The following is a 144,179-nucleotide window of genomic DNA, read 5'->3' on the forward strand; positions in this document are numbered from 1 at the left end:
TGCAAATATTTTCTCCCATTCTGAGGGTTGTCCTTTCATCTAGTTTATAGTTTCCTTTGTTCTGCAAAAACTTTTAAGTTTCATTAGGTCCCATTTGTTTATTTTTGTGTTTATTTCCATTACTCTAAGGGGTGGGTCAAAAAAGATCCTTCTGTGGTTTATGTCAAAGAGTGTTCTTCCTATGTTTTCTTCTATGAGTTTTATAGTTTCTGGTCTTACATTAAGGTCTTTAATCCATTTTGTGTTTATTTTTGTGTATGGTGTTAGGAAGTGTTCTAATTTCATTCTTTTATATGTAGCTAACCATTTTGCAAATACTGATAATCTACTTTAAAATTAGAAAGAAAATATTAAAAGAACCTTAAATATGTGCCATTACCTTCAGGTCTTTGTCCATCTAGTCAGGCATGTGGGCATCCACAATGGAACACCTTACAGCAGTCCTAGTGATCAGAGTAACTTTTGGAAACTTTGATTTCCAGAAAAGCTGTGCACTTTTGTTAGGTTTAGGCTAATGCACTTTAGGCAGTAACTCATATAATTAAATCAAAATTGTACTTTAAATGTACTTTGTGAATATACTTAGTGAATTTAAAGATACTTCGGGAAAGTGTCAACCATTTTTCCAAATATAATCTGATTTTATAAAAATAACTTAGCAGCAAGATCATTTTGAAATATATGTTTTATCTTAAATCTAGTTTGTGCACATCATATACCAGTGTGAACAAAAATATCAGGAAAATATAGTCGGCACAAAATTTTCTCAGGATTTGAAGTCCTGACATTTTAAGGACAACTTGCCCAAATTGTTCAAATTAACAAGCTACCTTATTTTTTCAAATTAAGGCTAGAATTTTTATTCTCAATTATTTACAAATAAAGTCATGGAGGACTCAGTAATTTTTCTATGGATAGTCAAGGAAAGTCACAGTATAATAAGAGTTTAATGTATTTGTCTTTGGTTTTATTTGGGATTCGTATGATAAACACATTTTAGTTCTCTTTTAATTATGTGGATGTCCATAAATGCATACAATAAACCACAAAAAATTCAAAATTCAAAACAAACAAATGTGTACTCCCCTTTCAAGTATCAACCATTGACATATTTTAATGAATTATTACAATATTTATTGAAACGTGACTTTCAATTTCTTATATGAGGCTTGTGTCATTATCCATTTTCCAATAAATACATAGCTACTTAGATGTTGTCTTAGGTGTTTAAAATTAGTCCAATAAACTTTTAGGTAAAAATCGGGAGTCCCTATTCAGATTATCAGGTCAGTCTCAAATTGGTGAGCTCTCTTTAACCCTGCATTTCAAGATAAACGTCCTTTCCTGGGAGAGTCCATTCCTACCATGACTTCACTGTGGTCATTTGGGCAAATATATGCTAGACTCATTGTGGCTTCCTTTCTTTTGTGTCTGCCTTTTCCACTGAACTGTTAGCTCCATTTACTCAGAGACCATATGCCTTTTGCTTACTATCTTATTTGAAGTGATTAGCATAGTGCTGGGCACTTAGTGGTGGATTAGTAAATTTGTTTGTTTGTTAATATTAAAGCATGTTGAACAAGCATTCATTATAGTCTACCAGGTACTGTTCCAGATACTAACTAATACAAAGTTTAAAGGAACTATGTTTCTTTTTATTGTATAAAGGGAGAGAGATTAGGTAAGTATATAAATATGGAAACTGAGGCAAAGAAAGCTTACAGTTTGAAAAGTGTTAAATAATTAAAGTTGTTTCTCTACTGAAAATTGGCAGAGGTGGTGAAGAAAGATGGCAAAATAATAGGGCAAAATAAACATAAGGCAGGTTGTGAAGATTATGTTTAAAGCTAATTGTATTATCTTCAGAAGTTGTATCTGAAATAAGAAAATGATCACTGTAGATGCCCTTCGCAGGAATACCAGGGCACACCTGCCCTGGTGTTTGAAATGTGAATCTTCTGCATTGGGTTGCTTTTCTTTCTCATGTATGTAGTTAATGGCCTCTAAATAACTCAATGAATTATAAGAACCTAAAACATAAACATGCTAGAACACGTTGAAATATTAATATAGTTAATTGGATTTATAGTATCATTCTCTATGATAAAGAACTAATAGGAAGACTTTTCCTGCATTTCTATTCTTCAGTTACACTGGGAAAGATCTTTCAAAATTATCTAAATGATAGTATTTATCCATTAGCAGTTTTAGGAAAAGGAAAAGAAAGATAACACTCAGGAATTTATGACATACATGATTTAATTATGTTAGTAAATGGATATATTTTGTGAATTTAAATTTATAATTAAGAACAAATGGGGCTTCCTTTTCCCCATAAATTAAATTCTTCTAGTAACTAGGCGTTTAAGGCATAACAGATTTTTTAGGCTCAGAGGCTAGAAGTCAATGTATCATTACAATATATTTGTTCTTAATATTACTTATTTAAATATTTGACCTCTATTTGTACAGGTACTTCTCTTTCAGATATTATTAATATATTTAGCTGCTAATGGTTGTTTACTAGATTGTTTTAGACTGCTTGACAAAATCAACTGGTTGAAAACTATTTCTCAACTTGAATAAAGTTCAGATACCAAAGAAAATTTTATTTTTACATGGCAATTTTCAAATAAAGTTTGACTTTATGCTGTATTCCTACCTCATCAGGAACATATTAAAAAGACATAGTGAATCTCTCATGGTACATAATATGAGTCAAATCCACAACTTGAATTGAAAGTTTCTTTTCATATTTAAAGTAATGTGACCTTACTTATGAAATGCCAGGAGACACACCTTATAATGGAAAGGTTAACTAGCTTTTACCATTCTCAGAGCTTACCAGTTTCTCACCAGAGTGGGTTTGTGGGTAAGACTCAAGATGTGAAGTTTCATATTGTCTTCGCAACACCATTTATTGTAACCAGTGCAGGTGAAAGAGTCAAAGCCCTAAGCTTCCTGTTACTTAGGAGGTTTTTGTTATTTGTTGTTTTGTTATTGTTGTTTTGCTTTTAAGCCATGAGGATGGTCCAATAGCATTATAACTGCCTAGGAGCACTGAATCTGTATATATGTGTGGTGTGTATATGCATTCATGCATGTGTGTGGTTGTGTAAAAGAGTTGAGATTGGTGGATAAAGCTTAATGATTCTCCAGGTACAAGGAGGAAGACCTTGTGGGACTTGAGACAAATTTTTGCTAAACCACCTCAATCGACATAAATATGGTAACTTTCCTACCATGTAGCTACCACATTCCCCAATTATAAAAATGGGTAAAAAAATGTTTGATTGGGACTCTTTAGCTTGGAAAACACTTGAAGTCAGAAATTAAGTCATACACTATAAAATTCTAAATGTCCAGTAGACCGTATCTTATATACTGAATAGTAGACACATACTGTACACAGTTTTAATAGACAAATTTGAAGATATATCTATGAATTAAATTTTGAAAATAATTTCAATGTATGAATGACTTTTTTATGGTTTCTTACACAATTAAATATATTGCTTATAAATATGAAGACTGAAATATCATTTATGATCAATTTAATCTCATCACTTACAGTAATACTAAGTGTGATTAGGAAATGAGAAGGGCAGCAGAAGGGGTGGGGAAGGTGGACAGGATTGAGAGAAATTTCACAGGTACCACTGACAGTGTTACTGACTTATTAAAATGGGAGTCATAAGAGAAAAAGATTGATGACTTTATAAAATGTGTGACGCCCCTAAGTTTCTTAAGACATTAATTTTATATTCAATTTGGATTGATCCTTTCTTGACATAAATTTAATTGCCCTATGAAATGCACCACTTAATAAATAGTAAACCATCTTATTCACTGTATTCTCAAATCAACTTGTCTTAAAGACACTAAAATCAGGTAATTTATATTATAAAACTTACAATCCATAAAATTCTGATATGCATATATTATCAATCCATTAATTTAAGTATAGCATTAAATGGAAATTCACATTGTAATTAATAAAAATAGTGGAACCAGAATTTCCAGATAGGGTAAGCAGACAGCTATAGACAGTTAAATGCATAATAAATCAACCTCATTTAACCTTGAATATCTACAAAGATGGATAAGTAGAATAGTTATATGAAGAGAGGCATACTTTTAAAAAGCCATTATATAGGTGAAAGTTTAAATTTCTTTTCATAAAATATACAGTAAAGGATTTAATATTTGGATGGAAGGCAGTTTTTTCATTACTATTTTTTTATTAGTACATTGATGGCTCAGAGCAAAAAGTAATCTCTAGGAAATTCTGTGTGTGATTTATGAAATGTTATTTTTGCAAGGGCAGGTAAATTACAGCTAATACAACTTCTAGTATTTAAAAGTGATCTGAAATTTACATTTAGAGTGTTTTGTTTCTTGGCAAATGTTTCAGTTACTGGATATTTTTTTTTCCAACTACAATATATGTCTTTAAAGATTAAATTGCAATTTCTTAGTTTTGGAATGAAAGGAGTTTGGAAAAGCTGAATTAAAAAGTTTAGAGGAAAGACCTCTAGTGTCTTTCCATTTTACAATATTTTTGTGGTTTTCTTTTTGAAACAAAATGAATTTAACTTCATCTGCATTTCAGTTTTTTTTGTATTCGGACAGGAGGGTAATCTGCCCTGTTCAGGATGTTTTCTGGCCCTGTCTTTCATCAAGAGGGGGTGAGTTTCAGATTCAAGTTAAAGTATCTATCAGGTACCCAGACAACCTCTGACCAACCAATTTGAAACAGCTTCCAGAGTCTGATTGATAATAGAGATGGAACTCCATCTACTTAACCTGGACTTTCAGTCTGTGATAAAAGTTTATCTTCAAAGTAAGGTAATAGAATACAGTTAATACTTCATTAGCTTGATTCATCAGCTTTCACCATTGAGACATACGCTATGTGGTTCTCCATTTGTACTCTTTCTGGAGCCCTGCAAATGTCGAATTGACCCTGCTTTGGAGGCATTTCTCTGTAATAGTTTATATACACAACACAAAAGTCAAAAAATACTTTCTCTGTGATGATATATAGTCACATACTAATCCATTTATTATATATATAACCACTAATAACCTGATGTTTTTCACATCATCCTAGTTTTATTATACTAGGCTTTCCAGTCAATTCGGCCACGTTTATCCGCTTATTTACATGGCCTCAATGAAAGTAATCATTGTGTATCACCATAACTCTACCAAATTCATTCCCTTCCCAACATTCTCCTTTGCTATCAGTTTACTATAATGTTTGCAATCCCCTGCAATATTTCTCATGGTTTATTTTCTAGCACTACCTATTTGACCACTCAGTTGTGCATCTTCTTCAAATCTCAATTGGATTTAGCTTTTTTATTCTTTATCATGCCACTCAGGTGAGAAATCATTTGCCTTAGTCTAATTTCTGCAGTTTCTTGGTTGATTCAGTCTAATTTCTGCAGTTTCTTGGTTGATTCTGCTGACATCACATCTCTCCTCCACCAGTGTATCTGTCCTGGTTTTACGCCACAGCTATTTAAAAATAAAAGTTCTCACTTTTTCCCCTGAGATCTTGCTGCAGTAAGGGTTCTGACTTTCTCACTAAACTACATCCCCTCTACCCTCCAACCAAGTCATCAGTATTATCACCTCCTTCTCCATTTTTCAGGAAACGTATATGAAAGATAACAAACACTTTTCAACTTTACGCTTTAACTTGTGACTGCTTATTATGTAGTCTTTAAACAACCCAACTCTATGGCTGTATTCTATATTATCTAAGAAGCTCTGGATTATAATTCTGTTGCTTCACCATTTAATAGTTGTGCCACTTTGAGCCAGTTATTCAAATTCACTATGTCTCAAGGCATGATTTTACTTTTCTTCAAATCTATAGGTTTTTGTTGTTATTCTGATTGAATACAGATTTCTTGGGATAGTACAGTGTTATTGAGAAAAGGAGATAGGGGCTGACACTGAGAAAAAGAAAACTGAGCTCCAATTTACACTGTATTTATACCAATTCACACTACAGTAGCCTTTTCATTCATAACTTTAGAAATTGGCAAAAATAAAGCCCACATATGTATATTAATTCAGGAAGGTCTGTGATGTATGTAAGCACACTAGTTAGGGCATTAATTCCTATTTAAAGTTAAAGGAATTCTTACCAGATTCAGATTTTTTGTTCAAATTTTTTGCGATTGATATAAGGTAGAATATTTATACCCTTCTCTCTCCAATTTTAATAACATTACTTCTATATCATCACTCATAAGGGTTTTTTAATCCATGTGCTTCCAAAATGGATACTTTCCAAAATGAAAAATGTTAAACTTAGATGAACACAATGTACACTTTTATTCATTCAGTAAATATGTATGTAATGCTTACCATGAAAAGTTGAAAGTGTCAGGATACAACCGTGAAAAAGAAAGTCAAAATCCTCTTATAATTTAACTTATATTGTAGTAGAAAACAGCGGGCAAATGATATTCAATAAATGTAATGTATGTTAATACATACTAAGTGCTATGACGAATATAAGTCAGAATAAGTACATAAAGAGTGATGGATCAGGATGTAGATCTATTTACACAAAGATTTGGGAAACCTTCTTGAATAAGTTCAAAAGTGAGCCGAGACGTGATTTAAGTGAGGAAATGAGTCATATCCAAAATTAAGGGACAATATTTGGTAGACGGAATACCCAGTGCAAAGCCACCGATGTGGGAGCACACTTGCCCTGTTCAGAGCTCATCAGTCATCATGGCTGGAGAACAGTAAGAAAGGGAGGAAAGATGCAGGAGTAGTCAAAGATAGAGAAGAATACCAATAACAGATCAGGTAAGGCCTCTAAGGTCTGGTAATGAACTTGGATTCTATTGCAAAGATCCATCTAAAATTGAAAGTCATTGGAGGGCATTGAACAAAGGAGTAATGTTATATGACTTGCACTTGAAAAGGATTGCTGTCATTTCTGAATGAAGAATACAATACAAGAAAACAAATGTGAAAACAGGAGGACTTGGTAGGAGGATAGTATATAACAGAATTGAAGGTATTATGTATAAAATAGACAACTGAGGAGAACATACTATAGCACGGGGAACTCTACTTAATGCACTGTGGTGTCCTAAGTGGGTGGGAAATTCAAAAGGGAGGGAAGATATGTATATGTATGGCTGATTCATTTTGCTGTGCAGTTGAAGCTAACACAACATTGTAAAGCAACTATACTCAAATAAACATTAATTTTATAAAAAATAAGGTATTATGAGCCTAGATCATGTTGCCGAGTGTGGTAAAATATTGGATGTGTTTTGAAGATAAAGTCACAATGGCTTGAGAGAATGAGTGTGGGAATAAAATAAAATATCAAGGATAGCTCCACAACTTAATGTAATTTGAGATGGGAAACATGGAAGGCAGAAAGATGATTTGAGGGAGAAAATCAAGGGTTAGATTCTGGAAATTCTAAGATGTAAAGTATTTTTCATACTTTAGCTTCTTTATTAGTGTTTTAAAATTTTCTGAATAGATGTCTTTTTTTAAAATTAATTCCAATATACTTAAAATGTTGATACTTTTAAAAATTGAATAACTTTAATATGTTTTCTAAATGGTTATTTTGGCATAATTTCTTCTATTTTATAGGAAGATCTTATATTCAGTAACCCTGCCAAACTCTCTTTAAAAAATATAAATAAATAAATTTTATGTAATTTTTAAAGGTTACTTTCCACTTACCATTAGTACAAAATACTTGTTGTATTCCCCGTGTTGTACAATACATCCTTGAGCTTATCTTATACCCAATAGTTTGTATGCAATATATTGTGCCTTCCCCCCTCCCCACTGGTAATCACTAGTTTGTTCTCTGTAGTAACATGTAATTTTTTATAGTAATCCAAGTGAATATGTCTAGTAGACAGTTAGATATTCATGTGTGAATTTGGTGAAACTGTTCAGGTTAGAAACTAAAAATTGAAAATTAAAAGAACATGGATGACTTTGAAAGTCACAGCATTGCATTAAATCACCTAGGAGGAAAATACAAATGGAGAAGAGAAAGGACCTGAAGACTAAGCCCTGGGGCATTTTAAAATTCAGAACTTAGTAAAAATGAGATTTGACAAATACTTTGCCCTTGACCAGACTTTAGTAAGGCTCCTGTACTGTCTTTCCTCTGTCCAGCCCAGTCTTAGCAAGAATCCTGCTAAGTCAATGTAGTGGGAACACACCCATTCTTGATATCCGATCACTCTTGGTAACTAATCAAGTGTTTTATCCCCCCACCTTTCATGTATAAATCCTTGACCTGCCTTCAGCAAGAGTCCTCTTGAAACAGTTTTGCAATAATCTCTCTAACCTTGATGTCTCCTCTTATTAATTTTCCATGCACTGATGCCTTCACTCTGCTCTTTGGCTACAAATCCCCAGCTGTCTTTGCTGTATTCTCAGTTAAGCACCGTCTCTTTCCCATATTGCAATAACTCTAGTCGTCTGTAAAATCTTCCTACCATTTAAAAAGGTGTCAGAATGATTTTTTCTTTAACAGATTCAGCAAGACAACCCAAGACGGAACAATTCGCAAAGCTGAAGAAAAACTCAGTGAGAGTGAGACTCTGGAGAGTGATGTTCTAGAAACTAAATAAAGACAGCATTTCAGAAAATAAGTTGTGATTGATTTGTGCCCTATGATGCTATTAGAGGAAGGTGTAATGACTGAGACCTAATGGGATGTGAAGTCATTGGTGACCTTAAACAGAGCCTGACCTGAAGGAATGGGGAAAAAGTATTTTTTGGAATTTGTTCCAGAGAAAATGAGGAAAGATGAACTGGGGACAGAAGATATAGATTTGTTTTTCCATAGGAGTTGTATCAAATATTGGAGTGGACATAGCCTTGTACGTGAAGAGGAATGAATCTGGGATCAAGGAAGTCTTTTGCTCATTTTAAGATAGTCTACAGCATTACAGAATAATTTTACATATCTGATAGTGACTCAGTGGGAAGTAAATCAAATAACGATGAAAGAAATATGGAAGACTGTGGTAAGGGTCGAATGTTTGAGAGAGAGGAGAGAGGTTATAAGACTCCATGCACAAGGGACAGGTAGAGAGAAGAGCATGACAAGTTCTTCCATTTTAATGAAAAGCAAGACAGAGAAAGAAACATACATATATGCACGTAGGGAGTCTGTAGATGCGGTAATGGGAGAACCTATGCAAGTTTTCTTGGGAATGCTTTCTATTTTCTAAAAAAATAAAGAGAAAGGTCATCAGCTGAGAAGAGTACATGAGAATTCTGACAAGAGTAAAGGTGTAGAATTATCCCCTTTGTGAGAAAGAGAGGGAATTAATTAGGGAAATCTAGTTGGATTCCAGGTGACACTAATGGTCCACTTCAGGGAGATGCTTGTGAATTTAAAGTAAGAACAGTTACCATGATTGTGTCTTTTTCTCTAATCGAATTTAGTGTTTCAGACATAGATGCAGGGGTGTTGGATAAAACAAGAATTAGGGTCTTGACAGTAAAGTACGATGGGGGAACAAGGAAGCCTAGGGCTCAGAAACACCCTGTACTTAACAACTTACATATGGCGATACCTTCATATCTATCAATTAGTCTGAGTACCATTATCTATATTTAAAATGGAGAAGAATAATTGTATCAATTATTCATAAAATGGAAACATGAAGGGAGGTAAGAGTAAACATTTTAAAGTATTAATACTAGAAGTGCAACCAGATTAAGAAATTGATCATTTCCTTTAACCTTCATAATCTATGGTTCATTTAAGACAATTATGTAAAATAAAAACTTCAGAGTCTAATATTGGATTCTCAAGGTGTTTGCTTATATACTAAGAATCCTTTTCCAACTTGAGATGCACAGTCACAGCATGCCAGGCATGGATGCCCAAAAGCAGAAGACTGTGCTCTCTGGTGCTCATTAATTATTCATCATGACAAAAGATCCCTGCCAAAATGCTGCACCTCGTCTTTGATCTTTTCATCTCTGCCAGGGTTAACCCGGCACTTTTCATTCTCTTGTCTTAAGGGTTCCTGTTTTTTCCTCAAAAAAATTATAATAATAAGACATGCAGACTCACTTTATGTCAAATGAAAAAGGAGAATTGCTGCAGGGCTTTGAGACATTACCCCGACTCTGAAGTTTTGGTAGAAACAAATTAGAAATTTCTCTATGAGGCTACACACTAAGGACTTGTTGTACTTCCTTCCAAGAAAGAGTCTGGACACGTTCACCTTGATCACAAATTCAGCTTCTCATGTATAGGATTCTGTTCCAGAGGCTGAGGGAAGAAAGTTTAGAAAGAAAATGAACTGAGAATGTATACTTACTAATAATTAACAAATTTAAATAGAGATGGATAAACTGGAAAATAAATATTTTCCATTGAATCTGTTATAATTTGAATTGTGTCCCTTCCTCCAAGTTCCTATGTTGGGATCCTAACCATCCCACACCACCCTTCTACCTCAGAATGTAACCTTACTTGGAGATAGGGCCTTAAAAGAGGTAATCAATTTAAAATGAGGACATTGGGATAGGCCCCAAGCCAATATGGGTTGCATACTAATAAGAGGATATTTAAATACAGACATGCATGGAGGGATGATTTAAAGTGGTTTAGGGAGAAGACAACTATCTATAGGTAGAGAGAGAGAGGACCTGTTATAGACCTTTACATCACAGCTCTCAGAAGGAACAAACCCTGCTGACACCTTGACTTTGGACTTCTAGCCTCCAGAACTCTGAGACAACAAATTTCTGTTGTTTAAGCCTCCCAGTTTGTAGTATTTTGGTTATGGTAGTCTAGGAAACTAACAGAGGAACCATTTAATTTTCAGTTGAAAAGTACTCATTTGCTTTCCAACTCCATGCTGGGTATAATTTGAGGTGTAAAGTTGCATGGCATTTAGGAGTTGTGGGTTTACCTACCTGTTGATGCTGACAATTGTCCCAGCCCCTCACTCTCATAAGATTTTGATTCCGCTGGTCTGAGTTAGGGTCCAAGAATGAGAACATATTTTAAGTACTCTAGGTAACCCTAAATGTCAAGCAAATTAGCAAAACTGTAATTTACTAGCAGTTGTATCAGTAATGTAAACAGTTACAAAATTTTCAGATGTGTGAAAGACAATACGTTAAACATTGTAAATATTTCACTATTTTGGAGAGGATGTGAAAGTGTGTATATCTGTATCTATATCTAAAAGCATATCGTGTTTTTTTTTGTGTGTGTGTGCATATATATGTATATTTCCATGTACCTATTCCTATAAGTAATTATATGAGATAGATTTTAATGCTATGTTTTATTGTAAATTTTACATTAAATGAAGAAGAAAAGGTTTATAAAGTTTATTTAAAACTGTATATATAGTACTTAAGACTTCATAGGTATCTTAAGCAGGGAGCTTTTTCATGTCTCATTTTTCCCACTCAGGATTCCTAAGCAATTATGAGTATCTCTAAAATGGCACAGAATCAGCAGAGTTGAGGGAATAGAGTTGCTATTTACCCACTTTGGGGTTTGGGGGTAGCCACATTGACACCAAATCCTCCTCTCTTATTGTCTTACCAGTTCAGAGGCCGTGATTTTCTCCTGTCTGCCCTCCTTCCTACACACACACACACACACACACTCATGCACACTACACAAATGCACAGAATCTCACATATCCTCACACATTCCCATTCATGCAAAGCCCTACATCCTCACACACACACAAATCCACACAGAATCACACTCTCATTTTCTCTCATACTCACTGATACACAACCACAGAACTCTCACACACTCTCACTCACACTCAATCACAAAGATTCACTCATATCTGTATATACACACACGAATACACACCCTCAGTTACTCACCTTCTCTCACGCGCCCTGCCCACACACCCACACAGACTGCCACACACTCTTAGTCATACTTTGTCAAACATGCTCTCACACCTTGTCAAACATGTACTCACACTTACACAGACCCACACAGGGACACACACTCTCACTCACTTTTTTGCTCTCTTAGACTTACATCCTTTGGTCTTTATGTCCCAGTGGGGTGACCACATCCCCATGTGCTCATTGTGTTACTAAATTTCCAATAACTTAAAAAAAACCCCAAAACACTCATATCATTCAATAAGGAAAATAATAAAAACTTTGTGTTTCAGTGGACTGTGGTCTGCAGGGTCTTCTAAAGCACAGGGCTTAGGGAGGGGAGTCTATAGATGGGAATGCTCCTAGGCCCTACAGCAAAAGAAAGTGGGGCAGATTTGAGAAAAAAATAAGATGACCAGTTACCTAGTCGACTTAGTCAAGATAAGAATAAATACTGTGATCTAAGTAATGGCGAGAAGGTAGATCATGTGAAGTGCTGTGAACCATGATAAGGAGTCTGAATTTTTATGATAATAGCAATTAGAAGATGATGGTGGGTTTGAGTAACAGAATGAATTAATCTGATTGGCATCATGAAAATAAATTCTAGTGGACATATGAGGATGCAGAGAGAGTCAATGGACTATTGCATTTTGGGTAAAAGTCACTGTGGTTTGGACTGTGGTGGCAGTAACACTCATGGTGAGCTGTGCATGCATTTGCAGTCTATGTAGAAGATAGATACCCTGGGTCTTGCTAATGGATTGGATCTAAAAAGTTCAGGGCAATTTGACATGACACGCCAGGTGCATGATCACATTATTTACTGAGATGTGATAATGGTGTTTGAAATAATTACAGGAGAAATAAATCAGGAGTTTTGGAATGTCTATGAGACATTTAAATTGTAAACATAGAGTAGCTAGTTGGATATTTGATCCAGAGTTCAAGCCAGGGCTGGAAATATGAATTGGGAGACAAACATATGTTTGATGCTTTAGAAGTGTTGGTTTTCCAGTGGATACTAATAATATATAAACTTACAGCAAGCAATTAGACTAGATATATGATTGTAGGCCAGCTAAAAATCAGTACTGAATTAGAGATGCAAGTGATTCTGGAAACTTACAAGGAATTTTTTTTTCAAATCAACTTCTTTGCTGCCTACTAAATTTTTGGAAGGAAATTGATTTTGCTCACTGTTTGCATGTTAGTAAGATATTCAGAATGTGAAAGTCACTCACCTAAAGTTTTTAAATATCAGAAAAATAGGGGAACTTCGAGAAAGAGAAACTATAGACATGGAAAAACAGATAAACAATGGCAGAACAATAGGGAATTCTAACATTTACTAGGAGAAGAATTGGGTCCCATAACAGGAAAAATAAGTCTTTCAAAAGAGTTGAAATAGAACAAACTTTACTAAGTTAAAGAGAGAGAAGTTTAAATAAAGAAGTATTTTTCCATAATGATAACCTGCTATAAGAGGTGAGAAAAGAGCCAGTGAAAGATAAGAAGGCAATGAAAAATACATTAAAATAATTCATAAAAATTTTTGACTTTTAATGTAATATAATTTCATAACATAATCATTTCTATGGACTGAATGTTTGTGTTTTCCTGAAATTCCTATGTGGAATTCCTCACTACTGATGTGATAATATTTGGAGGTGGTGGAGTCCTTCAGATGGGATTAGTGCCCTTATAAGAAGAGGAAGAGACATGAGAGTTCACTCTCTCCAAGGAAAGGCCCTGTGAGGACCCAGCAATAGGGCAGCTGTCTCCTACCAGCCTGCAGAACTGTGAGGAATCAAGGCCTGTTGTTTAAGCCTCCCAGTTAATGGTATTTTGTTATAACAGCACAATCTGACTAAGACCACCATGGAGTAAAGTTATAGACTAAAATGGAGGAATTAGGAGCAATTAGTGAATGAATTTTATTTTTTCCCTAACGAGGATGTATTCTGAGTTAGGTTTTTAAAAAAAATATTTGCCATTTTATTATTGCTGTAAAATAATACCTACTTAGACATTATTAAAAATAAAAAGGGTAAATAACATTAAATATATCTAGTAAATTAATGTATTTATATATTAATAAATAGTTTGATTAAATGATTTATAATTCAGCAACCTTACTTTTAAGAACTTTATGCAAATATTCTCAAAACTGTAATTATAGTTTATATGGGGATGTTTTAGTTTTCCTATATGTCCCCCTAACATTATATATATATATATATATATATATATATATATATATATATATATATATATATTTATTTATATATATATATTTATATTTATATTTATTTTTATTTTTTTATGCTTGTATTTTGTTTGTTTGTTTGTTTTGTGGTATGCAGGCCTCTCACTGTTGTGGCCTCTCCCGTTGTACAGCACAGGTTCCGGACACGCAGGCTCAGTGTCCATGGCTCACGGGCCCAGCCACTCCACGGCATGTGGGCTCTTCCCAGACCGGGGCACAATCCCATGTCCCCTGCATCGGCAGGCGGACTCTCAAACACTGCACCACCAGGGAAACCCCTATGCTTGTATTTTGATTCATTCAGATCCTCTTTCATCTGTTCATTATTCAGCAAATATTTTGAACAATTACACACCATGCATTTGGCTAGTACTAGATGTTATTATGTATTTTTTGTAAACATTAATTTTTATATCTAGGCAAAACTCCACTGGGTGAAAATAGTTTTGTTTAAGTAACCCCATATTGTAATTTATATATAGTACTATTATATATTTGAACTAACAGAACATTGTACATTTAGTATAATTTTCATTGAGTAAGATCTTAAAAAAGAATTAAGATATCAATCTTGACTATTTAGGGTCTGTATGAATACTGCCAATATCCTATTCAAAAGCACTGTGCATTTACACACACACACACATGTGCAGTTATGAGAATGATCCCTTACAGCTCATTGCTGCCAGCATTGGTTAATATATTTTGCTAATTATATCTGTGAAAAAGGTATTATTCATTATTTTGTCTCTTATTTTCTTTACTTATCTCTTGTTTGACAATTTTTCTTGATTTATTCCTAATTGTGTGTTTGTAAATTATATGTGTGTAGTCTGCCTGTTCATTCACTAGAATCATAGTTGTTTTCTTCTTATATTGTTTCTTCAATTAATGATATATTATTCCCTTGGCATCTTTACTGAAACACATTTTCCATAATAGATTTTGGCCAGGACTTTTTAAACATCCTTACAAATTGCCCAGTTAATGAAATTAACAGTATTTATATGGAGTGAGTTGGGCTCTTTTCTGCTTTGGTGGACACTCTCCTGGTGGTTTTCCATGTGTTTTCTTGTATGTCGTGAGTTAATCTTCAGGGTGTATTTTCTTCTCTGGGAGTTTTGCAGGTGTCCTGGGTTTATAAATATTCCTATGGGCAGATTTTGTTTTTATTCTACTAGGAGCCAATGTTTTGTATTGGCTTTAGTTCAGTTTTCATGTTAATATCTACTGAGACTCAGGTTTTCACGAGGGTGGATAGCACATGATTTTTCTTTCAATGGCTATTTTCCCACCTATGGCCTGTGTAGGAATCCTGCCTCCATGCCATGTCCCAAGGCCAGAGGTATTTTTCTAGTTCCAATTTAGGAGATTGAAAGTCCCATCTCAACTCATATGTATGCAAGAAGCATACTTCCCACTTCCTCCTCTCATGTTTCTGGCTTTGATTCCTTCTTTGTTTTTGGCAACTAGTTTCTCATCTTTACTTTTCTCTCAACTATATATTTTTAATGATTTGGATATATTATTAGTCAGACTTATTTATGGGGGAATTTCTTGTAATATCCTTAACAAATTATTTCCATCATGCATAGCTTTTGAGGGTTATTCTTGTCATTTCTGTTAGACCTCTAATATTCATAAACTATCTTTCTTTCAGTGTTTGATATATATATATATATATATATATATATATATATATATATATATATATATATATATATATATGTATCTTAATATATTTCAGGGTTTTTTTTAATGACACTTTAGTTTATATGGAATGGATGAATGTATAGTATGAGGTAATATGTACAATGTGGTAAGGTTTTGAGTTGATTTTTTCCAGTTGTTAAAAACTTTCAGCAGTATTTATTGAATACCCTTCCCTCACTCTTTCCTGTGCTATTGGTATGTTTGTATTATGTTTAGTACATTTCTATAAAAATAGAGAAGTATAATGATAAAACCTATAAAGACCACAATGATCATCTCCCAGTTAACTACAATTGAAATAAGTAAATGAATAAATAATATGCAAATAGAGGCAAATAAATAAAGTGAAATATGAAGTCTTCCATCACTCTCTACCCAGTGCCTCCCCAAAGGTTTACATTTGTTATTTGTTTTGAATTAAATCTATTTTCATAACGGTAATCATTCATAGTACACACACTGTTCTATAACTTACTGTGTTCACTAATAAGTCTTAGAATATTTTTTAGCCCTTAGAGATCTACCTTTTCCTTTCTTGAATGCACAGAGCTTTTTGCTTGTTTGTTTGTTCATTTGTTTTTTTTTTTGTTTTTTTTTTTTCTTTTTGCGGTACACGAGACTCTCACTGTTGTTGTCTCTCCCACTGTGGAGCACAGGCTCCAGATGCGCAGACTCAGCAGCCATGGCTCACGGGCCCAGGTGCTCTGCGACATGTGGGATCTTCCCGGACCGGGGCACAAACCCGTGTCCCCTGCATCGGCAGGCAGACTCTCAACAACTGCACCACCAGGGAAGCCCCTGTTCATTTGTTTTAATCTATGGATGACTCACAGCCTAACTGGTTGGCCTCACTTGCATACATTTCTGCTTTTCCTACCAATAGCAATTTGATTATCCTCTACTCACTTCTTTTGACCATTGGGTCAAAAATAAAGCATATTTAAGTATTGCTAGATATTGCCAAATGGTCTCTAGAAAAGTTGTGTCCATCAATTTAAATTCTCACCAAAAGATTATGAACATTTTCATTTCTTATGCCATTGATATTACTGGATATTATGATACTTCTTAACTCTCTCTCCCATAAGTGGAAAATTAAAGTTCTGTCTTTGTTTTGATTTGCATTATCACATTATGAGTAATTTTTGAGCTGTTCTTTAAAAATTTGAACTAATGAGACTCAAAATTAAGTTAAATAATATTATACCACAATTTTTGTTTTTATTCATACTTGGCCTTTCAGAGGAAACAGAAAAATTCTCTAGGTTTCCCAGTGTCTTTCTTAGAAGTTTGATATTTTAAACTTGATATTCACAATTGCCTTTAGTTTCTGCTTTTGCTTATTCCTTGCACTTGCTTTATATGATTCTCTATTTATTTGGGAAGTCATCCATTTATTAATTCATAATTATTCCTTTGTCTCAGTATATATATTATTTTATTCTATTAAAGTCATTATTTTATATTATTTTACTTATTATTTTTCTAATGTGCTCCACAGGAATATGCTTTTTCCTTTCACATGCTGCAATTTTACAGCAAAATAATTTTCTTTGTTTCTATTATTATCACAGCCACATTATTTCATTCACTCTTTCAAAATATATGAACCAACCTACTTAAAAGCATTAGTCTTTATGCTTCTTGGCTCACATCAAATAATTGAGTTATTTGGATGATATATTATTGAGCTTTTAATTTACTTGATTAAGTATTAGTTTGAAATATAGTAATTCTTCATTAATTATGTAAGATTATGTAAGGTACATAACTTCAATCTTAATTTTGGAATTAAACTATGAATAAAATGTTATATGGTTAATAATTATATTCATTTTAAACTATTATATAAACTTCATTATACATATCAGACAAACCAAACAAACACAAGATGGGTAAATAAGAAAATTTGTTTCATGACCTGGTATGATGAAGTGTCTTTTTAAGATTAAAAATTAAAACATGAAATGTAGATCATGTTTTACATTTCATGTAGAAATGTAGATCATTAATATTTTAATAAGAAAGGAATATATGTTGTACTGTGAAAATTCTTAGGCACCTGAAACAGTTGGACATTAATTCTGTTGCTGAAGGTACAGTTTATCCTCATACCATGATTATAGAATAAATCCAACAGTTGGACACTAATTCTGTTGCTGAAGGTACAGTTTATCTTCATACCATGATTATAGCATAAATCCAACATATTTATAGTGCTATTACATTGATATACTTATTCAAGGTGCATGAAAAGGAGCAGGTTTTAACAGATTTTTTTAAAATGATGCGTTCTGTCATTTAGATGTTTTTAAAGTTGAAATGAACAGGAAACATGATTAACTATAATTGAAATAGCTTAAAAGGAACAATAGAATGGAAACCCTTTTGAGCCTCACATTAAATATAAAGTAATTTTGAGTGTTATAGAAATATAATTGTAAACTAAAATGAATCATTAAAATATCTAAAAGGATGCATTATTTATTACATTTGAAAAGGATAGGATCAACTTTGGGATGTAACCTTTTTCAAAATTCAGACCTATTAATTGTGTAACAGTAATTATATAATTAAATCTGAAATTGTTTGACTGACAGCTAAAATCTATAATATATCCAAAGGGTATTTATTTCTCTTCTAAAGACAGAATGGGTCATACTTAGTAGGGTGTTGTTATAGATTGAATTGTGTCAGAAAAAAAAGGGAACATTGAAGTCCTATCTAGAGTACCTATGAATGTGGCCTTATTGGGGGTAAGGTTTTTGCACATGTAATCAAGTTGATTAGGTCATTAGGGTGGGTCTTAATGCAACAGGACTGGTGTCTTTATAAGACAAGATAGAGACATACAAGGAAAAGATAGCCATGTGACAATAGAGGCAGAAATTGGAGTGACACATTTGCAAGCCAAGTAACTCCAAGAGTTGCTAGCAAACCACCAAAAGCTAATAAGACACAGGGAAGGATTCTCCCTTAATGATTTCAAAAAGAGCATGGCCCTGTTGACACCTTAATTTCAGAACAGTGAGACAATAAATTTCTCTTGTTTCCAGGCAACCAGATTGTGGCATTGTGTCATGACATCCCTAGGAAACTAATACAGGCATGGAGCATTTGGAATATATCCCCTGGCAATTATAGGGCCACTATTTTGGCAAAGAAAAATAACTTGATTTTGGATGAATTCCACTCATGCTCAAAGTTTCAGAATCTAGGCCAGTATCTAAAGTCTTTGATAGTTTTCATGTCAGGGAAAGGACTCAGAAATTTTAGGAGATAAATTTACCTTGGTTTTCTTTTACGTTAGAAAAAATCACTTCCATGGCATTAAAAAAAATCCATAAATAATTCAGTTCAGATTAAGCAGTTTGAACTCCCAAGCTAACTCAAAACTGTTTTGCACCCTCTGGATCTACTTGCTATGATTACCATATGTGTCTCTTCACCTCGAAGCTCCAACAAAAGTCAACCATACAGAGATTCTGTACTTCTAGGTGACATTTATCTTAAATTGGAGAAAATATGTCAGGATTTTGCATAAATTATGTCACAATTGAAACTTGTATAAGCTAATTCATTTATATCATAAATATAATTCATATGAGATTTAACCTTTATAGGTTTCAAAGTCTTCTATAGAAATGCTCTTTCCATTGAAAGACTTTTAGAGCTAGAAGGAGCAGGTCATAGTTGTACCAATATATCAATAATTTTATCAGGTAACTGTTAATGTCAAGCTCTGTGCTCTTTAATTTAATAACACGTATTACAAAATACAATATGAATCCCACTCTTGAACATCCCAAATTTAGTAGCTAATTTAAAGCTAACAAATATATGTGAAGTATACTAAGAGTATCAGTATACAAAGAGGTTCACAGGACCTGGAAAAACCTCACTTGAAGTCTTAGATCTGTAAGCCATGGTGTGCAGGTGTGTAGGTTCATACTGGCTCATGAGAGCTGATCATTAAATTCTCTAGAATTTTGCAGAGTGTATGTTAAACACACCCATTATTAAAAATTAATTACATATTTATACCTATAATACATATTAATTATATAAAACTAGTAATAAATATTAAAAACTCACTTGTTTCTAATTATTTTACTATATTTAGCTCTATATTATGTATGTTTTTGATGTTGTTTTTTATCTATTTCATTTTTATGGCAGAAATACTATATAATGGGGTGCTATTATATGTCTCTCGCCAATTCTGATCAACCCTGCTGGGAGTTACAGAACAGAAATTGGCAACCATTGCTGATCAAAAATATTTTTTTCTTTTCCCAGAGAGCCATTGTTAAACATAAACCAGCATACTATTTTTTAAAGTGTGCTGAACTTCTCAGTTTCCATGGACATTGTTTATTACTTCCTCCTATTAAAATCTCTTTCTTCACTAAGCTTTTTTTTCCAATTAATTATACTCTGATCACAAATGATCTTCATTAAAGAATGCATATTCTTGTGATTAAAGACCAAATATTTTAAAAGAATGATATATCTAATAAAAATTGACATGAAAGTGTTTTATTTAAAATTGAAATAAAAAGCAAATAGACATTTAGAAGACATTTGTCTCATTTTAGAAAACATAGGCTTTAAGGATTTAAAAGTAGCAAACTCATTGCCAGAATTAAAATTACATCACATCCCAGCTTTCCTGTCTCTCTGGGGGCTCCTTTTTACACACTACCAAAAACTCGAAATATCAGTCTCAGTCTTGGCACTTCTCTCTCATTCCACTCAGTGTAGGTAATTTCAACCATTCTCATGTTTTTTGGGTTTTTTTGCAGTACGCGAGCCTCTCACTGTTGTGGCCTCTCCCATTGCGGAGCACAGGCTCCAGACGCGCAGGCTCAGCCGCCATGGCTCACAGGCCCAGCCGCTCTGCGGCAGGTAGGATCTTCCCAGACCAGGGCACGAACCTGTGTCCCCTGCATTGGCAGGCGGACTCTCAACCACTGTGCCACCAGGGAAGCCCCATTCCCATGGTTTTAAATGTTAACTTGTGTTGATCACTTCCCAATTGCTGTCTCTATCTCAAACTTCTGCTCTGAAATCCATAAACTCATGTATATGGATTTCTGTAATTGAATTTTTCTCATGAATCCTTTACAGCATCAGTTCTCAAACTTTGCTTTTGTTAAAATCACCTAGAGTGTTTGTTAAAATTCAAATACTGGGTCTCAACCCTCAGAATTTCTGATGACTAAAATAAAGGCGAATTGAAATTTCCTTTCTGCACCACCCCCATGGACTGCATGTTTTAATGAGACAGTAGGAGAATTCAAGGAATACATTATGTATAAACAAATGCATTTTGTTTACAGTGAATATGCATTTAAGGATTTTTTAAAAGTAGCATTTTCCATTTTCAACTTTTGCTTCATATTTTACTTCTGTAATGATATCTCATATTCAAAATGTGAAATGTCTTCCATATTTTGTGTTACATAATAATTTGAAATATCAAATGTTTATGGATTGATGAAAACTGCAATAGCAGTACCAAATACTGTAACTTCTTTCAAAATGGTCAAATATAAGTCCACAGTGGTAAGCAGGTCTTCTAAGAATGGTAAATCGGAATTTGTTAGTCAGGGCAGGATTGAATTTTATTTGAAATAAGATGGAAACCATTGGCAGATTTGAAGCAGAGAAATTACAACATGTAATTTATGTTTTAAAGAATTATTTGATCAGCCAAATAATATGGGGCAAGAATGGAGGCAGAATAAGTTAAGAAATTACTGCAGTAGTTCAAGTGCAGGATTATGTAATACTAAGAAAGTAGGGAAAAATGGACAGAGTGAGAATAAGACTTTAAATTAGAGTTGGAAAAATATGCTAAAAGAAATCGATATGAAGGATAAGGAAAGATGAATAAATGTAATCTCTTTATTTCTGGCTTGAGCAACTGGATAAAGTAGAGTGTTCTTTATCAAGAGAGGACTTTGGACAGACTTTAGAAAGAACTCAAATCCATGTTTCTCTTTTGACCACGGTAATTTTTAACTTTTATGTGCTTATTCATGGGGAGATATTAAATATAAATCTAATACCTGATGTGTGTTAATAACATGCTGCATATTTTGTGGTCACTAACTTGGGAGGTCAATTAGCTTAGAAGAGGTAAAAAATTATGCAGGGTATGCTTGTAAAGTTATTATTCATTGACTTCAATGAGCTTGGAAAGAGGTTATTATAATTTTTAAGAGATGTCATATAAATGGTAATTGTGAAATACCTCCAACCATTTTCTGTAATTAAAGAGGAAGTTGCTAAGGATGTTTGGTTCATTCTAATTTTAAGGAGTTAGCATTATAATTTTATTGTTTGGAAATCAGTGAGTATTGAGGGCATGTAAAAAAAAAATAGGTACATGAAGTCACCAAGAGAAAAAAAATTAAAAAGAGTGATTGTCAATAGAATAATACTGCAATACTGTCCATATCAATGAAACGAAAGGAGTGTGATAGGGTCCTCCTGTAGCATTGATTCCTCTCCAGTACGACCCTGCAAATATTTTTACTTTGCAGAAGTAATTTATATTCCATATTGCCTATTGATCATTAAAAGAAGTAGGTCCATATAACTGATATAAAAAAGTTCTCTTTCTGTTTAACCATATTAGTATTTTCTTTCATTAAGAGGATAAAATAGTGTAGAGTGCAAAGTTAATTATAATCAGTTTCCAAATCATCTCATTTGAATATAACAAATCACTGCATTTTCAAAGTTATTTTATAATTATGTTTCTTTTATTTCATTTAAAAGTAGAGCTGTTCAGACACACTGTAAGATTTTAAGAATTTATAAACCCCTACGAAAGATATTATTTTTTTGTCTTTTTAACATTTTTTTATTAGTTTCTGCTTTATAACAAAGTGAATCAGTCATACATATACATCTGTTCCCACATCCCTTCCCTCATGCATCTCCCTCCCTCCCACCCTACCCATCCCACCCCTCCAGGCGGTCACAAAGCACCAAGCTGATCTCCCTGTGTTCTGCGGCTGCTTCCCACTATCTATCTAACTTACATTTGGTAGTGTATATATGTCCATGCCTCTCTTTCGCTTTGTCACAGCTTAAACTTCCCCCTCCCCATATCCTCAAGTCCATTCTCAAGTAGGTCTGTGTCTTTATTCCCGTTTTACCCCTAGGTTCTTCATGACATTTTTTTTTAATTCCATATATATGTGTTAGCATATGGTATTTGTCTTACTCTTTCTGACTTACTTCACTCTGTATGACAGACTCTAGGTCTATCCACTTCATTACAAATAGCTCAGTTTCGTTTCTTTTTATGGCTGAGTAATATTCCATTGTATATATGTGCACATCTTCTTTATCCATTCATCCAATGATGGACACTTAGGTTGTTTCCAGCTCCGGGCTATTGTGAATAGAGCTGCAATGAACATTTTGGTACATGTCTCTTTTTGAATTATGGTTTTCTCAGGGTATATGCCTAGTAGTGGGATTGCTGGGTCATATGGTAGTTCTATTTTTAGGTTTTTAAGGAACCTCCATACTGTTCTCCATAGTGGCTGTACCAATTCACATTCCCACCAACAGTGCAAGAGTGTTCTCTTTTCTCCACACCCTCTCCAGCATTTATTGTTTCTAGATTTCTTGATGATGACCATTCTGACTGGTGTGAGATGATATCTCATTGTAGTTTTGATTTGCATGTCTCTAATGATTAATGATGTTGAGCATTCTTTCATGTGTTTGTTGGCAGTCTGTATATCTTCTTTGGAGAAATGCCTATTTAAGTCTTCTGCTCATTTTTGGATTGGGTTGTTTGTTTTTTTGCTATTGAGCTGCATGAGCTGCTCATAAATTTTGGAGATTAATCCTTTGTCAGTTGCTTCATTTGCAAATATTTTCTCCCATTCTGAGGGTTGTCTTTTGGTCTTGTTTATGGTTTCCTTTGCTGTGCAAAAGCTTTGAAGTTTCATTAGGTCCCATTTGTTTATCTTTGTTTTTAGTTCCATTTCTCTAGGAGGTGGGTCCAAAAGGATCTTGCTGTGATTTATGTCATAGAGTGTTCTGCCTATGTTTTCCTCTAAGAGTTTGATAGTGTCTGGCCTTACATTTAGGTCTTTAATCCATTTTGAGCTTATTTTTGTGTATGGTGTTAGGGAATGAGCTAATCTCATACTTTTACATGTCCCTGTCCAGTTTTCCCAGCACCACTTATTGAAGAGGCTGTCCTTTCTCCACTGTACATTCCGGCCTCCTTTATCAAAGATAAGTTGACCATATGTGTGTGGGTTTATCTCTGGGCTTTCTATCCAGTTCCATTGATCTATGTTTCTGTTTTTGTGCCAGTACCACACTGTCTTGATTACTGTAGCTTTGTAGTGTAGTCTGAAGTCACGGAGCCTGATTCCTCCAGCTCCATTTTTCGTTCTCAAGATTGCTTTGGCTATTCGGGGTCTTTTGTTTTTCCAATCAAATTTTGAAACTTTTTGTTCTAGTTCTGTGAAAAATGCCAGTGGTAGTTTGATAGGGATTGCATTGAATCTGTAGATTGCTTTGGGTAGTAGAGTCATTTTCACAATATTGATTCTTCCAATCCAGGCGCATGGTATATCTCTCCATCTATTTGTATCATCTTTAATTTCTTTCATCAGTGTCTTATAATTTTCTGCATACAGGTCTTTTGTCCCCTTAGGTAGGTTTATTCCTAGATATTTTATTCTTTTTGTTGCAATGGTAAATGGGAGTGTTTTCTTGATATCATTTTCAGATTTTTCATCATTAGTGTACAGGAATGCCAGAGATTTCTGTGCATTAATTTTGTATCCTACTACTTTACCCAATTCATTGATTAGCTCTAGTAGTTTTCTGGTAGCATCTTTAGGATTCTCTAGGTATAGTATCATGTCATCTGCAAACAGTGACAACTTTACTTCTTCTTTTCCAATTGGGATTCCTTTTATTTCCTTTTCTTCTCTGATTGCTGCGGCTAAAACTTCCAAAACTAGCTTGAATAAGAGTGGTGAGAGTGGGCAGCCTTGTCTTGTTCCTGATCTTAGTGGAAATGGTTTCAGTTTTCACCATTGAGGACAATGTTGGCTGTGGGTTTTACATATATGGCCTTTATTATGTTGAGGAAAGTTCCCTCTATGCCTACTTTCTGCAGGGATTTTATCATAAATGGGTGTTGAATTTTGTCGAAAGCTTTCTCTGCATCTATTGAGATGATCATATGGTTTTTCTCCTTCAATTTGTTAATATGGTGTATCACATTGATTGATTTGCATATATTGACGATTCCTTGCATTCCTGGAATAAACCCCACTTGATCATGGTGTATGATCCTTTTAATGTGCTGTTGGATTCTGTTTGCTAGTATTTTGTTGAGGATTTTTGCATCTAGGTTCATCAGTGATATTGGCCTGTAGTTTTCTTTCTTTGTGACATCCTTGTCTGGTTTTGGTATCAAGGTGATGGTGGCCTCGTAGAATGAGTTTGGGAGTGTTCCTTCCTCTGAAACTGTTTGGAAGAGTTTGAGAAGAATGGGTGTTAGCTCTTCTCTAAATGTTTGAGAGAATTCGCCTATGAAGCCATCTGGTCCTGGGCTTTTGTTTGTTGGAAGATTTTTAATCACAGTTTCAATTTCAGTTCTTGTGACTGGTCTATTCATATTTTCTATTTCTTCCTGATTCAGTCTTGGCAGGTTGTGCATTTCTCAGAATTTGTCCATTTCTTCCAGGTTGTCCATTTTATTGGCATAGAGTTGCTTGTAGTAATCTCTCATGATCTTTTGTATTTCTGCAGTGTCAGTTGTTACTTCTCCTTTTTCATTTCTAATTCTATTGATTTGAGCCTTCTCCCTTTTTTTCTTGATGAGTCTGGCTAATGGTTTGTTAATTTTGTTTATCTTCTGAAAGAACCAGTTTTTAGTTTTATTGATCTTTGCTATTGTTTCCTTCATTTCTTTTTCATTTATTTCTGATCTGTTCTTTATGATTTCTTTCCATCTGCTAGCTTTGGGGGTTTTTTGTTCTTCATTCTCTAATTGCTTTAGGTGCAGGGTCAGGTTGTTTACTCGAGATGTTTCCTATTTCTTAAGGTGGGATTGTATTGCTATAAACTTCCCCCTTAGAACTGCTTTTCCTGCGTCCCATAGGTTTTGGGTCGTCGTGTCTCCATTGTCATTTGTTTCTAGGTATTTTTAAATTTCCTCTTTGATTTCTTTAGTGGTCACTTCGTTATTGAGTAGTGTATTGTTTAGCCTCCATGTGTTTGTATTTTTTACAGATCTTTTCCTGTAATTGATGTCTAGTCTCATAGCATTGTGGTCAGAAAAGATACTTGATACAATTTCAATTTTCTTAAATTTACCAAGGCTTGATTTGTGACCCAAGATATGATCTATCCTGGAGAATGTTCCATGAGCACTTGAGAAAAATGTGTATTCTGTTGGTTTTGGATGGAATGTCCTAAAAATATCAATTAAGTCCATCTTGTTTAATGTATCATTTAAAGCTTGTGTTTCCTTATTTATTTTCATTTTGGATGATCTGTCCATTGGTGAAAGTGGGGTGTTAAAGTCCCCTACTATGATTGTGTTACTGTCGATTTCCCCTTTTATGGCTGTTAGTATTTGCCTTATGTATTGAGGTGCTCCTATGTTGGGTGCATAAATATTTACAATTGTTATATCTTCTTCTTGGATCGATCCCTTTATCGTTATGTAGTGTCCTTCTTTGTCTCTTCTAATAGTCTTTATTTTAAAGTCTATTTTGTCTGATATAAGAATTGCTACTCCAGCTTTCTTTTGATTTCCATTTGCATGGAATATCTTTTTCCATCCCCTTACTTTCAATCTGTATGTGTCTCTAGGTCTGATGTGGGTCTCTTGTAGACAGCATTTATATGGGTCTTGTTTTTGTATCCATTCAGCCACTCTGTGTCTTTTGGTGGGAGCATTTAGTCCATTTACATTTAAGGTAATTATTGATATGTATGTTCCTATTCCCATTTCCTTAATTGCTTTGGGTTCGTTATTGTAGTTATATTACTTCTGTTGTGTTTCTTGCCTAGAGAAGTTCCTTTAGCATTTGTTGTAAAGCTGGTTTGGTGGTGCTGAACTCTCTCAGCTTTTGCTTGTCTGTAAAGGTTTTAATTTCTCCATCAAATCTGAATGAGATCCTTGCTGGGTAGAGTAATCTTGGTTGCAGTTTTCTCTCTTTCATCAATTTAATTATGTCCTGCCACTCCCTTCTGGCTTGCAGAGTTTCTGCTGAGAGATCAGCTGTTATCCTGATGGGGATTCCCTTGTGTGTTATTTGTTGTTTTTGCCTTGCTGCTTTTAATATGATTTCTTTGTGTTTAATTTTTGACAGTTTGATTAATATGTGTCTTGGCATATTTCTCCTTGGATTTATTCTGTATGGGACTCTCTGTGCCTCCTGGACTTGATTAACTATTTCCTTTCCTATATTAGGGAAGTTTTCAACTATAATCTCTTCAAATATTTTCTCAGTCCCTTTCTTTTTCTCTTCTTCTTCTGGAACCCCTATAATTCGAATGTTGGTGCGTTTAATGTTGTCCCAGAGGTCTCTGAGACTGTCCTCTGTTCTTTTCATTCTTTTTTCTTTATTTTGCTCTGCACGAGTTATTTCCACTATTTTATGTTCCACCTCACTTATCCGTTCTTCTGCCTCAGTTATTCTGCTATTGATCCCATCTAGAGTATTTCTCATTTCATTAATTGTGTTTTTCATCGATGCTTGATTCATCTTTAGTTCTTCTAGGTCTATGTTAACTGTTTCTTGCATTTTGTCTATTCTATTTCCAAGATTTTGGATCTTGGAAATAGAATCTTGGATCATCTTTACTATCATTATTCTGAATTCTTTTTCAGATAGACTGCCGAGTACCTCTTCATTTGTTAGGTCTGGTGGGTTTTTATCTTGCTCCTTCTCCTGCTGTGTATTTCTCTGCCTTCTCATTTTGCTTATCTTACTGTGTTTGGGGTCTCCTTTTTGCAGGCTGCAGATTCGTAGTTCCCGTTGTTTTTGGTGTCTGTCCCCAGTGGCTAAGGTTGTTTCAGTAGGTTGTGTAGGCTTCCTGGTGGGGGGGACTAGTGCCTGTGTTCTGGTGGTTGAGGCTCGATCTTGTCTTTCTGGTGGACAGGTCCACGTCTGATGGTGTGTTTTGGGGTGACTGTGGCCTTATTATATTTTTAGGCAGCCTCTCTGCTAATGGGTGGGGTTGTGTTCCTGCCTTGCTAGTTGCTTGGTATAGGGTGACCAGCAGTATAGCTTGCTGTTCGTTGACTGAAGCTGGGTGCTGGTGTTGAGATGGAGATCTCTGGGAGATTTTTGCCATTTGATATTATGTGGAGCTGGGAGGTCTCTTGTGGACCCGTGTCCTAAAGTTGGCTCTCCCACTTCAGAGGCACAGCACTGACTCCTGGCTGCAGCACCAAGAGCCTTTCATCTACCCGGCTCAGAATAAAAGGGAGAAAATGTAGAAAGAAAGAATTAGTTGAAGAAAGAAAGAGAGAGAGAAAGAAAGGAAGAAGGAAAGAAAGGAAGGAAGGAAGGAAGAAAGAAAGAAAGGGAGGGAGGGAGGAAGGATGGAAAGAAAGAAAGAAAGAAAGAAAGAAAGAAAGAAAGAAAGAAAGGAGGGAGGGAGGAAGGAAAGAAAAAGGAAGAGTGAATGGAAAAAGGGAGGGAGTGATGAGGGAGGGAGGGCAGAAGGAAAGAAAAAGAAAGTGAAAGGAAGAAGGGTGGGAGGGAGGGAGGGAGGTAAGAAAGATAGGAGGGAGGGAGGGAAGAAGGAAAGAAAAAGAAAGAGTGAAAGGAAGAAGGGATGAAGGGAGGGAAGAAGGAAAGAAAGAGAGAAAGAAGGAAAGGAGGGGTGGAGGCAAGGAGGGAGGAAGGGAAGGTAGGAAAAAAAGAAAGAGCAGGTAAAGTAAAATAGAATAAAGTATGAAATATAGTAGCGTTATTAAAATTAAAATGTAATTATTGAAAAAAAACGGACAGATAGAAGCCTGGGACATATGGTGGAAGCAAAGCTATACAGAGAGAATCTTACACAGGAGAATACACATACACATTCTCAAAAAGAGAGCAGGGGGAAAAATAAAAAATCTTGCTCTCCAAGTCCACCTCCTCAATTTGGGATAATTTGTTGTAAAAAGAGGAAAAGGGCGAGAAGTCTGAAATGTTGCTCTCTAAGTCCACCTCCTTAATTTGGGTTAATTCGTTGTAAAAAGAGGAAAACGGGGGAAAGTCTTAAATCTTGTCCTCAAAGTCCACTTCATCAATTTGGGATGATTCGCTGTCCATTCATGCACTCCACAGACGCAGGGCACATCAAGTGGACCGTGGAGCTTTAATCCCCTGCCTCCGAGGCTGCACAGAGAGATTTCCCTGTCTCTGCTCTCACAACTCCCGGGTCTCAGCGTTGGACCGGCCCTGCCTCTGCGCGTAGGTCGCCGGAGGGCGTCCGTTCTTCGCTCAGACAGGACGGGTTTAAAGGAGCCGCTGATTCGGGGGCTCTGGCTCACTCAGGCCGAGGGGAGGGAGGGGCGCGCAGTGTGGGGCGGGCCTGCGGCGGCAGAGGCCAGCGTGACGTTGCACCAGCCCGTGGCGCTCCGTGCGCTTTCCCGGGAAAGCCGTCCCCGGGTCCCGGGACCCCGGCAGTGGCGGGGTTCACAGGCACCCCGGAAGGCGGGGTGGACAGTGACCCGTGCTCGCACACAGGCCCCGCGGCGGCGGCGGCAGCAGCAGCCCCAGCGTCCCACGCCCGTCTCCGGGGTCCGCGCCTTTAGCCGTGGCTCGTGCCCGTCTCCGGCGCTTCCCCAAGCAGCCCTCTTAATGCTCTCTCCTCGCGCACCAGGAAACAAAAGGGAAGAAAAAGTCTCTTGCCTCTTTGGCAGCTCCAGACCCTTTCCCCGGACTCCCTCCGGGCTAGCCGTGGTGCACTAACCCCTTCAGGCTCTCTTCCTGCCACCAGCCCCAGTCCTCTCCCTGCGCTCCGACTGAAACCCGATACCCGAGCCTCAGCTCCCAGCCCCGCCCGCCCCGGCGGCCGAGCAGACAAGCCTCTCGGGCTGGTGTGTGCCTGAGGGCACCGATCCTCTGTGCCGGAATCTCTCCTCTTTGCCCTCCACACCCCTGTTGCTGTGATCTCCTCTGCTACTCCGAAGCTTTCCCCCTCCGCCACCTGCAGTCTAAAAATATTCTTTTTGAAAAATACTTCTTATCCAAGTGAAATTGATAGACACTCCCACTCTTACAGTTCAGCACATCTGAAACGTTCAAAGGAAAGACTTTGAACCCTTCCAAGATCTATATACATTTTTTGTCAAGGGAGTTAATGAGGTGAGAAATGAAAGGAGAAGTGTTGTGATGTGCTTCCTACAAAGATACATTCACACTGCATGCAAAACAAGGAGTTTCAGATTTCCTTAACCTGAAAGAGGTGCATAATTCTGCTCAAGGATTATTGAACACTGTTGTTTATTCTGTCAATGCTATTTGCTTCTTATCAAGCATCATACTGGATTTTATAAGACAGGTAGTGACAGGGAAATTTTCATCCCGTAACAACTGAACCAAAAATTAATAAAACAATGTAGTCAAAGAATTATATAAATGATCAACTGGGAAACTTTCTTCTTTCCCTCTTTTTTGTTCTTTTTAAATTTTGCTTTTTGTTTTTTTCTTTTCTTATATGAAGACATTTGAAGTGACTTAGAAATTTTGTGACTCTAACACAATTGTACTTAGTACTCAGCTGACATTTATTGAAAAAGTTGTCATTGTAAGACATTTATATATACATCATTATTTCAGTTGCTACTGCCCAGGAGCAAAAGAGATCCCAAATTCTCACATCATATTATTCATACAGAAAAAATATCTTGAAAAATATGTAGGACGCATATACTTTTCATCTAAGATCAGTGTGTTTTCTTTTACCTTTATAAACAATATTAAAATATCAATTTTGTAAACTTCTCCTGTAAATGCTTTTATTATATAATTTTAAACTTAGTTCTGCCTTATTCTACCATATCTGGAACCATAGAGTTAAAAGGAGATTTAAAGTTATTGTAATTATTCAGGGTTTTAGGCAAACAAATGACTAATCCCCTTGTTATTGCTCTGAATTATTTAAATTACTTAAGTGTATCACCATAATTTACCAGATAACAACATTTCGATCTGTGTCTCTATATAAACTCATGTCTGTTGAATGCTCTTTTAAGAAACTGAATCTTATTATAGTTATCTGGCTTAGAATGTGCCTGTTTTATTTATTTATTCTGGGAGGAGATGGGGAAGGGATGAAAGAAATTGGACTCATTCATTGGCATAATTTTTATGCATTGGGTAATGTTAAAATTTGAAGATATATTAAGGAAACACACAGGATAAATATAATGATTTAATTTTTCATTTAGTTTAAATGTTTATTACTTATTTTTTTCATTTAATAATGTTTAAATCTATATCCTTTAATATCATTATTTTAAATAAAATAGTATTATTTTAGAAAAGTTTAGCCAGTGCTAACCTTCTTCCCTAGACATGTTGCTGTTTTTGCTTTTGTTTGTATTGTTTTATTGGTTTAGTTTTTTTCAAAAGTTAGCAAATATGAGAAACATTGAGAGGCTGGCCAAAGTTTTCATTTGCTAGCCAGGCATAAATATTTATCTTCAAAGATCGTATAACGATTAGTGAAACCAAATTAGAAAAATAATTTCATAAAAGAGCCACTGCATTGACTTCCCTGGTGGTGCAGTGGTTGAGAGTCTGCCTGCCAATGCAGGGGACACAGGTTCGTGCCCCGGTCTGGCAAGATCCCACATGCCGTGGAGCGGCTGGGCCCGTGAGCCATGACCGCTGCGCCTGCGTGTCCAGAGCCTGTGCTCCGCAACAGGAGAGGCCACAACAGTGAGAGGCCCACGTACCGCCAAAAATAAATAAATAAATAAAGGAGCAACTGCATATCTCCAGTTGCTAACTCCTAAATTTAGAATTGATCCCTACACATGTGGTTTCAACCAAGTATTTATTTTTAATACAGAAATAAAGAGTTTCCTTCCTGTGTCAATATCTACACTGAATGAATACATCAGAGGTTTTTGTATTAATCCAAGATTTGTAAACGACATGACACTAGCCATGCATTAGGCTTGTGAATGTTTATTTGCAATTTAGTAAGCTTCGGTGTTATGGACTGAGTAAAAGTTTACTCTTCATGATTATTCTTTATATTGCTCTGTAAATATTGTCTTTGTCAATACTTATGTCTCTATTGACAGAAGTAATCATCATACTATACTGTACTATACTAGACTATGCTATGCTATAATAACTTGCCCCCAAAATAATTACAGAAAATTATGTAATCAAGTATATTTAGGGCAAATTGAACACAGAAGAGTACTCTCTGGATAGCAAACAAATGCCAACACAGAAGAAACTTAGGCTAACCTCTGGAATTAGGATCCATATACAAGAATATATCATTCTTCCTCATACAAAACATTAAGGTGTTTCATAATATAAAGGAATAAACATTCCTATGTGTAAATGAGTACATGTTGGAAAGTATATTTAGTGTACTAATACAAAGAAGGAATCTCCTGTATGTAAGTTTGTGATGAGCATTATTGATAGAGAACACATTTATCATTAGGGAGAAAAGAATATCATCTCAGTGACAGCTGTAAGAAGTGGATATTGACTATTTCAATTTATTGATTACTTATATCTCAATCTGGGTAGACCTAAAAAGTTACATTATTAAATCCTCATATTTTATGATTAAAACTCCAAAATATTTCAAATTTTAAATATGTGTATATAATGGATATATTGTAGATGGTCATGATTTGAGTACCAACAATTTTGAAAACATACAATTTAAGGGAATGAATCAATTCTTTGGACGATTATTACTCTTGTCTTGCTTACTGACATTCCATGTGCAACATCTGGTTCTTTTTGGGTTTCTTCTAGATTATACAATCTGATGTATCAGGGAAGAGCTTGAACATATCAAAAGGAAACTGTTCCATCTCTTCATTTTTCATTTACTTATAAATATTCAATCCAAGCTATATACAAATAACCTAATGCAAAGCAGTGGAACAAGTGTTAAAGTGGAGACTTTACAGTCTCAATTTTGGCTAAAGATAATGTGAATCAAATATCCACATATTATTAAATAAGACCACCCAGACAGTGCTAGCAAATGTGTTGGTAAGATACTGGGTTTGAAACTTGATACCTTACCCATTAGAAGTTATAAAAGTCTCCGAGTTGAAGTTGTCAGAGAGTTGGAGATTCAGAAAGAAAATTTTTGTAAGTGCTTCAGTTCATTTCAGGTCCACAAATCTTGAGAGAGCAACTTGCATGTTTGGGTAACTGATTTGTGTCTCTTGAACTTCAAGGACACAACAGATGTGTTGGATTCAAATTTAAGTAATTCAAAGGCTGAGAGTTTAGGGCTGGTAATTGTTCTATAAACAGAGTACATAGAAATTGCTTGAGTGGGGCTGTCTGCTTGTCCAGCATCTATCAGAACAAGGAATGAGTGAATGTTTTCCAAGTCAACCTTGAGAGATGGACACCCTTGGTTATTAGAGGATGGCTATGAGAGATCAGTGGAAAGAAGGTAGAAGTGTACCCTGAGATGCTAAGAGGCTTTAAAAGGATTTGTAGATTTCTCTATGGAAAGACATATGTGTCTGTACAGAGGAATGTGCAGGTAAGATATCCAGGTGATTTTAGAGCAAAGGAAGACACTGAAGAATTGACACAGTGCCACCTGAGAGAAAAAGCAAGTTTCAAAGACCATTCATGCCTACAGAGTACCAGTTCATTTTTTTTAAATTTATGTTTGAGCATAGTTGATTTTTAATGTTGTGTTAGATTCAGGTGTACAGCAAAGTGAATCAGTTATACATATACATATATCTATTCTTTTTTTTAGATTCTTTTCCCATAAAGGCCATTACAGAATATTTAGTAGAGTTCCCTGTGCTATGCAGTAGGTTCTTATTAGTTATCTATTTTATATATAGTTGTGTGCATATGTCAGTTCCAATCTCCCAATTTGTCCCTCCTCCCCTTATCCCCTGGTAACCATAAGCTTGTTTTCTACAACTGTGACTCTACTTCTGTTTTGTAAATAAGTTCATATGTACCCCTTTTTATAGATTCCACATATAAGTGCTATCATATATTTGTCTTCGTGTGCCTGACTTACTTCACTCAGTATGACAATGTCTAGGTCCATCCATGTTGCTGCAAATTACATTATTTTGTTCTTTTTATGACTTAGTAATATTCCATTGTATCAAAATATATGTACCACATCTTCTTTATCCATTCATCTATCATTGGACATTTAGGTTCCTTCCATTTCCCAGCTATTGTAAATAGTGCTGCCGTGAACACTGGGGTGTGTGTATCTTTTTGAATTATGGTTTTCTTTGGGTACATGCCCAGGAGTGGGATTTCTGGGTGATATGGTAGCCACTATGGAGAACGGTATGGAGGTTACTTAAAAAACTAGACACAGGGTACCAATTCTGAATCCCTGGGACAGTGCCAAAGCAGACTTTTCCTGCCCTTCACTTACTATTTCTTTTCCAACTTTCATCCTCTTTCCATCTTTGCAGGTGTTTAGGGAATTTGGATAAAAAAAGGAAAACGTTTCAGTTAAAATTGTCTCTTATGATTTGTGTTTTGTTTTGTTTACACAGGACTGGTTATATTGATTACAAAAATAGATTGAATTAAACTAAAATTTCTGTTGACTAAAGTAAGCAGAAGTTTAATTATGTAACAGTGACTAGAGGAATTCTTGTGACATGCCTTAGATTTCATCAAAGGAGAAGGAAGGAAAGAATCTCACATAACAGGCTCACTTGGGCAATGTCAGTGGAGGATGAGAGGAATGAAAACTGTATTCTGATCATATCTTCTCTGTTTACCTTGATCATCCTGTTTATTAAGCCCCAGGATTCAATCTCACTTTTACTCTTATTCATTTACTTGGGAATGTTAGTGTTTTGTAAGGTTCATATCTATTCTTTTTCCCAAACATTCTCGAGAGGATTCTGAGACAGTACTTTGTGTTTCCCATTAACTTATTGTACTCTATGCTACATCTACAGAAATTTCATGAAGTATTTGCAGCAGGCGTATGAAATTGTTTCCCTGTTTCTAAAGCGAATATATATTTTTTTACATTAAAAAAAATATTTTGTTAATTCAGTTGTCTTCTTAGAGTGACTGAAGTGTCTTTGACATACATTTTCATTAAAAATAGCATTTTATTATTTAGAATAATATAATTTCTAAATATTAATTTTGAAAAATAATCAGTCAAATCTTCTTGAGAATACAGTCTACAATGCATATAATTAGTAAAATACTTTAAAATGTAACATTATTTTCTTTTAAAAATAATTTGTATTTGTTATTTTACAAAAGAAAAAAAACTTCTGTGATATATTGGAACTAGAACGACATTAGCAACATGAGTTACCTTTTAAAAAAGAAGAAAATACGGCTTTCATTTCTTATATTCTTATGGAAATGTCAGTATAGTATTTACTCTTCAGATAAAATATTTTATTTCTGCTTATAAAGGATGATGCCCAACAGTACAGGACCTATTTCTAAATTGTCTCTTTCTTTTCTTAAAATTCTTTTCATATGGAAGGAAATAGCTGATAATATTAATAATAGTGTATTTAACTTATAGTTACTTAAATCATTATCTGAAATATTCCTCAAATGGAATTTGTTTTCAGTAATGTACTCTGCTTAAAAGTCTCAAAGTAAACTGGTGAGTTAAGCAACTAAAGTAAACAGGTCTTTGGAGAATTATAGTTTATTCCCACTTTACCCAGGTCAGTTTCTCAACTTGAAGATGAAAAGCTCTTCTCAAACAAGGTAAACATATTTTCTAAAATTTTACTGGAAAAAATTGTTAAAAACTGTATTACAGCATCAGAAATTTTGATGGATCTTTAGGAATAAAGCAGGATGGCATGTTGCCTTTTTTCATATCATTCAGTCCATTTAAGGAGAATATAGTTTTCATGGAGATGATAAATATTTAGCATGAACAATGTTAGCTTAATTATACAACTACAAACTAGAGCAAAATTGTCCCTGAAATACTTTTGTTTCTTTGAGAATTAATGTTTTTGCACATGGAAGCAGCAAAGGAAATATAAAATATATGACAATATTCTAAAATGTGTATTCACAGCAAGTAACTACCCAGAAATCATATTTGTGTTTCAGTAAAATTCCAAAATAAAGTAAATTTAAGATAAAGTTGCAGATTCATATTATTTTTATTGCATAGTGTTCATTTTAGGAGTTGTGTGATTTTAATTGTTTATTTTAATTAAAAATCCCTATTGTCAATCATCATTTTAATCTCATAGCTCTTAATTTGCCTTGAGAGCTGGTAACAATTCAAACCCATCATTGTTCTTCTAAATTTTCTTGAAATTATTCAAACCTTATAACTTCTTTCTACATGTGTCAGAGTCCTGATTTGCATTTAACACACAGACTCATATACGTATAGATGCATATATTACATGTGTATGTATATGTGTATACATACACACATATCTGTATGTATGTGTTTATATGTGTGTGTATTGTAAAAAAAAGATAGTTTGTTATTTCAGAAAACGAATACCCTTTAGAACCAGAAACAGACTTGGAATATAATCCTTTTAAACCCCTCAGTTTATAGTTAATGTCAAATTAACTTGCATTAATTAGTCAGGTTGCATTTTTTTCTAGTAAACATTGATTGATGCATACAACCTAAGTGGGATGAATATAATTTTGCTTATTCCAATGTATTTGTAACATCGATTGTGATAATATGATAATATATTTTAAATTAAATGCAAGTATGGAATCAAAATTACTTTATATTTTCTGGTCTGTGTTATGGAAATTGAATGGATTAATAAAGCTCCAAGGCTGCTTTAAAAATCTTATGTTCACAATATGCCAGTATTTGACCACTGTCATCTGAGACTTCTTAAAAGCATCAACTCTTATGATTGGTATGCTACTTTTTATTTGCTTGATAGTTTTAGAATTGAACAAGTCACTCTATGCTCATTTTACATATGACATCCTAGTATTGCTTAGACTCAAACAATTTGTTATTAATTACCAAAGCTGTTTTGAACGTCTCTACAAGATGATTCATCAGTGTGTGGCCTAGTGAAATTTTAGTGTCGGTGTGTTAGTATGAATAGAAGGTCTATGAGTAGGAAACAAATTACAAGAAAATCATTTGAAATTGAGTGATACTTTTCAGCTAGATTTCTATTTCAAAGTAGAAGGTTGTTCCTTTAGGCATGCGTAGATGTTCACTAACATTGAACTTTTCCACCAAATCTACTTTTGAGTGTGTGAGCATTGCTTCAGGAGTGAAGGAATCCAGATGAGGAATGTTCTGCTCAAATGAACATGAGTTAAAGTTGCCTATGCAATGCCTGTGTTATTACTAGACATTGAAGAGAAAGCATTCGAGATTCTGTCTCATCTACATGATGTTTATAAATAAATTGATTGGGGATTTTTTTTAATATATATAACTAACTTAAAAATGATTAGACTGGTGATTCAATTATGTCGTATATACCCAAGTTTGGAACGAGGAGCACTCTTTAAACCTTGAGGGCTTCCCTGGTGGCGCAGTGGTTGCGAGTCCGCCTGCCGATGCAGGGGATGTGGGTTCGTGCCCCGGTCTGGGAAGATCCCACATGCCGCGGAGCGGCTGGGCCCGTGAGCCATGGCCGCTGAGCCTGCGCATCCGGAGCCTGTGCTCCGCAACGGGAGAGGCCACAGCAGTGAGAAGCCCGCGTACCGCAAAAAAAAAAAAAAACCTTGAAACATTCTCACCCATTCCAATTAGTCAAAGATAATCTGTGATAAGGTTCCAGGCTCTGTGTCCATTGTCAAGACTCCTGAATTAATCATCCTCACAACTTCCTCTCTTAGCCGATGGCCACAAATGGAGTGTAGTTTTATACTGAGTCACGTCAGCATTAGCACAGCAATATTAACAAAATAAAAACAAGAAGATTACAGAAAGTATCTAGTATCACAATAAGACATAAATACAGGCCACTGAGACCTCAGTCAGATTGGTGCCTCATGGTACTAATATTGCCTATTAACATGCAAAAGCATAAAAGGAAAAGACAGCAAAAAGTGAAGGATGTCAAAGTGGAAAAACATATGAAAGGAAGGGTCAGCAAGACCAGTGCTAAAAGGTAGTAATATTATAGGTTACTGTTGTCTCTTTCTTTCATGTACCTGTGTTGTTTTCTCTACTCAGTCTTTTATAATTTAATGAATGAAGATAAAATAATCATGAAGAACATACTATGAGAAGAATTAAGTGACATTTTAAATATAGTCATTCAGTCTGTCACTTAGAATCATTAAAAAAATAGCTATTCTTGTTATTTTTAGACCTTCTGGGAGAAAAGAGCTCTTACATTTCTTTTTTCTACAGCCATAAACTAAGCATTTAAACTTTCACCACTAACCCACAACTATAAATAAAAATATTTCTATATTCAATATCACAGTCGTCCTCAAACTCATGCTGACTAAAAATTCAGACCCTAGTTTTTACAGCAGTTCCATTCTCAAGAAAATGTACACATTGAGATGTTGGTACTACTTAATCATTGAAAGCAATAATTCATCATTCCTTTTTTTTGGTGGTGGTTGAGTTGCTTTTTTTTAACTATGTAATTACTTTGCTATAAGAATGTTTAATAAGGAGATATTTTAAAACCAAAATTATACTTGAAATCATGGAAAACACAACATAATTACTTGGGTTTGATATCATACTTAGAAAACCAGAAGAAAATTGTCCTAATCCTCTAGAAAGACATTCACAGGAAAAATGTAAAGATGACAGTTAAGTTACTGACTTTTGAAGGTATATCTGGACTGTAATTCTTTTTCAACAAGCTTGGATTTGAATACTGACTATAATTAACCGTGTTCACTTTGAACAAATTATCCAAAATTAAAATGATCAATTTTCACAATGATAATTATTATAGGAATTGGTTTTTTTCATAATTAAGTTTCCTGAGAACATAAAATGTTTAAGCTTTTAGCATTGTTTTTATTATGGGACCATGAGTGAAAACACAGCTATAATAAACCACCCTTTATCATAGTAGCTGTGATTTCATTCATTATGGGAGACAAATTGATTTTCTTAGACCTTTAAATTAGGTGATAGGCATCATCGCTTAAACTAATCTGCTGATAATATTCTGGAGGTATCAAATGGTGAATTGAAATATGTTTAAAGAACAAATATTTAAAACTATTTCTTTTTATTCTTTTTATTAAAGCAGTGATAGACATCCATGTTTTCATATTGATATCTGGATTTTCTGTAGTTTATACTCCTTTCAATTCTTATTTCTTCATCATTCTGGGTTACATTAGAATAAAAATAATGAGTTACATTGGAATAAAAATAATGAAACATAAATAATATATTTAAGATTTTACCAACAGTTGTGTGTCTGCTTATAATAAATGGAGGAAAGTAAACAATGTGTTAACTCAATGAATGTTCAGTTGGAATGATTATAAAAGGACAATACATTACAAATTAAAGCAATTCAACAGTTTTAGATTAATGTAGTCAAAATTCACAATTAAATCATTAGAATAATGTAAAAGAATTTTAAGCACTTTTGTAGATTTTCAATCACCTGACATCCCATATATCACCACACACCTCTTATTCTAGCACTTGTATATCTGGTATACAAAAAATGCTATCAATGAAAGATTATACAAATTACTTCCTGGAACATACTTACATATAAATATATCAGCCTATTGGCTTTAAAACCAGCTTTCTGGGCTTCCCTGGTGGTGCAGTAGTTGAGAGCCCACCTGCCGATGCAGGAGACACGGGTTCATGCACTGGTCCGGGAAGATCCCACATGCCGTGGAGCGGCTGGGCCCGTGAGCCATGGCCGCTGAGCCTGCGCGTCCGGAGCCTGTGCTCTGCAACGGGAGAGGCCACAATGGTGAGAGGCCCGCATACCGCAAAACAAAAACAAACAAACAAACAAAACAAAAAAAAAAGCTTTCCAACAGGAATTTGCTATCAATTACCTCCCAACAGAGCCTGAAAAAGCAAAAACAGAATAATTAAACATACGTGTATATATTCACAAATATTTATAGGTAGATTTTAGAGCAAGTAGCAGATATTATCAAATAAGTCACATGATGAATAGTAGACTCACCATACGTGGATGTGCTCTTTTAGTCCTGCGAAAAAGCATGCAGTCTAGCGAGTAAAGCACCAGCTGCCATCCAACCTGTGCTCTGCTCACCAGGACTTGAATACCTGTAGTTGTACCCACCAAAATGAAACTTATTTTACTAAAGCACCTTTTTCTAGCAGGCTAACTAATGCTCTCCCCCAAATGTCCATGTCCTAATCCCCATAACCTGTGAATATTTTACGTTACATGACAAAAGGGACTTTGCAGATGTGATTATTTAAGGATCTTGTGTTGGGGAGATAATCCTTAACTATCCATGTTAACCCAACATAATCACAAATGTCCTAATAAGAAGGAGGCAGAGGGTCAGAGTCAGAGAAGGTTATGTGAGGACAGAAACAAAGGTTAGAGTGAGTGATGTGGGGATATAAACCAAAGAATCGGTTCAGTCTTTGTAGAAACTGGAAAGTTTCAAGTGAGCGGATTTGCTCCTAGAGCTTCCAGAAGCAACACAGTTCTGCTGACACATTGATTGTCATCCAGTGAAACTGATTTTGGAATTCTGACCTCCAGAACTGTAATATGATAAATCTGTGTTATTTGACATACATTGTTGGTGGTAGTGTGTTGTAGGAGCAACAGGTTCAAGAGGATAATAAGGTCCAGTTTTAAAGAAACGGTGGCTGTCATAATTAATTGTGGATAATATCTTTTTCAGAATCTTGCATTAGCAGCCAGTAAGTCTAGATCAAAAAACATCACCTTGAGCATTAATTCATACTTTGAGTTTCTTATTTACTATAGTTCAAGGACAACTCTGTTTCTACTTCTATATGAAGTGTTCCTACTATTTGAACAATCTGAAATAATCTACATGAACAAAATTATTTTAAATTTTCTTTCTATTCCATGCCACACATACTTTGGTGGCATACCATTGCACATATCCTCTACCAATTTCCAATATACAAGTCTGTTTTTAAGAACCCAGTCCCGTGTTCATAAAGGTGAACATTAGACTAAAATTCCTCTTCTATCTGATACGGGTTTTAATTTCTGAGCAGAGTTAGTGCTCATCAATACTATAATGATGAAGACAGTATTAATAATTATTATTTTGCTGGTGTCTCAATGGTGACAGTTATAAGTGTAAATGTATATAAGAAAAGGATGCAAGAAATTGTCTTCAGAGAGCCCCCTATCACATCAGTACATGTTCATTAATAAACAGAATCTTCAGGCTCCCTAAACACTCAGATTACATTATCTAATTCAGATTACATTTAGGAGCCTAATAAATTATTTAGAAAACCTGACTCTTGACTTTTTCATGGGGATTTTAATATCCTGCTCACCACCCCTAGTACTTTTGGAGAATATTTACCTTCCTGCATGCTTACTTGATGTGTGCAAATGATAACCCCAGATTTTCTGGGTGTTTATTTTCTGAGCAGGAGATTCCAAGGCCAATTTCCAAGAACACCACGCTCTAAACAGGATCAGGATTTAGGTCTCCCTGAGATCTATTTTTGGAATGATGCTTCAGTATTTTGAAAGATAAAATGTCTATATTGTATCCATTGACCTCAGCAGTTTTCAGTTTTGAAATGTTTTTAAAAATTCTCAATTTTGTAACAAAGAAACTAGTGCAATTGATTGTTCATTGTTTTCTCACCCTGAATTATTCCCTAAATGAAATAAACTCATTTCTACCCATTAAAGCATTCTTACATTAAACAATTAAAAATGCTATGTAATGATTTAGAATGTCATAAACATTTTCTTAAAACACAATGACTTTTAAGAGTATTTTCTTAAAATGTAGAGAGTAACATTTTCCTGTTATTTATGTATTTTTTTCTAAAGGAAGTAGTCAGTTTTTATTTCTGTATAAAATATCTTGCCACTATCCTAACGTACTTGACTTTACCAATTTTAATAATTGTTTGTATTAACCAGATAATGGAGTCAATTTATATATCCCAAATTAATATCAAGGTCATAATGTATTTCTTTATTTTGTCTCTTTACTTGGCTTATCCATCATGACCAAATTAACCAGACCCTCAGTTTACATTGTGCTTTGTGGACACAAGAAATGTCAAATTATTTGTCTTAATTAAATTTCTCCTATCAAAATGAACCTAATTTCTTACTGTCTGTCATTAGCATAGATGAGTCAGAGACTCTTTGCTATTTTGGCATTACCATGTTTATATATTTTTAAGCAGTATATTAAGACTATTAAATTTAATAGTAAATTTAGTAAATATTAAGTAAAACTTAAGTAAATATTACATTTACTTCTCAAGTTGAATTTTGGATTTTTTGTGGATTTTTAAAAAATAACTTTATGAATAAGGAATTCCAAGCTAGGTATAGTACTGCAGTAGAGATAATTAATATTTAAGATCTGTGAGAGAACTAATCACACTTTTTTGATAGAGTCACATAAGAACAATGATGTCCAGTAGAAGTTTCTGCAAAGATGGAAAAATTCATCTGCACTCTCCAGTGTGCTTTCCATTGACCACATTAGACACTGAGCATTTGAAATGTGGCTAGTTTGAATAAGTCCCTAAACTTTTAATTGTATTTAATTTAACTACTGTAAATTCAAATTCACATAGACAAAAGTGTCTTGTGGCTACCATATTGAAAAATGTAAGACTAGAAGAAAGAATTGTGAGTTGTGTTTTAGATCTGGACTCTTGCTTAAACTTGTCCCTCATTAAACGGTTCTATTGGAGATAGTCACATCACTTCTCTGAGCATCCATGTCTTCATCCAGTCAGTAATAGTTTCTTATTGAGCAATCTGTCAAATCCTGTGACCTAGCACAGGATACAATGGATACAACAATTGTTAAGTCAGAATTTATACCTCTTCCCATTCTGTATGGAAAAATGGTGTCAGTGATGCCATAATTAATTGTTTTGTTAAAATTGTGATAGGGGCTCTGGAACGAAAGTAAGAAGCTCAATGAAAGCATGTGGGTCAGGAGACCTGACCAGGACTGATGGGTCTGGAAAAGCTTCCTGGAGGAAGTGATTTTTGAATTTAGCTTAAAATAAATGTTAAGAAATTTCTAGGTGTAGAAAAGTACCACTAATTTGCCCTTCAATCTGCCAGTTGCTAAAGATTCAAAGAGATTTTACTACCCTTAAAAAATTTATGGGGTAACAAATGATCTAAATATGGAGCTATCATCAATTCCAAACAAGTGTTCCATTAAATAATCTTTATGACAAAAAATATGTCTTTTTTTGTTCCAACATATTTGGAAAAGATAGATTAGACAAAGATAAATTTCTCTGTGCTAAAACTTATTGGAAATGAGTATATTTAAGGTAAAATGTATTGGCACCTTGGTTATATTGGAAACTTGGGTATTACAAATCTTGGAAAACATCTTAACTAAGAAGTCTTTTCCGAAATTTTTGTAACCATAGAATTGTTTTTCTTTTACTTTTCTTCTTTTTTCTTTTCCCTACTCCTTCTTCTTCTTTTCTCCTGCTCCTGCTTTTTCTTCTTCTTCTTCCTCCCCCTCCCCATCCCTTTCCAATTCCCTCCTTTTTTTTTGTCAGCATTCTTAGCAATATGGCTTCTATCATGGAGTTCTCTGAATATAATTTAGAGACACCCATTATATTTATAGTTCAATTTCCTCCATTATCAAATTCTATCAGACTACACTTTTAATTTAGTTTGATATTGTTTTATTTGATATCCTGTTCTTAAATTACTGACTTAGGTATAGTCTACTTTGAATCTTTCTGTTATTATATTATTTCTTACTATTTTCATTATATAATCATTTCTTCAATAAATAACCTTAGTTGACATATGGTCAAATAAATTTCAGGGGGCATCTTGTCAGACAGTGTTCCTGTTAGGTTTGCTGGTAGTTTTTGCTTCCTAACAATTTGCTCTTCTTCTGCAATATTTTCAACATTTTTGACAAAGCCAGATTTTCCAATCTGCCACTGGTCATTTAATCCATCATCCCTGGTCCAAGATTGCAGGGGGAGAAACTTGTCATGTTTTGGTGTTTCTCACCTGGCTCCATTTCTTCTTCCTGTGCGATGCTCTTATAGTATCTAATGTAACTGTCAGATGGAGGCAGCTACAATGGCATTATTGTTTAGCCTAAAAATGCCTTTCCTCTATGGTTTGTTTGTTTCAAAAATGTCTATTTTGAGAGTATTACTGGCTGCATTTATTAACATTTATTATGCATGAGGCCCTGTGCTAAATGCTTTCAGCATTATCTTTATTAATTTTAATAATAACCTCCCCAAATAGGCTGCCTTGAGGAAACTGGTATTTAGAGGAATGAAGTCTACCCAAGGTCTATCTGTGTTTTCTCTACAAAAAAAAAAAAAAAAAAAAAAAATCTGGGTAATACCCATGTGACTTATCAGTGACCATTTTTTAAAAAATTGAGATATAATTGATGTATAACATTACATTAATTTCAGGTGTACAACATAATGATTCAATATATGTATATATTGTGAAATAATCACCAGAATAAGTGTAGTTAATATCCATTGGTTTCATTATAATGTATTCTGACTTGGGGGATAACACTTGATGAAATACGGCCTCTCAATCAGACTAGTCTCTGTGTCTTGATTGAAAACTTATTTTACATTAAATAATATTATAGTCAAAGATAACTTTAAAATAATTGAGAAAATCTGTTTCCTTCACAAATTCCAGGTGTTTGTCAATAGATTGACTTAAGTCAATTATCCTACTACCTTTGTTGTGCTAAAAATAACTAGATGAAATTTATTTCAACCATTTGTTCATTTGGTGTATTTAATTTAGGTAGAAATGATTTGAAATAAGTTTTGTTTGTGATTTATAAGATTAACAATTCACTTTAACACTTGGAGAGGGAAGGATTTATGTCTTAAATATTTACTGGATAGAAAATATTTCTTTTCTGGACATTTAATAATAAAAACGTTTCCTTATGATGACTAACTGATAGAATTAAGATTCAAGCTCTCTAGCCTGTCACTTTTTGTTTTCTCAGATAAGAAAAAAATCAGTTTTTAAGGAAATTATAATTAAAAGGTATAACTGACATTCATTTTTGCATTGAATTAAAGATTAACTTCCCTATTTTTCTCAGATTTTTAAAAAGTGTACCATGTACTCTTACATACTTGTAGTTGTACATGCAAATATAAATGCTTGAGAGAACTCTTGGCACCATCTTAATTCTGATTACAGGAATAATCATTGCCCACACTTGGCTTAACATATGATGGCCTTCTCTCTGCATTAGCATGCAAGCCATACATATAATTTAATATGAAACAATTACAGAAGTGAATTATTTTTCTAAAACAATAAGAACAGCAAAAGCAAGAACAACAATGTTGCCACATTTTTGCCTTAAAAGAATGACTAACAGCTCTAGGATCTGAAAATTTTGATAGAGAGGAGGGAAAGGAGCTGGGGTTAAGAGATAGATATTAATATGCCTTAAACAATGCAATCACAAAAAATAAATATTTTAGTTGTGAAGTACGTAATTTTAAGTTGGGCCATGGAATTGGAGATGTGAATAAGATTCAATAATAGATCCCACGTTAAATGACATTATGAACAATCTATGATATTGTGTGGCAATTATGATGACAAGATGCAAGGAACATGAGAGGGGGAATTAAGATATATTATGTTGATGATTATCCTGTATAACTGAGAAGAATAGAGGTGAAAGATTATTTTGAGATTAAGATGATGAGGTTTATTTGCTATTGTTTTATTTAATATTCCCAAATGGGAAATACCTAGTAAGTCGATGAAAAAACTAAGTCAGTTTAGGGTTGGAAAGAAAATTGAAATGGAGGAGGAAATCTGTGAGTATTGTGTCACATATTAGATGTAGATGAAAGTGTGTACGTAGAGAGAATATGTGAAGAAAATTTTCTTGTAAACGTCGAAGTCCAAGATACACACACTTATAGTAATGGTTTGAGGGACAAATTCTCCACTAATTTGACTTTGCTTTTCTTTCTTCTCTCTATCCATTTTCCCAAATTCTATCTACTGTGTCCATGTTTCAACAAGTCTTAACATTCCATATAGATTATGTATTCTGAATAGCTCTATAAATATTGGTGAAGTTATTTCTGATGCATCTGTAATTCTTTGGTCCTTTTGATAAGCAATTATTGACAGCTCATCATAAAAAAGGTGATATTCTGGGGCTAGACATACTTATATATGTGAGAAATGATTTGTGACCAGAAAGACTCAGAGAATTTACAGAATGTGTATTCTAGTTGGGTAAACAGTTTGCTTTACTAGATAGCAAGGTAGTATATTATTTAAATTCCCGTCTAAATTTAAAAGGTTATATTCTGAATTCTGAGTTTTAATCCTCATGCTACAATTCTGTAGGGGAAGAAATTTTTTTTTTCCCCTTTAGGTTTTTTGTCTGGCCTCATAATTAAATTGACATAAGACAGATTTACAGGAGAAAAATGATTTTAATTTTATACACATATGAGAGCCCACAAAGACATGAATGGCTATCAGACAGTGGAGCCATTGAGGTTTATATACCACCCTAAGCTAAGGAGAAGGGGATGGGGCCTGGGGCTTCAAAGGCAAGGAAGGCAATTCACAGAAAGATGGGAAGAGCATATTTTTGGTAGACAAATATTTGCCATGCCATGCCATGCAGAGAAGTCTTATGTAAAAAAAGTTATCTTTGGTAATAGCTCTCTTCTTAGTGTGGACTCCCTGTCTAAATGCCTTTAGGCTATTAAGGGGGAGATTAAAAATCTCTTCTTTAGTCTGTTGTGCCTTAATCATCTTCATCTGGAAACAATCTACTTGCCAAAGTGGCACAATCTGAGGCAAACTGCCCTGAAATCCATCAACTCGTTAGCCATTTGAATTTCAAAAAACACTTCCAAATGGTAAAATATATGCACAAATAGTTAGCTGAAGGACACTTGATGTGTGTGAGTTTGAATTACTACTCAGCTAATAAGTATTAGGTTTCCTTGGGAAAGTACTTAATTTTCTTCACTGATTATTTGCAAAACAGACTACCATAACTTATTTTATAGCTTTATTGTGAAGTTTAAAGTATATTTATTAAGTGCTCTGTGCAGATCTTGTCACGTGGTATGGAACTGATAAATGTTCGCTATTTTTATTTTATAATTTTATTATTATGCTACTTATTATATTGTAATTATTTATGTACATATCTGTTGAGTCTGTAAGATTGTGAATTCCTTAAATAATGCATTCCTATGAGCTTTAATATTTCCAATAGAACCACTGTATCAGATACTAACTAGGCATTGGATGAATGTGTGTTGAATTAATGAATGATTACACAAACATGTAGCAGAATGATAATGAATAAAATTTGAATGTGTAATTATGAAAAAAAAACAACTTTTATTGAAAGAAAGGTGAAAATGTGAGCTTATTCAAAGCCTGGGCCTCAAATCAAAATAAAATTCATCAAGAAGAGTGTAAAGAGAAATGAGAGAGAAGAAATCTAAACATAGGAATAGGGGGCAATATAACAGATGTCAAAAACAGAAGAAATATTTTTCTCTATATTAGAAAATGAGAATAAATTATTTGATAAGCATCCCATATCTGTCTATTAAAATATTTTAGAATTTCCATCAATTAAAACAATAACATATGTCGAGTGAAAAAAAATGCACAACCTAAAAACTGAGAGTTATGTTTTATTCGGTGGATATTCTGAGGACTTCAAGTCTGGGACACAGCCTCTCAGATAACACTGAGAAAACTGTTCCAAAGAGGCCAGGATATATAAGAGTTTTTGCAACAAAAGACCAGGCAGTCAGAACATCAAAAGATTACTGTTAATCAAAGAAAACCAGATATCTCATATTAATGAACTTAGTGATTTTCTATGTATGGGAATGTACAAAAGTCTGGGCTCACTGAAATCATTCCTTTGATATGCACTTCAGCTATCTGGGCCAGTATCCTGAGTTTCCTCAGGATGCACCACTGGGGAGGCTGTAATGTGATGGCTTGATGGCTGTGACATCCTTTATTTAATGATATGGTAGGCAACAGTTTTTTAGTTCACATATACCACTACACACCTGTTAAAATGGTACACGACTGATATCACCAAATGCTGGCATGGAGATAGAGCAACAGCAACTCTCATTCATTGCTGGTGAGACTGAGAAATGGTATAACTACTTTGGAAAACAGTTTGGAAGTCTCTTACAAAACTAAACAGGCTCCTGTCATATGATACAGCAGTCACGCTCTTTAGTATTTGTTCAAAAAAACCTGAAAACTAGGGACTTCCCTGGCAGTCCAGTGGTTATGACTCCTCACTTCCAATGCAGGGGGCATGGGTTCGATCCCTGGTCGGGAGAACTAGGATCCCACATGCCGTGTGGCATGGCCAAAAAAAAAAAAAAATTGAAAACTTATGTCCTCACAAAAACCTGCACACAGATGTTTATGTTAGCTTTATTCATAATTGCCAAAACTTGGAAGTAACCAAAATATTCTTCTGTAGGTGAATGGATCAATAAACTGGTATTTCCAGACAACAGAATATTATTCAGTGCTAAAAAGTAATAAGATATGAAGTCATGAAAAGACATGAAGGAAACTTAGAAGTATATTAGTAAGTGAAAGAAGCCAATCTGCAAGGCTATGCGTACTGTATGATTCCAGCTATATAGCATTCCAGAAAAGGCAAAACTATGGAGACTATATTAACTATGATTCTAAGACCACTGCAAGCATATAGGCAGAGGAATCTTTCTTAATTTAATATGTTCTTATTAATATAAATATTACACTGTGATATGACTGGTAAATGTATATGTTTCACTCTCCTTTACTTAAAATAAAATCAACAACATACTACAAATAAACATCTGAAGTATGTTTAACCTGCACGAGATTTCACTTGCCAAGAAAAAAAATAGTTTCTAAATGTAGCTTCTTGGTAGGCAAGAAGCACAAAACCAAATCATTGTGGGTTGTCCCATTACATACAGTGATACACAATTCCATACACCAATAATTCTACTGTGTCATAGCCCCTTATTCCAGGTAGTTTCTCAATTGCTCAGTTACAATTTATTTCAGTATACCTTTCAGAGGTAACGTGCTAAAAAATATAGGAGGAAAGACAGATAAAGTCTTGCCAGTGACTTTCAATAAGTGCAGTACTCAGTGAAGAAGAAAAAATAAGAAGAAATATGAAAAATGCTAGGTAAATAAAACTGGACTTTTAAAAATTCCCATAAATTTGCTATCTCAATTTGCTAACTACTCAGATGGATGTCAATTCTTGTTCATTTTCCAAATGACTTTTCTAAAACCTTCATATTTATATGAATGATATATTTCTTTTCTCTTTAGTCTTTTATTTGCATAAAGTAGCCATCACTATCCTGCTTCTCTTTACCTGTTTCAGAAATGTATCACTGAAAATTCTTTTATCTCTCTGCCATGAGCCATGAGGTGCAAGTGATCCTCAAGAGGTTTAGTGATCCCCATCATTACTGGGAGCACTATTAATTTGAACAACTGAAATAGCTACAGTTTCTGGAGCATGCAAGGTGTGCACTGGCAGTAAGTGGAAGATTACTTCTAACAAATTAATTTAGCAGAAAATCACTCCCCCACTAGGACTGCAAGTATTTAAGGTATTTCCTTAAGTAGTAAAACGGTCTTGGGTATATGTAAAAGGCAAATGGGAAAGTAGTCAGTCTTGATCGTGATAAATGGTACTACTGTAATTGGTATATTACACTGGGATCATTGTGGAGGTATATTTGCTTTGAGTTTTATTAGTGTCTTTCAGCCTTTGTTACCTTATTATCTGGCTATCAATATTAATTGGGTACTCTTCATTGCTCATTCAAAGATGCTATGACTTTGAACAGTCCAATTAACTTTAGAGACTGATTGTTTTGATGTCACAAATACAACCTAGTAACGTGCAAATTTTTCATAAGAGCTTTGTACAGATGCTGCAAAGATCACAAAATTCAATGGATCCTAATATGGATAACTTAGCATAAAACATTTCTACTTCTAAAAAGAGTAATCTCTATGGAAAATACTTTTGTTACATTGACCTAGTAAATTCATATTTAGTTTATAGAGTGTTTACTGAGTCTGGATGTAATACTAGATGTACATGGTGCCACAATGGAGTGATAGAATGGTGCTGACAGGAGTAACAGAAAAGAAAACAAAATAAAAAGCATCATAGAACATTGCGCAAAACCTAGTGATAGCTAAGAATTTATTTTTTTGAGAAAGATTTCCATGGAACGTGAGTTTAAAGTAGTTAAAAGAAGGGTGGATGTTGATTAACAGAAAGAAAATTTGGGGCTAAGGAAGAGGTAAATCAGTATTTTCAAAGATTATACTAAAGATATTTTATGTGAGGATTGGTGAGAGGTTGGAATTGAGAAATTGGAATACAAAAAGGATAGGGAGAAAAGAAAAAAAAAGAGTAAATAAAACACAAGCTCTGTAAGTTGTGTTAGTTCTGTAACTAAGTGGTCTGGTTCAAATAGAAATTATTCCATTTATTCTCTGAAGAGTAAAATCTTTCTAGGAGAAACTTACAATTAGTTAATATCCAGATATGTGTCTCTAAAAGGGAGAAGAAGAGGAAGAGAAGGAATAACACAGGAGAGAGAAGAGGCAGAGTGGGAGAAATAGAAGGAGAAAGAAGAAAATGAAGGAGTTGCAGAAAGGATGAAGTTGAGGTGGGGTTGGGAAGAATGAAGACAGAGAAAAGAAAGGTTCATTCTATGAAATGTCAGGATGAGTTTGCTTAATCAGGAGATACATCAGGAAAACATCCAGCCCTGTAGTGTAGTTTTATCTAAAAGTCCCATTTTCTCTTGTAATGGTGAAAGACAGTTATCCAAGCACAGGATGATTTACAAGTAAATTTCCATTCATCTGAATGGCCAGCAATATAAAGAATTTCACCTTCAAACTGATATTGATTCATACCATTCTTGTATTAGTACTTATTTATGTCAACAAATATTTAGTTATACTTGAGGCTTACTTTTTTTGAAGGTAACTATAATATTTGTGATATATTGTCCTATCATTTTGTGCTTTATTTACCCCGGCAACTTTCCATCCTATGAAGTCAAATATCAAGTTTTTTTAAAATATAAAAGTAATATAAATGGACCATTAGTATGACTCAATATTATATGTATTTATTCATAATTTATAAGAACTCATTTTATTCTTTGGTAGCAAACTAATAATAGCGTGTAAAAGAAAATAGATTTGAAACAGTAGTGGGACCAAATTGAAAGGTTAAGAGGATAATGGCTCCTGTGTATCTCAAACAATAGCTTTGCATGACACCTGGTATCGTTCACAAAATTCTTAACAGAAGCGGGAAAGAAGACAAGCCTCAGTCTGCATCTGCTGCTTACATCCTGTTTACTGGGATCTCTTTGAATAAAACAAGACATAGGTTCAAGCCCAGACTCAGAGTAAGACCCCACTCACAGATAGATAGCAATATTTTAATATACTGTGTAATGAAATAGGAAGTACACATAAAGATATCTACCCATTTAAGTGCTACACTTGTATCAAGGAAAACCACATACATGGGATTGAGTGGCAAACTGAACTAGACATTTTTTTTTCATGAAATCTAATTTTCACTTGAAAGAATAACTGACAAACTACGGTAATTCAGACTGGTTTCTTTGGTGAATATTTTATCAGAAGTGGATAAAACAAGCCTGTAAATTCAAGGAAGACAAATGACTGTACTTGGAAACAATGACAAAAATGTGAGCTTTCAGGCACCTGTGAGAATTGAGAAAACTTGTATCTGCCACGACAAGCTTGACAGGTTTCCAATACATAGAGTTTTTTTTTAATTAAATCAGTAGTGATAGTTACAAATGTCATTTTATATATTATAATGAAACATGTCAACATTTTAAAAATGTGTATAACTTGATTACCACTGTTTTTCAAGTGACCAGTGTATGATATTATAAAACCATGAATAGATAAATATTCATTCAAACTATAAGATAATGAACTCAACTTAATTTTTTTAGAAGCTCTGAGTTGTCAACTTTTGATAAGAACGATTAAGAGAAGAAAGAAGAATATCCCCAATCATCTGAAAAGGTTATGAAAATACACTTCTATTTCCCTACTTCTATTTTTCCGAGGCTGAATTTTATTTACCTACTTCAACTACAATAACATACCACAACAAATTGAATGCAGAAGCACATATGAGAAGCCAGCTCAATTCTGTTTAGCCAAATGTAAAACGATTTGCAAACATGCAAAATAAGGCCATTCTTTACAATTATTGTGTTTTAGAATATAGAGTTGCTTTTCATAAAATATGAGATGTTAGTTAGTGGGTTGTTTATTATTATTTTAAATAAGTTGATTTTAAAATTCACATTTTTAAATTTTAAATAATTTCACATTCACATTTCGCCTAGAACCAAGTTCTGTTTCAGTAAGCTTATACTGCCTAACAAAATATTTTTGCAACTTTTAATTATTTGCATAGCTATTCAGCCTGGGTCCATGGTTTCATTCATTTGTGGGCTGTTGCCCTCAGCAGAGTAGCCCTATTTAGTGGGGTACCTGGGCCATTTGTCCTCATTCTTTAGCAAGTCAGCCTGAGTTTCTTGATGGTATTGGCAAGAATCCCCAAACAGCAAAAAAGAACAAATCCCACTGTGTTAGTTCAAGTCTTTGTTACTGTCATTTTCATTAACATCTCACTAAGAAAGCAAATCATACGAGTGGAGCCAGAGTCATAATGAAAATTAAAGTTTTACACAGAAGGATATGGACACAGGAAGGGGAAGAATCTGTGGCAATCTTTGCAATCTACCAGGAGTGATACTGATTTTGAAAGTATTCCTACCATCATTCTCTAACGTTGTGGACAGCGTGTTCTTTCTAAAACTGTGACTGGACTCACTTGCCATAGTGTGTTAATTTTTAAAAACAAAAATGAAGTGTTAATTTCTTCTTTTCTGTTATTTCTTATGTGTTTAACTAAAAAATCATAATACATAAGAATGTCATTTATTATTTAATATACTTTGAAATATAATTTTTTTTATGCACCTCAGAAATACTACATGAACTACTTAGAGAATGGGTGAGAATTCTAACTATTTTTAAAATTTTGCAATTCTTATACTATTTTCATGGAAATTTATGTACTCTAAAAAACTCATATTATATTTGCAAGGGATATTTTTATATGTTCTCTTTGTGAGCTAAAAGATATTTTAGTAATAGAAATGGCTATTCTGAGATTTGTCTGCTGATGCTAAAACAATGTATTAGTTACTAAATAAGCAGGCTTCATTTTTATTATATAGCTCTAAGTGATGTTATTAATTTTATTGAAAAAATATTTTAGTTAACTCAGAAAATATTTTAAAATAGTCTCCTAGAGTTTTTCTTTGTACTCTTCTGTATCTATTAAAATTTTTATTCTTTGAAGAAGTAAATTCAGATAAACTGCATTCCATTTGACTTACAAAATTTAATAATTGATATGTAATAATTATGGTGGAACTCTAATGTTAGAATTGTTAATATACAATATGGCTTTTGTTTCTTTATTGAATCAGTGATTCAATGAAAGGATCATATGTATTGATTATTTAGACTTATGTCTGCAGACTTTAAATAGATTTTAATTCTACAGGTTTTGCTACCTATTAATTCAAATATTCTTATTTTGAAACAAAGCATATAATTATAAATGTGAAGTATGTTCATGTAGGTACACACATAAATTATTTTCATAAATTATCTGAGTGTAAATTATCTTGTTTGAATTTTGGAACTGAATATAATTAATCATGCCTTAGGAAATTTTTCATTAAGCAGTATTCAAAAATTAAAAAGTATAATGTACTTGGGATATATGAAGAGAGAGAGAAAATATTCAAAATTAGCTATAAAAAAACCCAGAAAACTTAGACACACTTGGCATCATTTTTTCAAAATTGTGCCATCAACATATCAAAAAATTCTGAAAGGGTCTTCCCTGGTGGTGCAGTGTTGAGAGTCCGCCTGCCCATGCAGGGGACACGGGTTCGTGCCCCGGTCTGGGAGGATCCTGCATGCCACAGAGCAGCTGGGCCCATGAGCCATGGCCACTGAGCCTGTGCATCCGAAGCCTGTGCTCCACAAAGGGAGAGGCCACAACAGTGAGAGGCCTGCATATCGCAAAAAAAAAAAAAAAAAAAAAAATTGAAAAAATTAACAAACTAAAAAGTAAAGAAGGAAAAGTTAAGTAAAATACTGGAGCACTGTCAAGATAATGTGAAGATATATGTTTGCATATCTATATGCTAAGCTAATGTAAAGAAATATTATTTTAAAACACAACTTTGCCTTAAGCTCACATACCATAGCTATTATTCTAGAACTTTCCATCACAAACAGATTCCTTAAAATAGAAATATGAAAATATTCTATCTGCATCTTCACTGCCCATTTATTCACCTTTCAAAGCAATATAATCTTCTTTCTACCCCTACCCTTGCAGGGATGCATCTGTGGCCAAGTTCACTGTGACCTTCTTATTGGTAAATCTTACCACTTGTGTGGCTTTTTAGATGTTTGATCATTCTTTTTTCTTGTAATTCTGATCTCTCAGTATTATTCCTAGTACTCTATCCTAGTTTTCGAGAAACGTTTCTGGCAGCCATGCTTGTTCAAATTCTCTGCATTTGTTCTTCTCAAGCACCAGTATACTTTGAGTTCAATATTTTCTTCCCTGTGTTTTCACTCCATACATCATCCATGGGGGATATTTTTCCCTCATGTAGTTCCAAAAATTATTTAAATTATGATGATTTCAACGTCTATATCCCTAGCTTCAAAATTTTCTCAGTGTGGAACTACTAACTAGATAGGAGGGGTAGATTTAGGTCAGTAAAATATTTAATGAGATATTTAAAAAACAACAAGAACAGTGAATTAATTAGCTTTCTAGAAGAACTGCTGTTAATGTAAGACAAAATCTAGAATGATGGCTGATGTCTATAGGGATGTACCCTTGGAGAAGGATTATTTTGATGATAGAGTAATATCAAGCATTTTAGTATTTTTATGAAAACAGCTGGAAGGAGGGAAATATTGAAAATAAAATAAACTGTAGATTATAAATGGAGCAAAATCACTACAAAGGAAATAAAGAATAAGAAAATATAACACAGCTGGAGAAACTGGCCTTGGGGACAAAGAGGCACATCATTTTCTCAGACAGAAGGGATTAAAATAAGAATGACTGTTTATATAAAGCCTTTATTGTACACCAAGGGTAGACATGGATTTTTCATCCTCAATATTAGGCATATTTTTATAATGTGATTTTTTCCTCATTTAACCATGCCCCATTTTCCTTCTCAATAATGAATATAATAAACGTATAATCATTTTCAATGATTTTTGCTAAGATTATAAAAAAAAGGGAAAACCTACAAATAGTAAATATATTTTGAAACAATGTAAGCCATAATTAAGCAGCTGCTTTGGTAAAGAAAATGTAGACTTTAGCTTATATTTTTTAGATAGCTTTGTTCTTCACCAAATTATTTTTATGTGCTATAATCCTATTCAGAATAATATTCTAACTAAACAAAAGCACTGAAATTGAAACTGTGATTAAAAATCTTCCAACAAACAAAAGCCCAGGACCAGATGGCTTCACAGGTGAATTCTATCAAACATTTAGAGAAGAGCTAACACCTATCTTTCTCAAACTCTTCCAAAATATAGCAGAGGGAGGAGCACTCCCAAACTCATTCTACGAGGCCACCATCACCTTGATACCAAAACCAGGCAAGGATGTCACAAAGAAAGAAAACTACAGGCCAATATCACTGATGAACATAGATGCAAAAATCCTCAACAAAATACTAGCAAACAGAATCCAACAGCATATTAAAAGGATCATACACCATGATCAAGTGGGGTTTATTCCAGGAATGTAAGGATTCTTCAATATATGCAAATCAATCAATGTGATACACCACATTAACAAATTGAAGGAAAAAAAACATATGATCATCTCAATAGATGCAGAGAAAGCTTTTGACAAAATTCAACACCCATTTATGATAAAAACCCTGCAGAAAGTAGGCAAAGAGGGAACTTACCTCAACATAATAATGGCCATATATGACAAACCCACAGCCAACATCATCCTCAATAGTGAAAACTGAAACCATTTCCACTAAGATCAGGAACAAGACAAGGCTGCCCACTCTCACCACTCTTATTCAACCTAATTTTGGAAGTTTTAGCCACAGCAATCAGAGAAGAAAAGGAAATAAAAGGAATCTAAATTGGAAAAGAAGAAGTAAAGCTGTCACTGTTTGCAGATAACATGATACTATACCTAGAGAATCCTAAAGATGCTACCAGAAAACTACTAGAGCTAATCAATGAATTTGGTAAAGTAGCAGGATACAAAATTAATGTACAGAAATCTCTGGTATTCCTGTACACTAATGATGAAAAATCTGAGAGTGAAATCAAGAAAACACTCCCATTTACCATTGCAACAAAAAGAATAAAATATCTAGGAATAAACCTACCTAAGGAGACAAAAGACCTGTATGCAGAAAATTATAAGACACTGATGAAAGAAATTAAAGATGATACAAATAGATGGAGAGATATACCATGCTCCTGGATTGGAAGAATCAATATTGTGAAAATGGCTCTACTACCCAAAGCAATCTACAGATTCAATGCAATCCCTATCAAACTACCACTGGCATTTTTCACAGAACTAGAAAAAAAATTTCAAAATTTGATTGGAAAAACAAAAGACCCCGAATAGCCAAAGCAATCTTGAGGAAGAAAAACGGAGCTGGAGGAATCAGGCTCCCTGATTTCAGACTATACTACAAAGCTACAGTAATCAAGACAGTGTGGTACTGGCACAAAAACAGAAACATAGATCAATGGAACAGGATAGAAAGCCCAGAGATAAACCCACGCACATATGGTCAACTTATCTTTCATAAAGGAGACAGGAATGTTCTGGGAGAAAGGACAGTCTCTTCAATAAGTGGTGCTGGGAAAACTGGACAGGGACATGTAAAAGTATGAGATTAGATCACTCCCTAACACCACACACAAAAATAAGCTCAAAATGGATTAAAGCCCTAAATGTAAGGCCAGACACTATCAAACTCTTAGAGGAAAACATAGGCAGAACACTCTATGACATAAATCACAGCAAGATCCTTTTGGACCCACCTCCTAGAGAAATGGAAATAAAAACAAAGATAAACAAATGGGACCTAATGAAACTTCAAAGCTTTTGCACAGCAAAGGAAACCATAAACAAGACCAAAAGACAACCCTCAGAATGGGAGAAAATATTTGCAAATGAAGCAACTGACAAAGGATTAATCTCCAAAATTTATAAGCAGCTCATGCAGCTCAATAGCAAAAAAAGAAACAACCCAATCCAAAAATGGGCAGAAGACTTAAATAGGCATTTCTCCAAAGAAGATATACAGACTGCCAACAAACACAAGAAAGAATGCTCAACATCATTAATCATTAGAGAAATGCAAATCAAAACTACAATGAGATATCATCTCACACCAGTCAGAATGGCCATCATCAAGAAATCTAAAAACAATAAATGCTGGAGAGGGTGTGGAGAAAAGGGAACACTCTTGCACTGCTGGTGGGAATGTGAATTGGTACAGCCACTATGGAGAATGGTATGGAGGTTCCTTAAAAAACTAAAAAAAGAACTACCATATGACCCAGCAATCCCACTACTAGGCATATACCCTGAGAAAACCATAATTCAAAAAGAGACATGTACCAAAATGTTCATTGCAGCTCTATTCACAATAGCCTGAAGATGGGAACAACCTAAGTGTCCATCATCGGATGTATGGATAAAGAAGATGTGGCACATATATACAATGGAATATTACTCAGCCATAAAATGAAATGAAACTGAACTATTTGTAATGAGATGGATAGACCTAGAGTCTGTCATACAGAGTGAAGTCAGAAAGAGAAAGACAAATACCGTATGCTAACACATATATATGGAATTTAAGAAAAAATAATGTCATGAAGAACCTAGGGGTATAACAGGAATAAAGACACAGACCTACTTGAGAGTGGACTTGAGGATATGGGGAGGAGGGAGGGTAAGCTTTGACAAAGCGAGAGAGAGGCATGGATATATATATACTACCAAACGTAAGGTAGATAGATAGTGGGAAGCAGCTGCATAGCACAGGGAGATCAGCTCGGTGCTTTGTGACCGCCTGGAGGGGTGGGATAGGGAGGGTGGGAGGGAGGGAGATGTAAGAGTGACGGGATGTGGGAACAGATGTATATGTATGACTGATTCACTTTGTTATAAAGCAGAAACTAAAAAAATAAATAAATAAATAAAATAAAGATTAATATTCTATGAAGATAAAATAGCAAGGTACAGATCAACATCAATTTCATTTAAATATTACTTTAAGGAAACACATAATTATTTGTAGAATATGACTCAAAATTGTTTTGGTATTACAAACTTTTAGTAATAGCTGACTCTAATGGTTAACTATCAGTCGTCCTGTAAAAAAAAAAAAAAAAAAAAAAAAACATGCACACATTTCTGAATTGCAGCAGAACTTTGAATTCTTATTCAATTGGTTATACCATATAGACCCAGGCTGAGTTATTATAGTAATATTATATGAATATGGTCACCAATATTTCATTTTAAAACACAACAGTGTATTTTTGTCCCTATTGGAATTAGAATTGTGGAAGCTAGCTGTTTCTATACATAGTAAAAATTGGAAAACTTTGATCAAGGGAATACTGACTTATACACAGTAAAGATTGGAAAACACTGATCAAAGGAATACTTTTCTTGTAAAATCTATGGATATTTCACAGTGTTGATGTGTGTCTACCATGGGGATGAAGAAAGACATTTTGACTTAAAGACATCTAACGTTTAAAAACACACAGTACATTTATCTGCATATTCTGTTGTCACTTGTTAACTGAATAATTTGAATGCCTATAGAGAAGACAACCAAAACATTTCAATTGAGAAAACATTGGAATACAGTATTCAATCATCATCCAATTAATCTAACCCAGTTGTTGCCTCAACAGCTAGATTGATGAGGTGTTTTCCTGAAGTCTTCATGAAAATTCCCATAAACCTATCCTCTTAAAGTCATGATTTTCCCAGGAAGCTATATAAGAACCACAGCTATTGTATAAGGATAACATAAATTGAAGCTGTTTTGTCTGGATTTCTAAAATATATCAATAAAAATAAGTCAAAAATATGTAAGTTAGGGCTTCCCTGGTGGCACAATGGTTGAGAGTCCACCTGCTGATGCAGGGGATGCGGGTTCGTGCACCAGTCCTTGAAGATCCCACATGCCGTGGAGTGGCTGGGCCCGTGAGCCATGGCCGCTGAGCCTGCGCATCCAGAGCCTGTGCTCCGCAACAGGAGAAGCCACAATGGTGAGAGGCCCGCATACCACACACAAAAAATAAATAAATAAAGTAAGTTAAAAAATAAGCACACTTCAATAATATAAGTGAATACATCACATTGATTTGAACACTACAACTTATATATTTTTTAAATTGTCATCTGGGGGAAATAATATTTAAAATTAGTGACATAGATGAATCTTTTGAGCTTAAATTATGCCACTATATCCTTATGGTTTAAAATCACCTGAAGAAGTTTGCCTAGATGATCTGCATATCTCATGGACGGTCAGAAAGGTGAAGTTGTGAAGCGTATCTCTAACCATTTGCTAATCATATGAGTTGAGCAAATAACTTAAATGAACCTGTTTATCATCTATAAAATTGAGATAATTCCCACCTCGTTGATGCATTATGATGATTACCAGTAATACATAGTCACTGGAATATGGATTGTCAAATGTTAAAATAAATCTATTAATAAAGAAAAGTTTATACTATAAAATATATTTCATTTATTTTTTGTTATTGTTTTTGTTTTATGTTTCTTTGTTTTTTGGCCACAAGGCATGTGAGATCTTTGCTCCCTGACCAGGGATCAGACCCGCCCCCTTTGCATTGGAAGGTGAAATCGTAACCACTGGACCGCCAAGGAAGTCCTATATTTTAGTTATTGTAAACTGATTTTTATAAATGAAATTCAGTATTTTATTTTCTCCTTTTTTATCTTGTTTTCTATTACATAGCTTACTTTTACTTTTCTGACCAATTTATTTCCAGATACTTCTTCAAAATCAGAGGCATCAGCATTCCCCTTTTACAGAGTACCTTTATCTTGCTCTTTAGATTCCGTTTTTCCTATGCTATATTCACTTTTCTTTCTGTTTCTTATCTCTTCTTCTATTTTTCTCATAAATTTGGCCAACTGGAAAGGCACGTTGGTGTGGCATATTCAAAGTCTGGCACCTGTTATGCTACTTCTTCCTTCATCCTTCTTTTGGGAAGCTGCTGTCTCTCCTCTCTCAGAATTTTATTGCATGCTATCTAATATGTACCATCTCTTCTATTTCCCAAATATATTTTTTAAAATCATCATCTTTAAATCTAACATTAAACCTCTTCATTGGAATGATATACACTCTTTCATATCCTCCCATATTTTACTAGTCATATTCCAAATGAAATTTCAGTTTTACTCAATTATTGAGCAAAACTTTAACAATAGTAACAATCATATTATCATCATTTTCATAATGTTATAATCATAGTATATATCTTTGCCATACTTACTATGTATCAGTCACTAATCTAAGCATTTAGCTTTCATTTGTGAAAGAACACTGATTGACCCAGACATCCATCCCCAGAACTACCACATTTCAACCTCAAAACCTTTAATAACACCATGCTCTAGGCGACCACTACCAATGGCTCAGCAATAGTATGCAGGTTTTGGACTCCCCTCTCCTCCAATAATGTAAGCCTGTTTGCTCTATTTCAATGATTCATCACAATATTGAGCTTTCACTAATTTTGTATAAGAAATGCCAGGTAGAAACAATAGATTCATCTTCAATTATAGAAAAAAAGGGAATCCAAACCAAGATTAAAGCAGAAGAGGTTTGTATTTGGCAGTTAACATGGATTTGGTGATGAGAGAGAAAAGAGTCATGACTCTCATATTGTCCCTTAGTATTTTAAAATCACTATGCTGTGATATGTTAAACCAAACAATAAGTCTCATCCTTAGCTTTGAAAACAGGTTCGTTTTCAATCCATTTTCTACTGGGGAAATAAGAAAGATAAATAAATAAAACATGGGGTATAGTTCTCTTTTTTTTTTTTTCTTTTTAATTTACAGACATTATTTTGATATCTACCTAGAGCCTGGGAGCAAGCTGTGTTACAATTGTGTGCCTCAAAGAAACAAATAACAAACAGAAGAAGCCATATGTAAGAGGTTTTTCTAAGAGGAGGAGAAAAACACAATTTTCTAAAAGTCAAAGAGTCTTAGCTGCTGTGGAAGGCTTTAATACGGAGAACAGAGTTCCAAGATTGTACTTTCTTATTCTTTGAAAACTTATATAAAAGATTTTACTCTGCTTTTTCTTGCAAAAAAGATGCCTTGAAATATTTGTAGGTAATCCCTAGAGATGTATTTTGGGTACTGTAGGTATAAGTAGTTTTCTGGAACTTTAAGTTAGTGTGCTAGTATAAATAACCTAGCCTATAGTATATAGTTTAATACTTTTAGTGATAGGTAATTCAGTATGGCATAATGTGGAATACCGATAATAGACACTGAGAGAAATTATTAATTTCTGAAAAAAATACTACATTACTAATTATTAATTACTGAAAATTAATTACTACATTACTAATTATTAATTACTGAAAAAACTTTACTACATTATTTAATGGAGACAAGATCTATTACCATTTTGGGGGGGAAATAAAGTAAAAGTAGAAGAATAATTTTATTACTGCAATTGGTCATCATTTTAGGGACTTTCTAGAGTGAGGTAGAATCTGCTTCTTCTAGATACTTTGATTTAAATGATGTTGGGTTTAATTTAGCAGTATGGACTGCAGTACAAAAACATACACATTAATTTATATGCAAATAATACATTTATATGTAATATGGGTATATAATATACATTTTCATATATGATATATAATACATAATTATAAGTAATCAATCCATATTGTATGTAATATATAGGATTTGTGTATATATAATATATGCATAATATACAATTCAAATCTTACAATGCTCATTGGTAGTCAGTTGAAGTTTCCAACTACTTCTGTTAATTCAGGTCATAAGGTTGACAGATATTTTGAAGCATGTCTTAAAAATGATTTTGACAGCTAGAAACTTGCACATTGGATAGTTTGCCTGCTCTGAGATCAATTATTTTGAAAGTAAGCAAGGGGAGGAGGACATTTATTAAGCATCCTTCTATGCTAGATGAGCCCTTATTGTAGTGGTGGAGACATTGATTTCAGTAACAAATGCCACTCCCCAAATAAAAATTATCTCTGAAACTCTAAGCAATCTGTGGTTTCTTACCTTCAAGGATTTAGCTTGTTTAATCCTTAACTTTTATATACAGATATAAAAGTTGAAATCACACCACTCTGCTATGGATTTTTCTTACCTGTGCTCATTATTAAAGAACATAGTGTTCTACCTAGTCCACATGACTGTCAATACCAATAGCTAATGAGGTTTTACATTTAAAAATGTATGAAAACACAAACTAAACTTATTGAAATAGGTAAATTTTGAGGATGTGACAGAGGACAAAAAATTATGATGTGTCATCCCCAAACTCACAATCTGGTGGAGAGACAGAGAAGGACAGGGATTTCCATACAGAATGGTAAGTGGTAGGTAGATATATGAAGCCTGTCCTACGTGACAAAGTGATTGAATGAGGTTTCTAATTTTAACAGAGAAAAGAAAAGGTTTACCAAAGAAAAGACAAGTAATTATGTTGGTATGTTAAGTGGAAGAAGAGAAAGTATGAGCATTATAAATAGAGGGAACAGTAGGAACAAAGGTTTTGTAGAACAAAGCAAACCAGTGGATTCTGTACTGTTAAAGTGTAGTGTGCACATAGTTTGAGAAGAGGTGTAGGTGACTAGTGAAGGATGATGCAGACAGGTGAGCATAGAAAAGATCTTGACAGGCTCAGGCAGAGGACCATGAGGAAAAATTAAAATGATTTTTAATAGGTAGTATTATAATCAGTTTGATATTTAGAAAAGTCATTCTTACTGCATAGTGCAGAAATAATTAGAAAGCTTAAGAGTCGGGGGATATTTTGGTAATACAAACAGGGTATGTTAATAGTATTAATTGAGATAATGATAGTTAGATGGTCAAAAGTAAGTGGATTCTAAACTATTCAGACCACTGAAGATAGAATTTGGTGATTCCTTGGCTATGGGATGATATGGGAGAACGAGAGATAAAGGGGGCCATAATGGTGTCGTTTAGGAAATAGGATGAATTGTAATGGTGCCTCTCACTAAGAGGAGATGTTCTGAAGAGACAGGACAGATAATTAATGCAAATTGTAAGTTTCGAGTTTGAGATGCCAACGGCTCATTCAAGGAGAAATAGCAAGAGAATGTTGAATATATGTGCATTGATGTGAAAATCTGCTGAGAGATCAAGGCCAGATTTTTTTTTTCCCTAGAGGAAGTCCCTAAAACAGGAATAGAATTGAAGCCGAAGTTTCTAATTTCCTGATTACTTAGGATTAGGTAAATGACCATAACCAGGTATGAATCAAATAATAGCATTTAATCTGATTTATATTCTTTCACATTTGCTGCTTTCCTTCCCAGTATGAGTTTGTGTAAGTTTGTTGCTGTATTTTCCCAAGGCTGTGCTCACATGCTTGTTATAAGTTCATTATAGGTATATATTCTTTCAACTCTATTGCATATTGCTCCCTTTAAATATACTTCAAAAAGCTATTTGTTGAATAATAAATACACAATAAACAGGTATGACTTTTCTCAGTGTTACCACACAGCTTCTACATCAGTCTCTCTAAACTTGTTCTGAATATCTTCTAAATATGCTCATTGGATCATTGTTTTTGCACAAAGTTGACTTTTTAAATCTCATTACCTTTTAATGGAAATAATATCTTTTGGGGGGGCTCAGCTTTCAACAAATCCCCAGATTCACATTATAAAACCTTTCAATATATTCTCTGCAAACTCTAGTTCAGAAAATTACAATTAATCAATTTACCATTCATATCACATAGGTGGCATTTTGATGCCGGTAACTGCAGATTAGGGTAGTGGGAAGATTAAGGAACCGAGGAGACCTAGTGTTGAGTGATGACTCTCACTAGTGCCCTTCAGCTGGCTATTAAATGGACAACATTACCTCCTAAATGTTTACTTTCTATTACTTTCTAAAGTAATAGAAATAATAGATAAACAAACAAAGTAATAGAAAAACAAACTCTTGACTTTCCATCCTAGTAAGGCTATTGTAAAGATTAAACTACAAATACAATTATATTTATGAAAGCACTTGTATTCTACAAATATAATTAAATATAAAAAAGTGCTATTACAGTGTTGGTTTCGCTTTTGTTTTTGTGAATTTATGATTCATTAGTTTGATCTGTTTAATGAAGTTGGAAGCCTTTCTCACTATTAAATTACATTGACTGTAACTAAATTTATTTTAAAAACATTTTATTTCCCACGCTGCCTACCATTTTCTCTACCTCAGGCAACTTGATTAGGATTTGAGCTATTTTTTTTTCCATTGAGTTTCTTTTATTGGCCTGATAGACTTTTTATTATTTTTTTATTTTTTGCGGTATGCGGGCCTCTCACTGCTGTGGCCTCTTCCGTTGTGGAGCACAGGCTCCGGATGCGCAGGCTCAGCGGCCACAGCTCACGGGCCCAGCCGCTCCGCGGCATGTGGGATCTTCCCAGACTGGGGCTCGAACCCGCGTCCCCTGAATCGGCAGGCAGACTCTCAACCACTGTGCCACCAGGGAAACCCCTGTCCTGATAGAATTTTGATTGGAGATCAGTCCTTTGCTTCTGCGTCGTAATATGTGAGAGCTTTTGAGATTTCAGAAAGACGTGCCAATGAAATATTTTCAGAAGGCTGAATTAATATTGTAAAGATTCTGAAGAGTTTTGCTTACTTTTAAAAGCATTTCTTTAAATATACATTTTTTCAGTATTGATTCCCAGTGCCATAGAATCAAGTTACTGAGGAGGTAAAACAATGAAGCTTGTAAGTTATATAAGCTAACCTTAGAAAATAAATTGCTACTAGCTTGTAAGCAAAATAATTGTTATATGTTTTTGACTCATAAAATGATGCAAGTTATTTAACTTTAAAATATTCTTCATAGATAAACACTCATTATCACATTTAATAGTTTGTAATATCTTATAATTGTTAGAATGCTGTGCTGGTTATTGAAAATGCACAGGGCACACATAGAAATACCGGCATGCCTCTAATTGCAAAGCTGTTTTCTCAGACAAAAACTTCCTTTGTAATTATTCTTTCCGTGCTCATTTCTACAGGTATTGCACTGTACAATACATCATGTTAAAGGTCTAGTCATTACCTTGATGCATGAGATTCATTTTACTGGTTAGAAAGGCATGGCTGTTATAGCAATTTTAATCAAATACATAATTTAAGCAAGTACGTAAGAACACTTTTTTCTACACATTAATGTCCTTCCACGATGTTGCTTCTGTGTATTTTGGCTAATAAAACAATCAGAAATGAACAAAAACATGGCAGACTGCTTGATTAGAAGGAGAAAATTAATTGGGAAGTACAGTCAAGTTTATATTTTTATATCACTAAAATGAATATAGAACATATAAAAGGTACAGAGATTGTAGAGTGTACTAAAAAGAGAACCAAGGACTTTTATCCTATTCCAAATTCTACCTCAATCTGGGTAGGTGAGCTTTGTATGCCACCAGTCTGAACTTCCTCAGTTCAAAATGAGGAATTAGATTCCCAGATTTCAAAAGACATTCAATTAATAAAAAAGTATGTTATGTGTATACATATATATGTATATATACACACATATATACTTTATGTCTATGTACATGAATATATATTTTATAGCCTTTTATATAAAATACAGAAAATTATGACATATATTATTACTAAGGCTAATGATGCACCAAGGTACCCCTCAGACATCAGTAGATCAAGAACAGTAGTAGGGGGCTTCCCTGGTGGCGCAGTGGTTGAGAGTCTGCCTGCTGATTCAGGGGACACGGGTTCGTGCCCCGGTCCGGGAGGATCCCACATGCCGCAGAGCGGCTGGGCCAGTGAGCCATGGCCACTGAGCCTGCACGTCCAGAGTCTGTGCTCCGCAACGGGAGAGGCCACAGCAGTGAGAGGCCCGTGTACAGCAAAAAAAAAAAAAAAAAAAAAAAAGCACAATAGTAGGTACCTACGTCTCAATCATGATATCTAAACACTGCAACATATTTTCTAGTTCCTTTACTTATTTTGCACTAGCAATGAAAATCTAATGATGCTGATTATAGCAAGCTCATAGAATTGCTAAACTCTTGATGTAAATGGTGAATTACCATCCTGTTTCTTGGTCTTCACGTGGCCGTGTGGACAGTAATTCTCTTAAGGTAGTGCCATTTACAGTTGAGGTTACTCTGCAGTCTTTTATTGGTGATATCTTTGTTCTAGTCATATATACTCTGGTTTGTACCTTGGTCACATGCATGTTGGAGCTCTTATAGGGATTGTGGTTGCCTAAAAATTCTTTGTCTAGAACACACTGGAATGACTACAAGCTGAATTAATTACTTGATTATCTGTTCAGTCCATTATTACATGTTGAACTGCTCAAAGAATGAAGTGAAGTGTCTTTCTAGGGATTGCATTGAATAATTAATTTTCTGGAAAAGACTCCTTGGTTCCAAAAGCTTACTTTATGTATTTTTTTTTTATTAGTTTCTGCTTTATAACAAAGTGAATCAGTTATACATATACATCTGTTTCCATATCTCCTCCCTCTTGCATCTCCCTCCCTCCCACCCTTCCTATCTCACCCCTCCAGGCGGTCAAAAAGCACCGAGCTGATCTCCCTGTGTTATGCGGCTGCTTCCCACTAGCTATCTACCTTAGGTTTGGTAGTGTATATATATATCCATGCCTCTCTCTCGCTTTGTCACAACTTACCCTTCCCCCTCCCCATATCCGCAAGTCCATTCTCAAGTAGGTCTGTGTCTTTATTCCTGTTTTACCCCTAGGTTCTTCATGACATTTTTTTCCCTTAAATTCCATATATATGTGTTAGCATACGGTATTTGTCTTTCTCTTTCTGACTTACTTCACTCTGTATTACTTTATTACTTAATAGTTGTGTGACCATGGTGGTGTTCTTTAAACTGCTCAAGGCTTCGTGTGCCCAAATGTGAAGTGAATATCCCATGTGCCAGCTTTCTAGCATTTCCATAATGAATCACCACAAACCAGTGGCTTAAAAACATTCACTCAGGGCTTAACTGGTGGCGCAGTGGTTGAGAGTCCGCCTGCTGATGCAGCGGATGTGGGTTCGTGCCCCTGTCTGGCAAGATCCCACATGCCTCAAAGCGGCTGGGCCCGTGAGCCATGGCCACTGAGCCTGCGCGTCCGGAGCCTGTGCTCCGCAACGAGAGAGGCCACATCAGTGAGAGGCCCGCATACTGCAACAAACAAAACAAACAAACAAACAAAATTCACCCACAGCTCTAGAGCCCATAAGTCTGAAGTCTAGGTGTCAGCATCTTTGTAGTCATTCCTTCTTTATTTGAAGGTTAGCACGTGTTTTCAGCCTAGTAACTGTCTCAGCCCATTTCCTCACTGTAGGATCCTAGACTGACAACCTGCCTTCATTCTATTCCATCTCTTTCCCTTTCAGTCAAAGTTGGAGGTTTTTCTGCTGTATAACATTCTCAAAAATTTGGGGCCTCCTTTGTATGTTGAGAGGAACTGTATCATGAGAAAAAGGACTGTTCACAAATCTTTCCTAAATAACCCTGTTTCTATTCCTGGCTTCTACTAAGATGGTTGATTGGATCCATGAATCACACTCCCAGTCTCTTGAAAAAAGTTTACTGAGCCACACCGTTTACCCTATCTCCAGAGCATCCTTTACAACAGTGATTTCCTAATTTTAGCATCCTTTGAAATCTGGATAGGCTAAGTATCTTCCAAATCAAATGCTGGTTCCTTCTTTCTAGCACTTCCTTCCTCAATTTATGTCTTTCTTTTCATATTTTATCAATACTATAAGCAGTAAGAGAAACAAGGCTTCAGCTTCAGTACCTTCCTTAGAAATCTCTCAGATTAATATCCAATCTCATCACTTATATCCGACCACAGAACACTCAACAGTAGAAAATAATTCTGCTCAATTTTCTGAAACTTCATAACAAGGATCACCTTTTCTCCAATTTTACAATATCATGTTCCTCATTTCATTTTGTTACTCACCATCTTTAACATCCATGTTTCTACCAAACATTTTTTCAAGACAAATCATGGCTCTTTTAATGGTGTGTCTCCAAATTTCACCGGCCTCTATCTATTACCCAAAAGCTGTGGCACTTCTGCACTTTTAAATGTTTTAGGTATTGGTTAAAGCAGCATCCTACTTTCTGTTAGCAAAATCCATTGATATATTAGTTTCCTAGGGCTTCCATTAAAATATTGCCACAAATTCAATGCCTTAAAACAACAGAAATTTATTTTCTCAATGTCCTAGAAGTCAGAATTTGAAAATCAATGTGAAAAAGAATGAATACATGTCACTTTGTGTAACCTGAATCTAACACAACATTGTTAATTACCTATACCCCAATATAAAATAATAAGTTTAAAAAAAAGAAAATCAATTATTTGCAGGATTGGCAACATTGGTTCGTTCTGGAGACTCTGAGGTAGAATCTGTTCCATGTTTCTCCCTAGCTTCTGCTGGCTGAGGCAACCCTGACATTCCTTGGCTTATAGACCCACTGTTGTAATATCACCCTCCATCTTCACATGTTTATTTTTGTGTCTCTACCGGCCTTGCCCTCTGTGTGTCTCTAGCATCTTCTAATCTTCTGTCTCTTATAAGAAAACTCTCACTGGATATAGGGTCTATCCCAATTTAGAATGATCTCAACTTAAGATCCTTATTTTAATTAGATCTCAAAGACACTTTTTCCAAATAAGGTCACCCTCACATATTCTGAGAGATAAGAGTTGGACATAAATTTTAGGGATTCAACCCACTACCCACTATTATTACTTACTTATGTGATAGTTTGAAAATTGTTTGAAATATTATAGTATTTGGCATACAATATACCTCAATAAATGGTGTCTGTAATTAGTGTTTATCACTGGTTTCATTTAGTACTATCATAGCCTTATCATAGCTGTCAAAAAATGTAATGAAAATATTATGAAACCACTACAAAATATAATTCACTTGTGTTATGCAGTAACAAAATGCATGCTGCAAAACATAAATGCTCAATTTAGAGAGAAAAGATAATTCGTGAAAGATGACTTTTTTTATAGCGAGTGAAAATGCTTATAGAAATAAAAAGTAAGTTCCATAAGCTTTAGTGAATTGGGGAAAAATGTTACTGTTGTGGGGAGCTCTAAGTTTTAGATCTTAGATGGCAAGTACAGATGTGATTATAAGTTTCAAATTATAGCTGTGCTATTGAGTGGACTTCACGCACAGGAGAAAAGTTCCAGTGGTATCCAGAAAAATGAGAAAAAGATAAAACAGTTGTCTGACATTCTGTCTACTTAGTAGCTTACTTGCCAGATCTCTTAGTTATGATTAGGCTTGACTAGAAATAACGAGGTTTGCAGATAACAATAGCTTTAGCAAATAGAGCTTTATTTTCTTTCATGGAGGAGTTGAGATGTGCAGAAATTTGGTGTAAGATGGTCCTTTGGCCCACAAAGCACAAAATTCATTAGTTTTGTCTTGTCCCACCTTATACAGCGTCCATCCCCAAGGTCGACTCACTGCCCTGTTGGCCAACCCACCACAGCCATCTCATTTGCATTCAAGTCATCAAGAGGGAACAGGTCAAAGAAGAAAGGACAAAAGTGGCATGCTAACTATCATTTAGAGAATGTTCGTGGAAGCTGAATATACCTCTACTCACTTTCCAATGGTCAGAACGTTTTTGCACAACTATTGCTGACTTAAAAAAAAAAAAAGCACAACATGAGAGTTGTGAGTTAAGTTTTATTTGGGGCAAAATGAGGACTATAGCCCAGGGGACAGCATCTCAGATAGCTCTGAGAAAGTGCTCCAAAGAGGGGAGAAGGTCAGTATATATGTGATTTTGATGAAGTGAGAGTACATGCAATCAAGCAAGTATTTTTTGCAGAAGGTTTCTGCTGGTCTCATGAAGGTTACGGCTGGTCATGAGGAGCGGACGTCACCATGAAGGATTTTAGTGCTTTTCTAGATACGAGGAGATACAAGAATTGGGCTCGTAAAATCTCCTGAAAATATCTAACTATCTGAAGGCCTGCTTTCTCAGTTTTTCCCAGGGCACAGAGGGCCTCATTCCTGTTCTCCACCCTGAACTCCTTTCAGGTAGTGTTGAAAGTCAACAGCTGCATCAGCTCATGATTTAAACCTTGTAGAGGTAGATGGCAAGTGCCAATTGAAAGTGCCAATTTGTAGTTGGCACTGTACCAACAAGGCTAAAAATATACCACACAGACAGCAAAATATCTGAGAGTCTAATGACATCAAAGAAGGGAAGGAAATATATTGTTTGTGCCAAAACTGTCTTAACTACATAATTATGCCATTCATTTTTGTATTGTATACGTTCAGTCTCTTTCCTAGGGGGGAAAATATCCTAAAGTCACAACTGGTTAATTCATTCAACTCAATATTGAAGATTCTATGTGATACATTGTCCTCTTGATCAGATCCAGATATAGCTTTTTGTTGTACTGTGATCTCTGTAAACAATGGCCTCCAGTAATCTGTAAAAACATACAGTAAAAAACAACAACAACAAACTGAATTTAACTTGCCAGGCAAGGAGACATACCAGTGGATAAAATTCAGTAAGGGCAAATTAGAGATGTCTAGCTGCTAGAAAGGGTGAAAAGTATGTTATGTTATTTCTCCTAGTTATGCTAATGATATTGAAAAGTTGTTCTCTGGTTAGGAAGAAATAAGTCTAGGGATCTGCATACAAATGATTCAAACAAGAGCTGTTATTCATTGGTCAGTCCAATGAGGTTCTGACATAGTGAGGTCAATCATAGATCGTTGTGTTTTTAATAGTGTTTGCTGGTTATAATGGTTGTGATAAAACACAGCAGTCAGTTTTAACATTTTCTATTCAAGTGCTGCTCTAGGTAGAAAAATGTACTTTATACCTGTAAATTAAAATTCAAGTTCCATGTCCCTAACACATTCGATATACAATTGTACTGAGATAATGAGTCACCCATTTCACAACCCGCATTCAGGAAAAAAAGAAAAATGGGAAACAGAGTCATTAGGCAGTCATTAGTTGGGGAAGAAATTGAAGACTCCTTGCACTGGCAGTACAGTTAATTCCTGTTAGACCATCTATTAGTGGCTGGATTTGTTCTCTGGCATGAGTTACCTTTTTCATTTTTCTCTATGTCCTCTGGATCCTTCTTTCTGGAAGGTTTATTTTTGTCCATTATACTCTCTGTCCACATGTGAAGTTGGCAGTAAAAGAGGTGTCCTTTTTAGAGGCTGAATGGCTTTAAAATGACAATTATATTGATGTAGGTTTGTTGGCCTAGAAGGGTTGCAGACTAGGTTTGCAATATTTTTTGTTTGTTTGTTTTGTTTTATTTTTTGCAATACAATTCTCAAAAATGACAAAAAAATTATTTAGAACACTTCTTAAAACTTTGCTGTTTATGATAATCATTTGACCATATGTATATACCTGGTATGTCTGAAACTGTGAAGAGTTTATGTTACCCTGTTTGTACCATTAAATACATAGACAGATAGATAGCAGATATATAGATATATATATAGATATAGAGATTGGAGAATGGATAAAGAGATTGATAAATATACACACAAACACACACATGTTAGCAGAAACACCAGATACTGATCAGAGTCTAAAGAAACAAAGACTAGGAAAAAAACAAACAAACCTATTTTACTTACTCACAGAATACCTATTACTGTTGCTGTTTCCCTCATGGGACTATGTAATGAGAGGCAAATGTTCTGTGAACATACAGAGTGGTCTGCACCACAGGAGAGGGACTCCAAAATCATGAATCTTGAAGCTTATATAGGTGTAGACACATCTCCTCCTCCCCTCTGAAGTTAAGAGAAAGAGCTTATCTTTTGTTCTGGAATGTAAAAAGATATCCTCCTGGGGGAGAAGGAGAAATTCTCCTACCAGGAATGTAAACCTTGGCTCCCAGAGAGATAAGAAAGTCTTTATTATCCCTTGAACAGGAACAGGTGTCTCTGGTGAAAGGAGTAAAAAGGGCTCCATATATCTACTACCTGTGGAATGCAAAAAGCAGACGGTACTGGGGGAAAAGAAAAGGAGACATTCTCTGTCATTATAACATGCAAATTTCTGTTGCTTGGGAGGTCTAGACCAAGTAGAAACACCAAGAAATCCAGAAAGGGTTGCCTTACAACACCAATCACCTTACTAGATGAAATTTTTAAGTCTGAAAACTTACATGATTTGGGTTCTATTCACAACCCCTTCATTTCTAGTTTTGTGGTTGATATCTAGAAATAATTTAAAAGGTGAGGAGTGGAGTGTGGTGTGAAACAGCAATGCATATCAAATGTTTTACCCAGGCTGGTTTCCATTGTTTGACTGAGAAGTCATAGTGGCAGGCACTGGGAAAAGACCTGAGTCACAGCCTGATCTTTTGCTAAAGCTTTACCTTGAGAGCTGGTGCTTAGGTCTGCTTGACTATAAGATGAAGCAGCAGCTGACTTTTCAACCCAGCAGTGTGCCACGTTACTGAGCTGCTGTTAATAAATACGTATACGCTGCTTTACAGAAGATCTTCCTTATCGTCATTGTGTTCCTCTTCATCCCTCTCATCTCTCTTAGCAGCTTTCTCTACATGCTAAGTTATTCTCTTTCTTATCAGACTCTCTTAATAGTGGCAAGAATAGTTAATACACATTATGTTTTGATTATCTCTGTATTCATTTGCCAGGGCTGCCATAACATCATACCACAGCCTGAGTGGCTTAAACAACAGAAGTTTATTTTCTCACAATTCTAGATACTGAAAGTCCAAGATCAAAGTGTCAGCAGGGCTGATTCCTTCTGAGGCAGTCTTCCTTCCCTTAGACATGGCCATCTTCTCTCTGTGTCTTCACATGGTCATCCCTCTCTTTGGGTCTGTCTCCTAATCTCCTATTAGAAGGACACAAGTCATTGGATGAGGTGCTACCCTAATGACCTCATTTTTAATTAATTACCCATTTAAGTACTTTATCTGCAAATACATTTACATTCTTAGGTACTGGATTAGTACTTCAACATATGAATTTTGGAGAAACATATTTCAGCCCATAGCAATTTCTTATAACTTCTTATTATACAACCCACCTGCACCTGATCTGCCTTATGAGGGAAACAGGGAATTTTTACCATATTTTGCTACTACATTATAAGTCCATGTGAGTCCTTGCCATCTGCTGCTGGACAACTTTCATTAAGCCAATGACACATGATCTGTTACTTCTAGCAACCCAGTTCCAAGTTAAAAAAAAACAAGCAAACAAAAACTGTGTCAGTTGGGGTTAGTTTCATATGTGAATGGCAAAGCTATCCTTTTAAACTGGTGTAGATACGATACACAAGTCTCACTTAAATGGTCTTAAGTAGGCAGGGCAAGCTTGTAAACTGGCTCAGCACCTTGTTTCCCAAGGGACACCAGGTCCTTTCAATTCTATTGCTCCTGTACTGGTGGTTCTACTTCTAAGGTTGACATCACGTCTGCTTTTCAACCACTGGGAAAGGATGAGGGAGTGAAAGGAGCTTCGCATTTTCTCTTTCAGAGAATATTTGTGGAATTCACCACATGATAATTCTACTTGTATTCCAGCGGCTATAACTTAGTAACAAAGTCACACCCAGCTACAAGGGAGGCAGGGGAATGTTACCTTTCTTCCCAGTGACAAATGCCCGATGGAAGAAGAAAAGCATGAATATTGAGTGTTGGGAAGCAACCAGTAGACTCTGATAAACCAATGTTTATATACATGTGGAGAGAAGGGTGAAAAACAACAATTATTTATTTTAATGCCACTGTGACCCAGAAATAATTTAAGTCAATTAAGAGAGAGGATATAAAGTAGTCTAACAAGACAAAAACTAGTGGAGGCATTTTAGGATGTGTGGCAGAAAGTGACAGTGACGGGAGAAACTTTTGGTTCAACTAGATTTCCAGAGTCCTCATTGCCTTCTAGTGCTGATCTCTCCAGTACATCTCTATGCCCTCATTTTCCTTTTGTATACCAGAAACAATGAACAGGAAAATGTCATTTTTTCTCACATTATTCATATGGTTATTTTAGGGTTCTACTGATATTTTGACACAGATCCTTTGTGAAATATTTCACAAGAAATATTTTCTAGAGAAAAACAACAGTAAATATCTTAGTTTAAGGAAATCCTACAAAAGGTATAAATTAATCATCATCAGTACAAACCAGCCTCATCTTCTGTGAAGATGAATCCAGGAGGAAGTGGAGGATAGAGATGAAGTAAGGCTAAGATAGGAGGTAAGAGCTGAGGTCAAAGGTGAGAAAGGAGTCAGGCACTATCTGGAAGACAAACCATATAACCTCACTGCCTCTTCCTTCTTAGTGTCTTTCACTAGCTCATCTTCCTCTGATAATATGTAAAATGCTGGATTATTTCAGGGCTTAACCCTCTCTTCTCACTTATTTATACGATTTTTTACAGGATACCTCAAAGAGTTCCTCTCTTTAAATATTATCAATGTGTTAATGTCTCCTATATTTATTTCTCCAGGATTGGCATCTCCACTGATCTTTAGACCCGAACTGCCTAAATGACCTCTCACTTAAATATGTTTGAAACATCTTATATTTAGTATGACCAAAATAAAAATATTGGTTATCAGCTTCAGATAACAACATATTCTATTGCAATTGTGTTAGTCCACACCCTCAGAGAAGCAGAAACCAATATGAGTTTAAATGTGCAAGGATTTTATTAGAGAGTATTAGTTTCCTGCAGCTTCCATAACAAATTAACACAAACTTGGTGTTTTAAAAAAAAAAATATATATATATTCTCTAACAATTTTGGAGGACAGAAGTCCAAAATCGATGTGTTGGCAAGGCCTTACTGCCTCCAGACACTGCAGATAAAATCCCATTCCTTGCCTCTTCCAGATCTTGGTGACAATTGACAACCCTTAGCTTCCTTGGAATATAGTCACATCACTCCAGTCTCTGCCTCAGTGGTCACATTGCCTCCTCCTGTTTTCTATATCTTTTTATCTTTGTCTGGCTCAGAGATTCCTCTTCCTTTCCCTTATAATGACATTCCTTTGGATTTAGGTCTACACTAAAAAAGTGTACACATCTTAATTTAAAAGTCTTTATTGCTAAAAAAAATACTAACCATCATCTGAGCCTTCATCGAGCAATAATCTTTTTTCAATAGTAACATCAAAGATCACTGACCACAGATCACCATAAGAAATGTAATAATAATGAAAATGTTTGAAATATTGCAAGAATTATCAATACGTGACACAGAGACACAAAGTGAACAATAGATAATCCATCATTATAACTTCTTCTCAAACTCCTTAATATAATTATATCTGCAAAGACCATTTTCCCAAATAAGTTAATATTCACAGTTTCCAGGGTTTAAGATGTGGATTTATCTTTATGGGAGCCACTATTTAACCCACTACTGTATACCTCTGGCTCCTCAAAAGGTATGTGCATCCCACGTGCAAAATAATTCAACATGTCCCTTAATTCACCAAAGTCTCCACCTATTACAACATAAGCCCTATGTCCATAATATCATCTACATAACATGAGCTTAACAATCAAAATATTATCATTTAACTCTTAAATCAGATATGGGTTAGACTCTGGGAATGATCCATCATGAGACAAAATTGCTCTCCATTTGTTGAACTGTCAAGCTGGAAAATAAGTTATCTGCTTCCAAAATACAGTGAGGGAACTAGCATAGAATAGACATTCTCATTCCAAAAAAGACAAACTGCAAGTAATAAAAAGGTCACCATTCCTAAGCAAATTTAAAATCTAGCAAAACAAATTATATTAGGTTTCAAGGCCTGAGCATAATTATTTGTTACTCATATCTCTACTGTCTGGACATGTGTCTCCACTGTTTGGGCCTGAGGCTCTACTTGTCTTTGCCTCAGAATCATTCTTCATTTTCCTTGAAGGATCACACATGTTTGCAGCTGAGTAGCTGTGTATTCCTTTTGCTTGTCTTTAGAATTTTGGAAGTCCAACAGTTTTCTGTAGTATCCTCCTAACAGGCTACTTCTAGTCCAAGCTGGCCTTCTTCCTGCTGATATAACAGTCTCAAGAAACTTGTAGGTCTCTTATTTATGTATGTCACAGTAATCCAGCTCATTAGACAAGAAAGTCCTCCACACATCTTGCTTGGATAACCCCATCTCTATTCCTGGCTTTCATTAAAATCTTGAATTGATCCATAATTTATAAACTTTCAGTGTAAGGTTGTCCAGCCACACTCTTTGCTCTGTCTCTGTAGCACACTTTCCAACAGTGAATTTTCTAATTTAACTTTCTTTGCAATTTGGATAGGCTGAGAACCTCTCAAGTCACCAATTGCTGGTTGCTATTTACTTAACTGTTCCTTCCTCAATTTATCTTTCTCTTCTTGACTTTTAACTATGAACAGGAAAAATAGAAAAAAATCAGGATGCACCATAAACACTTTTGTTTGGAAATCTCCTCAGCTAAATCTACGAGCTCATCACTTAAAAATTCTGTTTTCCATAAAACAGGAAAACACAATTCAGCCAAGTTTCTAGGCACTATATAACAAGGATCTTCTTTCTTAAGTTTTCAATTACATATTCCTCATTTCTTTCTGAGCCACTCCAGAGGTGCACTTAACATTCATAGGTCCATCAATATTCTATTTCTGACAATATATTTATTCTCTAAGGAATTAAACACTTCCTCTGCCATGTTTCTTATTTCCATCTAAGCCTTCGCCAGAATTGACTTTAGCACCAACAATCTCTTCAAAAGCAATCCAGACATTTTCTATTATGCTTCTCCAAATTCTTCCAGCCTTTTACCATTACCCAAGTCCGAAACCACATCCACATTTTTAGGTATCTGTTACAGCAATACCCCACTTTCTGTTACCAAAATCTGCATCAGTTTCCAGTGGCTATTATAAAAATAAAAATAAAAAAAAACTACCATAAAAAATTGATGGCTTAAAACAAAAAAATTGATTTTCTTACAGTTTTGGAGGGCAAAAGTCTTAAAACAATGTGTCAGCGGGGCCTCATTCTCTGGTAGACTATTCACACTCTTCTTCTTCCAGTGTCTGTTGACCATGAGGACTTCTGGCTTCTTTGATTTATGGCCACATCACTCCAATCTTGCCTTTTTGGTTAACGTAGCCTCTTCTTCTGTCTCCTCTTTGGTCTGTCTCAGATTGCCCTCTATGTTTCTGTTGTAAGGACACATTGTTGGATTTTGGACTCATATAATCTAGGATAATCTTCTTACTTCAAGATTCTTAACTTCGTTAAATCTGCAAAGACACCCCCCCCTTTTTCCCCCCTAATAAAGTGACATTCATAGGTTCCAGGGATTAGGATGTGGAGAGATTATGTTGAGGGCCATCATTCAACCCACTATCTATAGGAAATACCTGTGTTAGAGCAAATGGCGAGCCTGCCTGCAGGTGATTGTGAAAATAATCTGACCGCAGTGAAAATTTCTGCTTAGTGATGGACAGAGGTTGAGAAGTTTATGTGGAAGTGTTATAAACTGCAGAACAGTATTAAAAAGGTTTTCCAATGCAATCTCTCTGCCACACTCAATTTGTCTCTGTAAAATTGCCGTCCAAGTTTATATCAGCCTCACCTATCACCTAGACTACTGCAGCTAGCTCTTCTTCTAGCTTTCCTGTTGTACTTTTAATCAATTCCATTTGTTTTTTTCCTTTACTCAACAAAGACCTGAATGAGATGAACTAGGTACCTTTCTGATCTCACTACTGGAGTTGTAAAGGGACAAATAAATAATGTTTGTTTATTTATTTAACAACAGTTAAAATAGTGCTCACTAGTGTCAGATATAGCTAATCACTTTAAAAATATTCGTGGGTTTAAGTTAGTCTCCAAAAATCATTATCTTCATTTTCCGGATGAGTAAACTGAGACTGATTTTTAATGTCTTGTCCAATACAAAGCCAGTAATGGTGCAAAAGCAGTTGAGAGATAGATTCAGGGATCAAACAGGTGGAGATCAAATGTCAGCTTTAATAATTACTGATAAAAGCTTGGAGGATGGAGTGTAAGTATAATATATAATTTCCTAATATTTGCATTAGAGTAAAATGAACCAGTATAATTTCGGACTTGTCAGTAGATGAGAAGGCACCCTCTTTTCAAGCAGGTTGATTGCAAGAGAATAAAACACAGAGGAGTTAGTCATTCATGTTCAGGCTCTTCCCAAAAATATCTGATGAGTATTTCTTACTTTCCTGGACCAGACTGAATGAAGTAGGACAAGAGGCCTCAAATGATACCCAAATAGATATCTCTTCACCCAGAATCATAAGGAGAGAACAAGCGTTTCCATCTGACCCTCCCCAAGCTTGTTCAGTTCAGTCCTTTACCTCTTTGGTGCCTTTAATTGTTGCTGAATTCTCAAGTTATATGATTATATTCCTTAAATTGTTGGTCACCATAGTATTTATTTTAAAAAAGAGTTGTTGGGCTTCCCTGGTGTTGCAGTGGTTGAGAGTCTGCCTGCCGATGCAGGGGACGTGGGTTCGTGCCCCGGTCTGGGAAGATCCCACATGCCGCGGAGCGGCTGGGCCCTTGAGCCATGGCCGCTGAGCTTGCGCGTCTGGAGCCTGTGCTCCGCAACGGGAGAGGCCACAACAGTGAGAGGCCCGCGTACCGCAAAAAAAAAAAAATTAAAAAAAAAAAATAATAATAATAAATAAATTAAATAAAAAAGAGTTGTTGATTAATAAAAAGTGATTCTGTTGTCAATTTTAAAACAATACTTATAATATGGACACTTCTGCTTTCTTAGGTTTCCTGCTATTGTTAGTCTTACTTGGTTGGTTTATACTGACAACAATATTCATGAGGTAAATGTTTGAGCCCTTATATCATGTCTTATTTTCAGCTCTGAGTTGTAAAGCGAAACCTCAGAATATTTTTTTCAGTAATAAATAAACAATTTTATTGATTATTTAGAAGGAAACCTAATTCCATTTGCAATGTATTTTATGTAATATATTTTCTATTTTAGCATGTAGTTATAAAATATTTAATTTATGGGCATAAAAATGCAAACAAAAGAGAAATCCTCCTATTATTGCTGTGGGGTAAGAGGAGTAAGAGTTTAGAACTTTTGTTGCACATTGTCTCAAAATAGTTCAAATCAAACTGGTGAACCCAAATTTTGATGGTGTTTCTTAGATGTATCTGCACTCAAATAGCTGGTATTTAGTATATATTTGTTGAGCAAACATATACTAATGAATGAATTATTAATGAATGATAATAAATTACTTGGGGTTATTTAATTTTGTCTGTTTTATTTTGCCTTTGGGTTTTGCACAATCAGTTCCTGTTATGTGGAATGACTTTCCCAGATTCTCCCTACTTGCTCTTCAGGTCTCACTTTAAATGTCAGCTCACATGTAAACATCCCTGACAATCGCAGGTCCTCTTCTACAGCACCCTGCACATAGCTCTGTCCTAGAGAAAAACACAGTGACTCTTCCCAGCACCACTGCAGAGTGACATCATGCTGTTCCCAGCTCTCTCATAGAGCTGCAGCCCTCTATAACTCTATCACAGGATAGAGCATCGTCCCAACAAAACAAGGTCTAATCCAACTCTGCCTCCTTAGTAACTAGACACGTTTTCCACATTAACATTTGAGCCATGTTTTGGCTTTTTTTTCTTCCAATTTTACTGAGCTATAATTGACATACAGCACTGTATAAGTTTAAGGTGTACAGCATAATGATTTGACTTACATCATAAAATGATTACTACACTAAGTTTAGTGAATATCCATCATCTCATATAGGTACAAAATAAAAGAAAAAGTTAAAAACAAATAGAGACACAGATGTAGAGAACAAACGTATGGACACCAAGGGGGGAAAGTGGCAGAGGGGGCCGGGTGGGGGTGGTGGTGGGATGAACTTGGAAACTGAAATTGACATATATACACTAATAGGTATAAAATGGATAACTAATAAGAACCTGCTGTATAAAAAAATAAGTAGAATTCTAAAATTCAAAAAAATATTTTTTTTTAATGAGAACTCTCAGGATCTACTCTCTTAATGACTTTCATCCACAATGTATAGCAGTGATAATTATGTTTATCATGTTACATATTACATCCCTAATACTTTTTTTCTTATAACTGGAAGTTAGTACCTTTTGGCTACTTTAATTCAATTCTCCCTCCCCACAACCCACACATCTGGTAATCACAAAACTGATCTCTTTTTCCATGAGTTTATTTGTTTGTTTTTGTAATAGAATTGACCTACAACACTATGTTAGTTCCTGGTGCACAACCTAGTGATTCAATATTTCTATACATTTCAAAATGATGACCATGATAAGTTTAGTTACTATCTGCCATCATATAAAGATATTACATTATTACTGACTGTATTCTCCCCATTGTACATTTCATACTCATTTGTTTTGTAACTGGAAACTGGTACCTTTTAATCTCCCTCACCTACTTCTCTCATTCCCCCACCCTCCTCCCTCCTGGAAACTACCTCTTTGTCCTCTGTATCTATGACTGAGTAATGTTTTAAGGTCAAGAGATTAAGGCTGCTATATTTAAGTCCCTCAGTCTTTGGGCATAACATATATTTAAGATTGTAGATTAAACTGTACTATGCTGGAATGATGTTTATACAGCCTCATGTGATGCTTTATATGCAAGTAAGGTTTGCCCTTGCATTCTTGGCCATGGTTCTGTCTTTCCCACTGTTAATATTGCAACTGTCAAACCAGCTGCTGTCCTAAACCTAGAGGAAGTCATTTTTTTAACAAGTTAAAAAATTTTATATACACACACACACACACACACACACGTATGTGTATATATCAGAGCTTTGGGAATTTTCAAGGTAATATTATATTACAAAGATTTGCTTTAGGTGTAAAATGTCTATAATAAAAAAATATTTTAAGAATTATAGATATACATAATAATAGACTAATTTTATGTCAGTCCTTTAAAATTTCTTTGAAAGAAGCTAAGGAGATTTTCGTATGCTCTCACAGAGAAAAATTGTGAAGTAAATTGAATTGCTGACATAGACCTAGTTTTTATAGTTACTTGTTATTAAAATAAAAAGGGTTGGGTAACACAGGCTTTAATTTGGCTAATTTTATTATTGCAAGTTCAAAAATGCTAAGTCACATTTCATCTGCTAAAAAACATTTTTTTTAAAGATAACGAATCATAAATCCTATTTGACAAGATTTCATTTTAGATTTCTACTTTTGAGCCCTGATAATAAGTATCAAAAATATTTGCTGAATTTAAGTGTTAGCAGGTCTAGAGTCTTAACAAATGTATACTACAGCCAAGACACCCATTTCCTCTGTTAAGAGTTTTCCATAATTTTTCAGTGGCTTTTAGACAAGCATATTTACACATATATTTAGAAAAAGACTAAATGGTTTATGTCTCCAAGGATGCTCGGATATCTACAGATCTATATCAATAACTGTATCTATCTATGTTTTTATATATATGGTCTTTAATATTTATATTAATCTTATAAGTGTTTCTATTTACATTATTTATTAATGTTATAAATCATGGTATTATGTACTATTCTTTTTACAGAAACTTTCTTTATGTAAAGAAATAAAATTTAAGTCAGTCTTCTCACCTACATTTTATTTACATACCAAAGAGTGCATTCATATTCTTGCCTATATTGATATTTCAAGTAAAACTCACTTTTACTTTGATAAGAATATTGTTTATCTTTTTACTTAAGTAAAATGATGAAGACTACATACTCTTCAAACTGGAATCAAAGCCTCAGTTTGACCATATACAGATTTCAACTTCCTGGTGTATACACAATATACATATACATAAAACTTGGCAATACATCATCTATTTTGTAATACATAATCTATTTCAGCTTGTTCTTATCCATTACTTTTTTTTTTCCTTACTTGAAAAGTAAAATGAAGCAAAGAAAAGGTGGTATTGTTAAGGTCATATTAATCTATCATAAATTAGCTTTAACGTGCCAAATAGTAAATCCACCCCAAAAGCTCATCACTTTTCCTTTTACGTATTCAGGTAAATGAGTCTGGGAGACTGATAGCTACCTGGGAGGACATCACTCTTGAAAGCCCAAATGTAGCATAAAGGAAATGGACATTAGTTAGAGCTAACAGCAACCTCAGAGGATCTTTATAGGTATCAGCTTAGTAATAAATTGACGGAGAACCTTGTTTGCCCTCGGCTGTCAAGAATCATAAGAAAAGATGTTTAAAATGCATTGAAAAACTTTAATGGATGGCCATTTGTTTAAACTTCATCTATTTCCTTCTATTATTCCTATTATTCTATTATTTCCTTTTCTATTATTTCCTTTTCTTGGAAGCATTATAAAAAATAAATATAAACCCTCCAGCAATAGATTTTCACAGCTAGTCAAAGCTTCTCTTGTAATCCCAAATATTGATCAAATTGCATTTAAGAGTTTTTTGAAGAATTATATTTAAGGTAACATTTAGATCCCTTTCTAAAAGCATCTCACATTTAGGTGGTGATATTCTGTTTAGAATTAAAGCTGCTGTAATTTTAAGAACTTTTAAAATTGACTCTATTTTGTAAACAACAAGGCTATTATATGTGTCATAAAATTGTATTTTGTTGAGATGCTTCAAATTGGGATTTATAAATAATGATTTGGCATCAAAAAGTAATTAGTGAATATATTAAAACATCCCTTTGTCTTGCCATTTGTAATCTTGATTAATGTCCTTATCAGATCTTAATGTGAAATATTTTTATTCTTTATAATCTCAGAAAATTATGTTTATATGTTAACCTTTAATTATTTTTTATTCTCAGATGAATTGTTATATAATCTCTAGCTATTTAGACACCTCTTATATTACATGCTTTTACTTTTTTAATAAAATGCCTTATTACAAATTAATATAATTTAATTGCAAGATCTCTACCTATGTTTCCTTTACATGTGAAAAGTACTCTTCTATTGTATATATTTCAATACTATAGTGTAGAAGTAAAACTCACATCGATGGAGAATACTCATTTTTTAAACAAATTCAGACTTCCTATGTGTTCTGGAAGTCTGATCCCACAGTCATGTCAACTCCCTAAAATCTCTGTAGCAGTGGCTCTCCTTAGATGCATGCAGTTCCTAGTGGAGTCCCACTGTTATTATCAAAGTTAAATTTACTGGAATTACCACAGAAAGGAAGAACATCACCTTAAAGAGTCAGTGTTACTTATTTCTTTGAATAGATAAATTAGGGAAGGGTATTTGTAGGATTGGCTTTACAGCCTGGATTGTGTGATTTTAACACTGATATTTCAACCCCAGTAATTTGTTGCATTAGGCAGAGGTTATCACACAATGGCTTTGTATTTCTAGGCAAAGGGCGAGGTTATGTTTTTGAAGTGCATGTTTTGAAGCATGTTGTTGGTCTTGTAGATTGGTTCACAATCCATAATAGAGGAGCCAGTGGTTCTTCAAGCAAAGAACTTTTGTTTTTGTTTTTTGTTTTGTCATTTTCCCCCTTTGGTCTCAGGATTGTTTAACACAAGGACAAAGCATTATGTTGGTGTCAGTTATGAGCCCCTCTCTAGCAACTTTTATTATTCTTTAGCAGAAGCTTAAACATATAATATTGTAATGAGACATTATCAGTGTGGGTCTCCACCTCTGTATACTGTATGTGCAGTGGTCATATGATAAATTTTTGAAGGTGGTTGTTCCAACATCTGTGTCAGGGTTTTCTATTCTCTTTGCTGAAAGATCATATGTTGGATCATTCGATCAGCTAAACGTTGCACAGAAACATTGAATTCTTTTGGAGTCATTCATCTGAGCATTGTAACATCACACATCCAAGAGAAGGATTATAATCAGAATTGCAGTTCACTTCTAAGGAAGGAGACGAGACCTTAAATTAAAGTACAAGAACATTTCCAATCCACCAGTCCAAAGATCCCATAAAAGTCCATTAGGCGGTATTAGCCAAATTACCATGTTTTATGATTTTTCTTTCTTAATTGTTTAGTAATATTCCATATAACATATAAGTCTATAAGAATGTAAATGCAATAATCTTACCCTAAGACAGTATAATAAAGTATACCTCAAACAGGCACTATTATTTTTACAATTGCCCTATTTGAAATTCTGCCTATTCAATTTCATGAACCTCTTTGAAAAAATGTATTATCTTAGTGACAGTATATAGTTCTGCTGTTTTCTGAACTATAGCATGATGTAGTCTATTTACTTCCATGACTGCTATAAAACATTAAAAAAAAAAAAAAGAGTTTTGGGGACAGAAAGTGCCATTGCAAAATTTCCCTTCAGTGGCTCAAATGGAGGTTGTTTTCCTCCTTTAAAAGTTAAATTAGCTAAAGATCAATTTTTCTCATTTCTGAGAAAGAGGGGACAAAATTAATCCTTTTATCTGGTATGATCTTGAGGCAGGCATCCTCTACTGGGATGACAAACTCCCACCTGACTTTCAGATGGCAGCCATGAGGCTCTTGTGCCACACAGTCAATGCCAGTCATTAGACCCACCAAGTGGTCTGTTTTCAGTTAAAGCTATTCCAGCAAACCCAAAGATAGTTTAGGTTTAAAAGACAACTGGTGTGAATTTTTGTGAAAGGAAATCAAGAGGGGGTTCAGAACAAATAAGCCATACAACCAAAGGGAACACATAGTTACAGATAATACACAAAAAACATGCAGTAACCTTTTAAAATGTAATTTAAGGCACTTTTCATGAAAATATTTAGGAATTGCCAAAAGTTCCAAGAATTAATGAATATTTTGGTGATAAAAGGGTACCTCTGTTATCTAGACACAGAATGAACACTTTATGGAAAGTCTAATTTTAATTATTTCTATAAAACCTCCAATATTTGTAGTGAAGCCTTAATAATCATTACAAATGATTCTGTTCATATTGGGTCGACCTTGTTCAACCCATCTTAATATAACTCTTTGTTTCTTTTAAATTAATAATTGTACATTTTATATTTTTAAGTAAAAAAATTCACATTTTAAGCTTTTTACAATTACAGCATGCCATCAAATTTGTCTCATTATATTTTCGCTATAAGTAATACTTTTAATTAACCTCAAAATTCAAATATACCTATATATTTAAACATACAAAAGTTTATAAGTATGCAAAATAGCATAATTAAAACTTTTAATTTCAGCTTTAAAGTATAATTAAACTTGTCACCGTATTAAACAATGCAATGTATGTGGTATCTTATAGACTTCTCATGTTAGTAAAGAATAACAGACAAAATATTTATTATCTTATATACATATTACAATTTCTCTGTGAAGATATATATTAATTACCATATATAAAGAAATTAATATAGTTTTTTCCAGATACAAAAGGAAACTGGAGTATAGGAAAAAAAGAATTGTTCAGATAACTCTGCTAAGTGAACACATATTTTATATTACTGTATTTTTTAAGGTGTCAAAGCAAAATTGCACTGGACAGAATTAAATCGGCACGAAGGGCTGTATTTAAGACTTGAATTAGAAGTCCAGACTATTGCAATAGAGGAGAGTGATTGAACTCAATACTGCTAAAACAAACGGCTGGAGAGTTTTTAGGAACTGGGGTGAGCTAATAGAAAAGTATGGAAGGACGTTAGCTGGGAGAGTGGTCAACAGGGTTCAGCCATCTGTTTATGGATCTTAGGCTCCTGTCCTCTCACAGGCTTGATCCTCTTGATGATTACATTTTTTTTTTTTTTTTTTTTTTTTTTTGCGGTACGTGGGCCTCTCACTGTTGTGGCCTCTCCCGCTGCAGAGCACAGGCTCCGGACGCACAGGCTCATGGGTCCAGCCGCTCTGTGGCATGTGGGATCTTCCCTGACTGGGGCATGAACCCATGTTCCCCCCTTGATGATTACATTTAAAGGCTCTTAGGTCCTTGAAAAAGACACTCCTGTGTTGTTAAATCTGCAAGAGAATGGGAGACGTTTCACTTCACCAGGAGGCAGAGAAAGAATATTCAATTCAAAGTTTTCTGAAGTAGATGATCCTAGCAAAGGGAGCTCAGGAGCCTAGAATCAGAAGTAAATCTATCTAAAGCTTAACCAAGCTGAGAGGAACATTAAAGCTATCTTGGTCAAAGGTGGCAAAATAAAGAAAATTTCATATATATATATATATATATATATATATATATATATATATATATATATATATATATATATATATATATATATATATATATATATATATATATATAATTTGACAGAAGACCTGGAAATAACAATTTGACTCAACATATATAGTATATATTAAATTTGACAGAAGATCTGGAAATAACAATTTCACCCAACATAGTAAGTCCTTATGATTTGTAGCATTGTAAGAATTCATAAAATGTCAGCCTTTTAAAAGATATCCATTAAAAGAATGCCACACATCATTATAACTGTATTTAGTTTAACACTATTTTGTTTTGAAATAAATCCTATTTATTGCTAAATTTATCCAATTTGTAGAAATAGTGATAGCATATAGAACATATACAACTCTTTTAAAATGTTTAAATCATTAGAAATTAAATCCAAGTTTTATTACCTAACATATATTCTAGTAACATTATTTTATCATTGTACTCCCATAACAAAGAAGAAATTTAAGACAACAAAGAGTTACCTTAAATTTAAAATTCAGTCACTCCAATTTGCTCAGTCATGTATTAATTACTATTGTATGAACTGTTTTTAATGTAAATAAATCTCTGTACTCATATGTCAACATTTTTGAAGACCTGTGAATTCATGTCAAGATCTCTAATTGACTAGCTGTTCTTATTCAGTAAATTGGGTCATTACTAAACTCACAGTTAAACTCTTTCTTCTGAATTTGATAATGAATAAAACAACCAAAGACGTTTTCTTTTGGAAATTCTGTAGTATTTATCTAGACTACATATCCTTACTGTGTGCATTTAGTAACAGAACAAAGTCTCCTAATAAAAGACAAAAGAAAGCAGAGTAAAAGAATTGAGAGCTGTTTTCAGACAGATATGAAATAATTACCATAAAAGTCTAATGAGAGAATGTATACAGATGAAAAAGAGAGAGAGAGAGAGAGATCTTCAAATAATAAGATTTTTTGTTTGTTTTGGTTATGATCAGTCTATTAGATGAAAAACCATGTTCATGTAAAAAGTCTTCCAAACTAACCAATGGAATTTCATATTTTTTTGGTTGACTTATGCCAGTTAGAGAAATATAGACATGAATTAAGAGATTATTTTGGACTGGAAGGTTTAGTTGTTTAAGAAAAACTTATGACAAGGAACTGTAATGCCCAGTAAGAAAGGAGCAGAACTTGAAATTCTACCAGCAGTATTTTTCCTTCTCTTCAAGCGTGTTCTAGGCTTTAACCAAATTAAACTCTTTAGTGATGTCAAACCCACAAATGCTCTCTTGACATGACTTTGCTTATGTTCTCTCAAAATGACAACCCCAAGCCTGACCTTCACCATCTCTACTATTAACTATGACTGTCCTAACATTCTCATAATTCATCTCTTTTTAAAATTTTTATTTATTTATTTACTTTTGGCTGTGTTGGGTCTTCGTTGCTGTGCATGGGCTTTCTCTAGTTGCGGTGAGTGGGGGCTACTCTTCATTGTGGTGCACAGGTTTCTCATTGCAGTGGCTTCTCTTGTTGCAGAGCACAGGCTCTAGGCGAGCGGGCTTCAGTAGTTGTGGCACACGGGCTCAGTAGTTGTGGCACACGGGCTTAGTTGCTCCACGGCATGTGGGATCTTCCTGGACCAAGGATGGAACGCGTGCCCCCTGCATTGGCAGGCGGATTCTTAACCACTGCACCACCAGGGAAGCCCCTCGTAATTCATCTTGATTGACACTTCTTTCCTAAGTTGTTGTGCATTATTTTAAATGTATATGTTATTTTATGTAACCCATTAGATTTATATTGGCATATTTCTAATGTCATTTTCCTCACTCTTCCTAACTTCCTAGTCACTTTGTAGTAGTTATTAAATCTCCCCATAATACTAGTCCTCTGAGAGGAGGGACTCTTATTCACTTTACTATCCTCATATAATTTTTGCAATTATATTTATTCAGTTGTGAGATTTTAATACTGAATTTAGTCCAAGATTGACTCACTCTCAGCTCAGTTATAATTTTATAGTTTTAAAATATAACCTTATAATGAATACTGATTTCACAACATTTATAAAATAAAGAAAGGCTTCTGATTAAAGATGTATATAGACGTACTAGCACTCACTTCCTCCTAAGAAATCCATTAACATGTTTTATTAGTGTTATAAACCAACTAGCAAGGAATTTTGCGAGGACATATTATTAAAAACATTCTTGAAGGTGAAATGAAGATGCACTAACTAAAACTTACCCAGTGGATCCGAGAAATCTAAGTCTTGAGTTGGCAGAGGAGAAAGCCAAGAAGCCTTACAATACAACACCCTGATGCAACCCTGGAGGACCTACTGACCTCTCAGTGATTGGTGTCATTGAGTGACCCTAGAAGAGAAGTGACAATGAGCTTACAACAAGAGGAGAGAGGACTGAAGGTTTAATTCTTTGGTGAAGTTTCTTTGATGTCTGACTTAAAACCAGAAAGCTTTGAGGATAGATGTCCAATGTAAAAACAAAGGAATAAATTAAATATTTACACACCAAAAGTTGAGTCCCCCAAATTCATTCCTTCCTTATCCAAAACCAACAACTCTGATAGAGTATTATGGTCTCCATAGGAGGAATTTTTGATTAAGATTTTGACCAATTCTCAACCAGAAAAAAAGGGGACAGTTGACCAGGATGCCCAATATCTGAATAATAAGAGATCCAATAAAGGAAAATGGAGAAAGTGTATAGGAATAAAAGGTTTAAGAAAAACAAATAAATTCAAGAAAAACAAATAAATACAACGTCCCAGAAGAACATGAGTTTTTATTTTGAATGAGATCACTAAATGGTCAATCCAAAGTTTGAAACTGCTCTTTTCATCAACGCTATCTTGTAAATATGATTTTATTTTATTACTGTATCTGAATATAGTAATTTCAACCCTTTTGGGATATTGGAAGTTTTTACTTTTTAGTTTTTGGTTTAGTTAGATTTTTTTAATGTTTTTTTAGTTTATAGACCAAGGGTATAATTTTTAATTGACAACTGCTTGGTATTTGGACATATGCATAATAGTTTCACATATTCTGACAGAGGACAGTCAATAAGTACACTTTTATTCCAGTTCAACTTTGATAAGCATATATAAGAATGACATTTTCCCCAAGGGACAGATAGAATAGATTGCAATTATGATCAAATATATCAATTTTTATTCTCATGCTAAGATCAATTACCTTTTTTTCCTATTCAAATGAACATTGTCATAATTAGTCTTCTTTACTATTGTAGAGCAAAAAAAGGGTGACTCAGTATCATATCCTCCAGCATTTCTTATATAAAACCTCCTTGAATCTCATTTACATGCTTTATGAATATGTTTATTGTACTGAAAGGCGATTACCTAAAGTTTTCTAAGTTGTTCAAGGCAGTAAGCCATGGTTTTTCTAACTTATAAGCATATTTATTTTGACAGTTAAGAGAATTTGAGATTTCTGTATTAATTAATCTGTTTACATAAAAATGAGCTTTTTATCATTTGTGCATTCTTATTATGCACATTTTCAAAATTATGGGACAATTACATGAATTGCTAAAACAGTAAGAGATGCCTGATTTAATTTAACAAGACGCAACTGTATCATTGTTCACATATCATAAAAATAGATATATTAGACTTGGAAATTATAATAAACTGTTTTAAGAATGTATCTAATTCTTAATATGTATGCCTTTCTGAAAAAAATTAATTACTTTATGAAACGTATAATAGTTTATATTTTGTTCTATTCATGTTATATCATATTATTAATTAAAGTAATAATAATTACAAAATACTGTGACAAAGTTAAAAACTATTAGATAAAACTGTATTACAAATAATGTAGGTTTGAAAAGGCATTTTGAGTTGACCTCATTCTTTTCAGGTATTTCAGAGAGAGAAAGATTAAAAGAGCATTTGAGAATAAATAATTTAAAAGGGCCAAAGAGATTTGGCTATGATAACCCTTTCTGAAGAAATAATTGGTATGATATATGCTAAAAGATCCCCAGTGAAGATTAATCAATTTATTTTCATGTTGCTTGAGGACTAATGATTTCGCCACTTCCTAAGTTTATTAACTCAAAAATCTCTTTGTGCCTCAGTTCCTCAATGAGTTTTTCCTTCTTTTTCTCTGTCCAGCTGTATGTCTCCACTACACTGTAATATTGCATTAGCATGAAAATGAGCATTTCTAAAGTTTGAGTGAGGCTTCACAATTTATCACATGTATCAAATACATTCTGCCACTAGAGCCTCCCAACAATCCTTTGAAAGGTGTGTTAGTATTCCCCATACATTAGTAAGGAAAGAAAGAGGACCAGAGACTTAAGTTTGTGCAGCAGATAAATGGAAGACATATACTTTAAGTGCAGATCTGTTAACATTGATTTCAGTACAATTTCTATTATTGTACAGGTGTCACTATTTCATAGTACCCAGGTAAATGGGTCATTTAATCATACCAATGATCTAGTTGTTTTTTGTCCAATGGATGATCCAGACTTGGATCATGATTTTGGGTGACCCAGAGTAACTTGAACCCTTGAGATATGGAAATTTTGGAAACATTATTTGTGTTTCTAGCTAGAAATAGCTAAGGTGCTAGTTCTGTATCTACCGAGCATATTTTCCCTGTGACCTTTCCAATACACAAAGTAACTGAGCATTAACTTTACCCCAGAACAATTCATCCTAGAGCACGAAGTCTTTCCATCAGTCATATTTTGCCACAACTTGTTTTTTTTGTTTTTTTTTTTTAAGGCAGGAAAATAGTTTTTATGTTTTCTCAGGACTGCACTGAGTTTTTTTAACAACAATTCTATAACCCTCCATGACTTATTTTTTTCTAGATTCTGGACAACTATCTGTGTTTCTCAGACTCTCTGTGGTATTTACGATTACAATGCTAAGTGGCTTTTTGTTTGCTGTTTTTGTTTGTTTGCTGTTATTTGTCAATGTGATATGAAATAAATGGGCAAATCTATATAATAGTTGGACTTATTAGACAAAAAGCAATCAGCATCCATTCCATTGTATTTGACCAGCTTTACAAGTTGCTTCAAATAAAATTATTCATTAGGCAATAAATGTAGGCATATATTAATCATTATACTTTGTGACCTAGAAAAACAAATATCATTTCTAAAGAAAGTGTTCTTAGCCCTAAATAGTAACTCTACAATAGGCGGATATGGATCAGATGCTATGTAATTCTCCAGTCGTATAATGTAGCTTTTAAAATTTTGTTGCTACTGATTTTATTCTTAAGTTTAAAAAAGATTAGTGACTCGTATAAGGAGATGCTACTCAAGGGCATTAAACAGCAAAATATATATAAGAATTTTTTTCGAGCGTAACTAAGAATAAAATAATCCCCCTTTTGTTTTTGGAATTTAGATTAGTGGTCATTTTAGGTGATTTAAATCCTATTTCATAATTCTTTATTTATATCCATCTGAACCAAAAGTTTATTTTTCTCCACTCTGTAAACTATATGATTTTACTTATCAAAACTACTTTTACTACATATGTCTACTGTAGTTGAGTTAAGACTCTACTTCTTCAGTTAATGGTAGCATTCTAAGCCATTCCTCATTAACCAAACCAAAATATAGTGCATAAATATTTGAAATGGAATAGTTTTGAGGCAGGCTTATAGTAATAATTGTGATCTATATTTATCAGAGAAAAGTATGAATTTTAAGAATGAGAAAATAGGCCTTCCTCTGATTCCCTTCCAGTACATCAGTGCATTTTAACTTGAATATCAATAACTTCTGAAGAGCAAATGATTCTGTATATACACCCAGTGGTTGTACCTGTACATTTCATAACAACTTCATTCTGGAATGAAAATGATATTAAAATGTAAACCTAAAGCACATTTTTGCACTACAAGTAGTGTGGGAAAATTATGTTAGTAATCACAAAATATAATTTTCTAAACCTTAATAAATGTTATATCTTTAAAACTATTTTTCTCCATGAGTGAATAAAATAACACTTGCTTGTAAATTAAATCTTCACAAAATTTCCAGCAAATTTTAGTAGATTAACAATGCAGTATCATAAGACTTTTCAAATGCAACATATCATCTTTAGTATCATCATGCCACTAAATTAGGTGAGGCATATATGAGCTCTTAGTGTTAGGAATTTAGGGTGCCATTCACCCCTCCTCACTTACGTTTTAAGGAAATAGGAAACATGTCAGTAGTCAAGTGAGAAATGAAATCTGACTTTATTAAACTGTAAATGAGAACTAAAAGTGTAATATTGCAAATTTGATACAGGAGTTGAGGTGTGAAAAGAAATAGACTCTATCAGAAATAAGATGCACAGGAAGGGAAGTGAGAGAGATCTTGGCTAGGCAGTTGTGAAACGTTTAGTTCAACCTAGTACAATATAAGAGTAAATCTCATGACAACTTTCTACTGCTGTCCCTACCCTCTCTCTCAAGCTGGATACAAGTGAGGAAACATTTAGCTCTCACTGCACTAAAAGCCAGTCTATTCTACTAGGAAAGCTCTTGTTTGTTTGTTTATTAAAACAACAGAAATTTATTCTCCCACAATCTTGGGGACTAGAGTTCTGAAATTAATATGTAGGCAGGGCCGTACTGTCTCTAGCTTCTGATGTTTGCCAACAATTGTTGGCACTTATTGTTTTGTGGGGGCATAATTCTAATATCTGCCCCTGTCATTTCATGGCCATCTTCCTTTGTGTCTTTATGTCATCACTTGGTGTTCTTCTCTGGGTGTCCCTGTCTCTGTGTCTGTCTTCTTCTTCTTCTTCTTCTTCTTCTTCTTCTTCTTCTTCTTCTTCTTCTTCTTCTTCTTCTTCTTCTTCTTCTTCTTCTTCTTCTTTTTTTTTGATTGAAGTATAGTTGATTTACAATATTGTATTGGTTTCAGGTGTACAGAATAGTGATTCAGTAATTTTTGCAGATTATATTCCATTGTAGGTTATTAGAAAATACTGGGTATAATTCCCTGTGCTATACAGCATATCCTTGTTGCATAACTATTTTGTATATAGTCATACTCCTAATTTGTCCCTCCCCACTTCCATCTTCCCTTTGGTAACCACAAGTTTGTTTTCTATATCTGTGAGTCTGTTTCTGTTTTTCATATACTTTACTTATTATTATTATTTTAGATTCCACATATAAGTAACATCATATAGTATCTATCTTTCTCAGTCTGGCTTATTTCACTAAGCAAAATCTTCTCTAGGTCCATTCTCATTGCTGCAATATCCAGTGGTAAGTCTAGAATTTATAATAATTTATTAAATTCAGTATTTCAACACGGTTGACAATGACACCATTTCTCTATGTACACTGGCATTAACAGTGCTAGCTTTAGCCTAAAATGAGTTTTCCTAATCTCATCATTTTACATGTGCCTCCCAACATAGTTTTCCCAACATGACTTGCTGAAGACACTGTCTTTTCTCCATTGTATTTTCTTGCTTCTTTTGTTTTAAATTAATTGATCACATGTCTCTAGGTTTATTTCTGGAATCTTTATTCTCTTCCATTGATCTATATGTCTGTTTTTGTGCCAATACCATGCAGTTTTGATTACTATAGGCTTGTAGTATAATCAGAAGCCTAGGAGGATTATAGCTCCAGCTTTCTTCTTTTTCTCAGGATTGTATTGACAATTCTGGATCTTTTGTGGTTCCATATAAGTTTTATGATTATTTGTTTTAGTCCTGTGAAAAATGTCCTGGGTATTTTGATAGGGTTTGCATTACATCTGTAGATTGCTTTGTGTAATGTGGCTATTTTAATTCTTCCTCCCCAAGAGCATGGGATATCATTCTAATTCTTTGAATCATCTTTAATTTTCTTCATCAATGTTTTATAGTTTTCAGAGTATAGGTCTTTTTCCTCCTTGTTTAAGTTTACTGCTAGTATTTTATTTTTTTCATGTGATTTTAAACAGGATTATTTTTTCTTTTTCTCTTTCTGATATTCCATTATTAGAATGTAGAAACATGACAGATTTCTGTGTATTAATCTTGTATCCTGCACCATTGCTCAATTCATTTATTAGTTCTTATGGTTTTGGGGTGGAGACTTTAAGGTTCTTTATTTAGAGTATCATGTCATCTGCAAATAGTGATGGTTTTACCTCTTTCCTTCCAATTTGGATATTGTTTTTAATCTTTTTCTTGTCTGATTGCTGTGGCTAAGACTTCCAATACTAGGTTAAATAGAATCAGTGAGAATGGGTATCCTTGTCTTGCTGTCAAATTTAGTGGGCAGGCTTTCAGCTTTTCACCACTGAGTATTATGTTGGGTGTTGGTTTATTGTAAATGGCCTCTATTATGTTGTGATATATTCCCCCTATACCCACTTAGAGGAGAGTTTTTATCATGAATGGATTTGCCTTTTATCAAATGCCTTTTCTACTTCTATTGAAATTATCATGTGATTTTCATTTTTCCTTTTTTAATGTGGTGTATCACATTGATTGATTTGTGTATGTTGAACCACCCTTATGACCCTGGAATAAATCCTGCTTGTTCATGGTGCATGATCCTTTTAGGTATTGTTGGCTTTGGTTTGCTAATATTTTGTTGAGGACTTTGCACCTGTATTCATCATAGACATTGGCTGTAATTCGCTCTTTTTATAGTGTCTTTTTCTGCTTTTGGTATCAGGGTAAACAATAAAATTAGAACATTCTCTCACACCATATGTAAAATAAACTGAAAATTGTTTAAAGACCTAAATGTAAGACCTGAAACCATAAAACTCTTTGAAGAGAATATAGGCAGGACACATTTTGACATAAATTATAGCAATGTTTTTTGGATCAGTTTCTTAAGGCAAAAGAAATAAGAGCAAAAATAAACAAATGAGAACTAATTAAACTATTTTCTTGAGCCACTAAATACATTTTAATATGTATTTTTTCCTATGTAAGGGAAGCCAGTTTATGATGCACCAAAAATTTTGGACAGAACTATAGTATTGAAAGAAATAAAGAAAATCAGTCTCTTCTTGATCCTAAATTGCTGCACAAACCAAGCCAACATATTCACTCTGGGAGCATACTGTATACTTACCTAGGATACAGCATTAAGGAAAATTTTAGGAAGCTGTACCTTGAGGTTTCTCACTGTCTTCAGTAAGGTTCCATAATACCTCTAGTGGTAAATTATAGGCCAATGCATTTTCTTTAATGAATCAGCCAAGTCAAATGAGAATTTCTGTCTATCTGCAAACCAGGATGTCTTTTTTGTTGTTGTTTCTATAGCTTTCTTTTAAAAAAAAATATTGAAATATAGTTGATTTACAATGTTGTGTTAGGTTCAGGTGTACAGCAAAGTGAATTAGTTTTTTTAATACACACACACACACACACACACACACACACACACATACACATATGTATCTCCACTCTTTTTAGATTCTTTTCCCATATAGGCCATTACAGAGTACTGAGTAGAGTTCCCTGTGCTATGCAGTAGATCCTTATTAGTTATCTATTTTATATATGGTAGTGTGTACATTTTAATCCCAAACTCTTAATTTACCCTCCCCCCCTTTCCCCTTTGGTAACCAGAAGTTTGTTTTTTATGTCTGCAAGTCTCTATTTTTTAAATAAGTTCACTTGTATCACTTTTTTAGATTCCACATTTAAAGGAAATCATATATTTGTCTTTCTCTGCCTGACTTACTTCACTCGGTATGATAATCTCTAGGTCCATGCATGTTGCTGCAAATGCCACTATTTCATTCTTTTTTATGGCTGAGTAATACTTCATTGTGTATATGTACCACATCTTCTTTATCCATTCATCTGCTGATAGATGTTTAAGTTGCTTCTATGTCCTGGGTATTGTAAATAGTGCTGAAATGAACACTGGGGCATTGGCGTGCATGTATCTTTTTGAATTAGAGTTTTCTCTGGATTTATGACCAGGACTGGGATCACTGGATCATATGGTAACTCTGGAACCTCCATACTGTTCTCCATAGTGGCTGTACTAATTTACATGCCCACCAACAGTGTAGGAGGGTTCCCTTTTCTCCACACTCTCTCCAGCATTTATTGTTTATAGACTTTTTGATGATGCCCATCCTGACTAGTGTGAGGTGATACCTCATTGTAGTTTTGGTTTGCATTTCTCAAATAATTAGTGATGCTGAACATCTTTTCATGTGCTTTTTGGATATCTGTATATCTTCTTTGGAGAAATGTCTATTTAGATCTTCTGCCCAGTTTTTGATAGGGTTTTTTTTAAATTATTATTTTTGAATTGAGCTTTAGAAATCTATTACATCTCTATACACTAACAATGAAATAGCAGACACAGGAATTAAGGAAACAATCAAATTTATCATCACATCAAAAAGAATTGATGTGAGAACAAACCTACCTAAGGAGGCACAAGACCTGTACTCTGAAATGAAGAAGACCCTGATGAAAGAAATTGAAGACAATACAGATGGAAAGATATACCATGTTATTGTATTGGAAGAAAGCATATTGTTAAAATGCTGCTACTACCCAAGGCAATCCACAGATTCAATCCCTGTCAAATTACCAATGGCATTTTTCACAGAACTAGAACAAAAAGTTTTAAAATTTATATGGAAACACAAAAGACCCTGAATAGTCAATGCAGTCTTGAGAAACAAGAATGGAAGAATCAGGTTCACTGACTTCAGACTATACTACAAAGTTACAGTCATTAAAACAGTATGGTACTGGCACAGAAAAAGACATACAGATCAATGGAACAGGACAGAAAGCCCAGAAATAAACCCACACACTTATGGTCAATTAATCTACAGCAAAGGAGGAAAAATATACAACGAAGCCAGTTTAGAAAAAAAAAAAAAAAAAAGCTTGGCCCATTATATTCTATAAGCTTACAATAAATATAATTGCTTTTAAAAGTCAGTTAATTCATCTAATGCATAAAGCACAGAGATGTTCATTAAAAAATTAATGCTAATATAGATTAATTACCATATTGATAAAGTCTCTATTCAAAACCTTAGTCAAAATAACTGTATTTAAGACTAGTTGGTAATAAAAATTAATTAGATGGGAACATGAGGAAGACCCACTGCAAACTCAGTTTATTGTTTGAAAATAACATCTCAAATTATATTGCTCTACTGAAAGAGAAGTGACATTATATTATTTTACAATTTAAAGACAGAATTATTTCTTTCTGCTAATTTCAGTTATTAAATATTACATTATATTATTTACAAACATATTCTTTTAAAATTAATGTAATTTTGTTTTGCTTTAGCTTTTAATATTTATATGTACAAACATATATATAAAGTTTGCATTCATTTGAGATATTTTCTACTTTAAATCACAACTATTTTTATGACATTTCTTTGAGTTTCATAGGTCATCAAATATTTTAGTTATGTTATTAAATTATCACCTAGGATAAATTACATTCATTAAATTATCCAGCAATTAAAAACAAAACTCTTGGGAAAACATTTTAACCTGCAAAGAATTTTCTTACTTATTTATAATACCCTGACCTATATTATCAAGCTTTACTTTGAATTATTTGCTAACTGGAATATTACTTTCTACTATCATTTTTATACTTCTTTCCAAGTTCTTAATATATTTTCCAAAAAGAAATCTAATTTTTCTGTGTGTGTTTACAACTAGATTCCCAGCATGGAACATCTCTTTGTTAATCTTGAGGACCCTATTAATTATTACATCTTATAGAACTTTTCCAGTTGTTTGCCTTTGAGATGTTTTTCTTGTTGATGACAGAGAAGGCCAGGTTTACTAGTTCTTGGTCAATAAGTGCCATCCGTACAACCTACTGGTTTATAGTTGCTTTATGTTTAATTTTTCCTCAAGTGCAGTAAAGTTTCCCATTGAACTTGACCATATTGTATCTATAATGAGCATATAATCTTGACTAACACAAGTGTAGGCACATAAAAGCTGGCAAGATTTTGTGTTTCTTTTTTTAATTTTTGAAAATGAGGTATTTTTCTCTTAAGAAAATATTCTAATAAAGATGATTCAAGATTCCATAAAATGTATGATCTACATTTTCTTGATGGTTGTTGGCTGGGCACATGGTACAGTGAGACACACTTTTCAGTAATAGAAAGCAATAAGGTCTTCTGGGGTGGAAAGTGTTTAGAAATAATTTATCTCTCTTGAAAGGGGACATAAGACAGTAGTACTTCCTTTCTTCAGCTCTTAATATTTCCATCTGATTATGATGCAGCATTTTGATCCACAAAGGTGGCTAAAGGGAAGATATAGAGGTCTGTAGAGTGGAAAATAAAAGGCTCTGATGATATGATAGAATCACTGGAACAATGTACCTGAGAAAATGTTTTAACTACATCACACATTCACATTGCTGAGATCATTTTGTCTGCGTTTTTTTCTGTTACTGTATCTGAAGCATATAAACTGACACAGGGTTTTAAGGAAAGTATGGTTGATTACAAAATTTCATTAAAAGTTAGTGATTAGTAACTGGTAAATAGTAATAGTTAATTTATTCTCTATTTTACTTTCACATATCCTGACAGTCACTGTGAATAATTTTGAGTGTCTGAAAACAGCACAGTGGGACAAATTTAATTTTTAATCATCAAATTCAGCAAGTTGACTGCTTGAGATTTCATGTTTGAAGATTTTAAAAGGACACCATTAGCACTCATATTATAGTAAGATGACAGCATCTCTTCAGTCCTTCAAAGGTACTGATGCTCTCATTTTGTTTGGCAAAATTGATTACATTAACTTCAGGGTATATTTAAGAAGTCAGATTAAGCTTCTTCCTTGAAATCTGAAATCTTAAAGGCATGTATTGATTTTTTTCTGTTTGCATTCTTTTGAAAACCCTATTATGCATGGAACTAAATATGATACCCTCTCCAGAGTGACACTTTAATGGAAGTTTTCTAGAAAAAAAAATGGTGGGATAAATGTGTTTTAAGTGTATTTAAAGAAAGACTAATTTTTCTTCTGAGTTATAATTTTTATAAAATGCTATTTACATATTAGAAAATAACATCATAATATTTTCTAAAAGAAAGTTAAGCAAAAGAGTTTCTGTCTTGTCAGCTTTAGCCTATGAAGCAGAAGACAATGCTTTGCCCTTAGGTATTTGTTAACACAAATTTGAAAGACATCATATTCCAAAAAAAAAGATAAATAAATTAAAATATCTCAAGGAACTGTTTTAGAACTTCAGTCCTGTAAATGATATAAATATGTGAAGAAATATAAAATTTAAATGTAAACAATACAGTTTAAGATCAAATGTTCATTTAATTAGTGATTAACAATGAACATGTATTTGGTTTTAATTTCACAAATATAATCCAATTTGTCTTAACCTGTTTCTATAGAAATAGAAGCCTGAAGGAGCTATATTCACTTTTTTTCTTGTGGAATCATATAAATCTTTGATGATTCTGATTAATTTCATTTTTCTAGTGACAATGTAGACAGAAATAAGAGGCTGACCTCATTGTACATACATAGTTCATGTACTTGTAGGGAAAATAATGTGTTAATCTGTCTTATTTATAAAAATATTCATTTTTATGGATATAGTATATTATATGAAAACAGTGGTAAAAATATTCCACAAGAAACCCACAATATTTAACACAATTTTCATTTGTTGAATCAATCTAAAGAAATCATAATTTTGAAAGTATATATGAACTTTCAAGTAAGTGAAAAAATAGACAAGTCTTGGAATAATAAAAACACCATGGTATTATCTCTACTTTCATAGAGAAGTAGATTTCTGTGTTTGCCTGACATGAATATTAAAATATGAAACTTAAATACACACCAGAAGCCTACCAGAAGTAGGAGGAAAAGGAAGCCTCTGATTGTACACAAAGTATGGAAAAACCTGTAACTGAAAAGATGACTGAGGGTCCTTGGACAATCTCTGCTGTCACAAAGTACATCTGCCTTGGGGTCAGACTCAGCAGTATGTTTTATTTCAAGCAACACAAATCCAATTCTAAGACTATAATACACTAATGAATGTTATATTAAGTATTTGTGGGAACACAGAATGAGGGAATATATGATACTCTGGCCAAAAACCCATCAAATATCCCATGCAGACATTGCTGACCCCAGCTTTTTCTTCTCCACTGCCTGTTACTGAGTCTGTTTTCCCATCAACATCTCAACTCTCTTGAGAAAGAAAAACGGAGCTGGAGGAATCAGACTCCCTGACTTCAGACTATACTACAAAGCTACAGTAATCAAGACAGTATGGTATTGGTACAAAAACAGAAATATAGATCAATGGAACAGGATAGAAAGCCCAGAGATAAACCCATGCACATATGGTCAAATTATTTTTGATAAAGGAGGCAAAAATATACAATGGAGAAAACACAGCCTCTTCAATAAGTGGTGCTGGGAAAACTGGACAGCTACATGTAAAAGAATGAAATTAGAACACTCCCTAACACCATATACAAAAATAAACTCAAAATGGATTATAGCCCTAAATGTAAGGCCAGACACTATAAAACTCTTAGGACAAAATATAGACAGAACACTCTATGACATAAACCACAGCAAAATCCTTTTTGACCCACCTCCTAGAGGAATGGAAATAAAAAATCAAAAATAAACAAATGGGACCTAATGAAACTTAAAAGCTTTTGCACAGCAAAAGAAACCATAAAAAAGACAAAAAGAAAACCCTTAGAATGGGAGAAAATATTTGTAAATGAAGCAACTGACAGAGAATTAATCTCAAAATTTACCAGCAGCTCATTTAACTCAATATCATAAAAACAAAAACCCAATCCAAAAATGAGCAGAAGACCTAAATAGACATTTCTCCAAAGAAGATATACAGATTGCCAACCAACATATGAAAGAATGCTCAACATCACTAATCATTAGAGAAATGCAAATCAAAACTACAATGAGGTATCACCTCACACCAGTCAGAATGGCCATCATCAAAAAATCTACAATGAATAAATGCTGGAGATGGTGTGGAGAAAAGGGAACCCTCTTGCACTGTTGGTGGCAATGTAAATTGATACAGCCACTCTGGAGAACAGTATGGAGGTTCCTTAAAAAACTAAAAATAGAACTACCATATGACCCAGCAATCACACTACTGGGCATATACCCTGAGAAAATCATAATTCAAAAAGAGTCATGTACCACAGTGTTCATTGCAGCTCTATTTACAATAGCCAGGACATGGAAGCAACCAAAATGTCCATCAACAGATGAATGGATAAAGAAGATGTGGCACATATATACAATGGAATATTACTCAGTCATAAAAAGAAACAAAATTAAGTTATTTGTACTGAGGTGGATGGACCTAGAGTCTGTCATACAGAGTGAAATAAGTCAGAAAGAGAAAAACGAATACTGTATGCTAACATATATATATATATATATATATATATATATATATATATATATATATATATATATATATGGATTCTATAAAAACCAATGCCTAGGGGCAGGACAGGATTAAAGATGCAGGCAGAGCGAATGGACTTGAGGACACGGGGAGGGGGAAGGGTAAGCTGGGGCGAAGTGAGAGAGTGGCATGGACTTATATATACTACCAAATGTAAAATAGACAGCCAGTGGGAAGAAGCCACATAGCACAGGGAGATCAGCTCGGTACTCTGTGACCACCTAGAGGGGTGGGATAGGGCGGGTGGGAGGGAGACGCAAGGGAGAGGAGATATGAGGAATATATGTATATGTACAGCTGATTCACTTTGTTATAAAGCAGAAACTAACACGCCATTTTAAAGCCATTTTACTCCAATAAAGCTGTTAAAAAAAAAAAAAACTCTCTAGTACTTCCTCCTGCCCATCCCAAACTGCTGAAACAAAGGACATAATTATAATTTGATCAATGAGATCACTAGGTGCCTTCAGTAATGGTAGCACACAAAGGAGAAGGACAAGCATTTGGGAGGACAAAATGAGATTTCCCCGTGTGAAGGTTAAAAACAAAATTGAACGAACATACAAACAAACGAACAAAGGTGGTTAACAGTTCCCTTTATATTATTTTCTAGAAGCTGTTCATTCAGTACCATTTTCTAGATAGATAGACTGGGTATTATGAACTCATTTTTCCAACTTCTTTGATTAAACATAATTACTGAATAATTATAGAATAAAAAATTAAAAGTTCATGCCTCTCTTTCTCCCCCTCCCCCCCTTTTTTTCACCTGCTAACCAGTACAGTAGCTAGACTAAATTTTTGTTTGTTTCTCCACTTGGATCTGACAAACTGAAATTAAATGGCAGGATGATGACACTGAAGCATTTTCCTTGGTGAGGGAAGCCGTTAAAAATAGGAGATACAAGGGAATTGTTGAATTTTTAGATCAATTAATTTTGAAATCTATGTTATGCTGGATTTCATTAAGAAGATAGCTTTTCTCCATGGAGATTTAATTAATCTGCCCAGTTAACTTTCTCTAATTTGTGCATTCATAGAACTTCTTTCCTTTTTCTCATGTTGTGACATTTATTAGTAACTATCATATGCTTATTTACATCTATTATTGAACTCCTTAAGGAGTATAACCTCTTTGAAAATGATACAGATATCTGATTCATCTTGTGTAATCCAGGAGCTGGGCACTAGAAGTTATTTAATAATAGCATTGAATGAATGTCTCTCAGGGACAGAATTATTTTCTAAAAGTTACAAAATGAGTGTTTCGCCAAAAAACTAGATGTAAGATGAATTTAATAGAAAAATAAGTAGCGTTTATCAGGTAGACTCAATTTCTGAATGTTTTCAAGAGATTAGATCCTGAGCTTCACTACTTTTTTTCGATTTATCATCCATTAATGAGGAAAAACAAGATTTCCACCCTCAAACTGTGTATGCTTATATCCTTAGAAAATTAATCACTGGCCGTATCTACCCCTGGAGAGAGAAAAATACCAAATATGATTAAAAATGAATGCTCAGTTATTGTTAAATGAATCCAAATATTTGCGTTTGAAGTTGCTTAAACTCAGTCATAGTGAAGAAAGGGAATCAGTTCCACTGTTAGTATACACTTTAGTTTAGAATGTTGCTTAATATGTTTGTATTTAGTGAGTAAATTAGGATTTTCTATTTGTGCTTTTTCTCCTTGTTGAGTATTTACATTGATGTCATACTTAAATCCTTGGATTTTGTTATTGACCTAAGTTCTTCTATTTTAAGTATTCCATTTGCCCTAGATACAGTCATGTTTGAATTCTGCCCCATCCTCACATTCACAATAAAGCCATCTGTCCACCAACCAAATTCATAAAAGTATTATATAGAGATGGCATGAGAATAAGTAACATTGATGAATGATTCTTTTATAAATTTATCTGAAGCTGTCCATTCATTCATTCACTCAATCAATTATTGAGTTATGGCTATGTGATGCACTCTCCAAGATGACTCAGTCATATTTCTTCCCACCTTATGATTATGTTACTACTATGCCTTGGTTTGATCCACCCATTCTTCTACACTTATTTTTCTCACCTATAGCTTTCTTCTACTAATGCAAGCCTCCTTATTTCCTGCTGTAAATTACTACGTAGGAAAACTCCCATGTGGAATCCTAACTGCTGAAGGTTCATTACAAATCTATCATGAGCTAGGTAAGTGATTTCCCAGGAGATAAACAAAATCAGATTGCATATCAGATCTTCTTGTGTTATATATGTTTCACCTAGAAAACTTTTTGGTTAATGTTCTAGTCCCTTAGACTGCACCATTTGTTAAAGCATAGTCTTTCTTCCCTTCACTTCTTTTTTAAAATTTTATTGGAGTATAGTTGATTTATTATGTTGTGTTAGTTGCAGGTGTACAGCAAAGTGATTCAGTTATACATATGCATATATTCATTCTTTTTCAGATTCTTTTCTCATATAGGTTATTGCAGATTACTGAGTAGAGTTCCCTGTGCTATATAGTAGGTCCTTGCTGGTCATCTATCTTATATATAGTGGTGTGTGTATGTTCATCCCAAACTCCTGATTTATCCCACCCTCCATGCTTCCCCTTTGGTAACCATACGTTTGTTTTTAACATCTGTAACTTTGTTTCTATTTTGTAAATAAGTTCATTTGTATCATTTTTTAAAATTAGATTCCACATATGTGTGATATCAGATGATATTTGTCTTTCTCTGTCTGGCTTACTTCACTTAGTATAAATTCTAGGTCCATCCATGTTGCTGCAAATGGCATTATTTTTTATGGCTGAGTAATGTTCCATTGTATATATGTGCCACATCTTCTTTATCCATTTGTCTGTCAGTGGACATTTAGGTTGCTTCCATGTCTTGGATATTGTAAACAGAGCTGCAGTGAACATTGGGATTCACTCTATTAAGGGCACATGGGCTTGCCTTCTGCCTCCTTCTTTTCCTTTCCTCCCCAACCTCTGGAACCCATAATGGATAATATACTGAAAAAAAAAAAAAAAAGCTTTATAATTTCACTTCTTCTGGGTCGTGCAATACTGTTTTGGCACAAGGCTTTATATTCTTATCTTTTAAACCTGAACTTTATTAAATTGGAAACTACAGATACCTTTCTTGGAATCATTTTCAACATCTGCTTTACTGCTAACTGCAACCCTTTGGCACCCTAGTGGGGTAGGAGAAAGAAGAGAGATGAGCATGAGGGCAACACATTTATAAAGCTGCAGGAGCAGGTACTGTTTATGGCAACTATCTAAAGGGACAGATTGGGGACTTCCCTGGTGGTCCAGTAGTTAAGACTTCGTGCTTCCAATGCAGGGGGCTCACGTTTGATCTCTGGTGAGGGAACTAGGACTCCACAGGCTGCATGGCATGGCCAAAAAAAAAAAAACCAGATTGATGGTTGGCATAATATGAGGAGCCTAGTAAGGAATATCTATTTTCCTTTGTCTAATTTACTCTCTTTGTTATTGAATAATACATGATCAGGTTTCACTAGGTTTGAGTAAAATGATACAGGTGTTAGCTCTATTTCTACTCAATACATTTGCCTAAATCAACATAATATCTTCAGCTTTCAAAAGATGCATTTTTTTAAAGCTTTAGATCTGTGAGGTTCTTGTTTCGCTGAAGGATTATTCAAACAAGTGTATGTATACATTTAAATGCAGTAATTATTGATTGAATATTTGTTCCACCAAAAGTCATATATCAAAGCTATAAACTCCAGTTTTTGGTATCTGGAGGTGAAGCCTTTGGGAGGTAATTAGGATTAGATGAGATCATGAGGGTGGTGTCCTCATAATGAGATTAGTTTCCTTGTAAGAAGAGGAATAAACCAGAGCTCCCTCTCTGCCCTGTGAAGATGCAGTGAGAAAGCTGTTGTCTTCAAGCTGAGAGGAAGATCTTCTCTAAGAACTGAATCTGCTTGCTCCTTGATCTTGGACGTCTTAGCCTCCAAAACTCTGAGACATAAATGGCTATTATTTAGCCACCTAGTCTATGGTATTTTGTCACAGCCCTAGATGAACAAGATAGCAATCAAGGTTTTCTGCCGTTAGATACTTTAGCTTCCCATGCACATGGACATTTGGAGGAAGAAAAAGTAAAAGAAAGAGTTTATTAAATCTCAATGTTTTAATATTTGAAGATAATTTCAGTCAATAGATACTAGCTCTGAGAAAGGCTTTTTAGAGGAGCAGAAGTGTCTTCTTCATGTATTTAACAGAAATATTGTTCATATTCTGCCTATATAACTGGCCCAGTTGGCATCTAATTTTTGTGTGTGTGTGTGTGTGGTATGCGGGCATCTCACTGTTGTGGCCTCTCCCGTTGCAGAGCACAGGCTCTGGACAGGCAGGCTCAGTGGCCATGGCTCACGGGCCCAGCCACTCCAAGGCATGTGGGACCTTCCCAGACTGGGACACGAACCCATGTCCCCTGCATCGGCAGGTGGACTCTCAACCACTGCGCCACCAGGGAAGCCCTGGCATATAATTTAATGGTTGCTTTCATTCCCTAAGTTCAGTGTTTCTCAAATTAACTGCCATTTACAGATAAAAATATTTAATAAAAATTTCAATACACCTGGAAAAACATATGCCAATAAAGGCCATCTGCATTTCTCCATTAACTTTTCTTGTTGATAAATTTAAGAAACTTGTGAATATGTTTCCATTATTCATGTACATATTAAGTGTTACATTTTAAGTATTTTACTTTAGTTATTAATTTTCTCTTTACAATCGCTAAAATTTTTCATTTGAAAATGTGTATTTATTTATCACAGCTTCATCTAGTTCTATATTACACTTTTTTAAAAGTTCTTTAAATGTCTTCTAGGTGGAAACATAAATACATGGAAATTTTTTTTTTGAATATGTATTGACTCTCTACATTAAATAGTTGCTTTGTTAATTTGGAATTTTATGAACCATCATCAGTAGAAGTAGAATTCAGTGAATCACTTGATATGGACTACCATCAATTTACTTATTGGCATGAGAAAGCAGCATATGAGAATCTTGCTTAATTAGTCTTATTGTTCCCACTGGCGAGACAAAAAGTATATTTGATTACACTGTAAATGAATTTTCTCTGTAAATACTTTTTCCTTTTTACAACTTTACCAGAGTCATTAATTCGGTACCAATAGACTCCAGACCACATCATGTTTTATTTGAGAAAATAATAGGAGAGTGATTATTTTTATCAATTTTTGTTTTGATTCACTTATGTGTATTCTGTTGCTGAATTATCCAGATTCATGACACTCCAGATTGTCAGGGAAGTATTAAACATAGACTAGAGCTGAGACCACTGAATTTGGTTGAGTCTTCTCAAGATGGAGTCTGTCCTTTTGCCTTTAGCATTAAGCAAATCTACCCAGTGATGGGTATATAGACAAATTGAGAAAATGATTGATATACCAGAACAGAAAAGTAATGCTGTTTAGATTTTTCAATACACTTTAACAGTATGGAAACAGCTGTAGTTAACAACATTGTTCATAGCTTCAAAGCACATATTTAAAGAAATATGCATTAAAATAAACAGAAATGTTCCTGAATTTGTATAAGGTTAGAATGTTTTTACAAGAAAATATGCATTTTAAATAGGAACTTTTATCAGAACAAAGCCTGTTACAACCATATTTTGTCTTCTGCCCATTTTGTCTATTTTATCTTCTGTATATGTCTCATATTGAAATGTAAGTAGTATGAGTTTTGTGTTTGTTCTACAACTGACGGAGAAAATGCTCAATGTTTACTTGCTAATAATAAACATAAATTTATTAATTGCTTACTGACTTATATATCCCCATTGGGAATGGAGCACTTTCTTGGATCAATCCAAAGTATTTTACTTGAATTAGTATGACACTATTCTCTTCCTTTTTTTCCATTGTACAATACAAAAAAGGAGTAATATGGTTATAAATTGACAATATTGACAATAATTTTCCCATTCCCTTATTAAACTGAGGACATTTTTTTGAGGACATTTTTATATTAATTGGAGTCTCTTTTTTTATAATTATGGTGGTAATTATTATTTTATGGATTATGTTATCTTCTATTTGTTATCTTCTTTTGCGGTACGTGGGCCTCTCACTGTTGTGGCCTCTCCCATTGCAGAGCACAGGCTCTGGATGTGCAGGCTCAGCGGCCATGGCCCACGGGCCCAGCCACTCCGCGGCATGTGGGATCCTCACGGTCCGGGGCATGAACCCGTGTCCCCCGCATCGGCAGGTGGACTCTCAACCACTGGACCACCACAGAAGCCCTATTTGAAGTATTGAGTTCATACTTAATAAGGAAGTTCTGTGAGCAGACAACTTCGAAATCTATGCAGTCACTTTTGATATGTCAGTTTTAAAATAGTTGTCAACTGTCCACCTAGATAGAAACACAGGTATAAATAAACACCAGAAATCAGAAATAATTGACAGTAGCTACAAAAGTAAATAATGTACTCATCTCTCATGGGAATACCCAACCTAGACAGTTTTGTAATTCTTCTTATTTTATCTGTTTCTGCCATTCTCACTCCTGGCTTATCAGAAATAACTATGTTATCAGTTTGTCTTATTTTAAATTAAAGAAGAAATATAAATAATATATATGTACTTATCTTTCTATCTACACATCGCTACATACTTAGAAAAGACCCATTAAACCAAAGTCTCCTAATGTTCAGAAATTAATTATAAAATAATTCCACTGAAGTTATTCTTCTTAATGTTTTTACTTGCCACTGTTATTTTTCTCCACTAGAAGCAATCTTAATTTTTTTCCTCATACCATCATTTGACACATATGTAATCTTGTTTTTATTTATTTGTGTATACAGTTCATATTACCAAATGAATCATTTGGTCCTTGAGGTCTGAGATTCTGTCTCTTATTTAAAACAGTATTGAAATTGGTAAAAGTATGAAATATGTACCAAGACAATATGTTTGGGGTTCATCATGGTTGGACACAATTTGCAATATACCAGAACCAACAAGCCAATATACATTAATTACTTAAGGCTCAGTCATATATATGTATATATGGAATTCCCCTAGAATTGCTCTGGGGATTGAAGAAAATGAAAAAAAATCTGGGTAAAATGCTTAGCATTGTCAAATACAAGAATTTTTTTGAGTAATCATTATTCATTTTATTATTTTCTTTTCCTAAATGTTATTATCTCTTCAAATAGATATTCAATAACTATTTGTTAATAAGTGATAAAATTTTGTGTATATTTGCCCAATATAGATGGTGCTTTATAATAAATAAATACCATGTACTTATAGCAGGTAAAAAATTGAGGACTTTAACATTTGGGACCAATTATTCAAGAAGTCACATGGCTTACTTTTAGGTGAGCCATTTAATGGTGGCAGATGATGACCTGAAAGCATAGTTTGGCTGGAGACAGCAACACAAGGGAAGGAGATTGGAAATGGATAGTGGAATATGTGAAGAGAGTTGCAGTTATACAGTGGGAGACTGGTTCACAAAAATAAGAATACAGACAGATGGTCAGTGATAAGTGGTCAAAGGAATTTTTACCACTAGCAAATCTAATATTTAATTTTGACTTGTTTGTTTTTTTTCTTTCTCTTTTTTTTTGAAAAGTCAAAATTTCCTCAGTCAGTGTTTTTCTTGTGTGTTTTTATTTTTAATTTTAATTGGAGTAGTTGATTTACAATGTTGTGTTAGTTTCAGGTGTACAGCAAAGTGAATCAGTTATACATATACATATATCCACTCTTTTTTGGCTTCTTTCCCCATATAGCCCATGTAGCCTTCATCAACCATCTCCACAGATAGGTAAATTTTACTACATATCAAATATGAATGTTTTTCATCTGGTTGTTTTTTTTAGAAATTCTAGATCAATCGGGTTGAATGGCTAAAAATCATTATGTCACTGATATGATAGAGATAGAAGTGAGATTAGGAGCTCAGCAGTTGCTGTTATTCAGAAACATGACTGACCATGAACACTGATGAGGATTTATGAACATATCATGGAGGCCTGCCCTAGCTACTCCAGAAAATGAGATAGGAGATTCAAGACAGTTCCATTTAAATCCCAAGAACAGTGTGAATTCAGTCCACATTCAGGTTATATACCATTGTAAAGGGAGTGATGAAATATTTTAAAATGACAACTTTGCTGGCTTTGAATCCAGGTAAATAGTATAATGAAATGTGTTCACCTAAATGTTCTATGAGCTGTCTTTTTCTGATATATAGTGTCATATAAGTAAAGTTTTCAAACCTGTATGGTTTCATCTGCCATTACTATGGGATTTCATATTTAGGCAATATTACTACTCTTCCACCATATTTATATAAACAATACAAATAGATTTTCTTGATTTTACTGAGCTTTAAACAAATATATTCTTGGATATGGCTTTTGTTTATTCAGTTAACCCTTGAACAAGGAGGGGTTTAGGAGAGCCTGATCTCCGCAGAGTCTAAAATTCACCTATGACCTTACAGTTGGCCCTCTGTATCCAAGGTTCCACATCAGGGGATTCAAACAACCTCAGATCATGAAGGACTGTAGTACTTATTCAGTGAAAGAAGTGTATAAGTGGACATGCACAGCTCAAACCTGTGTTGTTCACCTGACTATGTTTATTCTTAGGCTTTGGGCAGGAATGTTTTCCCACTTGAGCATGCTGAAAAAGTATGTTTGGTCTTTCTAGTTCCTTTTCATTTTTATTTGGTTAATTTAAAATTCAAAGAAGGATCAATGTTTTGCTTATTTAATGGGACATTCTCACTAGGCCAGTAGTATGATATATTGACTGATCGTCTGTTTAGCTAATGGGATAACCCACTCCTAAGATTATTCCTGTACCTTTATATAGAGACATTCATCACTTTCTATTGTTTAGTCATAGAGAATCATGATTCCTTTCAAACTATGAAGTTGTGCCTATGTATGTTTATGTACACATGTAGGCATTAGTACAGGATTGTGCCTGTTGTTTGATTCACATCCAAACCCACAGCTGACACTCTAAGGGATCCAATGAGATGCCAAGAATACCATGACTGTCGGAGATTGGACACTAAATGATGATTTGCATAAGACCGGGAACGAGGATCCTCTTTCTGACCACAGATTTTACAAATATTTTCATGTGAGAGCCAATTCATTTAAAAAGATAGTGTTATATTTTTATTTTAAAAGATACAAAAATATAGTAAAAAAGATAGTGTCTTTTAAAATAAAAAGTCTGGGTGGATACCAGTATTTAATATGTGAAATGTATAGAAAAAGCACCCAACAACTTAACCAATACTTACTATCCTTTAATTGCTTTTCTTAGGACTTCAGAACATCAAGACTGTTCCTAGGTGACAATTTCAGTTCACTGAAAACAAGCTAGATTCTGATTTCCAGCCAGAGCACATTTAAAACATTATTACCGTATAATGAAAGAATCCTCCTTTAGTAGTAAATTACCCACACAAAGGAAAATATTATCCATGTCATTTCTACTTCAAAATGCAAATGTGTTTAGTAATGAAAGTCATTATGATGCCCAAATGGAGCAGAGATCTAAAATCACTTACAACAATGAAATTAATCCTACTCAAAATAAATATTTGGCTATAAATCATTGCTCTCTTTACAGGTTTATATAGTATGAAAGACAGCGTGGTTCATGGACTGAGTAAGGGCAGTTAGACTGGTATGTCTATGGTGTGAGTTCCAGCTCTGTTGGAACTCAGATGGCCTCAATCAATTCAGTTAAACTTCCAGTGCTTCAGCTTCCCCCTTTGTAAAACGGTGATGTTATTAACCCCAGTGATAAACATCAAAGAAATAATGCAAGTGAAAGCTGTTTGAAAATTATAAATGATTACATAGATGATATTTGTTTGTTTTATCTAGGACTGTGAAATATAGTAGGCAGGTTAAAGAGTTTTTAAATACCTTGAGTAAGCATCTATAAACATCTCTTTCTTCTTATCTCTTAAAAAAGTATTTCTCCCGTTATAATTCATATGTCAGTGCTGCCTTGGGAGCTGGCTCTTATCAGTGCTATGAAATATGGATAATATTCAACTCTTTCACTACTCCTGCTTTCATGGTAAAACTCTACCATGTGCTGGATATCCTTATCAGACTTTGATGTTGACATCCAGGAACCTTCAGGCAGCTTTGCTTACTTCCAAGACTAAGAGCAGACATACTGCTCTGCTGTCAGGGGCTCTCTCCTAATTTATATGTGCTTTCTGAAATCACCTTTTATCTTCTCTTTGGGTGCTCAAACATTTGTATGTAGTGGATAGCAACTTCTTCAAACTACTGACTCTAAACTTTCTTTTCCAACCACTGGTGCTAGTTAATGGTGGTGGTATTGGTAGGGTATAGGGAGAGGGTATGAGGGGTGGCGTGGCCAGAGACAATTTATTCCCTTTCACTAAAGACTCCTTCTGCTCTTTGACAATACCCAGCTGCTTGGATCTCTGGTGCTTAAGTACTGAAAAATGATTTCCTTCTATATTTTGCCAAACTCATTACCATTTTTTCCCTCATCTGCTCTCTAGGAGACTACTATACATGATCCAGTTTTGCCTTTGATAATCTGATAACAACTATTCTATAAACTCCTGAATCCAGGAACATAGTTCTCTTTCAGATAAAATTCATTTCAGAGGACAGTGCTTTCCAGGACTTGAATGTGAATGTCATCATTTCCCAAGGGAACTTGCTTATCGGTTTCTCCTCTGTGTTGGTGGCGGGGCATGAAATAAAGCTTTCAGCATCTGTAACTTTTCCATCATTCACATTTTCATTTCCTCCTAAATTAGTTCTGTCTCTAGTCAAGCAATTCATTTAAAATCTATATACCCAGGGTTGTAGACATGTGATGCACTATGATCCTCAGAAATACCTGTAGTTTAAATGTGTCACTGATGTAGTTTGATTTGCCATAAGAAAAACGTTTCCTACACATTTAATGTAGAAAAATTGGAAGATTGTGATAAGCAAAATTGATAAGTGAAATACAGAAAATAACTATCAAGTTTTTGGAGTATACTTTTCAGAGAATTTCCTTTTGCATATATGAATATGTTTTCTTAAAATAATGGATTCTAATAGAATCCACAATTTTGAAACTTGTCTTTGTGGTTAGTAATATGTAACATGTATGCATTTAAAATAGTAAACTATTAAATAAAAAATACCCATTTTAAAGATGGAATAAATTCCACTGTTTGGATATATGATAATATTTTTAACAAATCCCATAATGTGGGACATTAGGGACAATCTAGTTATTTTGCTTTTATAAGATCATATATTTGTTTCCATAAGTTATAACTGTTATAGAAAACCATTAGAACATACAAGTAAGTCTTAAGAATAGTTAAATTAAGGTCTGTAAGTAGATTTCAGTGGGTCCATTCACTCCCTGTTGATTAGGTGGAAAACTTTTGTGTCTGTGCATAGGTAGTTTATTCCTAGACAGGAACTCCATATTTCATCACATTTTCAGATTTTTAAAATAAATTATGTGTTTTTGTTTTTCTAGAAAGGGCATCTATTTGATATAATAAGTATATAAACACTATTGGGGACACCATGATGGTGTAAGTCTTTTGATGACTAAAACAACCTTTATTTTCCAACTGTGTTATGGCACTTTGGAACCATCTACACACTTGATCCATCTAAATAGCATAAATGAGAACCCGTTTTGTTCCCAACTTTGGCAGTACTACTACATAATGTGTATTCTGTGGCTTGCAGGTTTGCTTTGGAGCTCTACTTTATGTTGAGCTGTTATAATCACTCTTTTCCTTGATCTAGTCCTAGTCTTCATTTTAATACCCCATAGATTGTGTTACTAGTTTTCACACTAAAAAGACTAACTCAACAGTTTTCAAACGTCTATCTGCAGGCAATTCCAGTTGCAATTAGTATAATGTCCAGATGTCAGAGGGGATAAGATGTACACATTGTTCTCCTGGAAGTGATGTAACTATTTCACAAAGAGCTCCACCTCCAGTGTTTCTATTAATCTTGAACAGAGAAGCAGATGGCAAACCGATTCTATTTTGTGACAAACCAAACATTAATGGTATCCAGAACTTGATTTTATTTCCCAACTCTCAGTGAAGAAATCTGTAGGTAAGATTTATAACATTGTTTTCTATCTTCTATTTTTTCTCTCACTGGTATTCTTTACAGGACTCATAAACTCAACAAGTCAGCAGGCTAATCCTGTCAGATTTCAACTTTTTCTTTTTCTCTGTAATTCTATTGCTGCCAGAAAGCATCTTCTACAGTGTAGTTTTTCTTTCCTTTCCTTTCTTTTCCTTTCCTTTCCTTTCCTTTCCTTTCCTTTCCTTTCCTTTCCTTTCCTTTCCTTTCCCTTCCTTTCCTTTCCCTTCCTTTCCTTTCCCTTCCTTTCCTCTCCTTTCTTCTTATTTTATTATATTTTACAATTTTCAGCATCGCTGTGTCTCCTAATGCTAGGCAACATATAAGAAGAGAAAGGGGTCAAAAATATGTAAGAAAAAGTGGATAACACACTACTAACACAAACTATTAACAGAAGACTTGTAGACAAGAATGGATTTAATTTTATTAAACTTAAAGGGAGAGCTAAATAATGGGGAAAAAAAAATCTGCCGGATTTACAAATACAATAACATGCCTAAAAGTATCATCCCAAGCACCTTACCGGGCTTTAAATAGCAAATATTTTTGATGAATTTAATTTTTAAAATATGCTTTTACTTGTAAAGTTGGAAAGTAAAAAAATGACATCAAAAATCAAATTTGATATAGTGGTGAGATAAAATATACTCTATTTCATTCAGAGAATTAACTATCTTTATTTCCCAGGTGAAATTTTTTCTCTCCAGTTAGTACTATCTAGGACACTGAATCTGGTAGTAAGGAAGGATATTATCTATCAAAACAGTCTAGAACCTTTCATTCCTACCATGACTATGTGTAAATGGCACAATTCTAAACTGAGCACATTCTTTAAAATAATTTACACACATTAAATTACTGGAGAGGACAAAGATCATTGCCCTCACGGACCATATATCACTAAATGACCATAGTAGAATTCAATAGGGGAAATATTTTAAAATAATATTTTATATAAGTATTAAAAAGTCATTGCTAACACTTTAAATTTCACAATTTATGCAATAACTGTTGTCAACCCAAGTTTATGTGCCCGATGCACAATGAAGCCAAACAAACAGTGAAACAAAGGAGAACAGGTGGCTCCATGTTCAAAAGACACTAACTCTAGGGTGGGTTTTCAGGGAAGAATTTTTAAAGGCAAATATGGGGGGAGGGCTGCAGGGTATGTGACCTTCTTCTGATTGGTTGGTGGTGAGGTAACTTGGTGGTGCTCCAGGAATCTCAGTCATCAGCCTTTGGTTCCAATGAGTCTGGGGTCCATGTGCTTGGTTCAGCCTGAAGTTACCATACTCCACCTGCATCAGGGCCTTAGTTCCTTTATAAGAACTCAGAGATATGTGTCAGATTCTTATATATATGTCCCTTCAGGAGGAACTAGGAGTCCTGTGACTCTGTAGTTCTAATTATTAGCTGTTTGATTCTGCCTTTTGGAAATCAGGGAAGGTCTAGGAGGCTGAAGACTTTTTCCTACAAACAAGAAATGGGGTACAGGGAAATGCTTTTGGACTCAGGAGGTCCCCACAGGGTCCTGCTCAGTTTCATAATGATTATTTTTACAATGTGTATAAAATGGTAATATATTTATGTATATATATACACATATATAATTATAAACACACACATGTAAACTTAAAGACTTGCATTTTAGAAAGTATGGTGTTGTTTTATTAAATTAACTAATTTCAAAATGGCAAATGGCATACCATTTTGAAACATTATAGGTGTTTTTTAAATCGAGGCATAATTGATATATAATATTATGAAACATTATAGTTTTTGACTCAACTTCATCTTATCCTCAAATGAGAACCAGTGAGCTTGATGTAATGTGCTTAAACATCCATTTTTATTTTATTTATGCTAAGTCAACTTGCTGTTTGAGGAAGCTACATGCCTAGCTACTTCAGTTGAGCTCATTGGCTGGGCAAGGACACCATCTTTGGTTCACTTCTGCATCAGTGCTCAAAGCGCAACTGTAGCCTATCCCCATTACTTATTTTTGTTTGCTTTCATTGACTATCAATCTAACGTATCTAAAGACCTGTCCTTATCTATTTCTATCTTTATCGGTTTGTGTTTTTCTCCATTCAAACAAATCACAATATAATCTTGGGAAGCTCTTCTATTATAGGACGCTCAGTAATATCTCTGTGAAGTTTTACTGCCACTGAGATTTTACAACTACTTGGACATAATATGCCTTTAGGTTAGAGGATGAAAATGATTGAAGCTGAAAACATTACACCATAAAGCCAGACTCTGCCTAAACTCCATTGGCTTGAGCGTACTATTAAGAATTTAACACATAACTTAGGCAAAGCTTCTTTTGAGACAATAGGTAATAGCCTTCAGAACCTATGATACTGCCCTGTAGAAACCCGATCCTCTTCTGTCTAGATTCCCTCACCATTGCCTAGAAATGTAAAACTTAAAGAAACTTAAGCGGATAATCCAATAATAGTAAATTGGATTTAAATTAGCTTTAACAGTAATCCACAATATTTTGACTATCCTCTTGCCTGCCTGCCTAGCCACTTGTCTGTCTGCATTTGGATTGTCAAATTATTACAACTGTGAATGACTATCAATAATTGTATAAGCAAAGGTGGGAGCATATTTACCAAGAAATATTTTACAGATAAAATTAATATGATTTTTTCTCCAAATTTTCTTAGTAAATAAGGTCACATTATATAATATTCAGTTGGACACTGGATAAACCTTGTAAAGCTACTTGGCTACTGAATAAAAATGTGCAACTAAGCTGTCTTATGATATTACAATTAAAAAGAAAAAAAGGAACAAGTAACCCCTTCCTGCTTTTTTTAGTACCTTCTATTACTCATGAGTTAATTTCTAGCAAATTTATCAATCCATTTCTGTGTAGTTCCAGTCTGACATACATTTCAATAAAAGTAATAGGATTATTATTTGTGTGTAAATAAAATAGGTCGATGTCTTTTTTTTTTTTTTTTTTTTTTTTTTTTGCTGTATGCGGGCCTCTCACTGTTGTGGCCTCTCCTGTTGTGGAGCACAGGCTCCGGATGTGCAGGCTCAGCAGCCATGGCTCACGGGCCCAGCCACTCTGCAGCATGTGGGATCTTCCCGGACCGGGGCATGAACCCGTGTCCCCTGCATCGGCAGGTGGACTCTCAACCACTGCACCACCAGGGAAGCCCGATCGATGTCTTTTTAAAAACTGTTCTAACTTCTACAATCTTTAAGAATAATATTGTCAATAAATATTTTTGTCAATTAATAAATTTAATTCTCTTATTTTGATACCTGTGATTTACATATTTTGTTGAATAGAAACATTACTATCAAGTACATCAAATGTCTGGAATCATAGAGTTTATTATTTTCTCTTTATTTCTCACCCATTGTTGAAACTATAAACTTAAACTGAGATAACTAATACATCAATTTATTTGAACTAAATTAATTGAGAGCTTACAATGTATAACTCATATATATGGTAAATATACCCATATGTTAGAAAAATAATAATAGGAGAGCCCATGCTCTTAGGAGGCTCACAGTATAGAATTGTGCACATACTTACCTCTTTGTTCATTTTGTTAATCTTTTATTGTGCTCTTGGTTTACAAATTCTATAAAGATTAGCTGGATTAGGTCTATAGTGAGACATTCTAAAATAATTACAAGCAAGTGAAAAAATGCAAAGTTTTAGGACAGCAATTTTCAAATTTGAGGATGCATAAACCATTAATTTTGTCCAGTACAACAGGAGTAGATGGAGAGATACAAAGAGCAAAACAATTGAGAAATGCCTTGAAGGCCAGGCTAAGAAATCATATTGATGTCATTTTTAACTGGGAGAGAAGGAAGTTAAAATTATGTGTAAGAATCATATTCACCAAGTAAAATATAATTTAAAAATTTGACACGAAAGGAATAAGCACTATAAACAGAACTGAAATATGAATAAGGCATATATAAATAGAGAAAAGGAAACTGTAATTTCATATTGCTAAAGATTCAGGTATAATATGTTTTATGCCATTAAAAAGAGATTATGATTATTTTAATCTAGTAGTGCCTCTACACGTTGGTCCAGTCCAGAGGAGAGAAACTGGCATTTATTGAGTGCCTGCTATTTGCCTTACTCTGTGTCAGTTATTCTCCCCTCATTTCCATCACTGAAATATAAGGTCCAGTGCCTGTCTGGTCACTGCTGAATTCTGTGTCACTGATGAGTGCCTAGCATAATGGATATCCCATGTATATCTGTTAAATAAGTGAATTAATTCAATCCATATAGTATTCTGCTAGTGTGATACCATTAGTATAGTTTACAGATGAGAAAACTGAAGCTGAACACAGGGTAATAGAGTTACTAAATCCCAGAATAATGATTTCATTCCAGACATCCTTGCTTTCAAGTATAAAATGCTATTTCTTCATGGTTTCATATGCATAAAATATATGATCCATATTTATATGAAAAATCATTTAATGTTTTCAGTCTATTCCCGCACTGCATAGTCTCATGGAAAAATACATTTCTGAGTTAAAATTTTAAAAGTCAACAGAGCTTCATTTAAAAATAAAACTCTTTTTATTCTAATCAAATTAGTGTTACACTACCTTGATTCAGCAGACAAAACAACTTCCCACACCAGAAATAAAAGAAACAGGATGCATGATTTCAGGAAATTGACAACAATCTTCATGCCATCCCTAAGGCTTTAGAATGGGGACTTCATTGTCTCTCCTCTGCTTTAGAAGCTCTCAGCCTTAAAGGAAGTCATAACTGTTATTTCAGCAAAATGACAAGAGCCTGTGCTCGGGGCAGCCAGGTGATATTGCCCAGATCTTTACTCTCTCGGGGCTGTGGTAGTTTCTGGTGCCTATAATCTTAGTGCCAGATTTTTTTTTTTTTTTTTTTTTTTTTTTTTGGCTGTGTTGGGTCTTCGTTGCTGCACATGAGTTTTCTCTACTTGCGGCAAGCGTGGGCTACTCTTCGTTGCGGTGCGCAGGCTTCTCACTGCGGTGGCTTCTCTTATTGTGGAGCACGTCCTAGAGCTCGCAGGCTCTAGAGGGCAGGCTCAGTAGTTGTGGCGCACGGGCTTAGTTGCTCCACAGCATGTGGGATCAAACACATGTCGCCTGCATTGGCAGACGGATTCTTAACCACTGCACCACCAGGGAAGCCCTTAGTGCCAGATTTAACAGCATTGCACAAATAGCCTTCTCCATAGTAACAGTTTTCAGATTCTGCCCCTCACATTGAGTTTTCCTGGGCATGAACTTCAGTTTTGGTTACTGGAAGATGATGCATCCTAAAGAGAGCCAAAAGGTCCCACAGGCAGAAAGCTTAACCCAAGTCCATGATCTCCACCTCAGAAAAACTTACTGTAAGTGATTGAAATCCACAAGGGGCACTAATTCTGATTCCATTATGGGCTGCATCATACATTATGTGACTGTATTATATGACTGCATCATAAAGCATTTATCATGTAATATTAGTACTGCTACTAGTACTACAACTAATACTAATAGTAACACAAATGACAATCTATTGATACTAATACTATAAATAATAATAATAATCACTACTATATGTCTCAAATAATTTGTGGGTTGTAAATAAGCAATAATAACATTAAATATTTATACAATACTAAACATGGCTTTTACAACCACAAATTTTTTTATGCTTTGGAAAGAATATGTATCCTTAGATATTAAGATCACTTTTTAAATGAGGAAATTCCATTTGAAACTGTTTTTTCTGTATTATTCAAAGTAAGGTAACTGGTAAATGGGGGTGGGTAATTCAAATCCAGCTCTCTTCAGTTCTTTTTAATGTATATTTTTACCTATCCATCCATCCATCTAGGTTCCTTCCCAGTTACCTGTAGGTGATCTGAAGTATTCACACTCCACTCTGTAGTGAGTAATATTTCAAAGAATCATTAAGATATAAAACTCCCCAGCTTTAAGAATTTTGACTTTTCCACTGACCTTTTCTAGCAGGTTGTACTGTACATGAATAGATCTCTTTAAAAAGACTTCATAGGGGGCAATCAACCCCAGAACAACTTTCAACTACCAAGCAATGTCAAGGGCCCCTGTAGTGAGTACTCTGTTTCATTTTCAACTTTCATGTGAGGCACCAATTCCCAAGTTGGATTTTCTTGTACAAGTTATTTTCAATACATTATTGAATTATTATTTTTGTATTACTAAAACCTAGAAACTATTTCCTGTGGATTGCATTCACATATTTTGTGTGAAAACCAACACATCTCTGACATTTCTAACAGTCATTGAGGTGATATTCTCTCTCAAAGCTAATGATAGGAACTGTTTGTTTTAAATTTGGACTACAGTGAGTCAATAACTGAAGTATATGAGGGTAATTGGGGAGAAAAGAAGCTTGGCCTTTTGGAAATTCTTTAAGAAATTACATAAACAAGCCTAAAGATGAAAATGATACCCTTTTCAAAAGTGAAATAAAAGGGATTCTGTGAACTAGGGATAGTGAAGATTGATGTTAATCAAAGGCAAATTTCCAGAATGGCATATTTTTTTAAGGTATACATAAGAATTTAAGAAAAAATGCAGTCTTTAAAAAGTTTTTTTTTTTTTTTACAATCTTTAAAGTTTAGTTTCCATTTACCATTATTACAAAATATTGGCTCTATTCCCTGTGTTGTACAATACATCTTTGAGCCTACCTTGCACCCAGTAGTTTGTACTTCCCACCCCTCCACCCCTATAATGCCCCTTCCCACCCACAACTGGTAACCACTAGTTTGTTCTCTGTATCTGTGGGTCTGCTTCTTTTTTGTTCTATTCACTAGTTTGTTGTAGCTTTTAGATTCCACATGTAAGTGATATCATACAATATTTGTCTTTCTCTGTCTGACATATTTCACTTAGCGTAATACCCTCCAAGTCCATCCCTGATGCTGCAAATGGAAAAATTTTGTTCTTTTTTATGGCCGACTGTATTCCATTGTGTGTGTGTGTGTGTATACCACTCTTATTTATCCATTCATCAGTTGATGGACACTTCTGTTGCTTCCATATTTTTGCAATTGTAAATAATGCTGCCATGAACATTAGGGTGCATGTATCTTTTTAAATTAGTGTTTTTGGTTTTTTTTTCAGATATATACCCAGGAGTGGAATTACTGGGTCATTTTGTAGTTCTATTTTCAGTGTTTGGAGGAAGTTCCATACTCTTTTACACAATGACTGTACCAATTTACATTCCAACAGCAATGTACCAGGGTTCCCTTTTCTCCACATCCTCACCAACATTTGTTATTTGTGTTCTTTTTGATGATAACCATTCTGACAGGTGTGACGTGATATCTCATTGTGGTTTTGATTTGCATTTCCCTGATGATTAACAATGTTGATCATCTTTTCATGTGCCTGTTGACCATTGACATTTCCTCTTTGGTAAAATGTCTATTCAGGTCTTCTACCCATTTTTTAATCAGGTTGTTTGTTTTTTTGATATTGAATTGTATGAGATGTTTATATATGCTGGATATTAATCCCTTATCAGTCATATCATTTGTAAATATTTTATTCCATTCAGTAGGTTGTCTTTTCATTTTGTCGATGGTTTCCTTTGTTGTGCAAAAGCTTTTAGGTTTAATTAGCTCCCATTTGTTGATTTTTGCTTTTATTTCCTTTACTTTAGGAGACGAATGAAAAATTATATTGTTGCAATTTATGTCAGAGTATTCTGCCTATGTTTTCCTATGTTGCCTATGACTGAAACAAATTATAAAAAGAGAGAGAGAGATGCCTAATGTTATTTTCTGAAAAATTTTCCTGGACAAACTTTTATAGAAACAACTATCAGTATGGTAAAGATAAAATCAAAATGGGGGGTGCATCTAGTGTAGCATTAGGGAAATCTTTTTAGAGGCAAAGGAAAGGTGAAATTAATTTAGAAACATAGAAAAAGTTATTAAGGGAGACTCTTCAGTCAAAATTTACTTGAAAAAAAGGAATGTGGTTCGCCTTTTCTTTTCTTCTATTGCACATATTTAAGTCTGTATCAATTTGGGAATAAGGAAAAATTTTTGTGACAAGGAAGATAAGAAATGCAAGCAAAAGACATTTTGGGGTAATGAGTACATTGTAACAAGAAAACTTTCAAGTACTAATGCTGCTATCATTGGCAATAAAGCTAAAATTTGCTTGGTAGCATTTCTCATGAAGCAGAAGCCCAGTTACAGTGCAAGGAAGTAATATAATGAAGTTGAAGCTTTTTCTACAGTTCATAGACCATTAAGTGGCAATTTAATGGTAATTCTCTTTGGTCAGCTGTCCTGAAAATTTGTAAATAAGAGACAGGCAGTTTTAGTTTTTCTTTAGTTTAAGGAAAACCATGGTTTCCTTAAGGTCCAGTCAGAGATGTTTTTAGATGTGCACCAGATCAAGTGGGACAGACTGTACATGCTGTGCCATGTGTGGAAAAATCACAGGCATGTGAGAGAAAGTATTTTGTAATGGATGCCATTCACTTAGATTTGACAAGGACCTAAATGCACACAGCAGCAATTACAGAGAAATCACCACTTCATTTCATCAATAAAGACAATGATCACTTAAAACTTTCCTGAAAATCACTTGATTTTACCAAAAGATCATACTTAGAGCTAGGTGAACAAGAACTCTCAAATATCCGAAGAGCAAGAAAATGGAAGTACAAAATCAATTTTAGCAATTTAGTTGCTTTCTTAGTAAAAATGCCTCTCCAACCAAATGTTTTGGTGGCAATTTTTCTCCTTGTTTCATGATTTATATTTAAGAAACATGTTGTGACCTTATTTGAACAAATTTACTGGTAATTATTCAACAGTCACTGGTAACTCTCTTGGGTGTGCTAACAAGCTAAATAAAAGAAAGATTATAACCTTAGGAAAAAAAAAAAAAGACAAGCCACAGTAATCACTAAAACCAATCTTGATGTCAGAAGAACAATATGACAACTAGACCCATTTTCCTATTTTATATAATTAGGAGATCATACAACATTAAAATTGCTGTGGTTCTATGCAGTGTACCTTGATTTCCGTAAACCTTTGTCAAAGTTTACTTCAATATTCTCTTCAAAAAAAAAAAAAAAAAGAGAAATGAGAACTTATAATAGTATAATTAGATGGTTTTAATTGGTTGAGCAAGCATATTGAAAAAGAACCAATTAATGAAATTATAGTAATAAATCTGTTAATAAATAAACTATTTAATAGATTCATATTTATTAATGTTAAATAATACATTTAGTATTTGTATTAGCAACTTACGTCAAGATGGTAGTACGAGTTCAAGAATCTGTAGCTGACACAAGTCTGATTAGGAATCTGGTTCCTTGGATTTTAGAATTGTAATGTAGAAAATAACAGGGCATGAGAGATCTGTCCGTATTAAATTTCTAACTTGACAGTTACAGGATAGGGAAAAAACTAGTTTAACAGTATTTCCTGTGAAAAAGCACTGTACAAGTACTGACTTTAATTGCAAGCTCAATGTAAGCCAACAGCTTACATTGAGCTTGCAATATGAATGCCAGACGAAGGGGGAGAAAAACTACAGTCATTTAGGTAGCATTAATAAAAGAATAATTTAATTGTCAGAATAAGAATGTCATGAGCCTTTTCACACTGTCCTCATCGCGGCCTGGCTGCTAAGTTCAACATCCTGTTTTATTTTGAAATTAACAAATTTCAAATTTTGAAATTATATCAGTTAGATAAATAAATTGTCTTGGGAAAGTTCCTGTTAAGAGAGTCTCGATAACTTATCTAAGTGACTCTTAGAGTACCTGAGTGAGGAAAAGATGAAAAGCATTTAAATTTGGGTGATCCATACACACACACACACACACATATATATATAATATCTATATATAATATATAGATAATATATATATTATCTATTCAGGGATGAGGTAGCACATTACTTTGTGAACTGTTTGTCCCTTAAAATATCTACAAAGATCATTGACGTAATGATATATCTTTACATTTATATGGTATTTTTTTCTAGAGTCAAAATAACCCCAGGAAATACATGTTGTTTTTCATGGGTCTTTTTTTAAGTTAATTGAGCTATATTTGACAAATAAAATTGTAATATATTTAAAGTGTACAACATGATGATTTGATATATGTATAACATGTGAAATGATTCTCACTAACCTCACACATTTACCTTTATTGTGGGGTAGGAACACTTAACTTCTACTTTCTTAGCAAATTTCAATTACACAATGCAGTATTGTCAATTACACTCATTTCGATACACATTAGATCCTCAAAACTTATTCATCTTATAACTGAAAATTTGTATCTTCTTGTCAACCTCTTCCTAGCCCCTGCCCCAATCACCTGGCAACCACTAACCTACTCTATGTTTCTATGAGTTCAACTTAAAAAAAAATTCCACATATAAATGGTACCATGCAGCATTTGTAATTCTCTGTCTAGTTTATTTCACTTAGCATTATGTGCACCAGGTTTACCATGTTCTTAAAAATGGAAAATTTCCTACTTTTTTAAGGCTGAATAATATTTCATTCATATATGTGTGTTGTATACACACACACACACACACACACACATATATATATATATATATATATATCACATTTTCCTTATCCATTCATCCATCAATGGTTACTTAGGTTGTTTCCATTCATTGGCTCTTGTGAATAACACTGTTATGAACATGGAAGTATAGATAATTTCCTCAAGGTAATGATTTCATTATATATACTCAGAAGTGGGATAGATGGATCATATGGTAGTTCTTTTTTTAATTTTTTGAGGAATCTTCATACTGTTTTCCATAATGTCTTTACCTGTTTACATTCCCACTAACAGTATATAAGTATTCCTTTATTTCCCCATCCTCAACAATTGTTATTCCTCGTCTTTTTGATATTTTCCAACAGGTGATAACTCATTGTGGTTTTGATTTGTATTTCCCTAATTTTAATGATGTTGAGCAAATTTATGTACTTGTTGGATGTCTTCTTTAATTGGGTTGTTTTTTTAATTGAGTTGTATAAGTTTCTTGTATATTTTGGATACTAACCCCTTATCAAATAGGCAATTTGTAATTATCTTCTCCCATTCTGTAGGTTACCTTTTTTTGTTGTTGATAGCTTCCTTTGCCGTACAGAAGCTTTTTAGTTTTGATGTAATCCCGCTTGTTTATTGTTGCTTTTGTTGTCTTTGCTTTGCATCAAGATTATCACCTCTGTTTTATTTTAGGAGTTTTACTATTTCAGGTCTTATGTTTAAGTTTTTAATGAATTTTGTGTTGATTTGTAAATGGTATGAGGGACGAATCCCATTTCATTCTTTGCATGTGGATATTCAAATTTTGCAGCCTCAACATTGTTGATGAAACTATCCTTTCCACATCGTATATTCTTGGTGCCTGTGTCAAAAATCAATTGACTGTATATGCATTGGTTTATTTCTGGGCTCTCTCTTCCATTCCATTGATTATACATCTGTTGTTATGTCAATACCATATTATTTTGCTTACCAGAGTTTGTAATATAGTATAAAATCATAACGTGTGATGCCTCCAGCTTTGCTGTTTACTCTCAGGATTGCTTTAGCTATCCTGTGGTCTTTAGTGGTTCCATAGGAATTTTAGATTTTTTTTTAATTTCTGTGAAAAATGCCACTAAAATTTAGATAAAGATTGCATTAAATCTTTAGATTGTTTTAGATAGTATGGACAATTTAAAATATCAGTTCTTCCAACACAAGAGCACAGAACGTCTTTCCATTTATTTGTGTTTTCTTCAATTTGTTTCATAAATGTTTTATAGTTTTAAGTGTACAAATCTTTTACCTCCTTGGTTAAATTTATTCCTAAATATTTTACTGTTTTTAATGCTATTATAAATGGGATTGTTTCTTAATTTCTCTTTCCAATATATCATTGTCAGTGTATAGAAACACAACTTATTTTTGTATATGAATTTTTCATACTGTAACTTTACTGAATTTGTTTTTCAAATCTAATAGTTTTTGGTGGAGATTTTAAGGTTTCTATATAGAATATCATGTCATCTACAAAGACAGTTTTACCCTTTCCTGCCAGTATGGATGCCTTTTATATCTTTTTTTCCTGACTGACTCCTCTGGCTAGGACTTCCAGTACTCTGCTGAAAAAAGTGGCAAGAGTTGACATCCTTGCCTCTCTGATTTATTGAATTCCACTGCCATGTCTTTGAGTTTAATGATCCTTTTTTCCACTTGACTGTCTTATGTTGAATACCTCTATTGAATTTTTAAGTTCAGTTATTGTATTCTTAACCTTTGACTTCTGTTTGGTACTTTACAATATTTTTGCACCTATGTTGAAATTCTCACTTTTTCATGCATTGCTCTTCTGACTTAGGTGAACATCCTTGTGACTGTTATTTTGAACTCTCTATTGGCTAAGTCACATATCTCCATTTTATTAAGATTGTTTTCTGGAGATTTATCTTGTTCTTTTGTTTGGAACACATTTCTTTGTTTCTTCATTTACCTTGTATCTGTGTATTGGGTTGTATGCATTAAATAAAACAGCCACTTCTCCTAATCTTAACAGATTACTTTCATATAAAAGATGACGTTCTTTAATTATCCCTATCCAAGCTCCTGGTTGACTCTCAAACCTTTGTGATTGTCTAAGCCACTGTCGTTGTTCTTATTGGCTCCCAGGACTTGAGAGTGGACCAAGATCCACTGATGTCCCAAATAGGAGGATCTCATTGAGCATCTAAATACACTCCAATTAGAAGCCAGACTCTCAGTCAGCAGGTGGCAAAGTATGCAATTAGACCTTGCCCAGGAAAGACTGAGATGGGCATTTTGCTGAGCCCTGTTAGGAGAGGAGTGATGAATGCTTCTGTGCCCATATGTACTGTGGGACTCATGAATGCGTGCCTCATTGACTATCAGATTTAAGTGATTTGGAGGTCCATTCCTTGGGTGGCAGCCTTAAAAACTGGTGGGTCTGATGCGTGCTCCAAACCCTTACTCTTCAGAAAGGAGCTGGGAGATTTTTGTTTGTTTGTTTTTGAGTTTTTCTGACTGCATGGCATGGTGCCGGGGTGGAGATTAAGGCAAGAGTATGTCTCAGCTTTTCCTACCTGTTTTGATGTGGATATTTTCTCAGTCACTGGATATGCAGGGATCACTCACGTATTTTCTGCATTTCTTTCAAAGGGAAATGTTCCATGTGTACCTGTGTCCTTGGGAAGAGGGAAATTCAGGAGCCTTCCTTATCATCATCTTAATCCAGAGCCTGAATGAATGGAATTTCATGCTTACTTTTAAATGAAGTCTTAGGGTATAAGAAGTTAAACTATTTTCCCATGATGACATATCTAGTAAGCAGTTGATCTGTCACTCTCTTATCTGTGACTCTCCCTTGCTAGTACATAGCTGTCATAGCTACATAAATGTCAGCTATGCGTGATTATTGCTATAGATTAAATCTGAGTCTCATACTACTTTAAAATCCAATAATGAATGGAAACATTTTAAATTTTATTACAGTTTAAGTGGCCAAATTAATTTCATTATTGATTTTCAGATTAATCAGTACATTAATATTATCCTTGCTTTATTATTGATTCACATACAAATTAGTCACAATATATAACATTTTCATCATTGGAGTAAAAAAACAATAATTTGTTTTAATTTTTTTTCTAAAGCGGTCAAAATATTGTCATGGTGTGGAGATTTAAAGTGATTATTATGTATCATACAACAAGAACACAAATGTTATTTCCTTGGGGCTCATAAAAATAATTGAAAATGTATATGGTAACTATATATTTGTGAGTCAGCTATCTTTGATGTCAAGGACCTGGGGCTCAATTTTGCTTATGACAGGGCAATTAGTTTCGGATGGCTTCCTCAAGACATTTTCCCCTGTCGTAATATATTAGAACTTTATTTCCTTCAAGCAAAAGACGATAATCCATTTTTCAAGCACTTCAAGTTGTTTCTCAGGTGATTTCTTATATTTGGCCTATCCCAAATTAACATTTCTTTGCATATTTATGAAGTATAAAGAGTTTCAGCTTGTTATCCTCTTAAATGAAATAAAGATTCAGTACATTTAGAAGAAAATGAACCTACAACATATGCCATGGTAAATTGAGCAATTAACACTAGATTTTGGCATTGAGATATTACTGTTGCTGGATATTCCTGAAAAATTGGAAGTGATTGGCAAGTATGTCCAAGATATGCTTTGAAAATACTTGAAACTTATATATGTATAGTTAGGTTTTCAACTGACCTGTAGCAATTCTCACCAAGAAAGAGAGAGGTATGCAGCTTCTTTCTCCTCTCATTACCCTTTATTTTATTTTTTTTGTGTGTGTTATATTTTCATTTTTAACTAGTTTCTGAGATTTATTTTTTGTCTGACTGATACTTCTTAAAAGAATTCTGATGGATGGAAAAGTGAAAGCATATTGAAAACTTCTCATTTTAATCTACATCCTACCTTGAAAATACTGAGATGTAGAAATTTGATAAAACTCAGAAATATCAAGGCTGTTTCCTGAAGTGTCAAGAACAAACAATGATAAATTTTACTGAGTGCTGTGGGATTTGTTAAAGTCCTAACTTCCTATAGGATTTGAAGAGAGATGATGTATTAGTTAATAATATTGCTTAACTCGCTTATATACATTTTAGGGTTTCTGAGTGTTCTCTACCAGTTCTGATAGATCTATGATACAGTATTCAGGGAGCAATTCTCTTCTTCTCTCTCCCCAACTCCTGCTCCCAAACTCAATAACACTCCCTTTGTCTCTGTAGAATGAAAAGACCCAGAGGAGAAAATGCTAATGTTACATGAAGAATTCTGTGTTTTGGTTCTTGGTTCTACAGATAGGTGTGATTGTCTTACAGTGAAAATATCTTACCAGTAAGTTTTTGATGTGATTAAAGGTAAAAGCTTCATGCCTTAAACAACTTCTATCTAAAATTGTAGGCTCATTGGTGCTGTTCAGGATATTCATTGCCTCTACTTAGTAAACACACCCCAATACTGCTCACTGAAGGAGCCACAGGGAGACAAATAAGTGGTAACTATTGTAATAGCAAGCCAACACCTACACTTAGAAAAGTTTATCACCATGGCTTTTTATTCTGGGTTCATACTGAAAACCATGTGTTTTCGTCATTATATCACATCTTAATATAGCCAGCACCATCCTCTAATAGAAGCCCAAAGGACATTCATTATATTTTAGTTTTGTTAGCTCTAAAGCATGCTTCTTTATCTTTTCAGTAACTACTTAAATCCAACATAGGCTATATTATCTATCATTCTCTAAATTGAAAGGTCATCTTTTTTTTTCATAGACAGAGTGGGAGATACTATAATTTCTGATTAATAAGAAATTAAGCAATTCTCAAAAAAGGAACAATTTATATTTGCTGAAGCTCAGAAAGTATACAGGCTATAGTAAGAGTCATCCATATGGATTAATAAAATGTTTTCAAGTCTGTAAACCAAATGACAGACTGCATGAAAATCTAGTCCCAAAACTTACCCTCAAATAAAATCTCTCATTTATATCACAATTGTAAGGAAACCAAGGAATTGACTATTAAGACCACAACAGATTCTGAATAATGGTTTCCTTGGAAAATTGTAGGCATTTTTCTTTAGTATCCCAAGTCATTCTGAAGGTTAAATGAAACAGACACTTAGCCTTCAGTAAACAGAGATGGAAAAGCTCTCAGAGATATTTACTATTAGCATCTACAATAGATTAAAATGTTTTAGAAAACTTTATAAGACTAAGACATAAAATAAAATTATTGTCTATAGAATATATGACTGAGTTTCTCAAAACAGTCATGGTAAGCTTTCAGTGAATATCTGGTAATAAATGAATAAGTAAATACATAATTCCAATAAATGAAGATCCTTCGAAGAACATTTTCTAGATATGAAATTCACTAGAGTTTGAAAACCAGCATTTTCAGAAAATATCATTAAAGATACCACCCCATGGATCTAAAAAATTTAGATTTAATAACTTAAGGAAGACTGAGGGAAAAAGCACGTTTCCTTGAAGTGTCTAATGCTTAATAAACATATAATATTCTAATAGTCCCAAATAACTTTCTCAAAAGACACTCTGTAAGTATTAAAATTCTCTAGCATAAATTCATTTTAACATCTTTCCTTCTTGTGTTTAAAAGAGGATAATTGAACAGATACCTTTATTTTTTATTTATTTTATAATAGGTCCTTTTTGGTTATTTATTTTAAATATAGCAGTGTATACATGTCAATCCGAAACTCGCAATCTATCCCTCCCCCAACCCTTACCTCCTTGTAACCACAAGTTCAATCTCTAAGTCTATGAGTCTGTTCCTGTTTTTGTAAATAAGTTCATTTGTATCATTTTTTTTGATTCCGCATATAAGCAATATCATATGATACTTGTCTCTGACACATACAGACGCACACATTCACTTATACAGAGAATATAAATGATAAATAAATATGATACAAATTGAAATTTTAAGAAATTCTGAAACATTATTAAGAAAAATATTATATATATATATATATATATATATATATATATATATATATATATATATATATATGTAGTGTTTATCTGTTGATCTTCTGCTCTTTATTTTAAATGTAAAATAAATGCTGAAAGATGTTCTGATACTGGCCATCTGTTTTCTTTCCTCTGTATTTTGAGAAACTGTGGGAGGCTTGTGATCTCTATTCACTAAAATCATTCAATTATATTGTCAGTTTTCAAATGAAGTAAACCAGAATATGTTTTTTATAGTTACCTTTGTTTACCTCATTCATTACTTTGCGTGTTCTCTGGATCCAATTTCTTCCAGGGTTATGCTCTCTAACAGTCTCTTCTCCTGAATCATTAGTTTCATCTCTCCCTTTGTCTAAGTCCACAAGCTAGCTCAATAATTTTTTTTAAAGAAAAACAAACAAAACCACCCCAAACCAAACATTTATAAGCATAACTCATATTTATTTGAGTACTTACTAAGTGTCAAGGATTTAACCTGAATTAAATCCCTTAACCTTCACAGCAATCCTATGAAATAGATATAATATTATCCTCTTTGACCAATAAACTCATTGAAATACAGAGAACTTAATTACTGCTTACAACACTAAAAATTGTCAGAGCCAGGATTGGAAACCAGGCTCAGGTGCATTTTCTGTGTGTTGAGTCAATTAGCTCCTCTGTCCCCTGTGCAAAAAAAAAAAAAAAAAAAAAAAAAGAAGATTTCTTTCCAGACTGTCTTATTTTTAGACTGTAGTATAAAATAAGAAACATTTATTATGTCATACTTTTCATGGGTCAGAAGTCTGGACACAGCTTTGTTGATTTCTCTGCACTAGGCTGCAAAGAAAGTGTCACAGGACTTTGTTCCTTTCTCAAACTCTATATTCTCGTCCAAGTTCCCATGATAGTTGGAAGATTTTAGTTCCTTGCTGGTGTAAGACTGAGGCCACTGCTTTCTTGCAGGCTGTCAGCTGAGGATTGCCCTCTGCTTCTGGAGGCCCTATTAGCCATTACTTCCCTTCCACATGATCTTCCACATGCCCTCTCACAACATAACAGCTATTTCCCCCACACTAGCAAGAGAATTTCCCTCACCAGTCTGCTAAGACGGAATCATATACCTTAACATAATTATAGAAGTGACATCTCATTATCTTTGCCGTAGTCTATTGGCTAGAAAAAGCACATGCACTTAGGGGAAGGGGATTGTAGAAAAAGAGCAACCCATAGGGGCGCATCTTAGAATTCCGCTTAACACACCAACCTCTCTGTCCCCCAAAGCTTTGTGCTTTCTTGTTCTGTTTTTAGTTCAGCCTCTCAAAGGAAGAGCCACTATTTGCAGTCTTGAACTTCTTGAACATCTCTGTGAGTTTCCTCCTATTTAAATCTAATCCCTACTCTCAGTTTGGTAGCATGCTCTGTTTTGTTTTTAACCTACATTCTATTTAACCTCCTCTAGTTAATTATGTGATAGTATTTGACCATGCTATAGAGTTGATTATCAAGGTCAATTTTATTCTAAATTGAATGTTAACTTTCAATGAACCTGGAATATATTAACTTCTAAGTTTTATTTATTTGAAAAGGTTTTTCTTGAAATTCTCATCTCTCTTATCTTGGTTTATCTGCCCTTCTATCACTCTTTTGTTTTCTTTACTAGCAGCCTGGTGTGCCATCTAAATATCAGTGGACTCAAGTTTTCTTCCCAAGTTTCTGTGGCTTCTCACTCTTTTTACTTCCTTGGAACATTCCATATGCAATGATTCCTGAAATGCAAGCTCTAAATTCAGATTTCTTAAAAGTTCACAGCAGAGTTCATCCCAAATCCAGTTCAGCATCTTCTCTATTTTCCTTCTCACAACCTACACCTCTCCTGGAATATTCTTTGATGGGCTTCTTTTGCCAGATGTAGATATTCAAAGCCTTCCGCAATTTTTTCTATTTCCCTCCTATTTACATTTATATAGACATCAAATCCAATGGTTTTACCACACAAGTGGCTCTTCAATCTTCTCCCATGTCATTCAGAGACTTCTGCCTTTCTCATAAACTTTCACTTAGTATATACAAACACATCACATTTTTGTCCACATTTAAGCATTTGGTTTTGTTTTTAGGACATGAACATAAACAAAAGTCTTCCCCAATCATTACTGAGTGGATTTATGGCTCTCTAGGACTCTATATTGATATGATACATCCATGAGTTACTTTTAATAAATGCATTGAAGAGATTCCTACATAAGCTCTTCATTTATATGCCTGATATGTCTTGTAGAAACAACCTTTAAAAGCATACATTGTAAAATTTAAATAAAACAATATAACAATAACTAGTAACCATGTATGAACAGTAATAGAGCTGAAAACTCTAACGACATACTAAAAAAAAAAAAAGAGGTAGAATCAACCACTTAAGTCTAAAATCACAAATTGAAGTTTGGAAAGTATAGAGTCTGTGGACCTCTACATTTTTGTGATGCAAAATAATCTGTGGAAAACAATGCTTGTTAAGCCTTTGTTCTTTTCTCTGTCTAAACCCAATACCACCACTTCCATTTCCAAGTACCATAAATTAAGCTAGAGTGACTATATTCTTAGATTAGGCACTCGTGCTTTTTCATTTGGGTGTGTAAGTCTATTTTCAAATGTACATACAGCCAGCCATCGTATTAAACCATTATAATTCATCTACATTTATTACAGAAACATATTTTTGTAATCTATTGATCAGATTAGAACTAGCAAAACCTCTTAACGGTAGATCACAAGACAAGGTCATTTTGCTTACGAAAAAGCTTCTGAAGACTCAGCATCTGATGTGTGGCCTGGGGAGAGGGAATGATCCCAGGAATTTTAATAGGAAATGACTCACAATAGAATAGTCAGACAGAGAAGAGTTATAGGAGTTCAAAACTTGAGAGGTAATGAAATGATAAGAGGTAAAAGGAGAAAAGTCAACACCTTTATTTTTGCCTAGGATTGGCCCTCTCTGACCCTCCAAAGGACTAACTTATTCCACATGGATAAATCTTATGGATATATGGAAAGTGTCATTCTATTTTTATGTAAATCACCTCCAAAACACAGCTGTAATTTTCAATAGAAAACAGACTTTTGCTTTACAAACTCACAGATACACATATAAACACACATACACACACATATTTTATCTCCCAATTAGTAACCATCTGGGTCTACTGTCATTTTAATACAAAATAATAAAATATTGACTGTTTCATGAAAACCATTACCATTTTAATGAATGTCACTTTTTTTGCTTATTTTTATAATAAAAATATGACTTCTGTGTGTATTATGGGAAAAAATACAATTCTTCCTTAGTAGGTTTAGAGACATTACATGTTGACCTTTCATTTCACAGGTGTCCCTGATTGTGGGGACAAAGTCATCTGACCTTGTGTGACACCAATTAGACATTTCTATTGTATTAAATGTCTCATGTCAAACAGAAAATACATTTTTCTCTATTCTTTTCCGCCCTCTAAAAGAATGATGTCCTTCCTAACAAAATGAGAAATAAGAGCTATGAAATGAAATGGTCCGTAATAAAAAAAGGTTTTGTTTTTCCCTCCTCAGTGTATTTTTTTCTCTCTTCACTATTCAGAAAGAACAAGATTCCAAGATATCTTAGACAATGCAATTTGCCTTAACTCTTTTGCTGCTTTTCATGCTTGAAAATCGCTTCCACAATCAGGCTTTGAGGCAATGAATACATAGCTGGAATAAGTGAAATTCAGCATATGTTGCAGTCTTTTGAATATTTTGAAGAATTAAACCTTGCCCATTTGTACAAACAGTATCACTGGTGTAGCTAGAAAAAAATGACTCTATATGCCATATATATTTCACTGTCAAATATAGACACAGAATTTGACAGGGTTTTTTACATGTACAATTTTTCACAACTGAAAAGGAAACATTTTTCCTTATGTCTATGTTCTACAATCCAGCTTGTCTAGGACACTTTTGAGCATGTATTTGATGCAATGTGTTGTTAGATGCTCAGAATGTTAATGCAGTTATTTTTTGTAGTTTCATGAGATGTAAAGCCAACTGGGAAATTAGAATACAACAGAAATAGATAAATCCTTGATTAAGAGCGTGAATTTTCTTTTGCTTTGTTTCCAAATACTGACATTAAGAGTGAAAGGGGAAATTTTTTTTTCCTAAATGCATTTAATATCTTGAAAAACATGATATTTCACAGTAGTATATGTGATATTAACCACTTGCAATTGAATTTATTAATGCTCATTCCCTTCACTATGAGTTTCACACTTGTTAATTCAGTTTGTTTATCTTAATGAGATCAACTGCTTATGATTACCACTGTTTTGAAGTTAGTTATACACGTGAAACGCTTCACCTAGATTGGAGAGTGTATTTCTACCTTTCCAAGGTGCTGATCAGTGATACTGTAAATTTACTTCTTTCAGTTTTTTTTTGTGTAGTTAATGTAATATAGTGGAAATATAAATTTAAATCCCTTTCCAGATAAAAATATATTTTTTCATGAAACTCATATGAAATCAACATAGTAAAAGTCTCATCATTTATATTTCTAAGTATCAGCAGATTGAACTTTTGTCTCCTAAAAGCAAATATTCCAATACACATTCTAGCTTTCTTTTTTGTTGTTTCATATTATAATTTTTATTTATGTCATAACATCAAATGAATACAGGTTTCAGTGCAATCAAAAGAGTGCTATATTTTGGCTATGATTTATATGTTAACATTATTTGTGTATACAATTTTTTTTCTGAATTTTGCCAAATTCTAAGTGATATAATTTTTAGGGCTTCAGCCAGTGTGATTCTCCCACCTACAAATATAACATTACTATTTCCTTGAGGGTTAATTTCTGCTGCTGACGCATGTGCCCTGGTTTTCACTGACATTGAAATATTACCTGCAGCTATAAATCTTGAGTCAATTTCCTATGAATGGCATTCTACAGGTACAGCATATATTAAGCCTGCCTCCCACTTAGATATTGGTCTTCCCACCATGCTTTATTAAGTTACAGGTTTGGTTTATGCTTTTTAATGTAAGCTGACCTCTAATTTTCTTATAAACTGTTATATTTGATCACAAGTTAGAGTGATGGAAACCTCATTTTTAGATTTGGCATGAAGAGACTTGCTGTGTTCTGTTATTAAAGGACATATCAGACAAAAGAGAACATTGTGATAATTATAATTGAATATAAGTCCATTTATTTCTTTTTAAAGCCTCATTAAGCTGAAAATAATAAATATAAACACATGTATTTCTGAGGCCTAAAATTTACTGATCAGATAAAATATTTAATTATATTTTATGAAATAATATTTGATTATTTGTTGCAATATGAATATTTAAAACTTTTTCATATGTATTCTCTTTTTGGTTAGATTGGAACCTGAGATCTATTCTTAGTAAAGCTAATCTATGGTCTTGATAATTTAGCAACTTTTCAAACTGAGTTATACAATTCTACGTTATACATTCCAATTTATAAGTATCACGCCATGATGAGTTATTATAAGCTAAGACTATTCTAAAATATTGCATATGGGGACATAAACCTAGGTTACGTTTTTCTCATAAATTATAAATGGTGTTACTTTACACAAAAAAATATGTTAACTTCAATTTTATATATGTGTGTGTGTTGATTAACAAATAAGATAAAAATCCTATAATCTTAAAATAGTGGAATTCATTGAAATACTATCTGTTTTCCTTTTTACTGATAATTTTTTAGTAAAATTTGCATCCCTGCTTCCTTATGACCTATGATTTGGATAGCATTTCTTTATTATAATTAAGATCAACATTGCAAAGCTTGTTTTCACTGGCATCATCTGCTCATTATTGTGAAATTTTGTGCTCTGTATTGAGAAAATAAATGCATTTTGTGGCTAAGCAAAGTGAGAAAAACACCATTTAATTTGACTACTGGATAAAAAGTTACAATAATAGCATGCTTTACTTGAACTACATTACTATGAAGTTTCCTTCACATTTATTAATATGGTAAGCCTCGTGACTGAGCTAAGTAAAGTATTATTTATGTACATTTACGAATGGAAAAATGAAGGTGGCAAGAGAGCAAGTAATTTGGCCAACGTAGAGTAATACCCTGAGATTTAGACTCTAGACTATGATGTATAACGTGTTTCTGCTCTCTTTCCTCTCCTCTAAAGCAAAAACAAAACACACTCACTCTGCAACTCTTTCTCATTTTAATTTACTTCTTTATTCCTTCACTTTCTGCCTGTCCTGGATCTGTACTTACAGAACACCACCAACCATATGGGAGTATGTCTCTTGATTCTTCAGATGGAAACCCATTTCAATTTTGAGCCTTTACACCATTATTTTCCATGTTTCCTATTAAGTAACTTACACCATAAACAAAATTTATAATCTTCTATATGGATTTCTGATAAAAGATGAACATTTTATAGTCAAATAATGGCCGATGGATAAAATTTACTTGATTTTTCTGTTAAGGAAAAAGTCAGTGTTTGTGAACCTAAACTACTCTAAAAAAATGTCTTAATGTGAAAAAAAAATCAGTGTAAAGAAATAAGCATTCTTCAATATTGCCCAAGGTGACATTTTTCCATGTCATGAGTGGTTTTAAAATATTTTTATAGGAGTAGCAACACACATGCACAAATGTGTGCATGTAATATAATTTGTAATTGTAATACAATGAATAATATGATTGGAAGTAGATCTAGTTTAATTTCTATATTTTTAAGGGGTAAAAAACATGAAACGTATGGAGTACAGGACTGTTCTAATTCTGAAATGTTTGCAAATCTGAGGCTGAATGCTCCACTCTATAAGTTAAGCTTTCTAAGATGGTACACATCTCATGAATGATAAATCATCACACCGTTGCTGATCAATTACAGATGTGACTGTATTGCAGTGAGCAATTGTCTCTTGCCTAAAACTGATTATTCTTATTACCTGACAAGTCACTTCACAATTTTAAATGAGAACCGAGGACCAACTATACAGCTTGGTGGCACTCTTACGGTGATTGAAAAGGAATTAATTATAAATCATATTTTAATTGAGTTACTCTGTTCAACCAAGTATAGCTTATGCAATTTAATGTATAAAATATTAATTCATGCTACAATTGAGTTTGTAGTTTCACAAGGGCTCACTGCCCCAGAATGCAGCGGGTGACTTCAAAAACCATAGCTCCTTAACATGCCCAGTGAATGAGCCTAATAAATAAATCTTGCATCATCAATATAGAAGCTCTGTGTCTGCAGTTTCTTCATTTCTCATCAAAATATAGCAGAGACAAAACTGAAATAAATCTGATTTCAAGTTCTTTAGAAAGTCAAATTCAAAGTGAAAATGCATATGGATTTAATAATTGAGTTTTCAACCTGTGTGCACATCTCAGAGAAGACATCATCGTCATCATCAATTTATATTTATTGAGTTCCCACTTGGTTTTTGGCACTGGACTAGACTGAGCAGAGAAAATAATGATATAAACTATTTCTAGAGTGCTAACCTTCACGAGAGTATTATTTCATGCATTCATAAATAATATTAAATCAAAGCAGATTATCATTTTTTAAACTAAAATACATTTATGAAACTTCCAGTATTTTTTAAAGAAATTTTTTTCTGCTGCTTCTGATATTTTTGCCTTTCGAAAAGTGGCCTTAGCTCCATGAGTGGAATCCTAAACTGATGCCTTTTGAGAAGCTTTTAAAGGTATATTGCTATGTTTCTCTTTCAGAAAACCTAAATGGCCTTTTTAGTTTTCATTGTCTGCTATGGTTTTTAAGTGCTTTGCAAGTTTTCCTGACTTGCATCCTCCCCAGGAAGCGTCAGTGAATACGGGAAATGTGGTCGCAGTCAGGAAAGTCAACCTCATTAAAGTGATGTTCTGAGGTTGCCCGTTTATTTGCTGTTTATAAAATGCACACTGTATTTGCTTACTGTGTAAAAGTCAAAGCCTGATTGTTCTGTCAGAACTGCAGACAGCTTTTGATCTGATATTTAGTTCTCTACAGTTTTTGTCTCTCCTAATCATCATAATAAGGACTTTCTAATTCTGAGCTTAACCTACGGGTGCTTTAATGATAATTTCCGCTTGCTATTCTATACCAGGAGGGCATGTGAATAAAAGATCTGCACTGAGCTACAGAAAAAAATAAAGTGAAAATTTTAACTCAGTCTATAGAACAACAAAATGCTATTGAAATATTGAAATGCAAATAATGTAGTAATGCCTTTACTATTGAATGCTTTGTTTTGAAAGACAATGAATTTCTTCTTGTCCCCTATGAGCTGTGTGGCCCTTTTACTAAAATTAAAGTTTCATAAAATGAAAGTTATTTTATTATGAATCATTGGTCAAAAATATTTACTTACTATTTATTTTATGCCACCTACTATGGAGCAGCACAGAAGTATTCAGAATAATTTTCTTTCTCTCTGAGAACATATGATATAGCTGGACTATAATGATTTATTTTAATATTAATCAAAATATGATCCCCATCCCTTTATGGACTAGCAACATCTTAGATGGAGACTCTTTCACCAGCCTAGAAACCAGAGTGAGGAGATAAACAGGTGTTGTAAGCAACAAATAAGCCTTGGTGGTGAAAAGCCCCAGAGATCATACAATTTAGCCTAAGCTAATTAACACCAGGAGAAAAGTTAAAGAGTTCATGTAAAATTTTTAACTTTAAATCTCTTTCTCATGGAGAGTTGAATACTAAGGACATGAATAGTCAGCAAATAAATATAGTGGATATTATTCCTGGGGTTTTGCTTGTTTGCTTACACTCCACCTAATATGATTTGCTTTAAGAATATTCAATATATAGGTATTCTAATTTATAAATAAAAACACAGGACTTCTATTTTATAGTATGCTTCATTAACTTATATTAAATAGAAAAAAAGCCAGGTAATTTTTTTTTTTTTTTTTTTTTTTTTTTTTTTTTTTTTTTTTTTGCGCGGTACGCGGGCCTCTCATTGTCGTGGCCTCTCCCGTCGCGGAACACAGGCTCCGGACGCGCAGGCTCAGCGGCCATGGCTCACGGGCCGAGCCACTCCACGGCATGTGGGATCTTCCCGGACCAGGGCACGAACCCGTGTCCCCTGCATCTGCAGGCGGACTCTCAACCACTGCACCACCAGGGAAGCCCGCCAGGCAATTTTTAAAACGATGAATTTATATATTTACATAAACTGCAATTTTCCCATCCAAGGTAGTTAAATAGAGTGACTTTGATGTATAACATCTCTTAATTATTTTAAAGATGCATATTATTTTTTTAAAACTCCCTTATGTGAAACATTAAGTTACTTATAGTTAATTTTCTCATTTTCATTATTTTATGGTTTCTGGTTTCTTCTCAGGCATTGGTTGATTCTGTTTATTGTATTATACTTTCTCTTTTCATCACTTTTATCCTTTTTCAGGTCACATGTCAGAAACTAATCATGGGAAAAAAAAAACCTCAAACTCTCCTCCTGGGTCAGAATAAGGGAGGACCCAAGTGGGTTTAGCTCTGAAAGAGTTGCTTTAGTTTAAGGCTGAAGGCGTGAGAATCTGGTCCCCCAAATATCTTCCTACTTCTCAACAAATAGAAGCCTCAGTTTCCCTTCCCTCCTCCTCTCTAACCTTATCTCTGTAGGAACCCTAGAATGAGCTCAATGAAAATGATATTTTATTAGTCTAATAGTTCATATGCCCTTTATTTTAATATGAAATTAAAATTAAACTGGATTCACAAACACAGCTTGTATATATTTTGAAGAACATTTTATTAGCCTAATCACATAAGTTTCTATTAGTTTTCATTTCCATAATTAAACTCATGGTTTTATAAAGTTCTCCTGATCCACAGTCATACTGTAAACTATTGCAGCACACCAAGCAGTGGAACCCTGTGAAGCCAACTATATTCTTAGCAATTAAGAAGTTGAACATTCAGATACAGGAAAGTAAATTTCCACAGAGTAATGCTAATATCTGTGTCAAGTCTGTTCTCTTTCATCCCTGCCTTTCCCAAGTAGAATTTTGGCCCTGAGGTGTTTTGTGAGTCCTACTGTTCCCTTTCTAAAAAGGTAAGAGAAATTGATGGCCTAGCTTCCTAGTGAAACTTTTGCTTCTTCTATATTCCACTCATTGTATTCTCCTGTTTCTAGAGTATCATCAGTGATTCTATTTCTGTTCTAATTCACCTAATTGGAGCATCCATCTGCATTCCTTATCCTTCCTTTAACTCACAGTGCTGAATTTAGCATCTTTAAAATATTTCCTGACTTTAAATCTAAAATCTAAGTAGCTCTAATATTTCCATGACTTTGCTACATAACACAGACTGGCTTTGAAGTGAAAAGTCCATTTTCTCTCGAAAACTGAGGTTACAGAAACTCACATTACATAAGATTGTCATAAATGGTCATACAGTATTTTCCAGAACCTGAAAAATTTAAGGAATTTTTTCCCTATGCAGAGACATCTAAGTATAAAAGTAGTATGTAAAGCCATCAACAACTCTTTCCCTACTGGACATATATATTTCATGATTGATTTACACAGGCCTGAGGATTTTCATCGATGAATAATTAAAATAGTTTCAAAATTTGAGAAATATTCCTGTATAAATACAGATGTAATTATACAGGCATATGTGTGTGGACAGACAGGAAAAACTGAAAGAGATTCCTTCTAAAGGCAAATTACAAGGGTGGCCTTGCAGGTCTCCTAGAAGAAAATCTACCCTGGGTAAAAATCAAATCTGTCATGACCCGCAATAGCCTGAGGGCTGAGAGGGCAATGGCTTCAGGTACAGGATGACACCTATTACTCAGATTGCCTCAATCCAGACACATTCAACTTTTGTAAGAATTAACTGGAGAACAAAATTATAATACTTTGGAGGCCATGCAATCTTCAAATGGGAATTTGATAAATAATACTCACAGAGGACTAAAAGAGCCTCCCCTTACACCTTTCACATGGGTGTAATGAGGTAGGATTTCGAGATGACAGTCTGAGGGCAGCAGGGCACCTACCTTCCTGAATGGTATGTCAGCATAGCCATGGCTAATCATTGCAGGAGGCAGGAAGTCAGGAGCTGATGATATCAGAGGCAGCCTGAGAAGGCAAACTGGCCAGGTTTATTAGCGCCTTGTGATTTCTCTGCAGACTGTGAAATACCAGCACCAAAGGTAGCCGTACATACATATTAACAAGAATTTCTTTGTTCCCACTGGCAAATGAGCCCTAAACTCACAAGGAGTGCTTTTTAAAGTGACTTGATTTGACAGTCTGCTTGGCACATAGAAGTTACTCTACTGATTGTTTGCAGAATGAAGGTTATTTCAGTTCTTTGATTTCTTCAAAGCAACTGAAATGACTCTTCCCTATTAAGCCATGCTGGACACAGTAAATTAAGCGAGAAAGAAGAACTTGTAAGGACAGGTTCAGAAAAAGCAACATTTGCCTTAGTTTCTTGGATGATTATGGGACTTATTATCTAAACACTGAGGTTTAGTTCTGACCAAACATACTGATTAAAAGTGAATTTTCTGGTGCCAGCTCACAGCTGTCTTAAGTACACTCACTGCTTTGTGTATAGAAACTAAATTTAAGTGTATGCCTTTGCATCTGGAATATTATAACATCATTAATTTTATTATAATTCTATTATTAGTGTCATCAATGGCAGAACAAGGATTATTTATTGCCCAAATGCTTATTACACTGAGTTTTTAAGTTAAAATAACCAGCATTGTAGGGAATTCTCATCTAGATTATAATCAGTTTAAAAAAACAGTACAAATGTGTGACATTCTATGACTCTCTTGGTATTTGTGGCCATATTACTATTTTTTTAAATATATGTGTGTGTATATGTATGTATATGTATACATAGTTTCATTGTGTATATATATGCATATATATACCCATACATAAATATATATATCTGTGGATTTGAGTTTGTTTCCATTAAAATGTGCAAATAATATTTGTAATAAAATATTTTTTATGCTCTCATTTACCACTTGGTCTATGTCCTGAAGTTGTGCACCAAACTCTTTAAGGTGGTACAGGTGTCTTCCATAGCATAGCAATATGCTTCCTGGCCTCTGGACACATACAATGTTCCACTAACATTATCTTTAAATTGAAAAACAAAATTGAATATCCCAAGGCATAAGGAATAATAATAAATTATACAATTCACCCATAGTATCTGGCACATGTTATTTGTTTAATTTATGTCTGTTTCCCTACTTATACACAATTATGTATCATGATTATAGAAAATAACCTAATTATAGACTTTGCACAGATCTATATAGTGGTACATAATTTCTTTGTCCTTCTTGTTTTAGTATGTTTAAAAATTGAACATTGTTAGAATAAATTCCATGGAGTATGGTAGATACAGAATTAATTTCTGAAATCTGAAAACATGGAGTATATTTATAGAGTAGTGCATGGGTTTCAAAAGTAAATAATGAGAATCAGTCGCATTATATATTAGATTGCTATTCAGGAATCAATCTTTTAATTTGATAGCAAAATTCCCTTTAGTTCAGTGAATGCATCATTCAGTCAGTCTTAATGGAACAAACTAAAATGATATTGGAGTTAAACTGAGCTAAGAGATTACATTAGTGCTAGTAAGATAGATGAAATTAATGCAAAATATATATTTTTATAAGGTTTTCA

The sequence above is a fragment of the Hyperoodon ampullatus genome, assembly GCF_949752795.1.
Source record: "Hyperoodon ampullatus genome assembly, chromosome: 4".
Classification (NCBI taxonomy): domain Eukaryota; kingdom Metazoa; phylum Chordata; class Mammalia; order Artiodactyla; family Ziphiidae; genus Hyperoodon; species Hyperoodon ampullatus.